Raw genomic sequence first — 132,963 nt, 5'->3', positions numbered from 1 at the left:
AGGGAAGGGGACGTAAGCATACAAACTCCACTCGATCGCTATTTGTCAGTTGGATAACACAAGTTTTGCATTAGAGTTTGGGAAGAGTTCCTGAAAGATTGTGAAGGGTGTCACGGTATTAACACGTGGCACAAAATCTGGAACTTCATACACCTCTGTAGGGTGTATAAACATGGTTGCTGAGAGAGTGCTTCCAATTCAAGTTTATGACACAATAGTCTTCAGCATATGAATGTCAAAGGAATAAAGATGTGGTTGCGAAAGTAGTTTTAGAAGGCCTGAAATCTGAAGATATGAGCCTTTGTGAGAGTTACGTTATGAGCAAGCAAAGACGAATTAGCTTCACAAAAGCTACTAGAAAATTGAAGAAAGTGCACTTGGAAATAGTCCATACAGACGTTTAGGGACCATCTCGAGTTTCATCACCTAATGGATCAAAGTTCTACACCACCTTTATCGATGATTTTAACAGGAAGGTATAGGTTTATTCCCTGAAACACGAGTCAAATGTGTTTGCCACCTTCACGAAGTGGAAAGCTGAAGTTGAAAATCAAACCGAATTGAAAATCAATTGTCGAATTAGCTTCACAAAGATCAATTGTCCATACTCGCACGAGTGTACTGTATTTAGAACAATAAATACGCATTCAATTAACCCATTTAGGATAATAGACTGATATGATAGGTCATACTCATAATTGTGTGTGTTTACCTATAACCCCAATAGTAGATCACTTACTGAATATTTTTTAAAATATTCAAGTCAAGTGCTACTTCTATTTCAAGTAAAGCAAGTCATCCATGTATGGCTGATGACGAAATTGCAATTGAGGACTATGACACATATATAGAGTAGTTGTACTTATTTATTTTCTTAGACTTTGGTTAGAATATAGTGTTTTTAATGTTAGTTTATGATTTGTTCCAAAGTTAAACGTCTATTTTCGCACAAAATGATTACGTTATGATGATGGTAGCAACTCAGGTAAGTAGAAATTTAGTGTCATTACAACCTCAATTGATACGGTCAATTAAAATGTTGATAGTCCTTCGAGTATAAAATTTTAGTCGATTGTCTCAAGAGACAAGAATTGTTGGATTATGTGGCCCCTATTCAAATTATTTGAATTGAAAAAATGGTCATAGTAAACTACTCTTTACCATTATTTAAGGTAAAAAGCTAGAGATATAAAAAAGCTAGAGATATATGTGATAGACAGTTATATATATTAGATGGTAATCTTTGGCCAAACTAGACATAGTAAACTGAAATATATATATATCCATCATTCAATGCTTTGAAAATGAATTTTCTCCAAATCTTTCTGTAGAGTATTTAAAGTCATCAAAACCTTTAGCCAATATTCATCTTTGCTTCAGTTATCAAAATCTTTAGCCAATATTCATTATCTTTGTTTCAGTTATCAAAATCTTTAGTCAATATTCATTTTTGCATTTTCTCTCTCTAGTTCTTTGTATTTATCTAAATGGAATGTGTGCATTGTTATGATCTATATACCTGATTTTGGCAGCCTTGCTATGTAATCTATATATCACATTTTGGCTGCCTAGACAAAAAAAAAAAAAAAAAAAAAACTTTCCTACTTTTTCAGGCCAGGTAAGAATACAAGTTTTAAAATGGTAATTTTTTCGATTAGGGTTGGGAGGCAGAAGTTCATTTGATTTAAGTTTTCCCTTCCAAATTCTAAACTTTGTCCTTTTATACTTTAAGTAGATTAAACATAAATACATACCTTCTCGAACGATTAAGTAGCTAGAATATGTCTGACCACTTCTAAAGATAGTATAGAAAAAGAAAATTCCTTCGAATCAATTAAAGGCATCATTATGGAGGCACTACAATATTTATCTACACGACAAAAGAAAAAAAAATATACCTCTATTTTAATAACATTATAAAAATACCTTCAAAAGTATGCTTAGAAGAAGCATTTATTCAACTTTTCTCTTCCCGAAAACTACTTCTACACCCAACCTTTCCTTTGAAAGTAGAATGCCTATGCCTATGTATATGTATATAAATATAGATATACATATATACTATTCCAAGCTCGCTCCAAGATCAAGTCCGACTAGTTCCCCAACACATGATGCCAGTATTATTTTTCCATATAGTAAAGAAAGAGAGAGGTCTACTAATGCAAAATTGAAGATAACATCCTTTGATATTACATATTTAAACCGTAGTCTATATAGTTTTGTAATACATTTTTTAATACTACACATCCGCTCCCTTCGATCAAGTTTCAATACGATTTTTTACGGCGGAAAATTGGCATTGGTCGAATGTTGAATCGGGTAGCGAAGGCCAGATAGGAACAGGCGAATAATACATAGATTTTGAACCAGATGGATGAAAAAAAGGTTAAGTATGTAGATAAGGAGGTTAGGACCATTAGAGTGGTGATGGAAACAAGACACTTCATGGTTGAGAGATCCCCTTCAGTTCCTTCATGGGGAAAATGACCTTGAGAATGAAATTTGTCGAGTAATTGGTCCTTATTGCTGAATGTGTCCATTAGCCAATTGGCAACTTCATTTTCTGTAGTTGGAATGTTGTCAAGAGGAATGCGTTGGATGTGTATATGAACTTCAGAAGGTTCTAAACCAAAGACATTGTCCAATAAAGAGGGGCACCGATGTTTGTAACCGATGGTCACATCATAAACTACATGACAAAAGATGAAACTCTTCAGATTCTATACTTGACAAGTGAGATGTGTCTTTTGTTTCCAATTTTTGAAACTATTGGTGCAATCCACGGACCATACCACCATATGAGTTCCTTTGGGGTATCTAAATTTTAGCTACCATGTTTAGTTCAACAACTTTGATGCTCTAAACTAGGGAAAGAGATGGAAGAAACATTTTAAGCAGCAAAAGACAGAGATGGAGAGTACCTGCATCTAGACATTTCCTCAAATCCTGTACGCACGTATGGAAGCCCTTTGTTTTGGGAAGCAACAGGTTTTTCAAGATGGGCAAACCATTTTCGGCTGCATACTTTTGACTTCGAATGCACTTCTGTTCACTACACAAAACAGAAAAGAGTAACGTGAAGCTTATTAGAGAGTTTCTATCAGAATAAACAAGAAAAGCAAGGCTTGAATGGTGGAGATTCTAAGCAGAAATACCATTACATAACGGCAATAGTAATATTTTTCCAAGCAAGGAAGAAAAATGGAACTGGGATGTGCAAGTAATTACGTGAAATCTGTGCCTTCAGGGAAAAGGGCAAGCCATAAGGGATCATGGTAATCCTTGAAAGTTGAAAGCATTTGGCGCATTGTTGATTCATCAACCTCCCATTTTCTTTCCACAGAGATGAACTCTAATATGTGAAATCCCCAGCCAAATACTGGTAGCTTCATCAAACTGCTCTTGAGTATATACTTTATGTACCCTAGTTGTCCTTTTCGTATTGCAAGATCCCACAGGTACATCCAATCAACTTCTGTTCTATGGTTTGCAATAATCAAGACACGCTCCCTTGCTGGGACCATTTCTCCAGAAAAAATAACTTTCGTTTTGTTAATTTTCTCAAACAGAAAAGGCCACACAGCTAACCAAGAACCAAAGAAGAAGGAAGTAGCTTTTCGACTATAATGTATGCTGAATACTCGAACAAAAATGGCACTGATAAAACCATAGAATACTAACATCATAAATGCTGTTAAAAGAAGCACCAGTAAGCACAACAGACCCCTGAACAGCCTAGCTGGGGTTAGGGTGCGATCCCTCATTTCAACATCCTTGACTTCCATACCCTCTTTGAATCATTCACAATATCCAGAACAAACGTATTCCCACTATCACCAGAGATTAGTGGGTCTCCTGATTAAGAAGGCAACATAGAGTGATTAGGACATGAAGGTATATCTCATTGACTCAATGAATAGTATGACCTGAACTTCTCACTTTTCAGCGAGGTAGTGCCCGTTGGAATACAGTTGTGGTTCTGAGAGTGATATGGTTCTAATACAGAATCATTTCGCTGTGGATAATTTCCTCTAAAATGCTCTGTATGAAACTAAACAATTAAATTAGAATGGAAAGTACATATAAAAGATTATACAAGATCAAGAACTGAAAATATACAAAACCTCACGAAAAGAAAGAATGGAGCAAGAAAGTAATAAATGCCGTATCAGTCCAGAGCTAATGCCTGGTGAAGCAGCATTAAGTGCCATTGTTGATTCCACCAACCTCAAAGGTAATTACTCCCTTTTCCTCATAATATTCATCTCAATTCACTTATTGTCAGAGACAAAAATCCTGCCATGGGAAGGAGGATAGAATCACACAGCATTTCTTGATTCACACGTAGTTATTTCTCCAGGTAAAATAATTTGGTTTTTAAGTTTCTTTACTCCTTTCGTCCTACATTACTCTACCGTCGTTCCTTGCAAACTTCAGAACTGAAGAAACTTACTATATACATAGTTACTAGTTAGTACAATGGGGTTCGATGTTCCAGAAAAGAAAGAAATCCATAACATTCCACATTTTCCCTCTATCTCATCACTTCTGGTACTTGTCTTCTTACATATTGTCTTAAATACGACCAACAATTGTTACAGTAAGAGAGAAAATAACACGATTTGAAGCAAAAACTCATCCATGTAGTGCTTACACTGTTATCGCAACATTCCTATGAGAAAAGACCAAAATCAATGGATGCAATAGAATAAAATAATAGGATTCGTATAAATTTGGTATAGACGAACAAATAAAGGCAAATGAACGACGAACGGCACAAGCAAATATCTTACTTGCTAATGCTCGCTAAGATAAGATCTTCATCTTTTGTTCCTTGATCGATCACAAGTCCACATCCAACAAAATAGGATCACACAGCTTAATGCGAATCCAGAAATCCAAATATAATCGAATCATACATTCACAACAAGATGTGCATGATCTCGAAAATCACAGAACAAAAGTTTAATACATTTACGATAAAATATCAAAGCCAATGGACATAAATCCGATTCGACAAAAGAAAAATTATTCCAAATCCTGTTTACTCGCACCAAAATCCGAGGAAAAAGTCGAGCGATCAAATCACCACGTGTCAGAATACACCACAACATTGAAAAAATCGGCAAGAAAAAAAAAAACAGTCGAACATTTATGCATGTTCTCGTAGGTTCAGCAAACTGAGAAATGAGACAAAGAGCACTAGATTTTCGCGGCAGTTTCTCAGGAACCAAATAGAAACTGTCGTAATGGGGGAAAAACAAAATGGCGATAAGTAAGTGGCTTACCTCAAATGCATTGACCGCCTCAGGATTTGACGATGAACTTCACAGCGAAGTGAAGAAATTTCTGGACTGATACAGTGTCACAGATTCTTTTCTTGGAGAGGTGATTTATAGGCGCTCCGGTACTCGCTGAATTTTCTGGAGCGTTGGTTGCGTGTCAGGTTGATTTTTTTAATTTACTGAAAAGGACAATCGAGAGTTTGAAACTACGATCTTGCCACCGCCCTCCTTCCGTCTTGCTTCGCTGTTGTCACGGGCAACAGCGTCTGCAGAAGAGAGAGAAGAGCGTCGGGGGTAACATTGAAATTTTGCTAATTTGAGATTTTTTTAGGAACAAAATATTATTTCATTCCCATTTTTTAATTTTATTTTAAAGTAAAATCTAATTAATTAAAATTATTTTAATAAATTAATTTGCTTATTAGGAAAACCAAGACACACATTTATTAACACCTAATTAATTTTATACTTCATTGTTGTACTTTTCTAATCACTTGTCTGTATTTTATTTATTTGTCCCCTTTTTATTTAAGACTATTTTTAATTATTTTTTTATTTTTTATTTATATCATCCATGTTATAAAATTCAAACTCTTTTGTGCTCGGGTCTCTTTACAAACTAAGGTAGGTGATGCTGACATCACCAATTCGATTTAACCAGACCTAGTATACTTGGTTGAATCAGATTGTTTACCTTTGGATAGTTTCGAGTCATTTAAGTTTTTTTTTTCTTTTTAATCTATTTTCGTTGATTCTCTTATTTATTTATTTATTTGATTTAGGATGTAATCGAGGTGTAACGTGAGAATTGAGCTTGTAGAAGGGAAAAAATCGAGGTCACAAACTTTTCAAATATGATATATGTGTGTGATTGCATTGCTAACCCTAACAATGGGGTGGCTCGAGTATTTTAAGGTAAAGCTCCCTGGCGCGGATGACACTGAAAGCTCCATGGAAGTCGGGATAGATCATGATAGGGCAGTAGATCCCATTGAATTTCATTAGTAGTTGATAGGTATTTTATTTCATTTTATTTAAGGTTAAAAAAACTAAATTATGTATGTTTTCTTATTTTGAATTGAATATGTAAATCCATCGCTTTATTTTAAGAGTATTTATTATAAGTTTTTCATGTATATGATTTAAAGCATGTATGTTGTGACGTCACTCATTAGGGTAAGAAAATTATGGGCAATACTTTTGCAGCATCAAAACATGAAAAAACGTTGTGTACTGTATCCAATGTTGATGGTAATGCATATCTACAAGCTACTGGGCCAACTCTTTTGAGAATCTCGAAATGTCCAATAAAACATGGACTAAGTTTTCCCCTTTTGTCGAATCGTAATATGCCACGAACAGATGCGATCGTAAAAAATACATGATCCCCACGATAATCTCCAGATATTTTCTTCTAATATCATCATACCTCTTTTGACGACTTTGAGCCATTAAGTTTCTCTTCCTAATTTTCTATATCGCCTCATTAGCTGTTAGCACCCATTCTCGACATAACTTTTGGTTGCCTACCTATTCCTAGTAAATCCATAAAGCCCTTGAGACTATCATCTCAATATAAATGGTCATCTCAACCACCTCTAAAAATCTGATATGCAAGTACGCAACATGTCTTCAATAATAATCTCTCAGTTTGCCCATGTGTTTGGGGGATGAAATGTTGTACTAAATTTTCGTTGTGTACCAAGTGTCTCCTGAAAGACTCTTCCAAAATGGAGAAGTAAATCGTGTGCGTTATCTCACACAACCGAAACTAGTACACCATGAAAGCGTATAATTTCTTTTAAATACAATTGCACCAATTTATCAACTGAATATGTTGACTTCCCCGATATAAAATGAGCTGTCTTAGTTAGTTTGTTCAAAACAACCCATATCACTGTAATTCCTGACTAGGTTTTAGGCAATCGTGTAATAAAATTCATGGTCACCTCTTCCCATTTCTACTAGGGCACATTCAAAGGTTCCTACCTAGGTGCCTTACCTTATTGACAAGTTAGATAGCGCTAGGTTATATAATAATAATAATAATAATAATAGTAAAATAAAAATAATAAAATAAAGAGAAAAAAAAATAACTGATCACCTCCTCCAATCTCTCCACCCTACCCTAAAATACCTCTCATCAATAATTCTGCAAATAAAACCGAAAAAGAAGAAAGAAAAGATTTTAAGGAAGAAAGTAGATAATGGAGAGATGGTTAGGCATATAATGGAAGAGAGATGTCATTTGAAAATGTTAGTAGTGAGATTTACTTTTCCTTCTTAGGATATTAATTTGTTGTCATTATTTAGATATCAAAAGAGTCAATTAAAATCTGTAAAAAAAGAGATGAATATTCTCAAAATAGATCAAATTGTTGGATGATGGAAGTCCCACATCGACTAATTTAGGGAATGATCATGGGTTTATAAGTGAGGAATACTAACTCCATTGGTGTGAGGCCTTTTGGGGAAACCCAAAGCAAAGCCGAACTAAAATATAACAGAGGAGAGAAGGAAAAAATGGAAAATAGGAGATTTTTACCCAATACAATTTAAAAACAATCAAATACAATTTAAAAACAATCAAAAGATGAAATTCGATTTTTATTAAACTGTCAGTGATGGTAAACTGAACTAAAATATAACAGAGGAGAGAAGGAAAAAATGGAAAATAGGAGTACTCTGGCTAAGGCCAACCAAGTATGTAGCTTTACTTTAGGATAGGCTAAAGATGGTTTGAATTATGATGATGTATGAATATGACGTTGTGTTGTGATGTATGTTAAATGTGTTATTTATGTTTCGATGCATGACGTACATGTTATATCTAATGCACTTAATGGCTTCTATGATGAGTATGATGTATGCATGATGATGTTTTCCATGTTGAACATGTCTGATGATGTTGTTTGCCATATTGCATCATGTCGTTAGATCAACATAGGACACAACCCTAAGAGTATGAAAATGATATTAATGTAAATATCCACGAGCACGTGTTACATAGTGTAACCAAGAGATGAGACTAGAGGGTTGTGTCAGAAGCGATGTATAATTGGACTTAAAGGGACCTCATGCATATTGTATGTTCATAAGCATAGGGCTACTTCCCCTAGAGATGATGAGTGCGGACGCGCACCGTATGATGAGCGCAAATGCACACAAATGAGGGTGTTCATGAGGCGCATGACACTATAGGGTTCCGCTGACCTCTGGACGTTGCTACAGATTAGCTTGACCAGAGGGTCCAGGGGTTGTGCGAGGCCCTAGGGATTCACACTCGCACGTGTGAGTCGTGTGTAGGGAAGTACTACACAACCAATTTGTCTGAGACTGGAGGCCACCTTAAGATGATTAGAGATAGGTCCCTAATTCATGATTGCATGTGTTTGCATTAGTATGACCCTATAGTGGGATCACTTACTGAGTATTGTCGTGTGAGATAGGTCCCTAATTCATGATTGCATGTGTTTGCATTAGTATGACCCTATAGTGGGATCACTTACTGAGTATTGTCGTGTGCTATATTATTTTTCAGGTAAAGGCAAGGTGCCCATGTACGGTTGACAGCGACATCGTGATCAAAGACTGTGGCGAGCGCATAGAATAATTGCATATTTAAAATTACTAGTCTTGGTTAGGATAGAGTGTTTGCATTTCATTTATTTAAATTATTTAATTTGTAATTGTTTTATCTTATTTTGAACTCCAACATGATGTTTGAAACATGTAAGTCCGACAGTGTTTTCTAATGTTTTAACGTATTCTAAAGTTTTAAAATTTTTTGCTAATAAAGATGAGCATTCTTAGAGTTATATTCTGCATTAGAGATGAGAATGAGACGTTAATGGCGACTCTTGATATGTGGAAATTTAGGGTCGTTACAGACACCTATTCAACGTCTTTCTTCATCTCAAGTCACCAAAAACATGTTTTCAAATCCTGATACATTTTTGTGGCACATATACTCACAGTGTATGATGACTCATGAGCTTTAGATAAAATCTTTCATTTAATCTCCACATCATTCGGTACACGTGTTCGATCCCGCCACTTTAAACTATCATCAACTGTTACAAAGAAATTCTTGGCTCGCTTAGCCTCCGATTGATTAATGGTTCTCACAAGGTAAGGATCTTTCTACTGACCCTGAATGATTTGTTAGTGCAACGTTGGGCGGATAGTCATAAGAGTTAACTAAGTCATCGCTTCTTTTACTAAAATAACTATCTGAACTCTTTCAAATTCCATTTGAATTTTAGTTTGTCTCTTAAGTAGTGCAGATGAGTGAGCTGTTTTATGATTCAAGGCATCGGCTACTACATTAGCTTTGTTGAGATGACGTAGAATTTCCATATCATAATCTTTCATCCATTCCAACTATCGACAGTATTTCGTATTTAACTTTCTTTGTGTGCATAGATATTTAAGGTTTTTATCATCTGTATGAACTTAGATCTTCTCACCATACAGATAATGCCTCCAAATTTTTAAAGCAAACACCACAGCAGCTAACTCCAGATCATGAATCGGGTAGTTGCGTTCATAATCTTTTAACTGTCGAGATGCATAAACAATAACTCTCCCATATGATCATATGCATATAGTTGTGCCTTTTAACTCTTTGGATGCAAAAAATCTAGTGTCCACATCAGATTGCTACCGCAATCCTCCGTGTCACTGCCGCGCTAATCAGCATCAGTTGTTTTGCCAATGATTGGGGCCTCGGATCCTCCGCCAGCAGATGTTATTCCTACATCGCCTGGGCCCCACCTAGATTCTCTGGGCTTTGATCTTGGGGACCAGTCTCCTGGCTTACTCGGAGTGTGCAACACCCGGTCGAGTCCTTGACCGCTGGTCGACCGACTGCTGTAGCACTGGCTACTCCCCTCACAACATCTGGTACGGCTGTCCCCTCAACTGTGGATTCTGTACCTACTGCTCATCCATATGGTAAGTACAAATGGAACAGTAACATATTCTGTGGTTCGGTCTTCTACCTCAGAACCTACTTCACATATTACTACTATGAAGGCTCCCCTCTATCGACAATGAATGATGAATTTCAGGCATTTCTAAAAAATAAGACATGACACTTATTTCCTATTCGTGCTGGTCTTAATGTTATTGATTGCAAATGAGTTTTCAAACTCAAGCAAAAGCCAGATGACTCTATTGATCGCTACAAAGCACGCCTGGTTGCTAAATGATTTAAACAGCAGTATGACGTTGATTATGATGATACCTTCAGTCCGGTTGTTAAGCCCACTACCATTCGACTCTTACTATCTCTTGCTGCTTCTCGTGGTTGGGCTATTCGACAGATTGATATTTAGAATATTTTTCTTCATGGCCTCCTTAATTAAGATGTTTATATGAAGCACCCCCTGGATTTGTGGATTCTCAACATCTTGGTTATCTCTACAAGCTGGATAAGTCGCTTTATGGTCTCAAACAAGCTTCGCGTGCGTGGTCTTCTCGCCTTAATTCCAAACTATTACAGCTAGATTTTACACCTTGAAAGATTGATGTCTCTCTTTTCATTTTTAACAAGGCGGGCATTCGGATGTAAACCCTCATCTATGCTGATGACATTATTATCATCAACTCATCTTCTATGGCTACTGCGAAACTTCTTACACAACTTCGGGATGATTTTGCCGTCAAGGATCTTGGCGCTTTAAGTTATTTTCTTGGGATTGAGGTCTATCATTCTTTGAATGGACTTGTTCTGACACAGCATAAATACATCCAAGATTTATTGTCCATAACCAATATGCTCATCTCCAAATGTGTGCCCATGCCTATGCTTCCTAGTGAGAAGTTATTGGATGGTGGTGAAAAGCTCCCGCCTAAGGATACTACTCGACATCGGAGTATCGTTGGTGCTCTCCAATATTTGTCTCTGACATGTTCTGATATCTCCTTCTTTGTCAATAGAGTGTGCCAGTTCATGTCCTCCTCGACTTCTGTACATTGGGTGGCGGTCAAACGGATTATCTGTTATCTACATGACACTATTGATATAGGCTTGTGTTTTACAAAGTCCAGCACTGATTTGCTTAGTGCCTTCTCGGATACTGTTTGGGTCGGGAATCCTGATGACCGTCGAAGCACTGAAGGCTATGTGATCTTCTTTGGTGACAATCTTATCTCTTGGAGTTCAATGAAATAATCAATAGTTTCTCGTTCTAGTATGGAAGCCGAATACTAGGCAGTTGCAAATGCCATTGCCGAATTAATCTGGATTCAAGTCCTCTTGCGTGAGCTCGAGATTTCGCAAGTGCAAGTGCCTAGCCTGTGGTGTGACAACATTGGTGCCACCTATTTGTCCACCAATCCAATCTTTCATTGACGGACGAATCATGTTGAGGTTGATTATCACTTCGTTCGTGAATGAGTATCGACTCGTCAGCTTGATGTGCGGCTCATCTTCCAAAGATCAGCTCGCCGATATCATGACAAAGTCACTGCCAACTCCTTTTAGCATTCAGCGCAATCTTAACTTAGTAGTACATCGTCCAGATTGAGGGGGTGTTAAACGTAGAAGGTTATATGTATACATAGTAGGAGAATTCTCTATTCTTGGAGTTGCGTCCTGACTTCGTGTGTAACGCCCCGTTAAGTTAATAATAATAATAATAATAATAAAATAAAAATAATAAAATAAGCAAGAAAAAAAGATTAACTGATCACCTCTCCTTTAATCTCTCCACCCTTCCCTAAAATGTCTCCTCATCCGTCATCAATAATTCTACAACCAAAAGAGAAAAGAAAGAAAAGATTTTCTGGGGAGAAGAAAGGCAGATTGATCTTATGAGAAAAAGGCAATTTTATGGGGAGAAGAAAGGCAGATAGATTTTCTGGGAGGAAAAAAGAAAGGAAGATAATGGAGAGATGGTTAGGCAGATCATTGGAGAGAGATGTCATCTGAAAAGGTTAGTAGTCAGATTTAACTTTTCCTTTATTCTTATATGGAAAGATATTAATATGTTGCAATTACTTAGATCTGAGTTAGAAACGATGATATCTTAACCTAAGAGTCAATTAAAATTTGGTAGGAGTAAAGAAATACAAAGAAAGAGGGAAAGATTGTGAAAACAGATCAAACAATCAGAAGAAGGAAAAAAAAAAGAAAAAAAAAAGATTTCCAAATAGAAGAAAAAAAAAGAAATATAGGGCGAGAAGAGAGAGAAAGATTGAGAAACAACCAAATCGATAGAAAATCTTAAATTAGACTGTTGAATAGAATACAATAGTTGTAAATAACACAGGAAAAGATTAATTAGACTGTTGAACAGAATTTAGATATGAGAATAGAATTAGAAAAGAATTAGACTGTTGAACAGAATTTAGATATGAGAATAGAATTAGAAAAGAATTAGTTGTAAATAACACAGGAAAAGATTAATTAGACTGTTGAACAGAATTTAGATATGAGAATAGAATTAGAAAAGAATTAGAATTAAAAGGAAAAAATGGGAGAGAGGTGTTGAAGCTAATAATAGAGTTTGAATGAGTTAATTAGAATTAAAAGGAAAAAATGGGAGAGAGGTGTTGAAGCTAATAATAGAGTTTGAATGAGTTACTGCGAAGAGAAGGAGGAGGTGAATTCAATTTCATCCACACAAATCTCAACGAACTCCGGGAATCCCCCTATAAGAGGACCTCCCTCCCCATGATTCAAATCACTCCTCCTCTCAATCTCACTTCAGTTTTCTTTTGTCACCAACAACTGGTATCAAAGCTATCTTGCAGCAGCAAAAATGGCAGCAGAAAAACAAGTTGAGAGCTACGTTCAGCCCGCCATCCCGAGGTTCGATGGTCACTATGATCATTGGGCGATGTTGATGGAAAATTTTCTCAGATCAAAGGAGTTCTTTGATATGGTGGAGACGGGTTATGAAGAGCCAAATGAAGGCGAGGTACTCTCAGCTAGTCAACAGCAACTGTTGGCAGCATCGAAGTTGAAGGATCTGAAGGTCAAGAACTATTTATTTCAGTCCATTGATAGGACTATCTTGGAAACAATGCTTCAGAAGAAGACATCCAAGGAAATTTGGGATTCTATGAGGAGGAAGTATCAAGGCTCAACGAGAGTAAAACGTGCTCAACTACAAGCCGTCAGAAGAGACTTTGAAATTCTCCAAATGCAAAAGGGAGAAACGGTGAATGATTATATTGGCAAGGTTATAAGTCTTGCAAGTAAAATGAGGATGCATGGTGGTTCAATCACAGAGGTCGCGGTCGTAGAAAAGATTTTGCGATCACTAACTCCAAAGTTCGATTACATTGTATGTTCTATCGAAGAAGCAAACAATGTCGAAGAGATGCAAATAGATGAACTCCAAAGCTCCCTGTTAGTACATGAGCAGAGGCTCAATCGTACAAGTGCAATAGAGGAGATGACAGCCTTAAAGATATCCACACCAAGTGAAACTTCAAGCTCTAGAGGTAGAGGGCAAAGAAGAGGCAGAGGTCGTGGGAGAGGCAGTCGAGAAAGAAGTGGAGATGTTGGCAGGTCAGCAGATCTAGTCAGAAACGATTATGACAACAAAGGCAAGAGACACTTCGACAAGTCTAAGGTGGAATGTTACAGATGTGGACGCCTTGGACATTACAAAAATGAATGCTATACCAAGCTCCAAAAGGAGAAGAGATCAATCCAATTTTGTGGAGAGAAGAGAAGAAGAAACATTATTAATGTCATTCCATGCTATGAAGGTTGCAGATCAAGGTGTATGGGTCGTAGACTCTGAATGCAGCAATCATATGACAGGTTGTAAGGAATTCTTCTCAACTTTAGATGAAAATTTTCATACTACGGTTTCTCTTGGCAACAATTCAACTCTCCAAGTGATGGGGAAAGAAACCGTAGATATCAAGACTAGAAATGGCTTTGTAGAGTCTATTTCTAATGTATTCTACATTCCTAATCTGAAGGCCAACTTACTTAGTATCGGTCAGTTACAAGAAAAGGGGTATGTGATCACATTCCAAAATGATGAATGTGAAATTTATGACTCCAAAAGAGGATCGATTGCTAAGATGAAGATGACCACCAACCGTCTATATCCGTTGACGTTAAATATCGTTACCAAAAGTTTGATGGTGAAGAAAGAAGATACCACATGGCTTTGGCATTTTAGGTATGGTCATCTACACTTCAAAGGATTAAAGACGTTGTCCTCAAAGAAGATGGTAACTGGGTTGCCAGATATTACTCCACCAACGGAAATTTGCGAGAGCTGTGTAGTAGCAAAACATGAAAGAAACTCTTTTTCATCCGGAAAATCAAGAAGAGCTCAAGCAATTTTGGAGTTGATTCATTCGGACATATGTGGTCCCATCTCTCCAGCATCAAATGGTAACAAGAAATATTTCATGACCCTCATCGATGATTTTAGTCGAAAAACATGGACTTATTTCTTGCACGCCAAATCAGAAGCCTTTGATTGCTTCAAAAAATTTTGTGCTACTATGAAGACGGAAACTGGAAGAAGAGTCAAGGCTTTAAGAACTGACAGAGGTGGAGAATTCTGCTCGAAAGAGTTTATTCAATTTTGTGAAGAGAAGGGCATACGGAGGCAGTTAACAACAGCATATACACTACAACAAAATGGTGTGACCGAAAGGAAAAACAGGACCATTCTTAACATGGTTCGAAGTTTACTAAATAAAGGAGAAGTCCCGAAGGAATTCTGGCCAGAAGCTGTCGTGTGGTCCGTTCACATTCTCAACCGGAGTCCTACCTTTTCTGTTAGAGATATGACTCCACAAGAAGCATGGAGCGGAAGAAAACCTGCAGTAGACCACTTTAGAATCTTTGGGTGCACAGCATATGCACACGTTCCTGATGAGAAAAGGAAGAAACTTGAAGACAAGAGTTTGAAATGTGTATTCCTTGGAGTAAGCGAGACCGCTAAGGCGTACAAGCTTTATGATCCTTTGACAAAGAAGGCGGTGGTAAGTCGTGATGTAGTCTTTGACGAAAAGAAGACTTGGACATGGGAAGAAAAGATCATTGTGAATCAGCAGATTCCTGTAGATCTTGAAGAAGAACAAACTGAAGCCCCTATTCAGCCTCACTATGAGCATGGAGAGAGCTCATCACAAGCTCAACAAGAAGAACCAGTAGAAGAAGATCATGATCATAATCAAAGACATCCAAGAACAAGAAAGAAACCAAACTGGATGATTGATTATGAGATGGACTATGAATCAAGTGATAGCGGTTATTTTGCATTCTTTATGGATAGTGATCCAATTGTCTATGAAGAAGCGGTAAAGGAGAAGAAATGGAAGGAAGCTATGGACAGTGAAATCAAATCCCTAGAGAAGAACAAGACTTGGGAGCTCACCGATCTTCCTAGAGGACAGAAACAATCGGAGTAAAATGGGTTTTCAAAACCAAGTTGAATGAAAATGGTGAGGTGGATAAGTACAAAGCGCGACTTGTTGCAAAAGGATACAAGCAAAAGTATGGAATTGATTATAAGGAGGTATTTGCACCAGTGGCACGTCAAGACACTATCAGGCTCATAATTTCTATTGCAGCACAGAAATCTTGGCCTATTTATCAACTTGATGTGAAATCGGCCTTCTTACATGGAGAGCTTCAAGAAGAGGTATATGTGGAGCAACCAGAAGGTTTTGTTCAAAAAGGCAAAGAGGAACAAGTACACAAGTTGAAGAAAGCTTTGTACGGTTTGAAGCAAGCTCCGAGGGCATGGTACAGTCGCATTGATTCTCATTTTGAAAAGATGGGATTCACTAAATGCCCGTATGAACATACGTTGTATGTGAAAACTGAAAAGGGAGGTAACATTATCATTATTTGCTTATACGTTGATGATTTAATATTTACTGGAAATAATGAAGAAATGTTTGAATTTTTTAAGAAGAGCATGATGAAGGAATTTGAAATGACAGATCTTGGCTTGATGAGATATTTTCTTGGAGTAGAAGTTACTCAAACTCCCGTAGGTAACTTTATCTGTCAGAAGAAGTATGCTCAAGAATTACTTGAAAGATTTAAATTGGATGAGTGCACATTTGGAACTCCATCAGAATTGGGTTTAAAGTTGCACAAGGATATTGACGGGCGAGAGGTTGATAATCTGTACTTCAAACAAATTGTGGGAAGTTTGATGTACCTAACTTCAACAAGACCAGACATCATGTATGCGGTTAGTATGATAAGTCGTTACATGGAGCATCCAACGGAAAAATATCTCAATGCAGCAAGAATGATACTTCGTTATGTGAGAGGAACCTTTGATTTGGGGGTATTCTACAAGAAAGGAGATGATCCGAAGATGGTTGGCTATACAGATAGCGACTATGCAGGTGATATAGACGATCGTAAAAGTACTTCAGGAAGTATTTTCATGATGAGTTCAGGAGCTATTTGCTGGTCTTCAAGGAAGCAACCTATTGTAACACTCTCAACTACAAAAGCAGAATTTGTGGCAGCAGCAGCATGCTCGTGCCAAGCAATTTGGTTAAGAAAAATGCTTGAAATTCTTAATCAGAAGCAACCAGGTACGACGGTTATATATTGTGATAATATGTCAACTATTAAGTTGTCCAAAAATCCTGTGTTCCATGGAAGGAGCAAGCACATCGATGTTCGATTTCATTTCTTGCGTGATTTGTGTAAAGAAGGCATTATTGAACTCAACTTTTGCCGAAGTGATGAACAAATCGCAGACCTATTCACAAAGCCCTTGAAACAACCATTGTTCGAGAAGCTTAGAAGAAAGATGGGGATGTGCAGAATCCAAGATGTATATCAAGATGACGAAGTGAAGTCCTAAACTGATTTCCGCAGAATTCAGTTTAAGGGAGGGTGTTGAAGCTAAAATAGAGTTTGAATGAGTTACTGCCGAAGAGAAGGAGGAGGTGAATTCAATTTCATCCACACAAATCTCAACCAACTCCGGGATTCCCCCTATAAAAGGACCTCCCTCCCATCATTCAAATCACTTCTCCTCTCAATCACACTTCAGTTTTCTCTTGTCACCAACAAGAGGAAGATTAGAAAAGAATTAGAATTAAAAGGAAAAAATGGGAGAGAGGAAGATTTTAAGAAAGAAAAGAAAATTAAATGGATCTAAAATGGCTCAGTTAATAGATTTGAACGAAGAAAAGAAAATTAGAATAGATTGAGAATGATTTTGTTAATTGCATATACATTTTTTAGGAAAGAAATGAAAATAAGATTAGATTGAAAATGGCCAGTACATAAGTCGAATTAACAAAAAAAAAAAAAAATGATGATTCATGATATTTTAGGAAAGAAAAAGAAAATCATAATGATATTTTTAGGAAAGAAAAGAAAATCATATTCCATAACAGAGGAGATGAACGGAGTGATGGAGGTAAGTGGAAAATATGAGAAAATTATTATAATTTGTACCCATTAAATATAATATTATTGGATTGAATGATCAAGTAACATGAAGTTTATTACCCAATACAATTTAGAAATAATGAAAACATGGAATTCGATTTTTTACTGAGGTCGTTTTAGAGCTGTATTTCACATTGTTAGTTGGATTATTAATTAAAATGTGAAATGCTAACGAAAGTTGACGAACGGTTCGATATGAAGCGAACTCTAGCAACCTTTGGAGCAGCTCTCGAGGAACGGGAGCTTACGTTAATTAAATTAGGGAATACTTCGGCTAAGGTCAACCAGGTAAGTGGCCTTACTATAGGATAGGCTAAAAATTGTATGAGTTACGATGATGTATGAACTATGTCGTACGATGCGGTATATGAGTTATGATGATGTATGATGTATGACTTTGATGATGTATGAGTTATGATGATGTGTGGGTTATGATACTTGATGATGTGCTCAGTATATATATATATTTTGTGAATGTCGTACTTGATATGTTTGATGAACTTTGTGGCAATATGATGAGTATGATGATTGCGTGACGTTTACCTTAATATGATGACGTTTTCCATATTGAGCATGCTATATGATGATGAGTGCCATATTGCATCATGTCGTTAGATCGACATAGGACACAACCCTAAGAGCGTGAAAACGATATTAATATAAATATCCACGAGTATGCGTTACCTAGAGTAACAAAGAGATGAGACTAGAGGGTTGTGTCAGAAAGACATTACGATGGATTTAGAGGGACCTCATGCATTTTGTATGTTCATAAGCATAGGCTACTTCTCCTAGAGATGATGAGTGCGGACGCGCACCTTATGATGAGCGCGAATGCGCACAGGTGCGAAAGCACACAAATGAGGGTGTTCATGAGGTGCATGACACTATGGGGTTCCGCTGACCTCCGGACGTCGCTACAGATTAGCTTGACCAGAGGGTCCAGGGGGTGTGCGAGCGCCCTGAGGATCCACACTCGCACGTGTGAGTCGTGTGTAGGGAAGTACTACACATCCAATTTGTCCGAGACTGGAGGCCACCCCTAAGATGATTAGAGATAGGTTCCTAAATCATGATTGCATGTGTTTGCATTTTCATGGCCCCTATAGTGGGGCCACTTACCGAGTATTCTTTGAAATACTCAGGCCGTGTGCCACATCATTTTTCAGGTAAAGGCAAGGCGCACTTGTACGGAGGACGGCGGCATCGCGAGCAGAGACTGTGGCACGTGCATAGGGTAGACTCATATTTAAATTTCTAGTCTTAAGTTAGAATAGGTTGTTTTGCATTTCATTGTTTTAAATTATTTTGTATTTGTTTTTGTTTCTCTAAATTTCAGTATTTCATATTTAAACACGTAAGACCATGGCCGTGTTTTCCAGAGAAGAAGTTGTTTTAAACGTTTTTTTTTTTTTTTTTGAAGTTTACGTTATCAATTATGTTCATGTAAGAGTTATATTTTCGCATTATAGATGAGCATGAGACGTTAGTAGCGACTCTGAGTATGTGGAAATTTAGGGTCGTTACATCCTGGTTTGTTGTTATGGATCAAGGCCCAGACCTGTAATCTTCATTGTACACATCTATATATGAAGCCTGTAAAAGTAACGAGTCAATAATTTTTTTTAATTATGATTGATTAGGACTTCCCCTTGTAATCCTATCCCATAATCCAAACCAGACCTAAAAAGTACTCTCTTTTAATCTCGACTATTTTTTCTTTCTTCTTCCTCATCTTTCTTACTTTCTTAATTGATTTTTTTTTTCACATTGATTAAAAATATTAAAACATAATTAGGGTTTAGAGTTTTTATCATCTTCTAGTCTATATTCTCCAACTCTCTTCAATCTCGTATTATCAGGTATTTTCTTATACGCCATATTTATTGTATTGTAAATGACTATAAATTTAGGGATCTTGTACATAAATCGTGTAACGACTCGAAATTTTCTACTTAATTTAAGGTCGCTACTGTATACGTACAATAAACATTGAATGCGTAAGACTTCATTTAAATTCCATAAAACATAACCTTTATCTTAAAACACAGTCATGGACTTACGTGTTTCGAAAACATCTTTAAAACGATACAACAAAAGACTAAATAAAATAAATAAGCGTTTAAGTTAAAAACATCATATTCTAGCCTAAGTCTAAGAAAATAAGTACCACTATCCTATGCATGTGCCATGGTCTCGAGTTGTGATGTCGTCGTCAGCCGTACTGAAATGGCTTGCCTTAACCTGAAAAATGTAGTAGCACATGGCTTGAGTATTTAAAGAAATACTCAATAAGTGACCCCACTATTGGGGTTAAATGCAAGAACATGCGAATGCAATGATGGGACCTATCCTTTCAGTCTATTTTCCTACGGTACTGTCCTAACGGGTAACTTGGACGTGTACCATATACTCTACACACAGCCCCATACATGCGAGTATGGGCTCACGAGTCAGTTCGCACACCGCTAGGGCACATTCCTTGTTGGGCGAGCACACTATGGGAGCTCCTTAGGCTGGACACCCGTTAGAACTAGTAACCGTCACAGCAGCGCTATGCAAAACATAACGATCGTTGTCCTGCAATTGGATGTATGCGTCCGTACCCTCGTGATGAAATAGGGGTATCCCCCCAAATGCATGAGCACACATAATGCATGAGGTCCCCAATACTTCTGTTTTTATCATTAATGAATATAACCCCGCTATCATCTTTCATGCTGAACATGTCATTTCTCATTTTTCAGTCTACGTATCATACATAATCCTAACGGGGTTACATTTCATTTCATTTATCGTGATATCATGTCATTCATAACATGCTGTATACATACATTTTAGAAACTATAACATAATGCTCCATGCTTTTAACATGTCATTTCATAACGTGCAATTCATACAACAATTACCTCAATGGTCACACAAAACAATCTAAATATAACACATCACATCACAATATATCGTATCATTGTTGGGTTTTATGTCCGAAAACTCATAGTTTGTAAACAAAAACATATTCTATTTTCAATAAAGTTATTATTGTTGTTTATTCAGTAAAGATTGTTATTGAATAAAGTGAAATTTACGATCATTAATCTGAATCCAATAAACTAAGAACACTCTGGCTATAGTATGATTACTTGAACTATATGTCGAGACATAAGAGTGGATCAAGTTCAAGTATATAGTCAAAATGATCTATAGTATAAGGATAAGGCTGAGTACCTTATTCTGGGGACACTATGGATGCGGCCCACTTTTGTATATGATATAAACAATGTGATCACTAAATTGTACATGTGGAGACATGTGAGTGGGGGCGTTCTTTTACTTTAATATTGCATAAGATCGGACCATGAAGAAAACCACTCTCACTTTATAATGTCGTTTACTGTTGAGACTGATTTTCTTTTCATTCGATAACCTAGGTAACTCGGTTTTAATCCTGAGCTAACCATGAACTCCTGTTTATTCGGAATTATCCTTAGATTTGCATGGGTGAGAGTGGCTCTAGTTCGTCGACTCAATAGGCCTCCCATTTCAGGGGTAAGACTGGGTGAATGGCTGGGGACGTGGGGTGCAAGATGGAATTCACTCCTACCCACTTTTAGGGATAGAAGAGAGGTAGTTCTCTTAAGCACTGACTCCAGGTCTTGAACAAGGGGCCCCACCCTCTCATTGGCCTGAGAGGGATTCGGTTTACTGGTTGGACCACAAACCAATTGTTCATTAGAGGATCAGTGAGACATAAGGAACAAGAAGTAACTTTAGGGGTAAAACGGTAAATTGACCCAGCTCTAGTTACGAACAACCTGTGAAGGATCGACTTACTAATCATGGTTATATCAAATGGACATAAATATATCTATAGTGAGGGGAGTGCAACTACTAGGCTATAGTGGAGTGTCCTAGTAGTTAACGAATGTTGGTTAACAAGGTTAATGAGTTTAGCCGGTTAATCTTGGATCGTTGGAGCCCATGATCTATAGGTCCATTAGGTCCCTCTGCTAGCTCATATCGGACTAAACCATAGAACAGTGTGACGAGTGAGTTCGAAGTGTTCGAATTCAAATTAGGGAATATGCGCTACATATATACGATATATTTAACCGCATTTTTGTTTAATTTAAGAATTAAACAAAAGGAGAAAATCTGAAATCAAATATGTGTCGTAATTGATTGGGATTGGCATTTGAATTAATATTAAATATTAATTAAATAGTTTAATTAATCATTTAATGTTACTTTAATTTGAAATTCATTATTCAAATTAATTGCTGAATTAAAATGAAGAAAGTCAAAATGTTGACTTCATCTCATGAAAAAAATCCATGTTAGTGGAATTTTGAGATGTCAAAATTTGGTTTAACCAAACTTGCATGTTTGCCGAATAAACCCCACAAGTTTGAGTGGAATTTTGAGTGTCAAAATTTGGTTAACTCAAACATGCATGCTTGCCACATAATCCCAAACATTTGAGTGGAATTTTAAGTGTCAAAATTTGGTGATCTCAAATTTACATGAACATGCAAACATGACTCTTTAAATAGAGTGATCATGGTACATGGAAGGTCTTCTTCTTCTTGGTGAAAAACCTTGAGAAAAACCTCTCACAAACACTCTCTTCATATATACAAAATCCCTCCCAAGTTTAGTCACTCACCGGATTCCACAATCCCGTTCTAAGGCCGGAGGATAGTGGAGAAGACACTAGTGGTGGTTCGAAACCGGTTCGTGAGGAAAAAGAAGTTTGAACTACAAAAGGTTAGTATTCAAACTCATTAAGTTTTAATACTTATGAACATGCTAGTTATTTACTATAATTGATGTTCTAAAAGTGCCTAAGATCCAAATTGCTTCCGCATGTGTTATATTAACACCATCAATCATAACATGTCATATCGTAAACACTTCGTGGTCATATCGTTCCCTAACTTATCATAGCCTTAACGTTCTTATACCTATCACAGTCATATCGTTACGTGAACGTACCTTAGTCATATCATCACAGGAACGTATCCTAACGCTATCGTTTTATTAATCTATCACAAACCTATCCCTTTCTACTCATACCCTAACCATATTCTTTCATTAATCTCCCCTATCCATAGCACTTTGGTATGTAACCTAACCTTAACGTTTCATAAACGTATCTTACTCTTATCGTTACATTTCGTTTTGTGCATCCTTCTCGTATCTTATCTCAAACATATCCTTAAACACATCATGCCATAATTATTATCATACAATTCACATATTATAACATAACATGAGCATACCGATTCACAGATAATTCACATATATCAGTATATATGACACGTGCAAAACCACAAGCACGTATCAGCATCAAATATAACCATGCCGATAGTAAGGCCACTTACCTAGTTAACTTAAGTCATTGTCACGAATATATCCTTAATTGAAGTTTGATTTCGTCCTTTGAAATCCAAGTCAACCTATGTGAGCCCATGACATCAGTTTCAAGTTTGAACCCTATGAAATTATTTCTCTAATTTACCTGGGTCCCTTGTTAAAAGTCTTGAAATGTTACATATCTATAATTATATTTTTATTAAAAATTTTATTTTTATTAAAAATTTTATTTTCATGGTTATTGTTATATAAAAAGAGTAGATAGAGTTATTTAAGTTATTCCGTGCTTTACTACTCTCTGTATTTACCTTTCTCTCTCTCTATTTAGTTTGTGGTTTTTAACCACTGAATCTTCTTTTCTTTTCTTCCGTATTTACTCGGTTGCTTTTTTCTCATGTATTCCAAATTTCTAGTGGATCCCTGTTTCCAAATCTTTCTATCTCAATGTTTCCTATTCACAAATTTTCTTGGCCATTCTATTTTTAATTTATTCATTTGGCTACTGATATAAATTTAACCTAATATTACTAATCTAACGTGATTGACTAGAATTAGTATAAATGATTGACATTTAGTTTCTAACTCAACTCAAAGCTAAACCATGGTAATAATTTAATGAAGATCTACCTATAATTAGATGTGATTCCTAAAAAGAAATAAGATAAAAGAATTGGCTGTGATTTCTAAAAAAGAAATAGGATAAAGGAAAATGAAGATTTAATATATACCTTATTGATCATATCTATCGTAAATCTTATCTGGGTAAAGACTATTCTCTTTTTCTTAAATCTGACAATTGTTATTTTTCTGTTTATTTTTTTGCTGCAGTAACGGTTAGTTTCTAGTTGAGGAGAGATAATTTAGGAAGGGATGAAAAGTAAGTGGAGAGGGGTGGGAAAATGTTAGTTTTTTTCTTTTATTTATTTATTTATTATTATTTAACTATTTTTTTTTATAATTTTTTTTATTTGTTTATTTATTTCATTATTTCATTATTTATTTATTTATTTATTTATTGGGCTATTACAAATCGTGACCCTTTTCATGAATCGAAAACAAGATTGGATGAAGTGGCATCAAGGAAGAATGACATTTGGAACTGAGTTAGTATTTCTTCTAGGAATTTTTGCCATAGTTGTGAGAACCATTACGAGCCCAAACTCACACGTAAGTTCAATGCTAAAAAATATTGTCCTATTTAGGCTTTCCATTCTCTCCAGAACCATAATGTAACAACCTAAATTCATGCAATAAAATATTATCCTCCTGCGAGAATCATAATGTAACCGCCCAAGAACCATAATGTAACAACTCTCAATAACCATAATGTAACAACCTAAATTCACCGCAATAAAATATTATCCTCTTGCGAGAATCATAATGTAACCGCCCAAGAACCATAATGTAACAACTCTCAAGAACCATAATGTAACAACCTAAATTCACCGCAATAAAATATTATCCTCTTGCGAGAATCATAATGTAACCGCCCAAACTCACCGCTAGTAGATATTGTCATATTTGGGCTTCCTCTCAAGGTTTTTAAAACGGGTCTATTAGAGAGAAGTTTTTTTGCCATAGTTGCGAGAACCATAATGTAACAACCCAAGCTGAGTGCTAGCAAATATTGTCGTCTTTGGGCTTTCCCATCAAGCTCACTGCTATCATCAGATATTGTCCTCCTTGGATTTTTCCTTTCGGGCTTCCCCTCAAAGTTTTTAAAACGCGTATGACATAGGGAGAGATTTTCACACGCTTATAAAGAATCTTTCGTGCCCCCTCTCCCACCGAGGTGAGATCTCACAATCCACCCCTTTCAAGGCCCAACGTCATGCTTCGTTCCCGTCTCCAACCGAAGTGGGATCTCATATATAATGAGAGCTGTATCCATATACTAATATCAAGATGTAGATCTAGATCGAGAGGTATCATTCTCTTTTACTGGAATCCATGATTTTTGGCCATATCGATATCGAGAGGAACTAAATCGATATTGAGACAACTAAAGTCGATATAATTGTAGATTTATTTTTAAAAAATGTGAATTCTTTTTTCTTGTAATTACATTGAGAGCCCATTTGTAGTCCACTATTTTCCCAAAGGGAAAAAGAGAAGAAAGAAAAAGAAAGAAAAAGAAAGAAAAGAAAGGAAAAAAGAACTCCGAGGGCGGGGCAACTCTATAAATTGGGGAAATGGGCTTTGTACAGGACTCATTCATACTTACTTCTCTACCAAGCCAATCCTCTGCTCCCTCCTCTCCGTCCGTTTCAGGCTGCTATGGAGACGAATTCCAATGATTACAAGTTACGGTGCGAGCTTACGGGCCACGAGGACGACGTAAGACCTCAATTTCTTTCTTCTTTCTGATTTCTTGATTGCTTTCTCATTACTTTGATTCCACATTCTTCCCCTTGCAATATCAACGTTGTTTTCGAATCCTGCGCTCGAGATTTGATCTTAATCTTACTGAACTTGATCATTAGGTTCGTGGAATTTGCGTCTGCGGAAATGTGGGGATTGCCACTTCGTCGAGGGACAGAACTGTGAGGTTTTGGAATTTGGATGGACGCAAGTACGAACAATCGAAAATCTTGCTGGGGCATACCAGTTTTGTGGGGCCTTTGGCTTGGATTTCGCCGGATGAGCAGTATCCGGAGGGGAGAATTGTGTCTGGTGGCATGGATACGTTCGTCATTGTTTGGGACTTGAGAACGGGTGAGAGGGTGCAGACGCTTAAGGGCCATCAGCAGCAAGTCACTGGCATCGCATTGGATAGTGGTGACATCGTGTCATCCTCTGTTGACTGGTAAGTTAGTTTCCTACCTGTGCCTTTTCCACTGGGTTTCGGAGTAGAATTTACCAGGTGTTGCAAAATGTATTCCAAGATTTGGTTGTTTTTTTTTTCTCTCTCTTAGTTTTGATGAAATCTATAGCAACATACTGAGTTTGAATGTTCAGGTTCTTGCATGGTAGGATGTTGTTTTCATACACCCCCTTTTCTTTAAAATGGAACGGGTTCTAATATGAGTTTTCTCTCAATTAGTTCGAAACTTTAAAGATTAGTGGTGTCATAATCTTAGACCGAGCATCAATGTGATTTTACTCTCAACAATGGCAAGCTGTAGTGTAGGATTACCCATGTTTTACCATCTCATGGCAACCTTTGCTTGGTTTGCCTCTACTCCATGCTAACTTGCTTGAACCGAAGATCTAGCCTGGCCTCATTTCTTGGCCAAGCATCTTGAATTTAGTGTGAGCTCATCGCTTTAATTTGCTTGAATGAGTTTCACAGTCACCTTGCTTCTTCATTAAACCAAGATGTATGACCTCTTCACTAGGAGAAGGCATGTGCTAATGCTTCTTGCTTTCTCATAATCCTACATAAGACGACTGCACTTAGCTCATGAAAAAGCCGTCTTTAAGCATTGTTACTTTCTTAGAGTCACTTTCCAAAAATTGGCCACTAGCGATTGCTTGATGATCTAGGGGTTCACTTCATCATCCATCCATTTAGTCTTGCTTCAGATACCGTTCTTGGGGCTATGCCTTATAATGAAACTTAATCGCCCTTTTGATTTTACTCTCAACATTGGCACGATCACCTATCATTGTTGGAACTCTATTCATTATTACTTTGGTTAGTCAATTTATCCACCCTAACCCACTGATAACATGCTTTAATTGTTCCAAAAGCAAGGTAAAATTGTTTGGTTTAACTTTTTTGGATCATAGGAAACAAAGATCCTGAAGAAGGTTTGTTTTTCTTTATTGGCTGCTTTGTGGAGGATAATTTCGTGGACTTTGCCCAAAGATTTTCCTCTATGGTAATAGGACCAAGTGTTGCATGGGTGAAAGGGCACCTCATAAGAATTTTATCATGTTTTATGGAAGTGTCACTTTCCTATGAACATTTGAGACTTGCCTTGAACGTTTGGTGTTCGGGCTCATTCTGGAGTATATTGGACATGATGAAGGCGATGCTCATTAGTTCTCCTTTTAGTAACAGTGGACAGATTCTTTGATAAGCTACTTTATTCACGTTTATTGGGAGTATTGGGCTATGGGAAAAATAGAAGAATTTTTAGGGATGCTGAGGGGTCTTGGAGGCTTTGAAGTGTGATTCACTTCAATGCCTCTCTTTGGCTGTTCCCTACAATGTTTATGTGTGTGCTTCTCTATATATAATTCCATCTATTTATTTTAATCTTAACTATTGCAACCTTGTCAGTTAGGGGATGTTTTATTGGATTGCAAGTCTTTCTTGTAGTTTGTTTGCTTTTGTTTGATTTGTTTTCATTTTTTCATTTTTTATGGATTTGTATATTCTTTCATCTTTCAAGGAATGAAAAAAGTTAATAACGATTGCAACTTTTATTTTTGTTTTGTGGGCTCTTGCTTTGGCCATTTATGTTTCTTGTAGGCCGTTTCTTTTGTGTTTTCATTCATCCTTAAATAAAGTTAGTTTTTATTATAGCAATTTCTGAGTATAAACCCTTTTGTAGTTATAGTACTACCATGCGTTGTAAGACTATTGTAACTTGGTTTGACTTTGAGTTGGTGCTTTATTTTATCAATGCATTTTCTGTTCCTTAAAAAAAAAAAGGCAACGTTCATGCATGGATAAGGTTCTAATTTTGATTAAGTTTTCACCAAAATTGAAGCTAATTTTCCGTTGGTGCACAAATCTTTTTGGTGTACTAGGTTTGCTGCCTAGTGTTTGTGACATTTTACTAACATTCTTGCTTTGAGCACTCACATTGCGTTGTTGTAATTATAATACAAAACGTGTGGTATTGGCTTCTTTACTCCAGTACTCTAAGGCGGTGGAGAAATGGCCAAGTGGTGGAGTTTTGGGGTGCTCATAATGCTGCAATTCAATCAGTTATAAAGCTTCCATCAGGCGAGCTGGTTACAGGTACCACTGCAAACATGCACTGGGGTTTGATTTGAGTTATAATTTGGATAAGCCTATCCCCCACTCTCCCTTTGTATATAATGGTTTCAAATTTTTGAGAGCTTTCACTGTGATTGAGTCTTGATCGAGCAACATTTATGTTATGTTTCAAACCGTATGATTTTGATGCAATCTACATATTGGAGGGCTTCGGAATCATTGGACTCCCATTTACTTTACGTATCATCATAGATATATATATACAAAATAAGTACGAGAAACACAATTTTGATGGCCTTTAATAAGAAAACATTAAACATCTTAGTCCCATCTAATTGGTTTGTGTTAGGTCATATAATTACAGGGATTTCCGAGAAGAATACAAAGCAAAAGCTTTGTCTTAGACATTTCGGATTTTGGTAGATGAGTGTTGAACTTTGGGGTTGGTGGAGAAATCTTTTTTGATTCTCTGTAAGGGGATATTGCAGTGGATGAAGGTTAGAAAAGAGTTTTTTTTTTTTCCCAAAAAGAGAGGAGAAGACTATCCATTTCCTCAACGATGTTCTTCATTGGTTCTGTTAGAGGCTCTTTTGAATCAAGGAGGGCTCTTTTGTCTGGTTACTTAGACTAGAAGTCTTGGGAGGTTATGGTATTAGTCCTTTGTTCTTTGCTTCTATCCTTAGGATAAATTCATTCGCATAATATAAGTTATTATACTTTGTTATTCTTATATATTTCCGTGTGCAATTTCAGAAGTATTCGACTTCATCTTAGACTCTGATTATATGATATTTGTATGTTCTTGTCTAGGTTCAAGTGATGCAACTTTGAAGCTTTGGAGAGGGAAATCATGTTTGAAGACATTTTCAGGACATACAGGTCTACTCCCTTTGTCCCTCCATCCCTCCATCCCCCTCGTGGGTTCATGTGTATGCATTTGATTTTTAAGTTGCAAGTGGTGGATTTTCTTATCTTATATTATTAGGGATTATGGCACCTTCACTTTTTTTTTTTTTTTTTTTTCATAATTGTGATGAATGACTTTGCCTCAGGCTTTTGGATTTGAAGGCTAGAGGTGTAATGCAGGAATGTTAAGGATTGCCCCGGGGTATTTAATCTGATGTTTTTTACTGGGTAGGAGAATTGTTTAAAACTATTATATATTTGTTTTTTAAACTTGAAATGTTTTTAGTTGACTACACATGTAACAGCCTAAGCCCACCATTAGCAGATATTGTTTTCTTTGGGCTTTCCCTTTCAGGCTTTCCTTCAAGGTTTTTAAAACGCGTATGCTAGGGAGAGGTTTTCACACCCTTATAAATTTTTTTTAGTTCTCTTCCCCAACCGTTGGGGGATCTCACAATCCACCTCCCTTCGAGGCCCAACGTCCTCGTTGGTACTCGTTCCCTTCTCCAATCAATGTGGGACCATCCACCCTCCTGCGGGGCCCAGCGTCCTTGTTGGCACACTGCCTAGTATCCACCCCCTTTGGGGCTCAACCTCCTCACTGGCACATCGCCCAGTGTCTGGCTCTGATACCATTTATAACAGCTCAAGCCCACCATTAACAGATATTGTTCTTTTTGGGCTTTCCCTTTCGGGCTTCCCCTCAAGGTTTTTAAAATGCGTCTGCTAGGGAGAGGTTTCCACATCCTTATAAAGAATGGTTCGTTCTCCTCCCCAACCGATGTGGGATCTCAGAACACACCACTCTTTCAGTTATATTAAATTGTGCTCATAATCATGCCATTCATCATCCACCTATATATGACAAACTCCTTCCTTTGAAGCAATGATTGCTAATTTATTATAGTCGGTCACTGCTTTTTTATTAGGACATGGAGCTCAATGCGAAAGATCAATTCTAGAAGTGACTGTTTCATATCTGGAGTTTTTTGCTAAGAAATCCTGTTGTCACAAGCTACGTTTCTTAAGTTCTATATAAAAGCATGATCTCTGAAGTCTTCAAAATTCTTTAGAGTTCTGAAGGATTGTTGAAAAAACTATCGAGTATATTTTGTTTTCTGCTTGACCCATGATATATTTGTATCAATGGATATGTTTTTACCGTTCTTGTTAATACCTTTGTTAGCAGGAAAACTCGATCTTACAAATAACATGTCCTGATGAATTTTATTTACATTCTATAGATACGGTCCGAAGTTTGTCAGTGATGTCTGATCTTGGAGTGCTCTCTGCATCTCATGATGGGTAAACTTTTACCTATTTATCAGTGTATATTATTATTCTTACTTTTTTTATTTATGCTTTAAAATGAATTTTGTTTTGGGCTATAATTTTCTTAGATGAAGAACTTGTTTGTCTTGTTAGTGGATTGAATAATTGAAAATCAATGGATCATTCTCAAATAAAAATACTTTGAAATGACACGGTTCCAAGATTAACTCTTCTTTCTCTTGTCAAAAGAGGTAGGATGAGAGATGAAATTGAATTTAGTATCTCTCGTTGCAATAGTTTTCTTCAAAATAAAGACAGTTTTTGAGTAGGGTTAAACATTTGAGTAGTACACTGTTGTAGCATAGCTGAAAGGTAGAGTGTTGGGATGCAAGTCATTATCATAAAGTCAGAGTACCAACATTTGATCTTTATCTATTTCACATGAGAGGAACATCTGGAGTATTTCTGGTACTAAGTGGGATAATGAAAATGATTGTTTTCCCCCCCTATTCTGACAGTTCCATTAGGTTATGGGCACTAAGTGGTCAAACATTGATGGAGATGGTTGGTCATACTTCCATTGTGTATTCAGTGGATTCACATGCTTCCGGACTTATTGTTAGCGGGAGTGAAGACTGTTCAGCAAAGATATGGAAAGGTTATTACTTCTATCTAGAAATTTGTGAGGGTTTGTTTGTTTTTGTTATTTATTTATTTATTTTATTATTATTAGTAGTATTTAAAATTTAAGAAACCGAGTTTAACTGAGAAAAGTGAAAAAGTATACTGGGGGATAAAGAAAAACAGCCCAATCAAAAGATCCTAGCAAGCTATGAAAAGGGACTCCAAAAGAATAGTCCAACATCCTTGGAAAATGGAGATATTGTCACAGCTTGTTCAGATGGATTGTTTGTGTTGGGGATAAAGAGTGTTCTTTTTATAAAAATTGCAGTTTGATATCACGAAGTTGGATTGCTTGTGTTGCAGATGGAATTTGTGTCCAGAGCATCGAGCATCCAGGTTGTGTTTGGGATGCCAAGTTTTTGGAAAATGGAGATATTGTCACAGCTTGTTCAGATGGAGTACTACGTGTGTGGACTGCAGATCAGGAAAGAATTGCAGAGCCCCAACAATTGGAGTCTTTTGCTTCCAGACTATCTCAATATAAGTTGAAGAGGTACCCTGAACTGCTGCCATCTCCCACCCATACACACACACACAAACGAAGAGGAAGTTCCAAAATTCTTTACTATTCACCATTTTTTGTGCCGTGTCATATTGACGTCTCATATTTGTATCTGTGCTTCTTAGCTTATGTGTACCTTTATTGTTATGCTGACTGTCAATCTTGGATTCTAAGTTTTCTCTTTAACTTGTGACAGTAAGAGGGTTGGAGGATTGAAACTGGAAGAATTACCAGGGATGGAGGCTTTGCAAATTCCAGGTCTGGTTGCAGTATTCTATTTCAATAAGAAACCAAAATGTTATCCACTTCTCTACCCTTTTTTCCCTTATTCTCTTGACCATAGCTGTCATTTTCTGCATGACTTGTTAGTTATCCACTTCTCTTGACCATAGCTGTCTGAAGTTCACAATATTTTGGCATCACAAGTAACATGTTTAAATATCACATTCTGATTATGAATTATACATTCTTTATGCTAAATAATTTTTTTGGTTTCATATAAAGTGTACAATAGGGTTATGAGTTATTTGAACAAGTTAGAAAATGTCGGTGGCTGTCTTCTTTCTAAACATTTTAATCTTCTTTTTGTTAATATTATAGTTAAAAATATAGAACTCAATGTTTTCCCCTCATCCCTAAACCCTAAACCCTACGAGGTTTTTGGTGTCCAGCAGTATTGGTAGAATTTCTAATATATTTGAATTTTCCTGGCATCAGGAACCAGCAATGGGCAGACAAAAGTTATCAGAGAGGGAGATAATGGTGTTGCTTATTCATGGAATTCAAAAGATTACAAATGGGATAAGGTAAATTTAGTTATCAATATGTCTCTACATTAGCAATGCACATTTGTTACTTTTTGTAATCTTATTATCCATATCTTCTCATGACTTCGGCAAATAATTTGATTTGTGGAGGAGATTCTTCTTCTTTTCTGTTAAGGAATATTTGGCTAGAGAGGAACAGAGAATTTTTAGCTCGTGCCAAGTTTAACACTTTTCTTTGAGCGTCTCTTTCCAAAGACTTCCGTAATTTATCCTTTTGGTCTCTCTCTCTCTTTTTTTTTTTTTTAAAAAAAAAAAAACTATGGAAGCCCTTTTCTGGATTTTTGTATTATTTTCGAATTTCAAAATGAAAGTTTGGTTCTTTATCTTTATCTTTTTCTTCTTCTTCTTCCTTTTTTTCTTTTTTTTCTTTTTTTCTTTCTTTCTTTCTTTTTTTTTTTTTTTTTTGTTTGACTTGTGCTCTTGTTGACATGATATTTCTTGAAACCTCATTTTGGTGACTGTCATATATCAATCCAATTTAGGGTTTAGGTGTTGAATCTTAACAGATCGAGGAAATTGGCATTTTGTAATTATTCATTTACTTTGAATATTACCTACCCTTTTAGCAGGTCTTGTACTTATTTTTCAGTAAGATTCAAGTCCTCTATTTGAAATTCATGAACTTGGGTTTTTCTGTCATCTGAATTATTTTACGAAAATTGGAGCATCCGTAATTTATATATGTATATTCCTTAATTTGTAGATTGGTGAAGTTGTTGATGGACCAGATGATAGCCGAGGGAAACCTGTTCTTGATGGAGCTGAGTATGATTTTGGTCAGCATTTTATTTATCCAGTGACATCAATTGTATTTGCTAAGAGTTCATCTTTTAACTACTTCATTTGATTTCTCTAATGACATCGGTGACATTTGCATATTTTATATGCATCTTTAACCACTTTTTCATTTTATTTCTCTAATATTACCTACCCTTTTAGCAGGTCTTGTACTTATTTTACATTTGCACATTTAATCACTGTTTCAATTTGTTGCTCAGTATTTGATGTAGACATCGGAGATGGGGAGCCTATTCGCAAATTGCCTTACAATTTATCAGGTGATTGTTTATTTTTTATTTATTTTTAGTGTTATTTTTTACTGCATTTTCTTTTTTTTTTCTTCACGTCCTTTACTGTCTTTTCCATTTATTTTGAAAGAACTGATTCAGCTGTCACGATATTTAATATGGTTCAAGTTGATGTCCAGTGAAGTGGAATTGGAAGGCTTTCAAAGTTCTTCAAGTATTTGGTTGGATGCTGATCCCACAAAATACACTTCTAGTAAATAGAAAAATCGTATTCTTTCAACGTTTATTAGCTTCTCTATCTCAGTTATCACAACCTTTAGTTGAAATCTAGTAACTTGACAAATTGAACACCGTTTCTCTCGCTGCGTGATTGAGAAACTGAAAGCCATTTGAGCGTTGTTAACAACTAAGTTGTTTTCACACACTGCTTAAAGTCCTAACCAATGTCTATGGTTATTGTTCGTATGTGTCATTTTGTTGTAGCTTCACTTGACTTTTCATTTAAAATTCTCTTGGACACTTTGTGATGACCTAAATTCCTATCCATAAAATTCTCTTCAACAATAAAACTTCAGAAAAGTCACAAGGATCTAGAACTGGGAGTGAATAGTTTCTCCTTTAGAGGCTCAAAGCTGTCATGTTAAGTCTCACCTCATTTGAATTTACTCTTTCTCGAGCATTCTGTTATTGGAGCATCAACGTTGAAATTTCAAATGAATTTTCTGCAAAATCCTACAGACCTGTAGAAACTCTGAATTTTTGCAATAGCAGTAGGGGCAGGCCACTCCTTGATGACTTTATTTCTACCATTTGTACTTGGATCTCACGGGACTCATCCACATGAAAATCTCAGTACTTCATAGTTACATTATAGTGAAGGGTATTTCTTAACAATAGAAAGCAAGAATGCCTGTTGTATTTGATGATTGGTACAGAACTAACCATGTAAACTTTCCAGATGATCCATATACTACTGCTGATAATTGGCTTCTCAAAGAGAATCTTCCTCTTGTCTATCGGCAACAAGTGGTTGATTTCATACTCCAAAATTCTGGAAAAACGAATTTTGTTGTTGATCCATCATTTCGTGATCCTTATACTGGCTGTGAGTAGTGTTCTGTGACAATACTGTGGAAAAATATTGGTTTTGTTAGTTTGAACAATTCTCCTGTTGGCATTTAAAACTGATTTCTCTCTCTTTTTTTTTTTTTTTCCCCTTTTTGGTATCAGCTAGTGCTTATGTGCCTGGTGGACCTTCAAATGTTTCAGGTATGCACTTTTTGTCTAATGCTAACTGCTACATGTTTTTTTGTACTTCTTGAGGGATGGTGTGAAAAATCAAAAATAAGTTTATATAAAAATCAGAATAGTTGTTTCTTAGTAATCTTTATGAATTCTGAGCCTCTAATATTTGAATATTCTATTTCTTTGGCAGCTGAATCACATAAACCTGTTTTCAAGCACATCCCTAAGGTATGCTATTATGCATTGGGGATAATTTATACACCACACCTAGGAATGTTCACTTGATTGAATGGCCTGCTCATCTCGCTTTGCCATTAGGGTTCATCAATTGTCTGCTTTTTAAGTTTGGATGCCCCGAAAATCTAGACTTAAGAAATTATACCTCATTTTGAGAATTGAAAAGCTGGAGATTACAAGAGCATGTGAAAGTTCTTAGAACTACACGCTAGTTGATGCTTTGGGAGTAACCTTCACCTATATCTCTTACCTTCACTTTTATCTGTCTGCCCTGTTAGCTGAGATTTCCCCTTTTGGTTTACTAACTCAAGTTAATCAATATTTATTCTCATTTTAGCTGGGAATTGGTCTGGTTATAAATTGCAACTTGATAGTTCATAATAGATCTATTAGATAGTGATTTAGCTTTATATTAATAACTTGTTTAATTCCGCATGTTAACTATATAATGTGTTGCTGGTTATATTATTATTGGTATCTTTTAAAGCAGTTTGGCCATTTTTTCTTGTGTCGCTTACTCATTTGTTTTGTTCTGTTAATTTTTTTCTTCTTTTCCTGCAAATCGTTGTTTTCCAGAAAGGAGCTCTTGTGTTTGATGTTGCTCAGTTTGACGGGATACTGAAAAAGATAGTTGAGTTCAACAATGGATTGCTTGCTGATTCGGTAGGTTCCTCTATCATATTACTTGCAACCAAACATGTTCTTTCTTTGGATGTCAACTTAATAGTTGTCGTACTTGCTTTATTGTACCCATTTTCGCTAATCATATCTTTTCCTTCCTTGAAGGATAAAAAGAATTATGCTTTGCCAGAGATTGAGGTTTCCAGACTTGGCGCTCTTGTCAAAATATTGAAGGATACATCACATTATCATTCTACCAAATTCACAGATGCTGATGTTGCATTGTTATTGAATTTGCTTAGATCGTGGCCTTGTGAATTATTGTTTCCAGGTAAATGTGATTTTTCTGACTTTTGTGCTCTTCTCTTCTTCTCTTTCATTCCTTTACTTAGTCCATGCGGCTAAATTGGTGATATTGGTATTTATCCCAAATCTTTCATATTTAAATGCTGGTTCTGCAGTTATTGACACGCTACGGATGACTGTTCTGCATCCTGATGGAGCAATAATGCTTTTGAAGCTTGTTGATTCTGATGGTAATTTTATTAAGATCTTGGCTGCTCTGGATTTTTTCTTTCTCTTGTCATAGCCCATACCAAGAATCAGATTCACTAATTGTTAAGATTGTTATGCATATTCTCTCTATCCTTGTCCAGCAACTTATTCATTAAAAAAAATGATGTATGATTCAGCAACTTATTCATTAAATTTTTTCTAGTGAAAACTAGAAAAACTGATCACCAAAATATGTGTGGTTGTGCTAGATTTTAGTTGGAGAAACTTTTGGGACGAATTATTAGATATTGAAAAATTATCGATAACTTCTACCACTTTTCTTCCAAATATGTGTTTTGTACGTTTGATATTCTTCCAAATGCCACTTTTCTTTTTCCTTTTTTATTGGTACTATAATTTTAGGATACTGTAAACAATTTTATTTGGTCAACTTCGAGAAACAAGTTTGATGGTATGAGCCAAACAAACCCTTTTTTATAGAAATGATAACAAAATTTCAAGTAAGATCCATGCGATTTTTTCATTGTAGTATTCCTTCTTAATGTTGATATTTGTGTTGAATTTTTGCCAGATATTCTTCTGGAACTGATTCAGAAAGTTACAACTCCACCAGCGATTGGTGCAAATCTTTTGACAAGCATACGGTTCATAGCCAATCTATTCAAGAATTCAGGTTATTATGACTGGTTGCAGAAACGTCGTAGTGAGGTTTGAATTCCAAACCAATTTTATTTTACCTGTTTGGAATACTTTTGTAGTTTCTATATATATATATATATATATATATATAAACAAAAGATCAAAGAACAATCTGTTTGTTTAGATTTGTTGATTACTTTACTGTGTGGTAGGTTCTGATTTTTCATCTTTTAATGTCGTTAAATAATAGTTTGTCCTGTGTCCATCTAAACTAATACATTTCATTGTTTGTCAACCTAACATCCGAGACTTGGAAGGAAATAATTTGTTGGTGAATAGATTTCGTGGCCTGTATATAAAATAAACACTAATACATTAAATGATTGTGAAAACCGGAAAAACCCAATATTTACCTTTGTGCTTATGCTATAGATTCGCTAAATGATTTTGCAGATTATTGATGCATACTCAAGTTGCTATTCAACTGCAAATAAGGCTGTACAACTGTCTTTTTCAACATTGATCCTGAAGTAAGTCTATAAACAATATATATATATATATATATCGGATTAAATGGAACGTGAATGATCATTACGTTTATGACTTATTGGGTGATCCACTTCCTGTTTATCATGGAGAATCCTCCTGTTTCCATTTCTAATTGAAAATAATCTACTTCGGTCCTTCAGTTCCAAATAATTACAAAATTACGAGAAGAAAAGGCATCTCTTATTGAAAAGAGATGAAAGCTAGGCCTTTTCATCTCTTTTAAGTATTGTTAAAAGAGATGAAAGCTAGGCCTTTTCATCTCTTTCAAAAACAATACAATATATATATATTTATATATTAAGTATTGTTTTTGAAATACCAAATGTGAAATATGTTTCATCTTCTTTTTCCATTTTTCTGATGAAAGCTAGGCCTTTTCATCTCCATCAGCCTGCCACTGTTGGATTTACTATATATTTTCCTCTGAAGTAATGCATAAGCTGACTGCTGACTATGAATGCTTCACTCTTTCTTTTTCTCTTGTGGACTTGTCAGTTATGCTGTGTTATTAATTGAGAAAAAGGATTTTGATGGTCAGTGTCAAGTTCTTTCAGCTGCAATTGAGGTACGTAAATCTGATTTGCTTCTGCTCTAGTTAAACTTCGGTGTCTGATCAGTGTAAAGTATGAACTTGTGTGAGCTTTTCTGATTACATGATACCATTCATTGATTTTGACAGATTGCAGAAGAGGAAAGTCTTGAAGCTGATTCAAAGTTCAGGGCCTTGGTTGCCATTGGATCTCTGGTATTTTCTTGCCTACTTTTCATTGTTACAATTTATTTTTACTGAAACCATCTCCAGTGATCACGACCATTTACTTATTTACTAATGCTCAAATTCAAAGTAATTTTCCTGTATTTTTCTGTAGATGATTGAAGGTGGTGATGATATGAAAAGAACTGCACTAGACTTGGATGTCAAGAGCATCGCCCGAAAAGCAAGTGCTTCTAAAGATGCCAAGATAGCTGAAGTTGGAGCAGATATTGAACTGTTGATAAAAGATAGATAGATAGATGACTTGGTACTCTTCTTCCTCAGTTTCGGCACAACTCGTCTCAGCAGATACCAACTCCGGAGCTGAACTACTCAACCGTTTGAACAATGAACTTGTTTCAGCTGTGGTTGGAGGAAGACTGATGGGAGGGAGTCCTTTGTCTTGTTGAGCCCCTCATTTTATACACCGGCAAATGCAGAGTTTCATAATGCATGTTTTCTTTGTATAAGTAAAGACAACATTAGCTTGTTGAACCCCCTGCCCTGTCAATACTAACTCTGTTTGAAGGAATTATGAGTTGAATATAAACCAACAAAACATTTACATATCATAAGTCTCAATTCATTTCCATTTGGTGTAAAATTTTTGGTCACTCCACAAGAGCATTCTGTGGAGTGGAATTCTAAGGTTCCTTTGTTTGAGATGCAAATGCCTTGGCGCTATTCGTCTCTCCAAACTGAATGCAAAGTACTGCGGGAACTCTTTCAGTTCCTCCACATCTCTCTCCATTTCATTCACCAAATACTCATACTTTGGCCTCAAATTCTCCTCTACACTGTACCCGAATAGCGCTGGCATTCTCCTGCATACCTTTGCTGCCTCCTCGTGCGAGAATCCCAACTCCTGCAAGAATCTGAATTTGCCTCTCAGCTTCTCCACCCGAGTATTCAACAGGTGCGATTTCAGATTGCTGGGCGTGTTCAGATTCTCGATCCCTATTTGCTTCAGGAATCTGAGCGTTGGCCGGAGACACAACTCGACGTCGGAGAAGAGAAGCTTAGGGCAGCGGAGGATCATGCCACGTGATTCTTGGATGGAAGCAGATAGATCGGCAGCCAAGAAGTCGAAGACAGGAGCAATGTCGGTGGGTTCAAAGTCGGGAGAGAAGAGTTGGGGGCAGAGGAAGGCGAGTGTGGGGAAGTCAGAGTCGGAGAAGCCCTTGGACTTGAGGAAATGGACGGTGGCGAGGATACTATGGACGGCATCGGGAGATCGGAGCTTTGTACTATGGGAATCGAGGAGGCGGAGGGATTTGAGGTAACGGAGGTTGTGGTAATGTGCAGTGCGGAAGTTGAGGAATGGAGGAGGAGGAGGAGGAGGAGGAGGTCTAGAGGTGGGAGTGTCGGAATGAGAGAGGGAAGAGATGGTGGTGAATGGGCGAGAGAGAGCTCCAACCGCCATGCCTATTGGCTGCTACCTTCTTTTTTTCAGCGCCAATGATTTTCTGATAAGGTTCACACAAAATCCCTTTTTAATAATCATTTTCCAATACATTTTTTTAACTGAAAAATTCAAAATTTAAGAATAAAAACAATTATTTTCTAAAATTAATTAATAATTAAGTTAACATTTTTTTAAACTAAAGTTAATTACATTATCTTTTCTACCAAATTGATTCAAAGTTTTTTTCCCCATTTTAGCCTATAAATTAGAATGGTATTAATTTATTTAAATTTCAATCCGAATTGGACTCATATATCGTCCTATTATCATATATATTTTAAGAATAAATATTTGCATATCTTAGGAACAAAGAAAAAATTAAATATTTTATGAATAAAGATTTAGATATTTTAGAAGTAAATTTGGTCTATACTATCTAGCTTCTACTATAAATACCCCTTCAATTTATGAAAATGCATTGTTTGGGTGATCCACCAACAAAGGGAAACCCCATAATCTCACTATTGTTTGGGTTACAAAATGCAATCACATGTAATCATAATTGGGACCTATCCTTTTATCATCCTTTTGGCCTTGATCTCACTTTCTAGTTCCGGCCGAATTGGATCTACAGTACTCCTCTACTCATGATCTGTGCACGTGTACATGGGCCTTACAACATAACATAAGCGTAGTACAACTAACAACATAACATAACAAGCGCCACAACATAACGTAACATAATACATATCAATCAGTCGCAGATCCTCATAAAATTCATCAAATCAAGCCAATAGTAAAGTCACTTACTTTATTGCTCTATACCGAAGTCGCTATACTTTCCTTAAAACTAGCTTGAATTTGTACTATGAAGTCCAATTTCACCTGAGGGGTTCCACAATAATAGCTTAGGACATATCAATCGACTCAATTTACCTAATGGTATCAATAGATCATTTAACTTAATTTAGAATATTTTAAATAATCCAAATAGAGGTCTCCAATAATTTTATAAGATATAGTTTAGATTTTTTAATAGTTCGAGTATATTATTAAAACTTTTCAAAATTTTAAATTTTTTTATAGATAAAATTATGATTCATCGACAGAGAGAGAGAATTAGGCATGTCTAACAAGTTTAAAATAAAAAACTATGGAGCAGAAAAAATATCTTGGCGAGGATAAAGCATGAGGTATGGTCGTTATTAACGCTCGGGGGGCAAGAAAGTGGAAACCCACTGCATAATTTCTGCAACAATGGAGGGATTGATCCTTCACAATCCAAACCCATATTTATCCAAAACCCCTTTTCTTCATTCTTCCTTCAGGCCTCAAATCACTCCAAATCTCTGCTGCAGAACCCTCTCTTTCAGCGTCACTTGTAAGGTGAAGGCATCGCAGGACAAGAAGCCCAAGACTGTCAGCAACAAGATTGTGCTCTCTGAAGCAGCGCCGCCGCTTGCGGAGGAGAGCGATGACAATAATGGAAACAACACTGAAGCCGAAGTCAAGCCTGGAAATGGGAGTGGTTTGTTGATGAAGCTTGTGAAGAGATTGCCGAAGAGGATTTTGGGGGCTTTGTCTAATTTGCCTTTGGCTATTGGAGAAATGTTCACCATCGCTGCTCTCATGGCTCTTGGTATGACCTATTTTTGTTGGCTATATCTCTCTGTATTCGGTTTACTATCTGGATTGAATAAACCGAAGATATAGAAAAAGAAAAAGTACAGTAATCTACTTCCTTCTAGTTTCAAATGATCTTATATTTGTTAGGAATCACGGACTCTCCACAATGGTATGATATTGTCCACTTTAGGTGGTTTGCTTTTGGTTTCCCCAAAATACCTTATACCAATGGAGATGTATTATTTACTTATAAACCCAGGATCATTCTCTAAATTAGCCAAGGTAGGACCCCTCCCAACAATCCTCTCCTCAAACAAAGTACACCATAGAGCCTCCCTTGAAGTCTATGTAGCCTTCGAACAACCTCCCCTTAATCGACGCTCGACTCCTTTCTTTGGAACCCTCAAACAAAGTACACCCTTTGTTCGACACATGAGTCACTTTTGACTACACCTTCAAGGCTAGCGATTTCTTTGTTCGACACTTGAGGATTCCATTAACATGGCTAAATGAAGGGCATGACTCTAATACCATGTTAGGAATCACGAGTCTACACAATGGTATGATATTGTCCACTTTGAGCATAAGCTCTCATGGCTTTGCTTTTGGTTTTTCCAAAAGGCCTCATACCAATGAAAATATGATAAATCCATGATCATTCCTTAAATTAGTGAACGTGGGATTTCCTCCCAACAATTCTCAATAATATCGATGAACTTGTTGCGTTTAGAAAGCCCTTGGCTGCAACAGCTGTTGGACATGTATAAATGATGGCTTATTACTGAAAAATCAATCTGAGTTCATCGTGTTTAGCATTCATTTGCAGGTACTTTCATTGATCAGGGAGAGGCCCCTGATTTTTATTTCCAGAAGTACCCTGAAGATAATCCTATGTGGGGATTCTTCACTTGGAGATGGATTCTCACACTTGGGTTTGATCATATGTACACATCTACCATTTTTCTAGCCATGTTATCTCTTCTTGGGCTCTCACTCATGGCATGCACTTACACAACTCAGATTCCTCTTGTTAAGGTTGCAAGAAGGTTACAACACTCTCCCTCTTTCTCTTTCTTGACAGACACATTCATCTTTCTACCTTTTTTGTTATGAACATTCAAATTTTGTATGCAGATGGAACTTTTTGCAGTCCGGTGATGCTATTAGGAAGCTGGAATGTTCTGAAATTTTACCCAGAGCATCAGTCCAAGATTTGGGGGTTGTTTTAATGGGAGCAGGATATGAGGTTGTAACTCAATGTGGATTCTTGCTTCTTATATGATTATACTATTTTATGTACAGTACATAGTACATAGAACATCTAATGTTCTAACGGCCCAGGTCCACTGCTAGTAGATATTGTTCTATTTGGGCTTTTCCTTTCAAGCTTCCCCTCAAGGTTTTTGAAACGTTTCTGCTAGGGAAAAGTTCCACACCCTTAGTGTTTCAATCTCCTCCCCAACTAATGTGGGATCTTACAATCCACCCCCTTCGAAGCCCCGCGTCCTCGCTGGCACTCGTTCCTTTCTCCAATCGATGTGGGACCCCCATCCAATCCACCCCCTTTGGGGCCCAACGTTTTTGCTAGCACATAGCCTCATGTCCACCCCTTCGGGGCTCAGCCTACCCGCTGGCACATCGCCCGGTGTCTGGCTTTGATACCATTTGTAATGGCTCGGTCCACCGCTAGCAAATATTGTCCTCTTTGGAGTTTCCCTTTCGGGCTTTCCCTCAAGGTTATTAAAACACGTCTGCTAGGCAAAGGTTTCCACCCTTATAAAAGGTCGTTCTCCTCCCCAATCGATGTGGGATATATTACATAACATGCATGTGCTTTTTTTTTTTTTACTTGAAATCATGGAAAGCAACTTAATCAGCATCAAACTCAGATCTTGGTCATGCTAATTTCAGTGTCTAAATTAAATCAGAAATAGATTATACCATACAAGCTAAATATGGTCTCTAGACACTACTTCTTATAGCAAGCTTCTTGTCTTCCTGTTGGTAGCTCCCCAAGTGTGTAAGCTGAAAGTGTAGTTCACTAAATGATATCAATCATCTATTCTGCAGGTATTTATTAAAGGACCAACTTTATATGCTTTCAAGGGATTGGCTGGACGATTTGCGCCTATTGGTGTACATTTGGCCATGCTTTTGATTATGGGTGGTGCAACTCTCAGTGCAGCTGGGAGCTTCAGAGGTTCTGTTACAGTTCCTCAGGGACTGAATTTTGTAGTTGGAGATGTTCTGAACCCGAGCGGGTTTCTGTCCAAGCCAACTGAAGCTTTCAATACTGAAGTTCATGTCAACAACTTCTACATGGATTACTATGACAGTGGAGAGGTATGTCTGAATGAAGAAACCAATAATAACTATAAAACCAGTGGTAGAGTTAATACTGTGTTAGGAATCACGACTCTCCACGATGGTATGATATTGTCCACTTTGAGCTTAAGCTCTTATGCTTTGCTTTGGGTTTCCCCAAAAGGCCTCGTACCGATGGAGATGTATTCCTTGCTTATAAAATCCATGATCATTCCCTAAATTAGTTGATGTAGGACTCCCTCCCAACAATCTTCAACATCGTGGTATAAACTAGCATGGGTTGGTCTTGTGATCAATAAGAATTAATGTAAGTAATAAAGGGTTAGCGGGAATGAGTTCAAGTTACGGGGTCCAGCTACTGTAGGATCAAATATTGTAGGGTCAAGTAGTTGTCCTATGAGAATAGTCGAGTTACGTGAAAATTTACCTAGACAACTGATTTTGCAGGTGAAACAGTTTCATAGTGATCTTTCTTTATTTGATCTTAATGGGAAAGAGGTGATGAGGAAGACAATCAGTGTAAATAATCCTTTACGGTATGGAGGTTTTACAATTTACCAAACTGATTGGGGATTTTCAGCTCTGCAAATACTCAAGAATGATGAAGGACCTTTTAACTTGGCTGTGGCACCTCTTAAGATCAATGGAGACAAGAAGCTTTATGGGACTTTCTTACCCGTTGGAGATGTCGATTCACCTGATGTGAAGGGAATGTATGTCATTTCTTTTTGTACGTTTATCGTTATCTGATGCTTCTGATTCGGGTATGTTTGGAAGTAATTTTGGAACGGTTTATACCACTTTTGTCAAGTTAAAAATCACTCCTAAACATGCATTTAGTCATATATAAGTCGCGTTTTAAAGTATAAAGTCAAACATTGAAATCATTTTGAATGATTAAATGCGTGTTTGGAGTAATTTTCAGCGTGGCAAAAATGATTTTAAACATTTTAAAATCTCTCCCAAACATGCCCTATATCTACCAAGGGAAAGACCAGTTATATTTACCAAGGGAAAGACCAGTTATATTGTGAGATTCCAAATCGGTTGGAGAAGGACATGAAGTATTCCTTATAAGGGTATGGAAACCTCCCCCTAAGAGATGCGTTTTAAAACTATGAGGGTGATGGTGATACATAACGGGCCAAAACAGACAATATCTACTAGCAATGGGGTTGAGCGGTTAAAAATGGTATTAGAACTAGACATCGAGCGGTGTGCCAGCGAGGACGTTGGGTCCCCAGGGGGGTGGATTATGAGATCCCACATCGGTTGGAGAGGAGAACGAAGCATTCCTTATAAGGGTGTGGAAACCTCTTCCTATTAGGTGCATTTTAAAACCATAAAGCTGACGGCGATACGTGATGGGCCAAAACGAAAAATATCTTCTAGCGGTGGGCTTGAGCGGTTATATATATATACATGTCAAATTGAGTATCCTTTATGCATTTGGAGGCCATGGGGTCGGCATCTTGGTTCATACTACATCTATATACTTAAGGATGTAGTTTTTTGTGGCTATCCTTGTTACTTGTGGATGGTATTCTCATATTTTATATTAATGATGTAATTTCAGATCAATGCTTGCTCGTGATCTGCAATCCATTGTCCTGTATGATCAGGAAGGGAAGTTTGTCGGGGTTCGACGTCCAAGCTCTAAGCTTCCAATCGATATCGACGGTATGAAAATTGAAATACTTGATGCAATTGGCAGCACTGGGCTGGAGTTGAAGGTAACGACTCGGAAACGTTCACTAGTTTTTAGCTGGTGTGTCAAAACTGGATTCTAAACTGTCATTGATATTTGCCTATTTATCTCCAGACTGACCCAGGAGTGCCTGTTGTTTATGCTGGATTTGGTGCTCTAATGCTCACAACATGTATCAGTTTTCTCTCTCATTCACAGGTAAATATGCTTTTCTTCAACCTATTATTAATGCTCAATGCTAGAAAAAGATAACATGGTGTACTTACCATTTCTTTGATTGAAAGATATGGGCCATACAAGACGGAACAGTGGTGATCGTCGGAGGAAAGACGAACCGTGCAAAGGTCGAATTTCCAGAGGAGATTGACAGTTTACTCGATCGTGTTCCAGAAATCATCGAACCATCTCACAATCAGTTCAATAACAATGATGCCTAGTTACTAAGACAAAAATGGAACAAGAGAGAAACACAGTGTCCAACTACAAAATTTTGGCCTGAGATCACAGTTGGCTGTCTTCTTTCTTACATATACATATAGAGGACGGTTTACCCAATTTATAATTCTTTCATCACCGCCATGTTCCAAGTCAAATAATTTTTGTATATAATGTAACATAGGTAGCCATGTACGCCATTTATTATAAGAAAATATCGCTAATTTGAGGGTGAATAATCGACTCGAAAGTCCAAACAATACAACTGCAGGTACGATTCAACGGTTTTCAAGGTCGACATACTTGATGTACTCATTACTATGTAATTCATTTCTGTGAGGACTAAGATCTTTACTGCACAACATTACTATTTTGATACAAGAGGGTATATGATTGATGAAGGGAAGGTATCACCTTTAGTTACACTTACGATCATGCAACTCTTGTCTCTAACAAGTCAATTTGAACTACTAACCTATAAATTTATGCAACCTGCAATGCTTCTTCACGCTTAATGTCGAAGACTTTGACAAGAGCATCTTCGACAGCCTAGTCGAACGCGTATGACATGTTATAGTTATAAATCTATTGCAGATCAAATATGTACCAGCAAGCATATAAGCCAAAGTGTATGGCTAACCTTATCGGGGGTCGAGGCACCGGATGTAACACCGATTGTGATAGGACCCTTGGGTAGCCAATTCTCCTTCTGAACTAACTCCCCAGGCTAACATGGATTCACAAGGATGAAAAATGATGAGTAATCAAGGAAAGAAAAGGTGGGCTTTACAATGTAATGCCAATTTGAAAAGTGAACCAAGAAACTAGAAGGGATTGGAGGTGAAATCTGTAGGGTAACTTACATTCAGTTTGTAACCATATTTTCTCATCACGAAATTGTTTTCTCGCTTCATAAGCAATCTGGACTGCTCGCTCAACTCCCCAACAAAATCCATATGCTTCCGCCAGTTTTACAGTAACATTTCCCCACCTATATTCAAATCCATTTTCTTTGAGAGTCTTTATGATATCACCTGAAATTCGAACAAACAGGCTTACGCACAAACTCTTTTAGAAAACATTAAGGTTTTTCTCTTCAATTTAGTTTTTAGCCTTGAGCGAAGTCAAATCGGAAGACTAAATTTCATAAGGAGCAGGTATTCTTCAGTTTTGCCACAAAATGGAGCATGCAAGAGAAAAACAAGGAATTCATAATCCTTTTCATAAATTCCATTAACGATTTAACAAAGTCAAGAAAATCGAGGCTCACTCGTATACTCGCGATTCATGAGCGCCAGAGTCTCGTCCTTGTAACCAAACCCTTTGCGATTATAATTCTCGCTCCTCGTCAAGTTCTTCCGGAACACCTTCGCGTCAAATTTGGAATCAGCAGCCACCGAAGAGGAAGAAGAAGAAGAATCGCCATCGCATCTCACGGACAGAGGCTTCCTGCACCGGACTGACCGAACTCCGGCGAAACTCTCCGGCAAGGCGGCATCAGTGCGCGTTGCAAGATGATAGAGTTGCAGAGAGAAAGCCATGTAAGAGAATCGTCTGAGAACTCGATTTCCAGTAACAAGCTCAGACAACGGCCACTTCTTCTTCGTCTTCCTGCTCCATTGATTTCAATGCAACCGTTTCCTCTCTCTGTCTTCTTCTCTCTTCCTCATTCTTCTTTTTTCTTTTTTCTTTTATTAATTAAATTAATAAACTAACGTTGGAAATAATTATTCTCAAATTCTTAAAATTTTTTATTTATATACTTTTAATAGTTTTAAAAATGTTTGAATTGTATAACAAATTATTTAAGTGAAAAGTTTCACTAAAATTAATTATCACTTTTTTTTTGTTTTTTTTTCTTTAGTTTAATTTCATAAATATATTAAATAACATTTAATTTAATTTTAATATTTATGATGTATGAGTTATGATACTTGATAATGTGCGTAGTATATATATATATTTCAATGAATGGTGTACTTGATATGCTTGATGCACTTTCTGACAATATGATGAGTATGATGATTGCGTGACGTTTACCTTAATATGATGATGTTTTCTATATTGAGCATGCTATATGATGATGAGTGTCATATTGCATCATGTCGTTAGATCAACATAAAACACAACTCTAAGAGCATGAAAATGATATTAATATAAATATCCACGAGTATGTACTACTTAGAGTAACAAAGAGATGAACTAGAGAGTTGTGTCAGAAGACATTATGATGGATTTAGAGGGACTTCATGCATATTGTATGTTCATAAGCATAGAACTACTTCTCTTAGAGATGATGAGTCCGGACGCGCACAGTATGATCTAGGGGGTGTGTAAGCGCCCTGGGGATTCACACTCGCACGTATGAGTCGTGTAGGGAAGTACTCATAAGAGCTATGTTATTTTCAACAAAATAATAATAATAATAATAATAAAAAGCATGAGTTCTTAAGGTTCCTCTATTCAAAACTCAAGTTGTTCTCCTCCTTCAATTATTTATTTTGACATATTTCGATCATAGGCAATTTCTAACCAGCCTTATGGTAGTAGGAATTGGAATTAGAATCGAAAGTTTGAGAAGAATGGACAATCACTCGTTGATTTGTTGGTGTTGCAGTCGAGAAGATTATGAAAAGATCTCCCTCTTATTCTTTGTAATGGAATTCACTTGCCTGAGAGTAGTGGGGTTCGAGCTTTTCTTCAGTTCGCTTAAAAGCCCGTCCCTATGAAATGTGCTCTCTTCCACAATAGGCGTTTTGGGAGGTGAGTAGGTTTAATGCCTCTTTGTACCATCGGTCACTAGACCTTTTTTGTAATTACCTAGCTATTTTTATTTGCATATTTTCATTCATCAATATCGTTTTTTTCTTTTTAATCGGTAATTAATAAAATAATTATTTTTCTTAAAGTAATATACGTAAACAGTAGTTGCCTGGCCTATTAGCTCAATTGGTTAGAGCGTCGTGCTAATAACGCGAAGGTCGCAGGTTTGAAACCTGCATGGGCCATTTTTTCTTCCCTCTTTTTCCTAGTTCTTACCGAAGAGAAATATTTTATAATATATGTTATATTATGTAAGATTCCATTGTCAAGTAAGCGCTCGTGGGTTTATTGCTTTTTTATTTCTTTTCTTTTCTTTTCTTTCGACTTTTTTCATATTCATATATAATCTTTATTTATAAAATTTATTTAATGTAAATGAGTTTCATGTCACTTTTAAATGATATTAACGTGTGACTAACAATTAATAAAAAATTATACATAGTATTATACATTTTTTGGTTTGTATTTGTGTAGTAATTGAATTTGAATTTGAATTTTGAAATAATTTTTAATTTTGGATTTAATGGATCACTAAAATTGAATTAGCCTGGAAACTCGAATCCCAACTAACGAAGAAGCACCCGCCACAGACTTGGTAGTTGCGTCGCCGCTCCTCACAGACTCTTTCCTTCATTTCATTGTCTTCCATTTTTTCGTACCCCTCAATCCCCCATTTATGTTTCTCAGACACCCTCTTGGAGGTTTCGGTTTGAGTCATGGAAGAACAAGGCACGGCTGTAATTTTAGCCAGAGCGACGGAGCTGAGGCTGAAGATCAGAGGCTCTGTTAACACCACCGCGACTTCGCCGGAAACTGACATTCGGGATGATCGGTTCGCTGTGGATGAAAATAATGGCGTCGGTTCTAGTGGGGAGGCGGAGGAAGAAGATGAGGAATCGGTGAGGCTTTTGAAAATCTGCGATGCGCTTGCGTCTCTCGAGAATCAGCTCTCTTCATTGCAGGTTTCATTTTACCTTTTCTTGTTTTGGGAATGAGGATTGAAGAATATGTTTCGATTTAGTCGGCTTTCTTTGGCATTTTTGTTTTAGGATGATGATATTGAAAATTTCTGTGCCGTGTTTGATTTATATATAGACTTGGTTGATTTGATTGTCTTGATCTTGCCCCTCTGTTCCTCCCCTACAATTGAGGGTATTTTCAAATAGTGAATAATTTAGAACACGCAGATTAGTCTAAGGGTCATTGGAGCATGTGAAGAAAAAGTACAAACAGTCACTTATTTGGAATATTAAAAATCTTACCGGTTTTTCAACTTGTTGTTGTTCCCAATGAGATGACTTTGTGTCATTCGGTGAGATCCCACGTTGGTTGGGGAGGAGAACACGGATACGTCCCATCGAGGACGCTGGGTCTATAGGGGGTGGATTGTGAGATCCTATTTCGGTTGGGGAGGAAAATAAAACATTCTTCATAAGGATATGGAAACCTCTTCCTAATGACTTATTTTAAGAACCGTGAGAGGGAGTTCGAAAGAGAAAACCCAAAGAGGACAATATCTGCTGGTGGTGGGCTTGGGCGATACAAGTTCCACATGTCTTGTTTCATCAAGTTCATATATGTAGTTATTTCCTTGTACATTTATGTTGGCTATTTAGAATCTTCTCTAAACGCTATAAATAGAGGTGTTCTCAACCCTTGTAAGCAATGATGCAACTATTCAAGCTTCAATTGAGCAAAGTTTCATATCTTCTCCATTGTAATATCTTGCCTACTTTCATTCAATGCCTCCCACAGGTGCATCGTTACGACTGTGGTACTCGAGTAAAAATATGAATCGGGAGCATGATTCTCCCTAAATTTGAATATCTTATTTCATTTATTTGCTACTACAAGTATCTGGCAGTTGTAGCTGGTGGTCTTAGTGTTTCAGGTTATGCAACTTATGGGGTTGCTAAAACCTTCAACTTCCCTCGTCGCTGGCATGTGTATTGATATTGCTCAGATCTCTGTCTTTCAATAAGTCAGTATAAGTTATTCACCAAACTGTTACTCGTTCTGATATGTCTATGCACTTCGCACGTGAGCCTGTTCTCGTTACGATTTACGACTGTGTGGATTTCTCCTAGGCACTGTTTCTTGTTGTGGCATGAACCATATAGCATTCTGGATTCCATCTTTTTACTCTGAGTTGTGTATATCTAGTTTATAAGTGTATCAAATACTCACAAACCTGGCTCTTAACTTTCAAATGATTCTAGTGTAAATGCTAAACATCTAGGTGAGATTGCCTATATCGTTTTATTATTCAATCCTATCCGATGCCTTGTGGTGTACCTGAATGACATACTAATTTGGAGGGCGTTAGTTTAGATAGCTTGTTTGGTTTATTGAGGCATATGTTGTATGTCCTACTCATATAGAATGGTCATTCTTGCCATATACGGAGAACAGACGAAGGAGAGCCACTTGAACTCCCTCTCCATCCCGGGCCTCACCTAAAATCTTCCGAAGTCAGCCTTAGCCATGGAATCCAAAAGCTAGAAGAGATCGATATTGACTCACTTATTTATCAAAATCTTCCGCCCCTAAAAAGATTCTGTATATTTATAATCCAATAAGTACAAGGAGAGTGAGGATAGGTTTCCCTCCACCAAAGCATCTATTAGGACCAACCAGCAAGCTCACCAATTGGTTTGCTATTCCTCTTGGCTTAACTCAAACACCTGCAACAGAAGTTAATTGATTTCTTAATTAACTAGTGTTCAGACACCTGTTATGATCATATCTAGTAATCAGGGTTTGCCTCGATTTGGTACCGCTCTCACGGCCCACACCGAAAGAGTGCTGTACTCCTGATGTCCAGTCAACTGTTGTGCCTTAATGCATTTCGGAGAGAACTAGCTAGCTCTAAGTTCGAGGGGCATTTCACCCCTAACCACAACTCATCCGTTGATTCTTCAACATCTATCGTTCGGACCTCCACTTAGTTTCACCCAAGCTTCATTTTCGTCATGGATAGATCACCTAGATTCGGGTCTAGAAGTTAATTGATTTCTTAATTTTGATCCTCGATGTTGTCTCTACCTTCAGCTTGTAGTTTTAGATGCCATTTTCAACATGAATATGAAATTGAACAACAATAATGTTTGTACGTCAAATATAATGGACCTAGAGAGTGCGACTCGTTTAGTGTTCTTACAACGTTTGTAGATAGCATCAGGGGAGTCATAGAACATTGTAATGTACTGGAAGCATGCATTTACACCTTCTAATACTTCTATCTTCTAATTTGCAGGATTTACAACAACGGCAAAGGTACGAGAAAGAAGTAGCCCTTTCCGAGATTGAGCATAGCCGCAAGATTGTACTGGATAAACTGAAGAAGTACGAAGGACAGGATTTGGAAGTGATACATGAGGCTTCAGCTTTTGTTAGGGAGACAGTGCAGCACAACAAGGATTTCACGCTCCCTCCATATCCAAGCCATCCTGATAAAAGCTACATACATCCCTTCCCTTCTGGACACGAGTCCGTGACTAATGGGCTAACGGACGCCACGACAAATATAGGTACAAAGGAACTCACTGAATCAGAAAGAAAACAATCAAAATCGGATTCCAGGAACTCGAGAAACGGATTGGGAACTTTCGCTAGTGTAGCTGCAAAATCAGTGGTTACCGTCGTTGCCATTGTATCCATACTGCACTTCACTGGTCTTACTCCGAAGCTCGCACGGAAAGTTTCTTCTTTGAAGGTTTTCAACATTTTTCGACCATCTGCAGTTGGAAACAATGGATCACACAATGTATCACACAATGTATGTCCTCCAGTTGAAGCTCATCAGTGCATTGTGAAAGAGAGAATTGAAGTTCCATTTTCTTCAGCTGTGGTTAAACCAGATGTAAACTATGGAAGGGGGTGACGACAATTCAATCCACAGGCTTCTGTGAGGTGTGTTTTCCAAAAGCTCTTTGATTATGCTAATTTTTCACTTTCTTCAATAAGTAGCTGCACTGCATGAATTTGTTTTTGATGGCCTTCTCATATGCGACATAGTAGTAGATGTTATTAGCTATATGCATTTATCCTCAGAACACACAAAACTTCACTCTATGTTCTCCAGAAAGATGTAAAGAGTGTGCTTGTTAACCTCTGGTTGGAACGAAAAGACGAGTAGGCGACATCTAAAATGAGTTGGGAAAGCAAGAACTCGTTTGCGTCATCGACTGAGTTGATTATGAATCAGACTACAACGAGTAGAACTTGTTAGGAATCATGACTCTTCACAGTAGTATGATATTGTCTACTTTAAGCATAAACTCTCATGGCTTTGCTTTGGGCTTTCCCAAAAGGCCTCGTACCAATGAAGATAGTATTCCTCACTTATAAATTCATAATCTTCCACTAAATTAACCAATGTGGGACTTACTCTTAATAATCCTCAACAGAACTAACATACATGGATTATAATTTTAATGTAAGAAAGTGTAGGTTTGTCCATTATCACCCGCAATGAGATTTTAAATGGGTACTTTTCACGCACAAGATTTGGCTGCTCATAGTTCATGTTTGACATTCACTGAATTCGACTAAAAAGGTAGAAGTTCAAATTCTCTCCTTCCATTGGTTGTTGAACTAATGAATATGTAAATATTATTATATTATAAAATCACATTCTTTTCTTCAATAATTAGGGATCACTTTCCGTGATCCGAACTTCCAATTTCTTTATCTATGGGCAAATATTTCTTTATTTGCGACCTTTCACGTTATTATCTATGGGCAAATATTTTTAATTTCTAAATTTTAAATGTTAAATATTGAATTATATTTAAAATAATAATAGAAACTTTAATAAATATACCCAATTTATTCTGTTAAATTAAAAATTACATAATATTATTATAAATGATATGATATTGTAAAACAATAAGTATACAAAAAAAGAAAAACATGTTGATAAATTGATTAGTAATGTTTTATATATAATGTAATATGTCAGTTTTGCAATTTCAAGTAATTTAATTGTTATAATATCCAAGTTAATAGGTCATTTATGTGTTAAACTATAATTTTATTTTATTAATTTCTGAGCTTTCAAAAAAAAATTCAAGAAAAAAGAAAATGGATTATCACCCACCAACACAGGTGCTAATAATGTTCTAACCAAACCTATTAATGAGAGTTTTCTTTACAAAAATTAAAAATAGCCTATGCAGGTTTCGAACCTGCGACCTTCGCGTTATTAGCACGACGCTCTAACCAACTGAGCTAATGGGCCAATTTATCAATTTTTAAAATATTTTTTAAAATTCCTTTAAACATTATGTGAATTTAAATAATATAATTTTGGCTTAAATTGTCATAAGAGCCATAGTTTACTATTCAATCGTTTGTAGGAAAAAAAAAAAAAAAAAAAAAAAGTTTTATTAATGTTCTTTATTTCATTTTGTTAAATCTTATTCTCTTGTAAATTTTAAACCGCTAGAAAATCAATCAAAATCCCTTCAAAATAATTGATATTTCTTGTTCGGTTGCAACATTTTATCAAACAATTGGCAAATAGAAATAACACAGAAATTGTTTCGAAGTAATATCGATTTTTAAAATACACAATATTAACACAAACCCAGATCGGTGCAACACAACCATATCCAAAAAGCAGATAAATTCAACGTAAATATCGAACACCATTCCTATTCGCTTACGGAAGAATCATTGGAGAAGGCTTTGATTGGAAGGGAAGTTTAGAAGAGAATAGAAGAAGTGGAAGAAACTAAAACGGAAGTTGAAGTTGAAGTTGTGAAGGTGTTTGCAACCCTTTTAGCATACCTATGGACTCGTACGAGAAAAATTCGAGCACTATCCGAGTAGTCGAACTAAACACAAGTATTGGTGTGCGTGTCCCGTATGTATACTACTTTCTCTTGATGACATGTACATTTGTACGATGGAATAAACGCCCATCTTAAGTTGTTCTCGATTATTGTTTTCAATTTGACCAAATAAAGACTGAGGTATTATACTTATTTCGAATGAGCTCGAATTGATCTAAAACATTTTCCTTGATGTCTCGAGAAGTTTCAAAATCCAAAAAGGAGAGTCGACTCCTACCCATGACGTCAATTATTATGGTGGTAGACATTTCAACCCAAATTTTGCTTGTTAGGTAAAATTCTATTGGAGCTAAAATTTTAATAAGGTAGTTGTAGTGATTATATTGATCGAACTAATATGTTCGTTTAAATGATTATGAATTGACATGTGTTTGTTAGGATGGTTGTGAATCTTTATGACTTGTTCGATATTTTAGTTATAGTACAAAACTTTTAAATAATTAAAAATAAATAAATAAACGTGACAATGCTTTGGGCTTCTCAAAAAGCCGCGTATCAATGGAGAGAATGTTTTTTTAATATAAACTTATGATCCTTCCCTAAATTAGTCGACGTGGGACTTTCATGATCCAACAATTAGAATCTTAAATTATTAATGAAACAACATAATTTTGGATGATTCACATCAGACATCATCAACAGAAAGGAAAAAAATACATTTATTTAATTATTATAGTTAAATCCTAAAAAAAGATTTATGTGAAGATAAAACCACGTGGAAAACGAAGAACTTACTCTTTTAATCCCCACCGTTGATCATGTGTTCTTCAATTATTCTGACAATCATCAATTAACCTTGTTAGTCCCTCAGTTTTACATTATTATTAATTTACCCCTTCTTAAATTAAATTTTGAAAAATTGGAAAAAAAAAAATTACCTTGGGGGGGGACCATTTCTGTCAGACCTTAACAGCGGCTTTCGTGACGGACGTGATCTTCACCGACGGACCCAACGGCAAATCGTTGACCTCGATGGAGAACGTGTCGTAACGAAGGAAGAATTCCACTACAATTACTCTGGCCATCAGCACCACCAGATTTTTCCCCGGACACATCTTGTCCTCCGGCGTCGGCTCCTCTGTCTCCCTCCCGTTCGACCAGTAAACATACTTCAGAAGCTTCGCCCCTTCTTCTCCGACGAACCGGTCGCCGATGAACTTCTCCGGATTCTCAAAAACCTTTCCATCTTTAGTTGCAAACGGCTGATACCCAAAAATGATCTCCCCTTTCTTTATCTTGAAAGCGGAATCGTGGCTCTGTACCACGATGTCCTCCTTCGCTTTCGCATATTGGAATGGCACCGGCGGCTCGATCCTCAGCGCTTCGTACACGACGGATTTCAATAGACTCATCTTCTCTATTGCACTAAATGTCAATCCCCCTTCTTCCTTCACGGCGGCTCTGATTTCGTCGGCGAGATTCCGATGAAGCTCCTCCCCAGCGGTGCCGACCCACTTCAGCAAAATCGGAAAAAGTACTTTCATTCCGCCGTACGCATTGAATCCGGCCAGAAACACTAAATTGTGACACGCTTTCTCTCTGTTTATCCCCTGTTTCTCCGCTTCGGCTAGAAACGAATCAGAGCAGGAGTAAAACGCATTGTAAAGCTTCATGTAACCACTTTTGACAAGAAAGAAAGGCAGTGGCATGGTGTGAATGACGAGATCTTCTAAAATTGAGAATATCTTCGGCAACCCAATGGAAGCCAGTGGCGCGAGCTGGAAAGCGAGCCATTTATCGAACATTCCAGGTCCATCGGCTGCCAGTTTAGAGTCAGGGGTCCCATCGGAGAGCAGCCGGAATATAAAGTCAAACGACATGGAATCACTAATCGGGTTGAAATCGACAACCTTATTCTTCTCAGCGATTTTATCTTCAAGTTTAATAAACATCTCCGACAAGGAGCTTCGGAACAGAGGGATAAACCTGTCGTGACGAGAAGCCAGAAAACAGAGGAAGAGCTTTTTCAAAACAGAGTGCTCTGTTTCCGACGGGTCCAAATAGGCGCAGGTACGAATATCGCCGGTGAAGGACAAGGAGGGCATGTAAGTTCCATCGAGAAGATTGCGTTTCTCGACCTTAGAAGTATCAAAAAGGATCTGAAAGGTGAGAGCGTCGAGAAGGACGACGACTCTGGAGTCGGAGGAGATGAAGGGGCCCGGCGGCATGTTGGCGCGGAAGACGGTGGAGCGGTATTTGGCGACTCGGGAGCGGAAGAATTCGTCTTTGCCTTGGAAGTAGAAGTAGTCGTATCGGTCTTTGATTGCTCCAAGGAAGGGGAAGCCATAGCCGCCGGGAATGGATTTCAGAGGGAGTTCAGAGGAAGAAGAAGGAGAAGCCATAGCCGCCGGTCTTTGATCGCTCCAAGGAAGGGGAAGCAATAACTTGGTTTTCTGTTCTATTGGAGATTGGAAATATTTATGATAAATTTAAAAACACGATTATTAAAATTTGTTTCGCAAAATAATAATAATAGCAATAATAACCCGACAAAAAAAAATGATAAATTAATAAATTCGTGGATCGCGTTTACATTTTTTTATTATTATTAAAAACATTATTTAAATGAAATTACTCGTAATCATACCCAAATATAATAATTATAGAAATATATTTAGAAAATGTTAAATTAATTATAGTTTCCATTTTTTTAAAAAAATTATATTAGATACAAAAATAAAAATATTAATTTAAATTGGTATCCCAATATCAATAAATTTTTTAACGTTTTCAAAAAATTTAGGAATTATCATCATCATTGTAATAAACAACACTTTTAATATATGGTTATCAGGGTGCTAAGATTGAATCATATTAAGAATGAGAAATAGAATTGGAATGGAAGGTGTGTGTTCTCATTATATTCATAATCTTTAAAGAGAACACTGGATCCCTATGCAGCCACATGGCTCTAGAACGCTCCTACTCAGCCGCCGTTACATCACAATCCATTTGAAAAAAAAAGAACAAATAATAAAAAGAATGATAAGGATGTTTGTGCGATTATTCAACCGTCTATTTTCAAGTTAAGTTGTCAGATTATTTATCTAAATCTTCCCATATCATCCCATCTCCATCTGTACGTACTAAGGTTCGAACCTAAACACAAAAGAGTTGTTCTAGCAACAAATTCATCCTTTTGGCATAATTGCTCTCGTGCATCAAGGTGTTTCTTGGCTTGTTAGTCCTCTCTTCCATGGCGTTGTAATACCTTATCTATTTGAAAAAAAAAAAAAAAAAAAGTGAGATTTTCCGACATTATTCTTTTTCTTAAACTCATCCTTGTTGGCGTTGTTATTACACATTCTGACACTATGTTAAACTCGTTGAGCTCGTCCTCATCTTTCCAGAACAATGGTCGTGTTAATCCTCTGCGTGTTTGCTCGTCTTTCGTTTGCTAGATTGAAAGTCTCTGTTTCGTCGTCGTTTATGTCTGACGAGACAAAATTGTCCGTCATCTATCCTTTTCTCTCGACATTCCGTGTTTCCTTTTCTTACCGTGAGATCTAAGGGTTTGCTAAAGTGTAGGATTTGAGGTATGATCATGAGTTCATTGGAGGCATGGATTCTCCAGCATTCACGCATTTTCTGGTGACCGCGCAAATTGTTATTTTATTTATTATTATTTTTTAATCCTTATATTTCTATTGCTATGTTACTTTAGTGAGTTACAGCGTATCATCATAAGGTAAATCATGTGTTTATTTACTATAGTGAGATAATCTCAACCAAATATTATACAAGAATAACTCTTATTCCTGTAACATTTAGTTATCATTAGTCTGGTTAAGAATATTAATAACAACCTTAATGTCTTGTTAAGAATATTAATAACAACCTTAATCAGTCAATTATAAGTGTAATTCATTGTTTTAGATTTTGTAGTTTTATCATAAGTCAAATATTGAAAATAAAATTACTATCTTCTCCGTTTTGATTATGTTCCCTCGAATTTTATTACAAAAAAAAAAAAAATCTTCAATTTTGTCGTAGTTTCTACCATTTATAAATCTTTCATCATGGTTCTGTCTTTTATCTTTAATTTGATCAAACAAGATGTTGATCGTGATTTATTATATGTTGTTTATCGTTGGTAACTGTTTTTTGTGTTGTTTATGGAGAATAGGTAGATGCAACTAAGAAGTACAAAAGTAGCACAGTCATCATTGTTGTTAGGTTATTTATAACTTAGTCTATATAGTAAATTGTCATAAATAGTAAAAAGTTATTTCTGATAAAGCTATAAATATTATATATACTAAATCGTTATATCTGATAATAAGTTAAACTATATATATCGCTCGTATTTTTCCCAGAGTTCTCCTTACATTTTCTCTGTACTGTCCTGTTGTTTGTGTTCATCTAAATCGAGTGTGAGTTGTTGAGCAATCTTAACAATTGTCGGTCGAGTAAGTACCAATTGGGAGCGGGTAATCAGATTTGAAGTATTCCTCACTTTGGGCAACCCTTTCAATAATGGGTATCCAAAATCACCAAGATTTTAATTATTTTTTTTTATATAATTTATTATTTTAAAGTTAATCTACTTTTTTCTAAAGAAAATTACTTAATAAAAAAAAATGATTATATTTTAAAAGAATATTTATTTGAAAAAATAATTAAAAAATACACAATTATTGTGCATGATGATATATATTTGAAGTTTTTGGAGAAAATGAAATAAATTGGATTAAATATTCCATGGATAAATTAAATTAATGAGGCATTGTCTGGTGTTGTTTGGGATGAGGAATTGAGACCGACACACCAAATATGGGACACCATGCTTCCAATAAAATACTTGCTTAAGTTTTTAATTGTAACCTTTCATGAATCTAGATGATTCACGGGTCGAGGTTAGCTGGCTACCGTCTAATAGTTTCTACATAGTAACTCGATAATACCAACTACATGAAGTATGTCGATCCTATCAATATGGACGGCCTTATATATAATGAGTATTAAATTACACATATTGATACATAACATACGGTAATGTTTCATTTTCATCAAACTTGGTGAAATAATAGCTTGTGTGTTATGTTGGAGCAATTCATAGTATTTATTAAGATATGATATTTGGAGATTATTTTAATAATTAGTTAGAGAATATATCTCATATATTTTGGGAGTTGTTAGTAGTATATTTTATTTAGATTTGATTAACCGTATATTTTATTTTTACAAGATTTAGTTAGTTATATATCTTTTCTGATTCTTAGGTATTAGTTGATAGTTTGTATCCTATTTAAACGTGCTAAACATGAATGAAGATCATACTTTCGATCGCAGTTCTATTTTTATTTCTCATTCTTAACTTGGTATCAGAGCACCGATCTTGGTATTCTTGAATATCAAATTTTCCTTTATGGCGGAATCAGCCAAATCCAGCTTCAAAATTTCAGATGTTGATTTAACACATCCCTATTATATTCATCACTCTGATCAGCCAGGATATTCACTTGTTCCAATCAAATTAAATGGAGAAAACTACCAATCCTAGAGTAAATCAATTATGCATGCTCTTATTGCCAAGAAGAAAATTGGCTTCATTGATGGCACAATTGAAGAACCGTCTCAAGATGCAAATTCAACCGAATTTGAACTCTGGAATCAGTGCAACAGTATGATAATATCTTGGTTAACTCATTCCGTTGAAGCAGATATCGCTAAAGGCATTATTCACGCCAAGACAGCTCATCAAGTGTGGGTTGATCTTCACGATCAATTCTCACAAAAGAATGCCCCAGCAATTTTTCAAATACAAAAGTCGATAGCAACGATGTCACAAGGAACCATGGCACTGTCAGCATATTTCACCAAGCTCAAAGCACTCTGGGATGAACTGGAAGCATACCGCACACCATTTACCTGTAATCAACGTCAAATACATGTTGATCAACGCGAAGAAGACAAGTTGATGCAATTGCTCATGGGGCTCAATGAGTCTTATAAAACGGTGAGATCTAACATATTGATGATGACTCCATTACCTAATGTGAGGCAAGCCTATTCATTACTTGTACAAGAAGAGATGCAGTGTCAGGTAACTTCTGAACCTACTGAGAATTTCTCGATTGCATTAGCTGTGCAGAAGAAAACAACATATTCAAAATTTACCGAGGACAAATCATGTGAACACTGCAATAAAAGTGGTCATACAATTAATGAGTGTCGAATCCTTAAGTTTCACTGTAAATTTTGTGATAGAAGGGGACATACAGAAGATCGGTGTCGACAGAAAAATAATTATAGAAGGGCAAGACAAGTCAATCAACGCAACAATCACAACAGATAGCACAAGCCTTATCTACAATCAATCATCACCCTTCTGGTAATTCTGACAATCACGTCAATGTTGCAGGTTTGTTTCCGGTATCTACATTATCTATTAACTCTGCGAGTTCTAATTCATGGATTCTCGATAGTGGAGCTACGGATCATATAGTATCAAAATCTTCTGTTATGACTGAACCGAAGGCTGCCATCATGTCTACAATAAATTTACCTAATGGAGGGACAGCACATTGTCGCATACTGGCAATATTTCCCTTAGCCCCAACCTTAAATTAAACAATGTTTTATGTGTGTCTTCATTCAATTTAAACCTAATGTCCATAAGCAAACTTACCAATGACTTGAAATGTTATGTCACCTTCTATCCTGATTCTTGTGTCATGCAGGACTTGGCTACGGGGAAGATGATTGGCTCGGGTAAACAATTTGGAGGTCTCTATCATATTTCTTCATCTACAATCAAATCTTCAGCTCATCAAATATCTCAGTCATCTGATTTGCGGCATTTACGCCTAGGTCATCCTTCTTTTTCTCGTTTTAAATTTCTAGCTGATCAATTGCATCTTAATAATGCTAGTTATTCTCATAACTGTAGTATCTGCCCGTTAGCAAAACAAACTAGGTTGTCTTTCCCAAGAATTCAATAACAACCCATTCTGCCTTTGATCTGATACATTGTGATGTTTGGGGACCACATAAAATTCCTACCCATTCTGGTTTGCATTTTTTCTCACTATTGTTGATGATTTTACTCGATGTACTTGGGTTTTTCTAATGCAACATAAGTCGGAAGTACATCATTTGTTAATGAGCTTTGTTAAATTCGTTCAAACTCAATTTCATACTACTATCAAAATAGTTCGATCAGATAATGGGACTGAGTTTCTATCTTTGCAACCATTTTTTACTTCTTGTGGCATTGAATTTCAGCGCACTTGTCTATACTCCACAACAAAATGGAATCGTAGAACGTAAGCATCGTCATATCCTAAATATAGCTAGGGCTCTTCTCTTTCAGTCACAGGTTCCACTTAATTTTTGGGGAGAGTGCATTTTAACTGCTGTTTATCTTATAAATAGGATGCCATCACCATTGTTATCTAACAAGACACCCTTTGAAGCACTCTACAAACGACCACCTACATTTCATCATCTTAAAGTTTTTGTTGTAAATGTTGCAACTATAGTACATCCTAAGCAAAATTTGAACCCCGGGCAATTCCTTGTGTTTTCGTAGGATATTCTTATGGTCATAAAGGTTACAAGTTGTATGACATGCAATCTCACAAATTCTTTATCAGCTGTGATGTTAAATTTTGTGAAGATGATTTTCCTTTTTCATCAGCTTCACTTCACAAACTTTGACATTAGCTCATTCGACTCCTATTGTACCACTTCATGATCCTATTCCTCCTTCACCTCCTATTCCTTCACCTACTACTTCGTCGTCTCCTCCACCTTCTGTTCCTTCTCCAGATTCACCCACTAATAATTCTATCCCATCTGATATATCAGCTCCACTCCGACGTTCTACTCGTACTAAACAACCTCCAGCTTGGCATAAGGATTATAAGATGTCTTCTGGAGCGAATCATTTAACCTCTAGCTCAAGTCCCAGCACTGACACCAGGTATCCACTTCATCATTACCTTTCATTCTCTCGTTTTTCTCCTACTCAACGTGCTTTTGTAGCTCTTATTACATCCCAGACAGAACCTAAAACCTATGACGAAGCAGTTGGTGACCCGTTATGGCAGCAGGCTATGAATGATGAAATTGCAGCTTTGGAACATAATCATACTTGGTCTCTCGTTCCTCTACCACCTGGTCATAAAGCTATTGGTTGTCGTTGGGTATACAAAATTAAATACAACTCTGATGGTTCTGTTGAACGTTATAAAGCTCGACTGGTAGCAAAGGGATACACTCAGGTTGAAAGTATTGATTACACAGAGACATTTTCTCCTACAGCGAAACTTACTACACTTCGTTGCTTACTCACTGTTGCTGCTGCTCGAAAATGGGTCACCCATTAGTTGGATGTTCAAAATGTCTTTCTCCATGGTAATCTAGACGAGGAAGTCTATATGTCTTTACCACCAGGTCTTCGCCGACAGGGGGAGAATACAGTATGTCGGCTCCATAAATCTCTTTATGGATTAAAACATGCTTCTCACAATTGGTTCTCCATATTTTCTATCACTATACAAAATGCAGGCTACACTCAATCGAAAGCAGATTACTCTTTATTACTAAGAGTAGAGGTACTTCTTTCACTGCAGTTCTAATCTATGTTGATGATATTCTGTTGACAGGCAATGATCTCAAAGAAATTCAATATCTCAAGACTAGTTTACTCAAGAAATTCCTTATCAAAGATTTAGGGAATTTGAAATATTTTCTAGGCATTGAATTTTCTCGGTCTAGAAAATGAATTTTTATGTCTCAAAGGAAGTATGCTCTAGATATCCTTCAAGACACAGATCTTACAGGAGCACGTCCAGAAAAATTTCCTATGGAGCAAAATCTGAAACTTTCTTTAATTGAAGGAGAGAAGTTGAATGATCCAATTAAATACAGACGGTTGATTGGCAGATTAATATATTTGACCGTTACTAGGCCTGACATAGTTTATTCAGTTCGTATGCTTAGTCAATTTATGCATGAACCAAGAAAATCACATTGGAGGCAGCTCTTCGAGTTCTGAGATACATCAAAGGTACTCTTGGTCAAGGACTTCTACTAGCATCGGAAAACAATTTAAGATTACAAGCATATTGCGATTCTGACTAGGGTGGTTGTCGAACTTCCAGACGATCTATTTCTGGGTTCTGCATTTTCCTCGGAAATTCAATTATTTCTTGGAAGTCTAAAAAGCAGACTAATGTGTCCAGATCATCAGCAGAAGCCGCGTATCGAGCTATGGAAAATACTTGTTTAGAGTTAACTTGGTTAAGATACATTCTTCAAGACTTGAATGTTCCACTATCCGAACCAGCATTATTATATTGTGATAATCAAGCAGCATTACATATAGCAGCCAATCCAGTTTTTCACGAATGTACAAAACACATTGAAATAGATTGTCATATAGTTCGAGAAAAGTTACAAGCTGGAATCATCAAACCGTGTTATGTCTCGACTAAAATGCAATTGACAGATGTTTTCACTAAAGCTTTGGGAAGACATCAGTTTGATTTTTTGAAGGACAAGTTAGATGTGATTGACATATACTTTCCAACTTGAGGGGAGTATTAAGATGTGATATTTGGAGATATATTTTAATAATTAGTCGGGGAGTATATCTGAGATATTTTGGGAGTTTGAGGGGGAGTATTAAAATATGATATTTGGAGATATATTTTAATAATTAGTTAGGGAATATATCTGGTATATTTTGGGAGTTGTTAGTATTATATTTTATCTTAGATTTGATTAACATTATATTTTATCTTATTTACAAGATTTAGTTAGTTATATATTTTTCCTAATTTTTAAGTATTAGTTGATAGTTTGAAACGTGCTAAACATTAATGAAGATCATACTTTCGATCCCAATTCTATTTCTATTTCTCATTCTTAACCGTATTTGACATTCAACTTTAAGTTGAACTTATCAAAAGTTGTCCAAATTGCTATTAACCTCACGAAAATTTTAGGATGTGAAAATATCGGGTTCATTTTGACTTTAGGTCAAGCTTTAAAATCCTACTAAAAATTATTATGATCTAAACAAGCTACGAAATCGAAGATAAATGAAACGATCTAGTTAAGTTGAATATGGTTGTTCCAACTTAACCGAACAAAATCAATAGTCACATTATACCAGAGTTTTCTTTATTTTCTTCTTGGGTGAGGTTATTCTTTCCTATAGCCAAAACGATCAATGGTTGAACAAGCCTAACGATGTGTAAGCTACAAGGTAATTCAAAGATGATGGAAGATTACTCGACGATGAAGAGAATATCAACCGGTCGAGAAATAAAGAAAGAAAGAAAAAGAAAAAAAGAGGTATGCAGCTATATGGAACACTTCCTTGCTTGAATAGAACCTATTAAAGAATGGTAGAAGAGAAATATGATTGAATATATGTTGAATTTTTTTATTTTGACTTATCGAGTTACGCAATTTACTATACTCTTATATAATCGTGATTAAGCTATTGTGTTTTGAGGCTGCTAGGAGGTCACCAACTAACCTCTAGCAGTGAACTTATCTAGATAAACGTAAGAGTTTATTAGAGTATCGTAGTAGCGGGTTGAGGCATGAAGTTGCTCCTCTTAGGATTATACAATGTGGGGGGTACTAGAGGGTCGTTAGTTGACCTTTAATAGTAGACTGTTTAGATTGTTAAGGTGCGCGTTTGTATGAGAGCAATTGGTAGATACAATGTTCCATTCTATAGGCACATGATATACGATGTTAGAGGATGTTAGAGGATCTCCAACTATCTTCTAGTAGTGAACTTGTCTAGGTAAAAGCAAGAGTCCATTTAGGTATCATAGTAGTTGGTATGCACGAAGAACACTCTCTCATGATTATGGTTATCGTACTATTTCGAGACTGCTTGAGAATTGCCCACTAATCTTTATTAGTGATGTAACGACCCTATTTTTCTATTATAATAAAGTCGCTACTAAATACATTAATTAATTAAGAAATGTATATTCATAACAAAATCATTTCAACAATTATAGCAGAAAAACAAATACCGTACCCCCCTCGACCTTCAACTAGCATACGCCTACATTGTACTGGAGGGAAGGGAGCGCACAGTATCATGGTGTACATAATATCATATCGTATCATTGTAGTGTACGCATCTGTATTGATCATAACGGAGAAGTATCTCAATGCACGTGAACATACAATATGCATAGAGTCTTCATCGTTTATGGCACGTGTCTATGATGTATTATGTATTTTCGTTCATACAAAACCTGCGCGGGCAAAGCCCAATAAATTTCAAACCTTCAATGACTAGATTAAAATGGTCTTAATGAAAAACAAGGTTTGATCATCACGTTACTATCTTAGTTTAGAAAAAGCTAAACTCTTTAAAAATTGAAGCAACTCCATCCACATACGTCCCTTACAGAGAACCTCTAAGACCATTTTAAGTGTCATCAATTTTATCCAACCATCCTATTATTATTTATGAGCTTTCAGTTAAAATTACAATTATAATAAGAAATGAGCTTAGAGAAGAAGCGGACAAGAAAATAGTATAAGCTTAGTAATGAACATTTAAACTGCAAGCTGCAGGAGTTTCCCGCACGGGGCAACCCTCCAAAAATAGGCGTATGCCGCTATATGCGGCGAGCACACGGTATTCTTTAGTAAAAGGCGAAAGAATAGTTCGCTCTGTGCTCACCGCACGGCTCCGTGTCTGGTACCAAGCTTGGATGCTCCTTTTATAGGCGTTCGTCATTTACGTAACATAGCGAATTTCCGATGTGGGAGTTCTCTAACCCGCAGCCCATTTAGAGTTATGGGCTTCCTTGGGCTAAAACATTGTGGCCCAATTTTTGTGATGTGGGCTTCATTGGGCTTAAACTTGTTTTTATTTATTTCTTTTGTAAATAGAATAATAAAATAACATTATTGATCTTTTAATGAGTATTGCAATTCAAATAAAGGATAGTATTGAGTATCAAAAATGGGTATCAAAGTGGTAGCAAAGAAGGTAAGCTATAGTTTCAAAATTGAAAGCAACAACACTTGTGTTACTTATGTATATATTTTTAGTTTTTTTTTTCTTCTAAATAGTAGCTTTGATTTTCTACGCATCACGGGATACCCAAAGAGAGATACAAGGATGAACCGATATCACATTCGAATGAGAGTGATCCTAAAGATATGAAACTATGGTTAAAAAATACGTGAATCTTGTTCCGTGGCTTTAATGAATAGAAACTCTAAAATTAAGCATGTTTGGTTAATTCAAAGAGATTTTTCTTAAGAAGTATGTGAATAAAGACAAAATATACTTAAACGACCTGTGTTGGTTTATGTAGATAGTCAACAATTTAAGACGAGTAAAGTGATTATGTTGCGAGTTGGAGGAGAATGTTGAGGTTATTAGGTATAATATTCAAACTTCAAAATGTTGGTCTGAATTGTAACACCCTTAATTTTCTTGCTTAAATTAGTAATGTCACCACGTGCATGCTTTAAATATATAGGCGGAAATTCATAATAAACACTTATTGACTTACACATTTAATTCAAGAACAAGAAATTTGAAATAACAGTCTTTTAACATAAAATATAAAGAAACGACCTATTCACTACTAAAGTAAAATAATGCATAGTATTACTCTATCTTGATTTTCCTGGTCATTCCAACCTTCACCATTATCCGTGCATATGAGCTTTACCTTTATCTGAAAAATATAATGGTAGCACGTGGTTTGAATATTTTAAAAAATAATCAGTAAGTCACCCCACTATTGAGGTTAGTAATGCAATCACACACATAACAAGTTTGGGACCTATCCTTTAGAATCGTAACATGACATTAGGCTCTTTTTAGTTCCGGGTATGGTTGGATGTGCAATACTTTCGCACATACGTCCTACGTACACGCACATGGACCCACCTGGCGGGCTCGTATACATACCCTCTAAGCTTGACTTGGTCGAGCACAACGCGTTAATGCATCACCGGACGCCACAAAAAAGGAAAGGCTCGCATGATTTCATGACGAACATAAATATTGAAGGTACATGTATGTAATAGCATAGTATAAAGGGGAAGTATCTCGATGCACATGACATACATACATGCATGAGGTCCCCATGATTTTTATTCATAGCGTAACATTAACATCATTCCCTTTTCCCTTCATCTATGACATTGTGCATATATGTATCATGTAGACATGGAAATCAATCAAATAATCCATCACATAACTTTACGTGACAATACATAACATGACGTATATAGTAATTCATTTCATTTACAACATGACGCAATGGATATCACAACATAACATAAACAATATTGTGCATGCATAGGCCATAAGACATACAACATTATACGTCATTCAACTACCTAACTCCAAGAGTAAGGTCACTCACATAATTAAGATTAGCTTAGGTGTCCCTAAAGTTCAATTTTGTCTTTTGAAATCCAAGTCAACTTGGGTGAGTCCACGACATCAATTTCAAATTCAAAGTTCTGCAGAACTATTTCTCTAAATATTACAATGGTTCATGTGTTAGACTTCACACAAACATAGAGACTTTGCACGAGTAGAGTATATATATATATATATATATTATTTTTATTGAAAATCTCAATTTTTATGGTTCAAGAAAAAAAAAGTATTTAACAAATACAATTTCACTTACGTCCTATTTATTAAATAATATGATTTCATAATATATTTAAAAATTACTTATACAAATGAAAATATACGTTCGTTATGATATTATTTGCATACAAATAATTCGAAACAGTTTAACAATATCCATATCTGCTCTTTTCTTTGTTTGTTTCCTTTGTTTTTTTTTTTTTTTTAATTAGTTTGGTTGCTACTTTTGACCAATTTTAATATATTCTTATTTTTGTAAAGAAGGATTAAAAAAATTTAAATAATTGCAACGAAATTATAATAAAAGAAAAGGAAAATTTAATACTTATTGGATAAACTCTTCAAGCTACATCAATATGCATAAAATCCATTTTCTCCTTTTGCTCGACATTTCTTCTCCGGGTTTATTTTTTATTTTTATTTTTTAAATTATAGGAATTACTCTACTGTTTGAGAAGAATTGGTCGAAGTATCTTAGGATTAATTCACTTATATACTTATTTTGGTTAATTTTTTTAACGGTTGCTTCATGAATCCTCGGGGAATTTTGGAACCCGAACTCGAACCCTTTGCTCCTTTTCCGACATGGTTAGATGGTCCTTCCAAGCTCTCTCATGCTTTTGGAAACAAAAACACTTCAATAATTTAGTCAAAAACATATCCACCAACATGCCCATACTCCACTAACAAGAATCCAACCCACATCACCTTTTTTCCAAAAAAGATTCAAAACCCTACAAACACCAAATCATGATGAACACAACCTTCATCCCTCTCTATTCATCTTTTCACATCCCTTCCTCCAAAATTAAAAAAAAAAAAAAAAAAAAAAAAACAAAGAGAGAAAAAGGTGTTCTTATCAAGTGTACTTGTTCTTTGAAAGATAAGAGACAAGTAATCAAATACTTAAGTGTTTCCCAATGGATGGGCCATTTTCATGGAAATTTCTAGACACTCCTGTTTTTCTCTAGAAAGTGAAGTATCAGATGCCTTCCACAAACAACGAAAGCAAGAGTTTGGAAAATTGTTTCATCTATGCCTAACTGGGTTACAAACTATGGATATTATTCTTATATTGTATGGTGTGACCGAAGATCAAATTCTAACTTTTTGGTCGATAACATAGGTTTTAACCCGTTGAAAATGTAGTTGTTGTTTATTTGGGTTGAAGATTGTCAAGATGAAAATGAAACACATTGTAAGGTTGTCATGATAACATAGGTTTTAACCCATTACGAATGGTACCATTGTGAGGTCCTACATCGATCGGAGAGAAGAACAGGTGCCAACAAGGACATATGGCCCTCGAGTCAATAGTGAGATCCCACATCGATTGGAGAGAGGAACAAGTGTCAACATCCTCGCTGGCCCCAAAAGGAGGTGGATTGTGAGATCTCACATCGGTTGGAGAGGAGAACCAAGCATTCTCTATATAAGGGTGTGGAAACCTCTCCCTAGTAGAAGCTTTTAAAAAATGTTGAGTGCAACTTATTGATAGTTTGAATTAGTCAAAATGTTTCTCATTAGTTAATATTTGATTAGTGGTATATTTTATTTTATTATGAAGATTTAGTTAGTTTATATTTTTTTTATTTGGAGGTATTAGTTGTAAATATCAATGCATTTCTCATTCTTAATTCTGTATGGTTTCTTGTATGGTTTCTTGAGTAATAATATTTTAAGATCTATCCACACTGTTGAGGAGTAGATATTGTGTCAGTTGGGCCATTACAAAGGTTACACACACGAGCTTATAAAAAAAAATTAAAAATTAGGGTTTTTGAATGATATGTGAGAAAGAAAAACATGTTGGTGTTATCATCATTTTCATCTTGGTTGTGATGTCTTGTATTTAAAAGAAATGTATAAAACTATATTATTCATTTTCCCCAACTTTTATTCTCTCCCTTTTTCTTATTTACAAAATATATTAATTATTAAAATTTAATATTTGGATTCAAATAGTGTAGGTTTTGTTTGGTTGTAGGAAACGTGTGTGCAAATTACCAAACCAGAGTGTTACCTAATATCATCTCACTTTTTTACTCTTTTAATTATTAATTATATGTTTATTTACAACAAAATTAAATATTAATTTTTTTCCACTTGTTCATCGGAAAAAATTAGTGTCTTAAAAAATATATATAATGATTTTTTTTTTTTTTTTTTTTTTTTTGGTTCTAGAATCTATTATTTTAAAACAATCATTATCTTTTTAGAATTTTGTTCATTACAGTATAGTTTAATAAAGGTTCTAAAATGTAACCCCCAAATAATAATAATATATTAAAAAAAAAAAGGCCAAAACAATTATGGCCCCATGATAAAAGTGGCTAATTTAGGAAATGATCATAAGTTTATAAACAAATAATACTCTCTCCATTGGGATGAGGCTTCTCGAGAAAGCCCAAAACAAAGCCATGAAAGCTTATACTCAAAATGGACAATATCATACCATTGTGGAGAGTCCGAGGAGGACAATATCTGCTAACGGTAGATATGGTGGGCTGTTACAAATGGTATTAGAGTCATACCCTATAAACTTAGTTGTGTCAATAGATTGGTAAATCTATCCTCAAATGTCGAACAAATAACTCCAAAAGAAAAAGGAGTTGAGCCTCGATTAAGGGGAGGAGGCGTAGGAGTCAGTTGTGTCAATAGATTGGTACAGATGTCGAACAAAGAACTCCAAAAGAAAAGGAGTTTGTCAATAGATTGGTACAGATGTCGAACAAAGAACTCCAAAAGAAAAGGAGTCGAGCCTCGATTAAGGGAGGAGGCGTACTTTGTTCAAATAGAGGTGTTGGATGATGAAAGTCTCACATCCCCTAATTTAGGGAATGATCATGAGTTTAGAAACATAAAAAAGGAGAGGGAGACATTATCAAAATAAATAAATAATTTATAAGAAGATTTCCTAATAAACATATATAATAAAAATAATAAAATACGTAAATCCAGATAAATAAATAATTAGAGGAATAAATGGTATTTTGTTGATTTATTCAAACCATTTTAGAAGGAAAAATTTCAAAGAATCTTAAATTGGGCATTGAAAACCTTTTTAGGTACACATTGAATTAAACACACTCTACAATTCTGCCACGTGTTCTTCGAGAAGGAATGGGTCTATAACCCATTCTCAACTGACACGTCAGCTACACTCTTTCCTTTTCCTTTTTCTTTTTTTTCTTTTTTTAATCATATTAATTACTTCCTTTTCCCAAAAATATTTAGACTAATCATGCAATACCTTTTATCCTAACTAAAATTCTAACCTAAACTTATACGACACTCTATCGAAAAAAATAAATCAAAAGTAGGAATCTTCCCGTTCAAGTCGATATTGTTCACCTCAACATCTTTACTAGCATATCGGGATGGTTTTGATACCATATATAATGGTCCAAGTTCATCGCTAGTAGATACGGTTGGATGATGAAAGTCACACATCGCTAGTAGATACTGTGTGAAACCTTTTGGGGAAGCCCAAAGTAAAGCCACAAGAGCTTATGCTCAAAGTGGACATTATCATACCATTGTGGAGAGTCGTGTTTATCTAACAAATACTATTAATTGTACTCGACAATTAAGTCCTTCCAAATAAATTTAAGTTTATCCAATAAATTGTAATTTAATTTTGATCAAAATAATAGACGTCGATTTTGTCACGTAACATGTCATCGTTGAACTTGTTGTAATTATAAACATATATTTAATATAAAATTTATGGAATTTCAACCTACGTTCTTTTTATATATATAAAAACTAAAATAAATAATGAAATTGAAATTAAACTAGGGTTAAATTTGATAGGCCTTATCAAGTTGAAGGGTAATTTTGATTTTATCTTCCAAAAACTTACTAGGTGGTAAAGGGTGAATAATTATAGTAACCACATTTTACAAACTATATGCATTAATATTAAATATACGAATTTAACACTTAATTTTCATACACCAGCTGTCCCCCACATTAATTATAATATATAGTCTTTATATTTAATGCATGTAACATAGGTGACAATTTGGGCATCTCTTGCTTATGTCACCTCATTTTGCTAGGGGCACTTAGCCGCCAATTAAAATTATCAGTATAAATTGTCAATTATTTCTCAATTTAATTACAATTTTCATAATAAATAATTTCCTATATATTTTATTTCAATTTATTTTTTCCAATTTTGGTCATCCTATCATAAAGTTAAAAAAAAAAAATAGAAAATTATGATTAATTATATTTCGCTTATTTCTAATTTTACAACACATTATTAATTAAGATGGATTATTTATTTAGTAATTAATTACGATCATAGTTTTCTCTATCCATCCATACATTAATAAAATATGAACGCTTTTATTATTTTTAATCAATATTTTATATTATTTTATTTAATAATTCATTCAAAAGAAAGAAAAAAAAAAGTGCTCAATAAATGTTTAATTATGTAAAATTATACATATTTCATTCAATAACTTATACTACAATTAATTAAATAGATTAAAAAATTTGAAATATTCCTAATTCATGGAATAAATTTAAAAAAAAAGAAAAAGAAAAAGAAAAAGGTAGACGCCAGGTGTCGGAGTGTAGTGACAAATATCCTCAATCATTGCAGAACAGAAATTGTGACTTTCCATTGAACCCTCACGAACATGTCCAGTCACGCTGACGCACAATGCCACGCGGAGGATACTCATTGAAAAGAGTGATTTAAATATGCTACGTGGCAGTCGAGAGGGGTGGGAGAGGCTGCGGCGGCGCGTGGGGTGGTGGCGCTAATATTAAGGAGGCGTTGTTGACATTTGAGATTAGGATTTTGTTGGAGGAAGTGAACCGGCGTTGGAGAAAAAGATAGAATGGTTTTGAGTGGTGAGGGATAAAAAGTGAAGGTTATGGGTCACCAAACCACACGACTTTTTAATCCCATTTATGGCTCAGTTTGACTTTTTCCGATAGTCTTCCAGTTAATTTAAAAATATCCCGTTATTATTTATTATATTAATAACTAAAATTTCATATAATTAAAATATTAAATACTTTAATTATAAATATTAAATATTTTTAATCATCATCGTAAGCTTAAAAATATGGTAGGATAAAGTTGGATTATAACCTTATTTTTTGAATAAATGGAGTTGAATTACCTAATTTTTTTTAAAACAATTCAACTTAATTCATATAGTAATAATAATAATAACAATCCAATCTCAATGTTTATAGTTTGAGTTGAGTAGTTTAAATTGATTGAACTTGAAAGAATCTGAAACTATAGCTTGAGCTATATGACAATGGTATCATTTAATGACCAAAATATATGTGTTTCTCTCTTAAAATAAAAAGTTTATTCCTAATAGTTAGAGAGAGAAAGAGGTATATATTTATAAATATTAGAAAATTCAAATTCTAAATTTTAAACTAAAATACACAATATTTAAAATGAACCTACTTTTCAATTTTAAGGTGGAAACCAAACAAAAATAAGTTAGTTATTATTGTCACAAAATATACTTAATTATTCAAAAAAAAAAAAGAAAAAAATATTTAAAAAATATTTATTTGTACAAAATGACAAACCTTTTTCATTTTATTTTTCCTTATTTGATCTTTTCTATTTTCATATATCAATCATTTTCATTATGTAGCCAAAATTATATATATATTAAGGGGGTGATTTTTTTAGCCAACAAACTTGACTTTTATACATGTGTAAAAGCTCGAATTTAATTTCTTCTATTTCCCTTTAATTTGACCTTTATTATTCTTTTCTTAATTTTTATATATAAAAAAGTATATATATGTAGAGGATGATTGGAGTCTCACGTAATTTAATTAAAGAAAAAATTATAAATATATAAATGAGTGACATTATTTTTATTTATTTGAACTTTTAAAGGACCAAAAATAAAATTATGAAAATTTATGCTTATAATAAATAAAATTAAACAGCATAATAACACATCCAAAATAAAATTAATATTCTTAATTCGTTGACTTGGTTTACCAATTCCAATATTTGACCATCCAAATTCCCCCGACCGGATGTCTGGTCCATAAACACACAATGAAACGACGCCGTTTCAGTGCCCCCGAATTAACGTGTGGAGTTTAAACGCCGCAAAAAAGAGAGAAAAAAAAGTAATAATTAAAAATGAAAATAAAATCGTGGGTCTTTTACCGGCTATCACCAAATTCATCTACCTTGTTACTGGCACCCCCGGTATCCCGGTTCCTTAAGATAGTTCTATCTCTCTCCACCACGTGGCAGCATCCTATTCCCTCTCAATGTATATATTCACCTTCCCCTCTCCATGCATTTGAGAAAATAATTCCAAAACTATTTTTCATTTATTTTCATTTACAATTCTAATATTTTTCAAACGATTTATTTTCTTGCGGTTTCGATTCTTGAATGAGAGGCGCACAAGGCGGAGGAGCTATGGTGATGGAGCGGCCCGGCAGATTAAATCGAAGGCGATTTGGAGCGTACTTGCAGTCCGATCCGGCGATTTTTTCCGGTAGCGATTACGAGTTCTCTTCACGGCATAGCAGTGCGGTGAGTCCGGTGTATAACTACCACAAATCGCCGGCGAGTAGTGACGCTTCGCCGTCCTTGATGTCGCCGTGGAATCAATCGGCTTCTCCGTATTCGAAATCGCCCTGGATTGTTACGTCGAGGATGAATTTGTACGATGATGAATTTTACGCTCGGAATGGATTGATTGGATCTCTGGTTAGAGAGGAAGGTCATGTGTATTCGTTGGCTGTGGCAGGGGATTTGTTGTACACTGGATCGGATAGCAAGAACATTCGCGTGTGGAAGAATTTGAAGGAGTATACAGGATTTAAATCGAGTAGTGGATTAGTGAAATCGATTATCTTCTGCGCAGACAGGATTTTCACCGGACATCAAGACGGAAAAATTCGAATCTGGAAAGTTTCGTCGAAGAATCCGAAATCTCATAGCCGAATTGGAAGCCTACCGACATTGAAGGAATTCGTGAAGAGCTCGATGAATCCGAGAAATTACGTGAAAGTTCGTCGCCATCACAACGTCCTTCGTATTAGGCATTTCGACGCCATTTCATCGATGAGCTTGAACGAAGAGTTAGGGCTTTTGTACTCTGGATCTTGGGACAAAACGATGAAGGTCTGGCGAATCTCGAATTCGAAATGTCTAGAATCAATTAGCGCTCACGATGACGCCGTGAACGCCGTCGCATCGGGATTAGAAAGCCTTGTTTTCACTGGATCTGCCGATGGAACAGTGAAGGTTTGGCGAAGGGAGATGCAGGGGAAAGGTACGAAGCATTTTCTGGTTCATGTGTTACTGAAACAGGAAAATGCGGTGACGGCCTTGGCGGTGAATCGGCATTCGGCGGTGTTGTACAGCGGTTCGTCGGATGGAGTGGTGAATTACTGGGAGAGCGAGAAGCAGTTGTCGCACGGCGGCATCCTCCGCGGCCATAAACTGGCGGTGCTCTGTTTAGCGACGGCCGGAAACATGATGTTCAGCGGATCCGCAGATAAAAACATTTGCGTTTGGCGGAGAGAAGAGAATAGCGGATCTCATACGTGCTTGTCGATTCTGACCGGCCACGCAGGTCCAGTCAAATGCTTAGCGGTTAAGGAAGATAAAGAAGAATCACCATCGCTGCCGGAGGAAACCGCAGCCAGGAAGCTCTATAACAGTAGCCGACGGTGGATTGTATACAGTGGAAGCCTGGATCGGTCGGTGAAGGTGTGGCGAGTGGCGGAGAACGCGCCAGAGCTGTTCAAGCTCCGGGAAGCGGAGCGGCCGTACAAGTAGAAAAGGCAAAACAGAAAAGAAAGTACTGGGCGTTCCGATTTGCATGGCGCTTGGGGTTGTTGAAGAAGGTCAGATATGGTGCAGAAGGGTGTACGGAAATGGAATGCAGTGCTCCAACGAAAACCCGCCACGTGGATTCTTTGAATCGATGAGCCGAATGCAGTTTTTTTTGTTTTTTTTTTTAAATAATTGATTTTTTGTGAATATGAAAATGAAAATTTAATGTTTGAAATTGGAAGGGTAAAGCCGACATATGGACATACATTATTTGTGTGTCGTGTCGGAAGAGTTGCGTATATACATATTTTTTTTCTTTTCTTGTGTACATAAATTTTACGCCACATAGGGACACAAATGTCTTATGGCTTATCCTTCAAGTTATTTAAAGCTGTAATATTCCTTTTACACTTTTTTATATTTTATATTTTATATTTTTTTTTATTTTTTTATTTTTTATAATTATACCCCATTTTCAACTTACCCGTATTTATTGAAAAACATTAACGATAATTTTATTTATTTCATAAAAATTTATTTATTGAAAAAACGAGATTATAAGACTTAAATCTTCATTGACTTTTTGAAAACTTTGTGTCATAAATGGAAACGCATTCCCCTCTTTCTCCCCTACATAATTATTATATATATATAAAAGAAAATTATATGACTTTTTTATCCTTAATCTAAAATTAATTAATCATGGACTTAGTTGACATAACCTTCCTAACAGATAAAAGGATCGAATTTACCTAAACCCACAAAAAGAGTTATATAGTGCCGAATTTACCCTTAAACCCACAAAAAGAGTTATATAGTGTTTATTTAAATTTTCAAGAGATACTTTGATAGACACTTTGAGAGTGGAGCATGTTGAGTTCTTATTCATCTCTCTAGAGTTGTCATACCGATGTCACGGTTGAAATCAAAGCCATATTACTTGCTTTAAGTCCATGTTCTACTTACATGCTTGCTTTAAGTCCATGTGCTACTTACATGGATGATACGTGTCTTTCTGAACTAGTTTTTTAATGAGTTAAGAGATTCAAAATTCGTATCTTTCTGAACTAGTTTTTCAATGAGTTAAGAGATTCAAAATTCGTGTCTTTCTGAACTAGTTTTTGAATGAGTTAAGAGATTCAAAATTCTTGAAATTTCTCTAATACGTCACAATTCAAGCCAAAATAGGGTTAGTATCGAAATTGAGACAAAAAAAAGTCAAACGGACGGAAAAATAGAGCTCACACTCTGCATTCAGTTGTAGCAACTGAGTATTTTCCCTCATTGAATTTTGAAGTTTAGGCATCCCCGAGAGAGAGATATTAAACCCAAAGGAACTTGGTTCAGATTGTCTTCCCAAATTGGTCGGCATACAATCAATCGGCCCCTATTACCTCAAATAGTTGGTAAGTTCTTGCTCTCTTTGGGTGTAGGATCTGTCGTTGCCATGGGTCACTAAAAGGGGATCACCACAACCAAGCAGTTTGGTTAAATCTTGCATGGATTGTTGTCCAAAAAGTGGGTCGGACAAAAATCTAAGAAGGGAAGGGGCGAGTTCCAGCGAACCGAGTAAAGAAGAACCTCTGAGTCGGTTTCGGTTTCTAAGAATAGATCAAGTACGCTAAGGCCTAAATATGCGACCTAGCCTAATGTCATGATTGTACTTTTTCAATTGTGCGGTGTCGTGATCTTGACATAGAAGTTTAGATCATCTATTGTATGTGAGACCAGATGGGCCTCCCATTTACTGAAATACAAGAATGAAGATTGCATTATGCGTGGCACAAGGTCTCACTTTCTTGCAAGAAGAGGGACCTTTTCAGGTGAGATAGCTCGTTGTTTAATATTTACTATAACGAACGGCCAACAACGTTTAGAAGTTTATTTACTTGATTTCCTCATTTGAATGAATACTACTTAACTTAGAATTGTGTTCTTATTAATTAATGTAGGTCCTTGGTAGGATAGCCCTAGCCCTAGCCCACAATGATTGAGTAGTTGTTGTTGTAGTGTGCAGTTTCGTATTCATTTTGGTAAGTCAACGAACAGCTAGTCCAACGTTCAAATTATCATCGGAATAATGTTGAGATTAATTGGGAGAGAGTGTCACAATCTACGATGCTATTGTATCCTTAAAAAATTTATTTAAGACGTCGACTAGTTCAATTGAGAGAGAGAGAGCCACTCTTACTATGAAAACAATAGGTTGCGCCTACACGGAGACGGATAAGGCGGCGACACAGGCACCCAACTGACCAAGTAAGAGTTGATACAAGGCAAGTGTCATTTAGTTGGTGAAAAAATTGGTCTAACATTAAAACAAAAATACATCAGAGGACAGTATCATTTTACTCGCAGGTCAGTGAAAGAAGATAATATGTACTTTGGAAAATGGGTTGATGTTGGAAAATTGAGGTTATGCAAAGCCTTGGTTGATCTTTTGTAGCTTCTACGTATGTTACGATGTGGTGAAGATATTGATGAAGAGGCAAATCCTTCGAGAATTAATTTTTGGATTGATTAGATCCTTATCTGAGTGGGAGAACGGTTAGCTTGTGGAGTCTGACATTTACTAATTAATAAAGTTTACTTAGTAGTTAAAGTAAGTTCTTCGTCAAATGTATGTTTTAATCAGAACAACAAAAAGAATTGAAAAACATATGTTTAGGGTTCTTCAAGTTGTTTTTTTCTAATTCAGTTATTTGTTTCGAAGTATTTCGATCGAGGGTTAAAATTAACATCTAGTATCAGAGCTATGATGTCGAAATAAATTCCATCACCACTAAGAGTTACCGAAGGAGATGTAACAATAATAAAAAGTGAAAATGAGAAGAGTAAAAACACTACAGTATTGTTACTCATGAAGAGTAACTACCCAACATAGTCGATGAAGATGTGTGTTAATTTATAGGCACAAGACATGCGAGACACTATTAAGTATGGTGACAACGTTTGAGGAGTGTAATGACAATATGACTCTTGCTGCCATTTACCAATTAAACTTGGAGGACATCATTCTTATGTTGGTAGAGAAGAACTCGGCAAAGGCAGCGTGAGAGAGGTTACAAACAATGCAAATAAGTGTGGACAAAGTCAAGGAAGCAAAGGTATAGACCTTGAAGAGTTAGTTCGAGCTATCTGCATGAAGGACAGTGAGTTGCTGGATGACTTTGCCATGACATTGACGACAATCATCGCTGGCATCTGCTCGTTAGACAACAAGGTGGAGGAGATCTCTATCGTCAAGAAGTTCCTTCAAGTCGTCCCCCAAGGTTCATGCAAATCATTACCTCCATCGAGCAATTTGGCGACCTTAAGAACATATCACATGAGGTCATTGGTTATCCTAAGGTCCATGAGAAGAGACTTCGTGCTTATAACGTAGAGAGGAAGAGAAACACCTCTTACTCACACACGATGAGTGGCTTGCATGAAAAGAAAAAAGAAAGAAAAATGTAGCTAATTCTTTCTTTTAAGGTACGAAGGGACGTGATAGCCACAATAAAGAAAACAAAGGTAGTAGGCGTTGGCACAAATGTGGTGGCAGAGGAGGCTGTGACAACCATTCACAAACCCTTAGAAAGAACAAGTACATGATCAAGTGTTATTCTTATGAAAAATACGGGCATTGTGCAGTAGAACTTTGCAACAAGAAAGCGATGAGGAGGCAAACCTCACATTCATGCATGAGCAAGGGCTCGCATTGATGTTGGACGAGAAGACGTCCAACCTGTTCGTGCTCTACTAAGAGATGGTTATGACGAACCTTCTCACAAATAGAGAAGATCAAGTGGAGATCAACACGTAGGACCTAAACAACGAGGTAAGCAACTTCATGATCAGAGATCGAGTAAAGCAAAGAGCATGATGAGAAGCTCATTGGGGATGTTAGTTTGGCGACGGATCAATATGTACCTATGCATAATTTCTGGGTATCACGAGCCTGAAAAATGTGACCTCATTCTAATTCCAACATTGACGAACTTAAGGGGCACATTGAAAGATGATCGTTATCAAATTTTTATCTACATAGAGTTAGGTGGCAAACTTAAGTAGGTCCACAATACTAAGGCTAAGTTATAGGGGACGGATCTTTTCACAACCCAACCCGAAACTTTTCACAACCCAACCCAACCCTCTATTTTCGGGTTGGGTTCGAGTTGGGTTACCAAATTTTTTTTTTTAAGTTTTATTTATCCACAATTTATAATTATTTGGTTATAATCTTAGATAAAATATATTAAAATTTCACGTACAAACACAAATAAATCTATAATTATTGACAAAAAAAAAAAAAAAAAAAAAACTAGCGAAAATGGTAATATATTAACATAGTTCAACATTATCCTAAAACTATAAATAACTATATATCGATATCTTTTGAAAATTATAATTATTCGGATACAATCTTAGATAAAATATATTAAAAATTCACATACAAACACAAATCAATCTATAATTATTGAAAAAAAAACAAACAAATTCAATAAAAAAAACGAGCGAATATTGTAACATATTAACATAGTTCAACATTATCATAAAACTATAAATAACTATATACCGATATTTCTTGAAATTTATAATTATTGGATATAAAATATATTAAAAATTTACATATAAACACGAATCAATCTATAATTATTGATAAAAAAAAAAAAAACAAATTCAGTACCACTCGGGCAAACCCATAAATACAAAAAAATTATTAATGTATTTTGTATATTTTTGTTTGGCTTGGGTCAACCCAAAAGTTTTGCTCATGAACCCGAAACCGAACCGATTCAGTTCGGGTTCAAAAAAATGGACACAACCCTACCCGAAATGCTAATCCAAACCAACCCAACCATTATAGTTCGGGTTGGGTTGGTCCGAGTTGTCGGGGTGTCGGGTTGAATGTACACCCCTATGATATAGCATAATATGCCACAAAGTCTACATTACAAATAATTCTAGCATGCTTAAACCCTAATAAAAGAAAGAATTTAATGTGAGTTACACTTTGGAACTAGTTTAATAAAAAAAAAAAAAGCCTAATTTGGAGGCGGTCTCCCGAAATTCAGAGTCCAAAGAACCCAAATCCCTATAGCCCTTACTCAATCTTCTTCGTCTACCTCCGAATTCGCGGTTGCAGACTCGCCATCGCCGCCAAATTCGCCGAATCCTCTGAACCAACGATGTCGTACGATGACGTGGAGATAGAAGACATGGAGTGGAACGAGGAGCTGCAGGCCTTCACGTACCCATGCCCCTGCGGCGACTTGTTCCAAATCACGAAGGAGGATCTTAAGCTCGGCGAAGAGATTGCTCGGTGTCCTAGCTGCTCTCTTTACATCACTGTCATCTACAACATGGAAGATTTTCTCGGAGACTCTGTTCAGAAGAATAACACCGGACTTCAGCCTTCTAAACAACGGCCTACCGTTGTCGCTTAAGAATTCAGGTTATTTACCGATCAACTTGTTTGTTGTCGCCGGAATATTCAGACGAAGTTATTCTCCCTTTTTCCTTTTCTTTTTAGATGCGTTTGGTGGTTCCTTTTAGGCTACCTTGTTCATACGTCCATATTTTGATATGCCTATTTTCTAATTCGATGTGTAAATGGGAGGATAGTTAACTCGAACCTGGAATTTCCTTACGTTTTAGAATTTAGGTGGTAAAATTTGTGAATGGAGGAGGCTTTCGTTTTGGGATTGGATATAGATAATGTTGCTTCGCCTCCACCTCTCAGGAGGATGATTTCACTTGGTTTGTTGTATAGCTTAGTTTTACATCGACACCAGTTTAGAACTCTGGGCAGGCCTAGCTTTAGCGTACTAAAATTTCCAATTGGTGTTTCCTTTTCTCTGTGGTAAATCGTTCATTGATAAGTTTCTCAGAATGAATACTTTTTTCTTGAAGCATTATGCTTTGTGTTTGTTTGTGTTCATCAAGTCTTTTGGATTTACCATGTGAGGAAATCTTTTTGGTCTTTGTTGATACACTATATCTAAAGCCTCGTGTTTCTTCTCTCAGTTAAATTCTCTATGGAAAAGGTAGCTCTGATTGACTCTAACCGCAATCAATAATATATCGAATTCTCGAACCTTAGGTGTTTAGTTTGTGATCAATTGTGAATGGAGCAGACTTTCATTTTGCGATTGAGAAAAGAGAATATGTTGCTTTACCACACCCCCTAGGAGGATAATTTCAATTGGTTATTTATTTGGCTTAGTGCAGTAGACATGGCCAGTTCATTACTCTGTATAGGCCATAGCTTTAGCATGTGACTCTTTATCATTACAGTTCCCAATTATTTAGAGAATGGTGATGATGAAGCGGACATCCTGCAACTATGTTCTTTGTTGTTTACCTCATATATGGAAAGGAAAGCCCTGTCAGTTTCTCCAATCTCTGGATTGTTTGGCTTAACCCTTCTTTTTACTTATCAAATGGTGCAATATAGAAAAAATTATTGTTGATTTCTTTTCTGTAATAAAATCAAATGTTCGGAGATGAATTTTTGAAAAAGCACATGTTTTTGAGAGTATTATGCAATTGTGTTGGTTTGTGTTCATTATAAAACTATGTTCTCTACGTTAGCTTTATATGGTTGCTCCTTTTTTCAGAGTGCTCGGTGATGAATCATGGTGTCACCACTGCAGCTGCACTTGTTGCAGATGAAATTTTGTCAGCAAAATTCTGAGGTCTTCGTTGCCATTAAAGTTTATTCCTTTTCTTTTATTTTTTTTTATCAGAATTATCCATAAAATAGAGGAAGGTAGAGTTGTATGCGGAAAAGTTCATCAAAGTACTATTTTTGTTCCTTATACATGGATCTTTGATCTTTTCACACGATAATTGTTTTGAGTTGAGATTTCCTTGGTCCATCGTCTGATAATGGATAACTCAGACATAAAATAGATTAAGTTCCCTAATTATGTATTTAAACTTTTGATTGAAAGGGTAATGACTTGTTACTTTTTCTGTTCTCATTTGTCTCTCTTAGCTCTTCTGGATTCTGTTCACATTTGTTTATTGCCCTGTTTCCATATTAGATTATATGATGGATTGATCGAAGTGTGTGAACTCATCAAAACAATCAACTTACTTAAGGGGACAGTGGCAGAGGCACTGAAAACCCCTTCTTATAAATGCAGATTAGCTTGGTTTCTTGGAAGTTCGGTTGAATTAGATGTTGAAAGCAATTCAAGGTGTGTTATTATCTTCCTATTTAGAATTGTTTATCTTCGGACTTTAGGGATGTGCTTCTTCTAACTACCATGGGTTGATCTAATGATCAATAAAAATCAGGTAAATAACAAAGCATTAAGAGATACAAGTCATGGTAGTCAATACTCATTAATTTTTGTTACTTCTTTAATCTTTCCGCTGATAAAAAGTATGATTTATTAGGGAGATTTTGCAAGAGAATCTTGATATTTAGATTGTGTAAATAGTGCTGACAGTTCTCTATGTAATAGGAGCTTTAATATTTTTGTTTACGTATAACCCAATGTTTAGGGGTTAAACCCAATGTTGTTACGTATAATATGATAGTACATGGATATTTTTTGAGGGAGAGTTGAAAGGGACAATGCTATTTTTAGAACCTTGAATAGAAACCCGTCAATGGTGCTCTCTGCTGTAACTCAAAGAAGAAACCATCTTGACATCCCACTTTAGTTGGGAGGAAAACGAAACATTCTTTACAAGGATGCGAAAATCTCTCTTTAGCAGACGCTTTTTTAAAACCTTGAGGGGAAACCTGGAAGGGAAAGCCCAAAGAGTACAATATCGGCTAGCGGTGAGCTTGGGCTGTTACACTATCAGTCTCTTTTTCCCTTTGTTTGCAAAGTTAGAGATCATGGACCTAAACAATTAAGCCAACATGTTATGAAGTTTACATTCCATCTTTATTCATGCCAATTGGAGCTTCTTTCCGTGCTCGTCTTTGCTCAAACGAGCAGGACTGTCTGCCAGATTCATCTTTTCCTTTATCATTGACACGATTACAATAGAGAAAGGAAGGGGCAAGAGATAAGATTATCAAAGCCTTTATGACAAATTCGAAATGGGTATTTAAAGGTAGAGGTCAAGAAAAGTTCAAAAGCTTTATTATTAGCGATTCCTTCACAGTTTTTTCAGTTAGTTTGAAACAAAAGTTTCCCCCACTTAGCATTTGCTTTTGATTTCTACTTTTTCTTTCAATGTGCAGTTATGGCCAATAACCATTCTCTGAAGGCAGCACTAAATCTTCACCTTTTACGACCATTAGCTTTCGGTAATGTCTAGAACCACACTACCTTGAATTGCTAGCTTTCACTATCCCTATTTTCATTGGCTTGGCTGCATTAAACTCTGCTGAATGAGTCTATTTATGTTTTCTTTTTAAATTTTTAGGACGTTTTAAATCTTTACCATCAAGATCACTCAATATTATCTTTATAGTTTTTCTCGCAGTTAGTGTGATCCATCTCAAGATATCCATATAATCATGTCTATACTTTAGAAAAGATTACAGAAACTTTGACACTCCGAATAATTTACTCATATTGGAATCATAACATAATTCGATTGCATCTCAACTTAGAATAGAGTGTTTGTGCTTCCTAGATCTTCACCTTATTATTACTTTTGTACATTCTACATTGGAAGCAGCAATGATTTTAGGATTAACAATTCCAAAATCTTGTATTGGTTCATGTTCTTCATTTTGCATCTAGTTTTTGAACTAACCCATCAGTCTCCCAATCAGAAAACCAATTTTTTAAAGCTCCTTTATCAACCAATTTTTTAAAGCTCCTTTATCAACTTTTGACAACAACTTTCATAGTGGCAACACATGCATTATGCACCAAATACTTGACTAGACAACCATCATGTATTTTTAGGTTGTTCTACAAGCCAAATGAGAGGATATAAAAAATTGCATTGGCTTATAGATCGATTTGATAAGCTAGAGTTTGAGAATATAGGCTTCAATGGGGCAATTTGTACCTCATGTGGCATCTGGTTTTGTATTCACTTTTCTTGGCCTTTGGCACACTGTGAATACAATCAAAACCCATAATCTCAAAGGCTCTTCAAGCTTCAAGGTAAGATTTTGGTACCCTCTTGATCGGCCGCTTTCCAAACTCAAGTATTTGGAGCTCGTTTTCGTGTTCTCTTTTTCAGTATTTGCAATTTTCAGACAATTTTGGGAGTACCCTTTTGTTCATTTGTCTTTCAAAGTCATCAACTTGGAGCATGCAACCATGTTCCTCCACCTTGCCATATTTTCGGGTTTCGCCCTCTACAGCGAGTTGAATAACTCATCAAACTTGTTGTCTGGGGTGGAGGGCATCTTTGCAGCCTGTGTCTTCAGTCAAGAACTGTTCTTGCTTCATTTCCACTCGGCTGACCACAATGGCATTGAAGGCCATTACCATTGGCTCTTGCAGCTCATAGTGTTTGCATCTCTCGTGTCGGTGCTCGTAGTTGCTTGTTGTCCTACTAACTTCCCTGCAGCTCTTGTTGTTTCATTGTTGGTTGTTCTGCAAGGGTGTTGGTTCATGAACATGGGGTTCATGCTATGGGTTCCAAGCCTGGTTCCTAAGGGCTGCAGCATGAGGATCATTGAAGACAAAATGCTGGGAGCAGTCATTTGTGCAACCAAGGAAGCTGATATGAGGGCTCGAGCACTTGCCAACCTGCAATTCAGTTGGATACTTGCAGGGATTCTTATATTTACTGGATTTATAAGCCTCAGATATACTAAATCTGAAAATTGCAGCTCGAAGATCCAGTTATCGGATTACGAGCAGCTTTGAGTGGCGCAAAAGATTTCAATATGCATTGACACAGCTACCAGCTGCTGGTGAATCAACCGGTCTAAAGATTGTGATTGTTCTGTTTGTTAAAACCATCAATCAGAATATATACATATAGAACTTATGTACATTTTGTAGACTGAAACTTGCTAGATTATGCAACTTTCTTGATGAACTTAGTTTCTTTTTAGTTTTGACTTTTTTTTTTTAATAAGTTTCTCGAGTTCTTGGGTATATTTTAGGAACTTTTCTATTCTACCACACCATGGAATTCCTTTCCTAAAAATCTGTAAAATCTGTAATGAGATCCAACTTGAAAATAAAAGGAAAAGTTAGGAAACTTCGTACCTATTTTATCCTAATGATAGCATTGTGGTTGGGCTCTAATTTACGGAAAGAGTATCAAAATTGTTTGAGAAGTGGAGTAAGTCGAGTTTGACAGAACCACCGTAAATGGAGTAACTCTTTCTTATTTATTTATTTTTTATATTAATGGTAGCTATTTAACCCAAAATTAGAAGAAAAAAAAAATTGTTCTACATCAATTATCTTGAGAAAATGAGGAGTAAGATTCCAATATAAAAGGGACGTCCCTTAGTTTCTTTCATTTCACTTGAACGGTTTGAGAGAATATACTTTTTGATGGCTCCCAGCTAGCATTTTGACTTAATCGAGTTGGATCTATTACGCTTGAATCCTTTCCTACTAGTTTCAACTATTTAGAAGCGGTTTAAAGTTAGTAGGACTACCTTTTAGCTAACTTTTAGCTCGTTTAAATTATTTGGAGTCTAAGTTGAATTATTTTATACAAAATTAGGTGGGATTCCTTTAGGTATAATTAAATTTCAGAGAGCAGCATTAAGCTAGTATAAAGGAGTCGTAGTAGCTTCGGCCTAGGGGTCCTGATGCACTATAATGGTATGAATGAAATGTTATGTTATGTTATGTCATGATAAGTTATGTAATATATGAGATGTCATGATGCACTATAATATATTATGTTAGACCATGATTTGCTATGACATGCTATGAAATGTTTTGAGATAAGGAAAAGTTACGAAGCACAACTCGTGTGCCATGATTTGAAAGTTATGTTTTGATTGAAATGATTTATGAATATTTATGTTGAGTGTGATATGTGGTGAAAGAATGGGAGTTGTCCTGCATGATTTATTACGCCATGATGAAAATATGGAGACCTCATGCATATTTGTATGTACACATGCATCGAGATACTTCCCCTTTATGATGAGTACAAATGCGTACACTGTGAGACAGGAATGACCATCATGCTTAGCATGGTGCAACGACCGTCGCTTTCCCTCCGGGTGTCTAGCTACAACCCAAAAGGAGCTATCTCGACGAGCAGACCGAGGGGGTGTGCGAGCTCGCTTGGTCAGCCTATGCTCGTATGTGTGGGTCATGTGTAGAGAAGCACTACACATCCAATTTGCCTGAGTTGGAAAGTCGCCTAAAAGAAGACGGTTTTAAATGATACGTCCCATCATGTTGCATGTGTTTGCATTTTTCGACCCCAATAATGGGATCACTTATTGACTATTTCTTAAAATACTCAAGCCGTAAAAGCAAAGCACCCCTGTACGATTGACAGCAGTATTACGTTGAAGACAATGGAACTTGGGTTAAGGTAGTTGCATTTTTATTTTATAAATCTTAGGTTAGACTAGGGCATCGTTTTAATCTTTTCATTAGATACTTTTCGTTGTTTTGTTTTAAGGTTCTAAGGCAAGGCACCCTCCATTCTTATTAATATGTTCATCAAAATTTAACTTGGAAGTCATATGTCACATATTTAAAAACATGAGGCACGTTTAGTTGGATCGAAATAAAGAATTGAAAAAGGAATCCATTTAGATTAAAGAACACTTTTCATCTTTAAACTTTCAATGATAAAAATCTATTTTCTGAACTATAGTTTACAACAATTTAATTTATATCCTATCAAATTTATAACGATTTAATTCATAAAGTTTGATACCAATAAACTTTAATAGGAGGAAAGATAAGTACAATGGCATTATTTTGGGAAGAGAGAGGATGGTAGAAAGAGGCAAAATGAATATTGTGAATTGTTTAAAGTGAGAGAAACAAATAACTTACAGATTGTGAGAAGTGAAGAACATCATCATCATCATCATCATCATAATCACTCAGACTCCTCCACGAAAGCCTCAACCCGGAGAAGAACAAACCCCACAGCCACTCCAACAAGAACAAGCCCATTGATGATGGCGGCAATCCTGAAAATCTCACCGGCGGCATTACAAGTGGAACCCAGAGCCCCACCGCCGCTTCTGCTCTTTCCCTTTCCCTTCAATGGGCGTTTCAGGGATCCCACAATGTTTGCAAATGACTGATCAGCACAAACGGGAACGCCCAACGAGAAGATGTTGTTGTGAGCTTTCAACCCACCAAAGGAGTTGAGACCAGAAATGTAATGGACAGTGGTGTTCCTCGGCCGCCTCGAGGGGGCGCCTAGCGGGGCGGCGGTGGACATGGTGGGGGAGAGGGTAGCGGATGCGGTGGCCATTGAAGCCTGAAAGAGAATCAAGAGGAGAGATTTGAGGGATGTGAAAATGGGGTGAGATTGAAGATGAAGATTGTTTGTATTTGTATGTATGGAGAAAGGGTGAATGGGGAAATGGATAAGGTGAAAGGAGTATGAGTGGTTCATAAACAGATCACAATTGTGCCAAAGATTTGTGGTATCTTTGAATGTTGGCCAAGGACAAATGTGATTCAAATATCTAAATTTATCTCAATATATATTATTGAGGTAACATAATTACAGTTAAAAAAAAAAAAAAAAAAAAAAAAAAAAAAAAAACACAATCAGTGCAACTCGTGTTTCATTGAACAAAAATTTCATCTAAAAATTGTGGAGTTCGAGTTAGTCTAGGAATGTTACAAACTTTAATGTTGGCTAATTGAGCAATAATGAATCAAGATCAATCATTAATATAAACAAGATCAAGATCTCCAAGACATTAATACAAACAAATGGAATAATGAATGAATAATTTTCAATATCAACCAAAGATTGTCCATCACCTGCTGTACCACTAACTCTATACAAACCCTAGAACTAAGATTATATACAGTTCAAGGAAACAAGGACGTGCAGAACCATTTTTATTCACAAAAGAATTTTCAGCAATCCACAAAACTCCTGCTCGTGTTCATCACTTAAATACTACTTACCAACATCAAAACTGAGGGAACCTGAATGCTACTTTAGGTAAAATCTTGCGATCCTGAGCTGGGGATTGGGGGAGGAATATGCAAGCACTACCTGGATTACAGGTTCCAGAGTACACTGCTCGCTCACTTAACTGCTTGTGAGACGTCCGACTTACCGTGAACCTCCAGAACTAAACTCTGCAGCTCGGGGAAAATCGATACGAGTAATAGTTCGAGTAGTCCATACCCAAGTTGCTTCACACAGATGGTAGACTGCAGATTTACAAAATTCTACTCAAGTTGTTCATTTGTACAGAGATCGAATATGACTAAAACATAAATTTAGAATAATGATAACCCACCTGAGTGAAGTAATAAATATCTTTTGCGCATCTTTTGTACTGCTTGTGCCCTATCAAGCTTACCAAGGGTGTTGGAGCCCCACCTAAAAAGAATGTAATGATAGTCTATTATAAATTGGTCTCCTTCATAGGGGAAATTAAAACATTACAAGATTGTAAACTCATAAATATGATATAATGACTTTCAGTGAAAAAAAGTACCAAAATGTTGCTGTCTTATTTATTTGTAAATCAAAGCAGGCTGACCAAGTAAAGTTAACTGGCCGATTTCACTAACAAAACCAGTGTTGAATCATACTCTCTTTTAACAACACAAAATATACGCAGTCACAATGTTAATTGGAGAGAGATCATAAACACATCAGATGCACACTTTTCACGTCACAGAAATAAAACATTACTGACCTAAAAGCATTTTCTTGACATCACTAGCTCTGCGAGCAGCCTCAAGCTGAAGCTCAAAAGATCCAGGCTTGGGGATCTTACTTCCATCAGTTCGGCTAGTAATAGATTCAGAATCATCTTCACTTTGAGCATTCCTTAATTGTATAAAGAATGTTCCATTGGGCCAGAGAACCTGAAGGAACCATGGTGGAATGAATTTTCATTCCTCATTAAATCATTGGTTTTTATACAACGTAGCATAAATTTTTCATTTCATTGATAAAATGAAAAATTAAAATGATTGTTGCAACAGCTATTTTTCCTCACAGAATCACTCTGATCAAGAGACGGAGATGCATGTCCAATCATTTCAAATTAACAACAATAAAAAGACGTATACTCAATTATAGGATTAGGAATTAGAAGAAAAAAATGAGATGTGACAAATTTTCTGTGTATGAAAATGATGACAATCAATCCAATGCAAAGTACTCCAATTTAATCATTCGGTGTAAGAACACTAATGAATTTTCGGAGTAAGAAAATGATGACAATATTTTCTTTTCATGGCCTCCTAAAAATGCGCCACCAAAAGTTCTACTGTTGGTAACTTAGCTTAGGTTTGTTTGCAATAGTAATTCTTTAGTGTAAAAAGTAAAAAATCCGTAGTATCAGTGGAAATAATGTGACCCATTTCTTGACAAATCTCTGGAAGAAGCTAAAGCAATTTTTTCACAGAATAGACATCAGGAGTCAGGACTCTTGTACTCCTCGTGCTAGGGGAGAGGGAATTCAACCTTTCACTGAATTTGAATACTACACAGTTTACTAAAATCCTTACTAGTTCTGATACTTACATCTTGGACCCATCGAATACCCTGAGCAATGATGTCCTCCCTCCGTAGCCAGTGTATTTGCCTGACAATCCAATCATCAATGGCATCTTCCATAATTAACTGTAATATTTGTTTTGATATCCAAAGGACCTGCCTCCTGCACAAAAATAAAATGAAATATCAATAGAACAATAAAAGTAGAAGCTGTCGGTTATGAAATCTAGGTTCTTGAGCCTCGCATGAAATTTCATACATGCAAAAAGCCATGTAGGTTGTAACAGCATAGAGTTTGAAAATAGAGAATAAAAATACAAACGCTAGATATACAATTTTTGTAGCGGATAAAAATGCTCAAATGGAGAGAGCGGATATAAATATAAAGCGGCCACCAAAAACTATGCAGAAAATATGGTGATGGGGATGGGGGAAGAAAGCAACGTAGGGACAGAAAAGGAGATATAAAAAAAAAACCTCAAACTGAGCAGAAAATATGGAACCTTATCAGCGACCATGGATAATTGAAGTAACATGCTCACGGAAACAACATATCGTAGCCATGGCATTGAAAAGATTCATAGAAGAAAAGGGAAAAGAATGGAACCTTAACCAGCCTCTCCTGTTAAGCTGAAATATCTTGTCAACCAGATTTAGAAGAGGTACGCTAACATTAGGTGGAGTCCACTGCAGAAATATAAATGTTGAACAACCAACAAGTTATAAATAATCAGAGCTATATGCTTGAAACATCAGTTGCATGTCAGAGTGATGAGGTAACTTCATGATTTTTTTTTTCCCAATCAGAACAATTTGTAGGTCATTTTTAAATTGTGCACTGGAGTTAATAAATTACAACAACAATACAGTTCCTTGAAAAGAATGTCTGAAGAAAGTTTTGCAGTCTACCAGATCCATCACAATGAGAAAATGTACTGGTATGTTGTTCAGTTCAGACCGTAACCGATGTGATTTCCAGTGAAAAAAACACGTGCAAAGAGGTGGACACTTAAGGATTCAAGTTTATTTTCAGTAAGTCTAATAGACATTGAAGGCAAGGTTCTCAAAAAATCAAGTTTGACGGCAAGGACATCAATCACATTTTTTTCTGCATCATTTGCGTAGAGAAGTTCAATTCATTTTCTGAGGGATTTCAGTTTTGCTTAATGCTTTCCTGCAGGTATTGCTGATATCCTCCATGAATGCTCTTGTGGTTGGAACGAATTCTCTCTTGAAATGCTCGCAAGCACTCTGCAGAGAAGCAGCTGCCATTTCTTGAGCAATGGCAAAGTATGTTAACAGATCAACACCCAACACCTTTCAGGAAATTCTTGACAATATAATTAAGTCCCCTATTTGGATTTTATGTTGGAATTAATCATCCCTAAGTGAACATTAGGGCTGTAAGAACATCTATCCAGTGTACAGCATCTGGACTCTAGTCCCCAGTCTACAAAAATTTCCTCCAACGCCACTGTTTTTCTTTATTGGTCTTATAGCCAACGAAAACAGTTCGCACGGGGTGTTTCTTTTCATTTTTTACAACTATCTTTTTCATATCCTAAAATCGATCTTAATAATCAAACAGTGAGTCTGGGTTAATAAATACCTCCATTTAAACTCATGTACAGTCTGGATTTGCAATATTCGAGACAGATCATTAAAATAATATTCACCAGGCTTACAACTTGCTGGTCGGTTTGATTGTAAATTGGGTAAGTGGCTGAACATCTACCTTGGTTTACCTCACATAAATCTTACCTCATCATCATTTCGGGATTCAATTATTGAGAAAGTGAAAAAGAGGCTAAAGACTCCCATCTTTTCGGTTCCATCATCTTTTCGGGTTCCACCAATTTATTGAAGGGCAGTAGGCAGACTCGCATCCAAGCTATTCTGGCTAATCTCCCTATTTATTATCCGTCACTTCTTTAAGGATCCCACAAATGCGACTACAAGCTTCGAAATTCTTTTCAGAAATTTCCTCTGGAAAGGCAGCAAGTAGAAAGGGCTCATCACCTTCTAAAATGGGATACTGTTAAGGGCTCTATGGAAGATGGGGGTCTAGGGATTTTGGGTAGAGAGCAGAGGAACGTTTCTCTTTTGGCAAAGTGGACTTGGTGGTTTCACCTTGAAAAGGAGGCTCTTTGGCATTGGGTTATTGAATCCAAGTATGGTTCAACCCATTTTGATTCAGGTCGGATACCCAAACCTTACACTCTTCCAGAGGTCCACTCTTTGAAAGAATGGTATATGCTCCAACGCCTTTCCCCACGGCTTGACGACCTATCCTTCAAAAAAGACACCTCTACACATTCTGAATCATGGATGATCCATCTGTGAAGAACCCTCATGGATGCAGAGATTGATGATTGGGCCCTTTTATCCACGTACTTACAGCCTTCAAGCACTGGCTAGAGCAGAATTGTGGTTATTGGTTTTAAGAAAAAGGCAGTAATTTTTCATCGAAGTTTATGCCAAAGGCTCTCTCCACCATTGAATCAAGCACAACCTCCGGCAATATATCAGCATATACGGTCTGGCTGTTTCCACAAAAAGGTGAAATTCTTCTTATGAAAACTGAGACACTCTTGCATTAAATTTAACGTCTTTGATAAACTACAAAGAAAATCTCCATGGTTATATTTTTTATCCCGTCCTATGTGCTACTGCAATTCAGAAACTCCTATTTGCCTTTTTGGTAGCTGCACCTTTGCTTCTAATTTCTGGGAGCTTTTGAAGGTGCCTTTGACAGGAATTTCTTAGATCGAATGATACTCTGTCTTATATGGGGCATCCTTTCAACAAGGATAAAAAGTTCCTTCAGAATTGTCATGTCCGTGCTTTTTTTTCCCTTCTTTTTTTGGAGTCTTTGGTTGGAACATATTCATAGATAAGACTCGTGATATCGGTTATTTCATTGATTCTACACTAGTCTTAGCTATTACTCAGAGCAAGCTGTCTCCCCCTTTTGTAACTATGGTTTATCTTCCCTCGCTAATTAATAGAGATGTTTTTTGTAAGAAAAAATCAACAGGACCTTCTTCTGTATCCCATTTCACATATCAATGACTTTCTTTATTTAAAAAAAAAAAACATATATATACACACATAGAAATCTTTTTTGTAATGATTTTCTTTTTTGAAACGTATGTTATATAAACTGTCTATTATGTTTAGTCCTCATACAACAAATGAATCATTGATACAACTACAAACATATAAATAACGACAATACGCTTCATGTGTCCTTTGCCTACCCCTATTGACTAACCAAGTAGATAAAATGCTAGATTAAACATGAGTGAAAAAAAAAATGGTATGCAAGATATCTGACAGTTAAATTGCATAAAGCAGGAAAAAGTACGATGTCGTGTAAAGTTGCATTACCTCTGGTGGCATTCCTTCTGGATCTTCAATATTATGTAAAGTTGGAGACAATCCTCCAAGGCTGGCTCCAGACCTCAATTCTAGATCATTTTTCTTGTCAACAACTTTATCCAACTCTCGACCACGTTTGATCACACGAGGGGGAAAGCTCTTGGAGTTTAATTCATTGTCTGAATGCCATCCACTTACATCATGATTTTGACTTCCAATTCTCTCACTTTCCTCGTCAGAAATGTTGTTAGCTACTTCTAAATTATATTGTGCAGAAACATGCTTCCGCAAGTCTGCTGAATTAAATGAGAACTTCCGTTCATAGTTTGATAAGGCACAAGTTTCATCAGAAGGTGACGTTGAACCAACAACCTTACGCATGAAACCATCTGAAACACCTTTAAACTGGCGTACAATGTCATCCACAGCATCATCCACATTGACTGTGATTAAATAGGGTTTAAAATCATCAATAGAAGCAAACAGCAAAGGAAGAGAAGATACATTACTGTTATGTCTTTTTTCCATTTAGAAACTCAAAAATGGAGCCAGGTACAAGATTATATTCCCGCCCCGTCCCACCCCACTTAATATAAATATATTTTCAATACATATTAAAAATAAATAATATATATATACACTTTTTTGGCTATACTAAAAAAATATATTAGTTAATTTTGAACTCTAGTTGTAATATTTAAACTAAAGACTATGTTGTAAATATTTTTTAATAGTCAAAAACTATGTTGTAATATTAAAATTTGAATTTTTAGAAATTATGTTGATAGAACATTATATATATGTTTGCTTATCAAATATATTGATTTATTATGATTTTTTTTACAAATTTTTAATAAAGATTATATTGAAATATGAAAAATTTAAAATAACAATTTTTTTTAAAAGAATAATAAATGGGGGGAAATGACTCGTGGGGAACCTGATCCTGCTCTGATCCCCGCAAAAATAAATGGGGAATTTTGCAGGGATGAAGAATGAAATAGGTGGCGGGGATGGGGACGGGAGGCTTCCCCGCCCCGTTTTCTAGGTATAAACCTAGGCATCTCAATCATACAATATGAACTTCTAGAAAGTTGTGAACTTCTCAATTCCCATTCCGCCCCGTTTTTTAGATATAAACCTAGGCATCTCAATCATACAATATGAACTTCTAGAAAGTTGTGAAGAATGTTGATCAAATTACCCAAAAATAAAGTCAAGTTATATGAAGTGAAGTCAAGTTGCAATTAAGCCACATTAAGAAGAATCAGGCTTCATTTATGCAACAAGGGCTTCAAAATACTTCAAGTACGGTTTCATTTATTCTTAAATGGTTACAAATTTTTTGTAGATGATTAAACTCTAGATTTATGGTGTTTCATTAATGTATTTTAAGTTTTATGATTTTTTATTTACTTTTAGATTCAATTACATAGTGGCTAATTATGGTCATAAAGTAGAAAGGTTATAACTCTTAAAATACCTCATGGAAGGTCAAGGGTTTCATTTTGAGGCTATATAAGGTCATGTATGTTGTCTTTGTAAGAGAAACTTGAAAAATGTAGTAAAAATGAGCACTTGTGCTTTGTTTTAGCTTAGAGCTAAGTTTCTTTGCAATTCTATGTAGTTTAGGTTGCATATTTATAATCATTCAAGCTTGACATGATCTATCTTGTTTATGAACCCTCTAGTGATCCACCTCTATTTGTACATGTTTCTACTCAACCATCTAATACTTAGGTTTATTCTTGATGGTCACCCCTTCATTTACAGGCCGTAAACTAAGGCTTCTTTGACATCAGATCAAGGAACAAATGACGATCTTCCTATAGCTCTTCATAAAGGTAAACGTCAATGCACTTATCATATTTCTTTTTTTGTTTCATATAACAATTTCTCATCTTCTACCTATATAAAGTCTGAATTTGTTCATAAGGTTGTTCATGAAGTTTTATCTCATACTAGTTGGCATGCTGCAATGGTAAAGGAGATGAGTGTCTTAGACGACAATTGTACTTGGGATTCAATTTTAGCCTATTGGCTGGTTGTAAATCAGTATTCAAGGTCAAAGTCAATCCAAATCAATCTGTACTCGGTAAAAAGCTCGCTTGTCGCTAAAGACGACACACAAACTTATGGAAGTACTATTCTTGTACTTTTTCTCTAGTTGTTAAATTGGCTTCTGCCAGGTCATTCATTTCGTTAGCATCTATTCATCACTTGCCCTTGAATCAGCTTGATATTTTTCTTTCTTCGTGGAAATCTTGAAGAAAAGATGTATATGGAACAACCATAAGGCTTTGTTGCTTGGGAGAAATAGAAAGGTATGTCACCTTCGTAAATCCTTATATGGATTTATATGGATTAAAGCAGAGTCCAAATGCATGGTTTGGAAAATTTAGTCAGGTGTTTGAAAACTTTGGAACGAGGATGAGCAAGTAAGATCATTGTCTTTTGCAAGTGATCTGAGAGCGGTGTCATCTTGTTGGTTGTGTATATTGATGATATTGTTATTATTGGCAACGACACATTAGACATTCAACCACTCAAGACCTTACTACATAGTCAAATTCATATAAAAGATTTGGGAATGTTGAATTACTTTCTTGGAATTGGGGTAATAAGAACCAAGAAGGGAATTTTGTTATCATAGAGAAAATATGTACTTAACTAGTTGACTGAAATAGAAAAGTCGGACTAAGCCATGTAGTGTGCCAATGATGGCCAATTTACAACTTACAAAAGAGAGAGAATTATTGAAAATTATTGAAAGATATAGATTGTTGGAATATGCGACCCTTGATTAAGCCAAAAAAAAAAAAAAAAAAAAAAAAACTTGCAGAGGAAGAGCAAAAGTACAAAGAAAATCAACATTGAATTTGTTGCAACAGAATATGCAAAGGTTTTCATACAAAGAATGAACAAGAATGACCACTCACCTGCTAGTGTTCTCATCACTGAGGAAGATTTTCCAAAAGAATAGTTCTGGGAAAAAAAATCATTAAATTCAATTAGGTTTCCAATATCATTTCCTTACGCAAATCCAATGATTTTAATAAAAAAAAATTTAGTATATCCCTGAAATCTTGACGTCTCTAAGATAACAAGTCCATAAAATTACAAGACACTTTTTAAAATATTTTAAATCATTAAAAATTGACACTAACCAAATTGATAAGATTTTGGTGTTAATGCCAATATAAATATTGAAATATGGAACTGAAATCATTGGATTGTCATCTCATCTGGGTTTTAAAATTAATAACACTCATGCTAGACCTTGTTAATCAAAGGAAGTCCAGGGACCATGAGAGGTTTGAAACAATATAACTATAGTAATGGGGCTGATTACCTTTGAGGAAACACTTAAAAAATCCCATACTTCATGCTGCTCGGCAAGATTTGCAATTGATAGTAGCTCCTGGGTAACAATAGTATAGAAAAGCAATCATGATACATAAATTATCAAAATTTACATTAATGAACAACAATAATTGCATCTACGGAAGTTGGAAAATCCAAGGATACCTGCAAATATTTGTCAAGTTGAATGCAACGCTGGTGAACAAAAGCATCTTCTGTGCTTGATGAAAATATTCGTTTGGGAGGCAGGTGCAGTGTATAGTTGGGTATATCTTTAAGATGCCGATGTAAACGCTCAAAATTTCGGTATCTGGAAAAAGAAAAAGTAAAAATAAGCAAAAGCATGAAGGTGACTATAGACTTATTACTTGATTAAAATGTTTGAGGAGCTCTCTCAAATCTTGAGGCACTAAAGATCATTCAATTTCAAATAGAAATGACCAAACACCAATTATGAAGCACTTGCATGCCAAGAAATCTACAAAAAACAGTAAAGGTTTTCGAGATCATTGAAGATTTCAGTTACTTTGTCTTTATTTATTGAGGAATATCAGGAAGAGACCTTCTCTTGACAAACCAAGTTCTTTTATTGGTATCTGTAACAGCTATTGAATACACAGCAAAAGATTTTGAACCAAGCTTCTCAAAGTATGCGCCCATTACCTGCAACGGGGAAAGAAGAACAAAATTGGCATGAAACTTCACTAACTAACTGATTACCCTCAAAACACAAAAGAATGAACTCTCACCCGACTCCTAAGTTTGGGAACAAGTAGTCCTTCTTTTTGAGTTACCATATCTGAGACACTCTTAGAAAGGTGCTCTTCACTATGCTTGCCAAAATTGGGACCAGAGAAATCTGATATAATAGATCTTCCACCTTCTACTGTAGAAGTCTTTTCTACACTGACTTCAGTTTCCAAAGCAGAAGTACTATTGGATCTCTTGAGCTGATTTTTGGTTGCACTAGCAGGAGTAAGATTATCAACACCCCTTAATTTCTTAGCAATAAACTTCCCATCAATAGACAAATCCTTCTGAAAATCCCGAGAAACCTGAAAGCCAATTTTGTTCTCATCACCTGGTTTGGAGGTCAAAATTAGATCAGAATGTCTTTCCAGTGTTTTCCTTACTATCGCCATTTCTTCTGGCCCAATAGAAGCATGATGCTTGTCATTCAACACTTCATCCCTCATTGTTGTTGCGAGCTGCATGCTACTTATTCCAGAATCCTTTTTTGTAACCATAGGGTCAAAATCTCCTACTTTAATGATCTTATTTTCCTTTGTCCTGTAGTTTCGTCCTTTAGTCCACATGTTTTCAAGATTTTCAGGCATAAGAACTTCAGTCCTCCTCTGGGTTGCTGCATTTAATGCACGGCCCCAATCACCATGTCTCAGTTGCAAAGGCTCCTCCTGGAACATGTAACCTGAGGATCTTTCTTGTTGATTGTCAATTTTAGCAAGCTCTGAGCCATTCCCTGGATTTAAAGATGAGTGTTTCAATTTATCCAAATCTTCGTCATGTACGAACCCAGCAGTAGAAGAATGGTCTTTGTCTTGATCTGAAGAATAAGTTGGTTGCTGACTGCCTATAACAGAGTCATTCTCAGCTTTAGTAGCAAGGACAATACATTCGATCACTTCATTTATGTGCCTGATGACAAGAAAAGAAGAAAAAGAGAGAATTAGGGTAAAAAACCACTTCTACAGTCCTTTCAACTACTAGATCATTTAAGACTAGACATATATGCCTAAGAGAATGAGCCCTCCCCAAATTTTTCACAAAGAAAGAACTGATGAGCTGTTTGAAAGATGCACTTTTAAGACTGCTTTCTGGTTCATAAAAATAATAAGCTTCTCACATAAAAAAGCACATTTGGCAAGACAAACCATTTCAAAATAATTTTTTTTAGAAAAAAAAAAAGGAAAAATGTCTCTAAACAACAGAAAACTTTTTTTTTTTCTTTTTCTACCGATTAAACTGAATTATACTTCTATGTTAACATATGGAAAACGTGAAGAAAACATGGAACTGAAAAATATTTTTTGCCTTCTTAATTAAAAATCATAAAATTATATGCATACAGCCTTAAAGAATTTGTATTAGAAAAAGACTATTTTCAAACGACCACCCAAAGACTCTAAATGTACAAGAGCATCTTAGTGCAAACCATTTTCTTATGATATTTTACCACTAGATATCGTTAAAAGAAAACATTATACGGGTCAAGAAGTATGCAAGGCCATATTTTGGTGAAACTTTTTTTTTTCTTCAAAATTTTAAGTGTTTTCAAAATTATGTGGAGGCAGCTGGACCTATACACAGTGTTTCAACAAGAGAGGTGGTTTTACAGCTATTCTTTATTACAACCACCCGATCACCAGATTATTAAGAAAAAGGAAAACATATACAAATCATATATATCATTAGAATGAGCCAAAGGTATACTTTTTTCACCTTATTTTTCATGCAAGAACAGGAAAGTAAATGGTCATATGGAAGAGTAGGTCATCCAAAAGCATACCCAGGACTTGCAAAGTTCATAAGAGGTTGCATCACCAAGCATGTTAAAAGTTCTCGAGCGATGGATCGGACAACAGGACATTGAGTTTCTCTTGGTCTCAGTACTGAAGTCAACACTCCACTCATGAGCCGTTGAAGGACCTGCAGTAGAATAGCAATTAGCAAGGTGCAAGACTCTACCCAAAGAACAATAGATATTTTCACAGAGCACTCCACTCACACCTTGTACTCACTCTCAGGAGACAGCAGTGCCGGATGAAGCTCCTTAGAAGCCATAAGATGGTGTTTCAATCTTTCATCTCTCTCCTTGGAAGATAGTGTTCCCATAACATCAATGCCAATGGCAGCTTGGTTTCTTCTAAAAAGGTCCAGGTGATCACCTACTAAATCAACAACATCCCTGCAACATTTTTATTTAAATACGGTCATAACTCCCCAAACTTCTTAAATACACAACAAAGCAACCTAATATAAATAAAGACTTCTAGAATGTTCCCACCATACAAAAAATAAGCTACCTGGTGAGCAAGTCAACAAGGTTTATCTTCTTCACCCTAACTGCTATCTCTCCAAGGGCATCCATGATTAGAGCGTGTATCTGCTCAGGAAACTCTTTGTCTGGGGTTATTTCTGAATACCATAAGTCCACCACAAAATCCTTCAGTATTTTATCAATGAAATCCTTCATTGCAGCCTCCACAATTGGAGAATCAAGTTTCCTTTTCCACCTTGGTGGCGGAATGGCCGAAGAAAGTCGCAAGTCATTTACAGATAACTGCTTCTTCTCCAGATGAGATAGGTACGTCTGTTGCTGAACAGGTCGCACCTTTCTACGGAACTCTACCTCATTGAACAAAATGCGTAATGCAGAAACTAATAGAATTGCTAGAGGTGCATTCAACCACATTGACTTACTAGTATCTGCATTGGCAAAAGAAAAGGCCCGTCAAAATATCATTACTCAATTTCACTTTATTCTCATTCTCAAATGTCAATACTCGCAACTTCCATAGAACTCGCCCAATAGAAGAAAAAGGGTAAAAGGGTTCTACATTTGAAGAACAGTCCTAGAGTTCAACCAAAGTAATCATCGCAAACGACAAAAGTACCGTAAATTAAAAAAGGTAAACGAATTAACGCACAACTGAAGCAATACAGAGCGATAGACAAAAAGAATTCTTACGCGTCAAAAAATACGAAATCGAGAAAATACACAGAGTCCACCAAACCGTTCGAAGTTTAAACTCCTCGATCAGATCCTGGACGGTCGCCATAGCCTTCATTGCTACTGAAACCCAAAATAAAACCTCTCTAAATCACCTGCAGGCAAAAGTTACCAAGTTCCACATAGAACAGAGTGGGATTAGGATTCAAAAGCAGTATCTCAAATTCAGGAGACGATCGACATCTGCCGTAACTGCCAGAAGAATCCTCCCCGCCGGCACATCGGCTGGAAGGAAAAATCTCAATTATCAAGAACAGGATTCCCAGTGAAAAGGAAGAAGAAGAACATGGAACCCGTTTTCCCGTCGGAATTTATTTACTTTTTGTTTTGTTTTCCTATTTCTTCAGATAAATAAAATAAAATAAAATAAAATAAAATGTGTTGCGTATATATATATTCATACAAACGAGAAATACAATATGCACGGAAATGCTGTGACATTCAGATTACCATAACCGACACGTGTCGGTTTTCCTTTCCCCAACGGACCTTCAACTATCCTTTTTTAAATATTGTTTAATTTGATTTCACAATATATTTTTCTCAACCTTCTCTTAAAAAATTCATTTCCATCTCTATCCTACATTTAATTAGTTGCCTTCTCAATTAAGAAAATCAAACTAAATCGTATTTATAATCTACTCGTAGTTTCATTTAAGATTGAAAAACTTATGTCTAACTTTTTCAAAAGAAGAGAAAGTTGACTCCCGATAGGAGGTCGACTTCAAGAGGACGAGTTCTTAACGTTGGATGATGAAGTTCCACATCGGCCAATTTAAAGAATGATCATGGGTTTATAAACAAATAATACTCTCTCTATTGGTATAATGCCTTTTGGGAAGCCCAAAGCAAAGCCATGAGAGCTTATGCTGAAAGTGGACAATATGAATCGTGTTCATCTAACATGATATCAGAGTCATGCCCTAAACTTAGTCATGTCAATTGATGGGTAAATCCTCAAATATGAATAATCATTTAGACCATGAAAGTCCCACCTCCCCTAATTTAGGGAATGATCATGGGTTTATAAAGCCCAAGAGAATCGTATGATTATAAGTTGTTAAATTAGTATAATATTCTAAAAAATTCTAATAGATTTAATTTTTTTTTAAATAAATTACAAAATATAATGTTTTTTTTTTTTAATTTCACTTATATTTTTATTCGTATTTTACTGGCTAAAAATATAAATGAAAATTTACCGACCCTTCTTCCAAAAATTTCACAATTTGGAAATTGTAATAATTTTAAAATTTTAAATTTTGTAAAAGATAAAGATTTGAATAATCCATAATATTTACACGCTGGATTTTGTGGACAAGAACATGGGTGACCTGGCCACGTCGCCCAACGGTTGGTCCAGCTTTATGATTCGGATCTAAAATGACACCGCTGTCCTTGATAACAATTTATTTTATTCGGTGTAGTGAGGGGTGTAAGTGGAAATAAACAAATCAAAGAAAATTTTGAACGTAATTTATTATTAAACCTAAAATAAAAATCACCATACCTAAAATAAAACATAATGATATATATATATATATACTTCACATGTTATCTCATTCTCATTGGTACGTAAGGCCGTTATCTCTCGACTAGAATTTGTACGAGTCTTTTCTTGTAACTCTGACTCTCGTCTTTTTGCATGCAAGTGCTCGTAGTCTATTACGTGGGTTTAATTAGTCTTGTACTTACAAACTATGGTTATATGAAACCTATTATGCATGATGGAAATGAATAGTAGTAGAGTTAATCGATATGCTATCATTCGATCCAGTTTAGAATTTTGAAGGGTTCGATGAGGTGCATGCTTAACTTGCCTTTACGCTTGAGTCTTGAAACACCCTTCATGGACACTATCTTTTAAGGTTATCTTATCATGTATGTCAAATTTCAGGTTTCTATGTCTTATATCAGCGCAACTTTTTTGTTTATTATGGACCGTACACAAGTCATCTTGATCTTTTGTTGACCTCATTTGTGGCTTGAACCAACTCCAATCTGTCACGATATGATTTTTGAGGTTTTCAACTGCTTTGATATCAATTTGTCACGACCCGATTTTTTAGGTTTCGAATCTCAAACAAGTATTTTTGGCTTAAGATATTTGATCAATAAAGTAATTTGAATCTTACTTAGTGATTTCTTATCATTAAGGCTAAGTGTTCTTACCATTCCTTTGCAATTCAATGTAGTTTAGATTGAATGTTTAAAATCATTCAAGTTACAAATGATCGATTTTGCTTATGAAGTTATTTGAATCTTAAATAAGTATTCTTACCTTAAGATGTTCGATCAACAAGATTGTAACAACCCTAAATTCCTACACACTCAGAGTCGCTACTAATGTCTCATGCTCATTTATAATGCAAAAATTTAACTCTTACATTAACATCATTTATAACGTAAACTTCGAAAAGCGCTTAAAACAACTTCTTCTCTGGAAAACACAACTATGATCTTACGTGTTTAAAAACGAAAATACTGAAATTTAGAGAAAATAAAAACAAACAAAATAATTTAAAACAATGAAATGCAAAACAACCTATTCTAACCTAGGACTAGGAATTTAAATATGAGTCTACCCTATGCACGTGCCACAGTCTCTGCTCGCGATGCCACCGTCATCCGTACAAGTGCGCTTTGCCTTTACTGAAAAAAATGATGTGGCACACGGCCTAAGTATTTCGAAGAATACTCAGTAAGTAGCCCCACTATACGGGGCCATGCAAATGCAAACACATGCAATCATGATTTAGGGACCTATCTCTAATCATCATAAGGGCGGCCTCTAGTCTCGGACAAATTGGATGTGTAGTACTTCCCTACACACGATTCACACATGTGAGTGTGAATCTCCAAGGCGCTCGCACACCCCCTGGATCCTCTGGTCAAGCTAATCTGTAGCGACGTCTGGAGGTCAGTGGAACCCCATAGTGTCATGCGCCTCATGAACACTCTCATTTGTGCGCATTCGCACTCATTATCATACTGTGCGCGTCCGCACTCATCATCTCTAGGGTAAGTAGCCCTATGCTTATGAACATACAATATGCATGAGGTCCCTCTAAATCCATCCTAATATCTCTTATGACACACCTCTCTAATCTCATCTCTTTGTTACTCTTAGGTAACACATACTTGTGGATATTTGTATTAATATCGTTTTCTTGCTCTTAGGGTTGTGTCCTATGTCGATCTAACAACATGATGCAATATGACACTCATCATCATATAACATGCTCAATATGGAAAACATCAACATATTAAGGTAAACGTCACACAATCATCATACTCATCGTATTGTCATAAAGTGCATCAAGCATATCAAGTACGTCATTCATCGAAATATAATATTACGCACATCAACAAGTATCATAACTGATACATCATCATATACTAGTATACGACATCGTACAACACCGTTCATACATAATCATAATTCATATAATTTTTAGTCTATCTTATAATAAGACCACTTATGTGATTAGTTTATACTGATGTCACCAATTTATCCTTAAATGAAAGTTCGATTTTGCCCTCTGTATCCAAATCAACTTATATGAATCTATGACATCAATTTCACGTTCAATTCTCTAACTATTACAATAGTTCATGTGCTAGATTTCATGCGAGCATTAAAGACTTTGCAGGGCTAAAGTCTTGGAACGTTATAATATACATCTAAATATTATACATATTATATATATATATATATATATATATATATTATTTATATTAAGATTTCATTTCTATTTTTTATTTGGAGTGATTACTTTCTTGTCTTCTCTCCATGCTTTGTCTCTTAATTTTTGTTGAGAGATATTCTTCTCCAATTTTTAATTGATTCTTACTCAATCATATTATTGGTCAATTCCAATCCATTCTTATTCCTCTTTTTTTTTTTCTCGGTATTTTTTTTCTTTTGATATTGTATTTTAGCCTTTCTCTGTATTTCCTATTTTCGCTCTTTTCTCTGCTCTCTATATTTATTTATTTTTTTCTTCCTCTCATTCCCTCTTTTCTTTCTTTTCTTTTTATTTTATTTTATTTTGTTAACAGCCCTTTGGCCTCTCTCTAGTCTTTTTTTCTATTTTTCTTCTAGGTTAGGTATTCTGATTAATTCTTCTTCCCAAATCTTTCATTTCTTTATTTTTTTTTTCTTCTTGCTAACATTTAAATTCACAAATATTACAGATGAATTCTTCCTTCCAAATCTTTTGAAAGAAGATCTAAGATATAATTGGTTGTGATTTCCTAAAAATGAAATTAGGATAAACGAAAATGAATGATTTAATATGTTCACCCATCTCTTTTGAATGCCATTTTTTGTTTTTTTTTTTTGTTTTTCTATTTTTTTTTTTTTGCTAAATTTGAATGCAATTTTTGTTGTTCTGTTTCTATTTTTTTCCATTTGAATATGTTTTCCAAATCTTCCTCTCTCTTTTATCTATATATATATTTTTTTTGATTTTGGTGAGAGTATTCTGGCCCATTTTAATGGTTTGTATGATAATTTCTATATAAATAACATGTTAATAACTGAGGAAGGAAAAATAAATCTGACTACTAACCTTTTTCAAATCACATCTCTCTTCATTATCCTAACCATCTCTCCATTATATGTCTTTCTTCTCCCAACAAATATTTTTTTTTTTGTTTCTGTTTTGTTTGCCGTATTGATACGAAATAAGAGAGATTATTGTCTAACTATCTCTCTATTATATGTCTTTCTTCTCCCAGAAAATATTTTCTTCCTATTTCTATTTTGTTGGCAGAATTATTGATAGAAAATGAGAGAGGTATTTTATGGGGGCGCTAAGTTTTTTTTTTCTTCTTCTTTATTTTATTATTTTTATTTTAATATATATATTAAATTTAACGTGTTACAAAGGTAATCTGAATTTTACTTCCCTTTGTAATGATTCCTCCTCTTGTATTGATTTCTTATCATTTGGTACTAGAGCTCTGTGCTTCCTTTGCATTTCTTTTGAATTTGTTTGTTCTTTTTTTTCAAATGGTTGAGTTTCATAGTCGGTTAGAGAGCTCTTAAAACTCATATTCTATTAAACTCGTATTCTATTAAGTTTTCTCATCTGGTTGTCTATCATGTCTAAGGTACTAACTTTGTTTTCATTGAGATTTCCTAATTCAACTTTTTTAAAGATAAAAAATACATTGGTTTTTTGAAAAAAAAAAAAAAAAAAAAATTACTATACCCAAAATATGTGTTTTTGTTTTGATAAGTTGTTTTTCCACCCAATGCATATTTCATCTTAAAATTGCTCATTTAATATGGTATTTGAGCATTAATTTAAAATTTTGACATTTAATCTTTGGATATTACACTTTAAAACTTACATTTTACGCATTGAATCTTGCAACTCTTATCTGTTCTTCCATTATTCTTTAACTTTTTAAGAGTTACATTCAACTTTGCTCCTTATTGGTATTTAATTTCCTTTGTTTTTTTTTTTTAATTATTTTTTTTTATTAATACTCTCGTGGAATGAGATGTTGCAAAAGGTCTCATTGCCATTCGAGTAGTGGTGGGATGTTGCACTCACAACCTTACACGAGTTACTTCAAATAAAGTTCCCTATGAATAATAGGCAGAACTATGTGATGTCAGTATTAGTAGTAGCAATGCCTCAATCATATAAACAATTGGAATTTCAAGTTAGATCTTAGGGTCGCTTACAACCACAAATATTAGACAACTATTGGTTTGATACTATTTGAAACAACGAAGGCCCTTGTGTGTTGGGAAAAGGTAGACAAATGTCAACTACTGGGATCAAAGTTAGTCTAAGTCACCAATGAGGTTCAAAGATCAAGGCAAGAATGTGCATGAGTCAGAGTAGACAGAAGAGTTACACTAACGTAAGGCGTAAAAACGGAGTTTGAGTTAGACAACAAGGTATTCTTGAAGGAGTCCTCAATGGAAGACGTCTTTAGGGTTGGACGAATGGGCAAGTTGAGCCCACACTTCATTGGACTCTTCGACATTCTAGATCAAATCAGATTGGGGATATTGATTAGTCCTACTACCATCCTCTTTGCGGCTTATATAGTATTCTACATTGTCTTATGTAAGTTACTAAACAAAGAGTCAGACCTAAGGGGTGTGTGAGCCAGTCTGGTAGGCCCATGCTTGTACACGTGGACCATGTATATAGAGGTACTACACATTCGACTTTGCTCAGACTGAAAATTTGCCCAAGGCCATGCTATGATGTTTTAAAAGGATAGGTCCTACCATGTTGCATGTGTTTACCTTTCGTAATCCCAATAATGGAGTTACTGACTAACTATTTCTTAAAATACACAAATCACGTGTTATTCTTACATTTCAGGTAAAGGTAAGGTACCCTTATACGAATGACGACGACATCGTAATGATTCTATATATATTTGAGAATACTTAGAGTTCGTCTTATTTACTTCGGGTTATGATATTTAAGCGGATATAAAAAAAAAACAAGAGAAATAAAGGAAATTTTAGAGATTAAAAAAAATGAAAGATAGAGATAAAGAAAGTAAGAAAGAAATAAGTTATTATTATTTTCAAATGTCTAATTTTAAAACGTAAGGGCATAAAAGACATTTCGCCTCTTCAGACAAAAGAGGGACCGACTTCCGGTGGGGCGGTGAAATGGGTTTTTAAAAGGTGAAAACGGCATCGTATAGACGCGTACGGAGGGAGAAGAAATTAACTGCCTTCACGTTTACGCCATAGTTCGATCATCGCGAGAAGGAACATAGTTTTTGAGATATTTACCCAAATTCCTGATCGATTCATTTAATTTTTCATAACAAATTCGGAAGAAACATAGTTCTTTCTTCCAGAGGACTGTGATTTTGGAGAATTCGAGTAATTTCGTTAGGTAGGTGCTACGATGGAGGAAGAGAAGCAGCCACTGAGTGCGGCGACGGAACCTCCTAAGAAGCAAGTTCAAGAGATTGAAGAAGAAAGCGGAGTAAAAGAAGCACCTCCAAAAAGCGGCGGCGGCGGCGGTGGCGGTGGCGGAGGAGGAGGAGGAGGAGGAGGAGGAGGCTGGGGAGGTTGGGGATTCTCTGCGTTTTCTGTTCTCTCAGATCTCCAGAAGGCCGCCGAAGAGATCTCACGAAATGTATGTGTATTGTATTCATTTTTGTTACGAGTTTCAACATTGTTGTTTCTGCGTGAATTAGGTTGTGGACGTTGCGTTGTCATGTGTTTCGCATTTTGGAATTTCTGGTGTTCTGTGATCGTGAGGCGGTTTCCTTTCTAATTGAGAGATTTAGGTACTCGATCTGATTATTAGTCTATTATGTGTTCCGTATTGGGGAAATGCTGTTCGTTTTCAGGCATTTTGGCACAGTAATCAGATTAGAAATATAGTCGTGTGAGTTTTGGTGTTCGTGCTTAAGGAGCTTCTGATAACTAGCTTGTTAAACGTTTTCATGTGATCCTATTTATTATTTATTTTTACTATTATGATGAGAAGAAATTTTCTGTGATAGAGTGCTGAGTTTTCGGCAATGTAAGTTCAGGAAACAATTATCTTTTAGTGACGTTATGGACTGAAGGAGCAAAAGATATTTGTCAGTTACCTTTTTTTTTTTGGTTGGTGTGGATGAACAATTGCAGGCTGCTGCGGTAGCTCAGACAGCAGCTAAAAGCATTGCAGACTTGGAAAATGAAGATGAGCATGTGGAGTCTTCCAAGGAGAAAGAAGTAGAAGATTCTGCAGCTGAGAGTGAGAGTGAAGATGAGAATGATAAGCTGCGAAAATCTGCCTTGGATAAATTAGAGAAGGCCAGCGAGGATTCAGTTTTTGGCCAGGCAAGTTTTGTAGAATAGGGTTACATTAACTTGTCTTTTGCTGGGTGTCGATCTTTTCGTTTACCATGACTGTAACAATTTCTGTATATGATTATTCTCTTGCATCCTCATCAATAAGAACTATATGGAATTTACTATTAGCAACCGTGAGAAAGTCCTCATAAACCTTTAGCACACAAACCAAAAGACCCTATACCAAATTGGAATCAGCTCAAGGAAAAGTGGGAGACTGATGTGCTTGATGTCTTGTTGATTAGAAGTTGCCATCATCAAAGGGTTCCATCATGATATCGCACATGCTCGATATCCATGTCACAAATGCTCAATACAGTTCCATTTTTTCTTGCTTTATATCATCTCCTAAGAATTTCGTTCTGTTTTGTTGTTTCTAATATTATGTCATGCTTTCTTTGACGTTCTGTTATCAATTAATTTCAATATACCTTTTCTATTTCTCAAACACGCATCTTTTTAGGCTTAGTGTAAATGCAGATGATTTAACTCAGTAATTAATAATTATACTAGTGATGATAGAAGAATGCATTGAAGATTGTGCATTGTCATTAAATGATTATGTGGCACTGATCCAAATGTGGATAGTTCTCGTTCTCAATTCTGGTTTTGAAATTAAGAATTTGGGTTCGCAACTCAGTAATCTTTGTTTCAATATATGCAGGGCTTAAAGGTTCTGGATACTTCTGTGGAGAATATAGCTTCGGGAGCATGGAAAGCTCTGGGAAGTGCATTGAGAGGGGGCAGTGATTTCGTTCACAAGTATGTCTATCGTGTTTACTGGTACTCTGAAGTTTAAAACCTATTGGACAACTTAGCTAATGCTTTTCTTGGATGACTATGTGCTGCAGTATACAATTTTCACTAGCCACGAATTGAGAAGGGCCTTAGCATATAATTTTGAAATTTTGCCTAAAGTTGTAATGGCTTAATTTCTTGGGTTTGGATTTGCTTTGATTTCAGATGATAAAAGTTCCTGTAGATAAAATCCGAATAATGAAACTTGAAACTAATAATGAATATGTCTCCTATTGCACTAATTCTCCATGTCGTTGCTTTGTATTTCTTTTCATTTTTAATTTTAATGCCCAAGGAAGTAATATTCTGTACTTCATCCCTAGGCTTGAGAATTCAGCTGCAAATATTGCAGAAACCATTCAACAGCAAAGCATACCAGTTGCAGCTGGTTCTGTTGCTCCATCATTGTTGGAGGTTTGTTTCCCGTATCATTTAGCTTATTTATTTTTTAATAGGAAACAATTTATAATTTCATTGATAGTAGGGTATTTAAAAAAAAAAAAGACTTAGTAGGCAGAGCAAAGGTGGTTCGGTTACAAGGTCATGTTAAGAACAAAAGTCTTAGGAGCTTAATCTAACTTCTTGAATGTCTCCCGTCTGCTCTTTTTTAATTTATCAATTGATGTGTTGATTGTTTATAAAAATAGTATCATGAGTTTAAAGTACGGTTCCTTGGCAAACTGAACTTATGCATCATGATTCATAGGTCGAGAGTGCTATTTATATTATTATTGAATAAATAATTTTCTCAAGATATTTCCCGTTGCTTGAATCATTATACTATAGAGGTCAACATCAACATAGTGTTTGGCCCCTAGTTACCATTCAGTATGAGATCAAGAGTAAAAAGGGTACTACAGCTACAACCAGTTAGTTAGACTGGTACGAGGGAACCATTGGGATTGTGTGTGATGTAGGGGAGTGTATAGGAAAGGAAGGAGCGTTTTATATGCTTTTTGTCTGTTAGAAAGTTGTCAAGGGAGAGGAGAGATTACAGCCCTCTGTAATCGGCAGTGAGATGTTTCTTCCTCTATATATTAATAAATTTTAAGTAGCTCAACTGGTTAAGATACTATACTCTCAATCTGAAGGTTAGAGGTTCAAGTCTCTACTCCCACATGACATTGAACAAAAAAATCATTAAACTAAAGAAGTAGGATAAGTGTTTGGAAACAAAAATTTGTTTCTCATCTTAAAAAAGAAAGAAACTAAATCTTTTGATTTTTTTTCCTTTTCCCCTGTAGGCCAAAGTAAAAAGTAATGTAAAAGTGAGCCTAGTGAAATAAGTGTGCATCATAAAATTACCGAAGAGAAGCTTAAAAAATTGTTATACTCCCTTTGCACTTACTATCATAACTTAGTTTTCAAAAACTTTTCTTTCTTCTCTGATTAAATATCCCGAGAAATAGCTAAAACTGAATTTTGTAAAATCTCGTGCTCTCTTTGATTTTTCATGTGCTATGTGATTTTATTTGTGTTACAGAGAGGAAAGGCTCTCACAACCAAGGGAATGGAAGTTCTTGAACTCGTTGGAAAGGAAACCATGGATTTATTGATTACAGAGACTGGCATTGAAGTTGAGAAAGGCTCTAATAAGAGTGAACCACATGCTGAGAAGGATCAATTAGAAGATGAAGAAGTGACATTTGATCGATGCTTTTATATATATGGAGGTCCAGAACAGTTAGAGGTCACTTTCTAATCTGGAAAGTTGTATAATATTAAGATGGTACTCTATTTAATGAGGCAGTTTCTTTTTTGCAGGAGTTGGAGGCCTTGTCCAACCACTATACTTTATTATATAACCGAAGGAAAGGAAAATTATCTCAAGACCAGAAATCTGTGTATGATGGAAAGCTTAAACAGGTCCAACAAATTTTCAGTTTGAGTAATGAAATGGAAGGAAGCAGTTTAAAATCAGACAAAGGTAAAAAGTTGGAAGTTGGAGAAGGAAATGATGAGATGAAGAGTTTATATGATTCTAGTGTCAGAAAGGCTGCTGAAATGGCTGCAGGGTAAAGCTTTCCTTGAAATGCTATGTTGAATTTTTATTTCAAATTTATTGTATTAAATGAAGTTCATGAGCACTCGTGCACTAAATGTAAGTGCCTACTTGCAGATTTGGAAGATCCGTATCCGAACTTGCTGTTCCTGAAATAATGCAAAGGACTGTTGACAGATTAGAATCACTTCACTCGGATGGAGTCCATGTGAGATATATACCTTTTCTTTTAATTATATGACATTGTTAATAAGACAATCCAGCTGACATTTAACATGGATATGGTGCAGTGATATTTGACAAAAGCGTATTATTTTTGCATTTGCAGAGACTTTCAGAAATGTGTTATTTTGCGGTGTCTCAATTTTTGATGCTTGGAAAATCCATTATAACACAAGCCAACAAAGTTGAGGGTGACAATGATGATGAAGATGAAGATGAAAATGCTGTAAAAATCCAATGGCCGGAAGATTCTGTTGAAAAAGCTGAAATCATTAGACTGAAGGCTCTATCCATGACAAGATATGTAGATGCACTATCCAATAGCTTCATCACAGGTTGGCCTTCTTTTTATCATCCGATTTAATTCTGATATTAATATCCTTCTATTTCGCTAATATGACGTCATCTTTCTCGACCATTTGTCATGTTGAGTGCACTTTCATATAATCATTATATTCTGTAATATAAGTTTTATGCTTCTTTACATGCTTTTTTTAAACTAAAAATTAAGGCTTACATCTCATACTACCTTGACACTAGGCCTAAAAAATGAAGTCTTGAGGCTGCCTTTCCTTTTATAGAATTGAAGATAAGAAAATGGAATGCATCTTTTATTCTGATCTATCCATTTTCATCCCTTCTATATAAACATTGAATTTGTTTAGGTATGATTTGTGCCCTCGTCTTTTAGTTTTGTTGTCTTTCAACTAGGCTCTCATACTAATTATGGTCTGCCTTGTTTAGTATATAAAATCTGAGATACCTCAATCTGAAAAGCTCAATGCTCTCTTCAGGCATTTCTGATGTTTCGAAAGCATACGACGCTGCCATGAGTGCAGTCCCAGCCAATTCTCACAAAGGTCATCTGCAAACGTCGATACAAGACAAGGCCAACGCCTTCTCCAAGCATCTTCGTGCTGATCAAACCACAGCTTTCTGCAAAATCCAGGACGGGCTTCAATACTTGTCTTATCTGGTTCTCTCAACCTCAATGCCATCTGCTTGAAGAAATCAGACCCAAAAACTCTTCCGTGAGCATTTCCTCCCCTAGTTACTGTAAATAGTTGCAAGCAATCCCAGATCCAGTACTATCCCTCCCTGCTTACATTAAACTTTGTGCAGCAGTATCGGCATCCAAACTCGTGAATTTGGAGCAAAGGTGTTTTTTTTTTTTTTCTGTTTGATCCAAGTTTCTGCTGATATGTTTAGCCTGCATCGAATTATTTTATGTTGAACATCTATCTCCTGCAAGACTTTTGAGGAAGATTGGCATGGAAAAACCAACAATTGCAGTCTGCCTTGTTTATGCTGTAGAAATGTGAAGATTGAAAGGAGAAATATATCTAAATGCAAAATAAGGTTTCTAACTTTAGGTATACTAAACGAATCATTATATTTGAAGGTTCCATAGGGTGTTTGACATGATTTTTGGTTCAATCCTCAGGTTTTTTTTTCTTTTTTTTTTTTGGATTTGGTCCATATATATATGTGTGTGTAATCAAACTCACAAACCCACTTTTGTTTCTAAAAACGAGTTTACAGACAAAAATCAGAATTTATATTTTGTCAATAGTATTAATTTTTACATTCTATTCAAAATTCACTAATTTTGAAAAAAAAAAAAAAAAAAAAAAAAAAAAGAAAAAGAAAAAGAAAAAGGGTACAAAGTTCTAATAAAACTCACTATTTTAATAAAAATTAAGTTTTAATGTACAAATGAGCTATTTAAAAAAATTTATTTTATTTTTATTGATTTCTCACACAAAAACGAGTTACAACATTTTAAAAATTTAGTAGGTTAATTATAACACAAAAACGAGTTACAACATTTTAAAAATTTAGTAGGTTAATAGGTTAATTATAACATTTTGGGGTGTACATACTTCGAGTTAGATTGAGTTTTGGGGATTTTTTTTTATCCAACCCAAAATTAGAGTTGGTTGGATTGGTAACTTTTTTTACCCAACCCAAAATTAGAGTTGGTTGGATTGGTAACTTTTTTTACCCAACCCAAAATTAGAAGAGTTGGTTGGATTGGTAACGAAACTTTTCGGGTTGGGTTTGGGTTGGGTTGTCATTTTTTTTAACCCAACCCTCTACTTTCGGGTTGGGTTTAGGTTGGGTTGTCATTTTTTTAGTTTTATTTATTCATAATTTATAATTTTTAGAATACAATCCAGGAAATAAAAATAAAAACAATAAAATAAATAATATAAACAAAACAAATAAAAAAAAATAAATAAAATAACAGAATAATATAAACAAACAAAGAAATTAAGAAAAAAAAAAAAAAAAACAAATAAACAAGAAAGAAATTAAAAAAAAAACAAAGAAATTAAAACAAAATTTTTTTTTTATATATTTTTATTTCGCTCGGGTTAACTCGAAGATTTTATAACCCGAAATCGAACCGTTCAGTTCAGGTTCAGAAAAATGAACCCAATCCTACCCAAAATACTAATCCAACCCAACCCAACCCTTATAATTCGGGTTGGGTTGGTTCAGGTTGTCGGGTCAAATGTACACCCTTATTAAAAAGTACAATTTCAAAATAGGTATGAACAAACATTAAAATTTAACTTAAAAACTGGTTAAGTATACGTTTACCATTTCTAATTAATTGTTATTATTAAACAAAAAAAAAAAAGTGAAATCTCCTTAAAATATTAGTTTCAATTATTTAGTTTTACGTTTACCATTTGTCACATGTTTTATTTTTTTTAATTATAATTGGTTGGGGATAGTTTTTAGATAACTTTTTTAATCAAAAACTTATGATGGGGTTGGTTAAAAGTGTTCAAATTTCAAAATAAAAAATAAAAAATTGATATTTAAAAAAAGTTTTGGATTAAAAAATGTTTTTTCCTAAATAAATATAATATCTATTTTCAATTAAAATAAATATAATATCCTGTTTTTGAATTTTATAACGTTTTTAAGGCATCCTGAGTTTCCCTTAAACCCTCACTTTTCCGTACAACAAGACAAATTTGATCAACGCCTAATATTCGTCTGCTCCATCAACAATGACCGGAGCTCTAAATCCGTCCAAATTCATTGCTCCTCACTGCTTATAACTCGGTGATAATGGCGATCTCTCCTTACAATTCCTTTCTCGAGTCTTCATTCAAGGCATCCATCGAATCGCAGCCATGGGAGAGGCCTTGGCCTTTGATGCTTCCTTTATCCAACCCATTCAGCACCGCCCGAAGCTCGAACCCGTCGACCCCATCGACGAAGTTCCCACTATTGATCTCTCCATCTCCGACTCTCGTAGCGTAGAACAACTTGTTTCTGACATAGCCTCTGCTTGCGAGAACTGGGGTTTCTTCCAGGTCATCAACCATGGAGTTCCCATGGAGTTGGTTGCGAGAATGGAGAAAGTAGCGAAGTTGTTTTTTGACCAGGGAGTAGAGGAGAAGAGGAAGGTGAAGAGAGATGCAGCCAACGCTATGGGGTACCATGATGGTGAGAATACGAAAAACGTTAGGGATTGGAAGGAGGTGTTTGATTTCTTGGTTAAGGATCGGACGTTGGTTCCGGCTTCGCACGAGCCAGATGACACGAATTTGAGGGTTTTGACTAATCAGTGGCCACAATATCCCCCTGAATTTAGGTACTTATCATTCTTTGTCTTGAATTAAATATATACCGAACAGATTCCAGTTCTTCGCCTGTTTTATTCTTTGTCTTGCATGTTTGGATTACTTTAGGGAATTGCTATTGAGTTTGGAGAACCGAACACCAACTGTTTGTATAAATTCCTATGAGCTTGCGTTTCGTGTTGTATTGTTGATGAACAGGGAAACATGTGAGGAGTATGCAAAGGAGTTGGAATTGTTAGCTTATAAGCTACTGGGGCTGATTTGTTTGAGTCTTGGATTGCCCATTGCGGATAGATTGAAGGGTTATTTCCAAGATGAGCAAATGAGCATGGTGAGATTGAATCGCTATCCTCCATGCTCATCTCCAGATCTTGTGCTTGGCGTTGGGCGTCACAAGGATGCTGGTGCCTTGACTATCCTTGCCCAAGATGGTGTTGGAGGGCTGCAAGTGAGGAGAAAATCAGATGGAGAATGGATTCCTGTCAAACCAATCTCAAATGCATATATTGTTAACATTGGTGACATTGTTCAAGTATGTTTCTACCTATTGACATAGATTTTGCCATTGCATATATAAACATATATGGAATTTCTTCGTCCATGGTTATCTGAAAATCATAAGATTTTAAGAAGTTGAAATGAGTTCTGGAACTTGGTTTTCTGAAGGAGGATTGATGGAGGTGTCAAGGGAGATTGCTTATCTAGTTCTTATTCTTAGGGGAATTTATTGTCTCCGAACCACGTAAATCTTTGTTTCTTTGTTTAATTTCTGTTCGTGGGTGTATGAGTATAATTGACTTACTTCCGCGTCCGCTACAACAATTTGTATGTAGTATTTTGGTTGTGGCGTTAGGGTACAACACCTCTTAGGTATAAAACTTCTCTGGTCTCTCCAAAAGCTAATGACAGAGAACAGTGATTGGATAACTAGAACTCTTAGGCATAGAACTTCATTTACATTGTTAATAGAATATGGAATATAGATATTTGCCACTGATGAATGTCGTATGAGTGTCGTACGATCGATCCGAGTTCATGTTGTGTGTGCTGTGCAGGTTTGGAGCAATGACAAATACGAAAGTGTGGAGCACAGGGTGGTGGTGAATACAGAGAAGGAAAGGTTTTCCATTCCATTCTTCTTCTTTCCAGCGCACCATACAATGGTGAAGCCATTGGAGGAGGTTGTGAATGAACAAAATCCCCCAAAATACAGAGAATACAACTTTGGGAAGTTCTTTGCGTCCAGAAACCGCAGTGATTTCCAGAAACAAAAAGTGGAAAACGTCCAAATTGACCATTTTAGGCTGCCTGTGTGAGTTCCTCAAGCTCTCTCTTGTCTTCCACTTCCTTGTGTGTTCAGTGTATCCTTTCCAATAAATCACTTCCTTGTGTGTTCAGTGTATCCTTTCCAATAAATTCAATAAATAAGAAGATATATGATAGTTATTTAGGGGGGCGTTCGGGACGTTCTGTAACTATTTAGGGGGGCGTTCGAGACGTCGAGTTGGGTTATGAGAGGGGTTAGTAAGTTGGTATTTGAGGTGGTGAGTTTTGAAGTCAGAATTTAGGAAGCTAGCCCGTTTGGATTGTTGAGTTGTATTGATAGTGAAATCTGAGTTTAATAAATTGGTGTTTTGGGTATGAAGTCATTTTCTAATTTATTTTTAGGCATTCAATTGCACATAAATTTAAATCAATAGCTTTACGTAATTCATTTAAAAGTACATTTAATAGCCATTATTTGACAATAAATTACATTCAATCGCATTGAATATATATATATATATACATAAAAGCTAACTATGAAATGGTGTCTGTCCTGCTATTGCACTTCACCATCCTTCACCCATGGGTGACTAACAGATAACCCATGCAAGGACACATAAGTGAATGTGTGTGTAGATCCTGAATCAAGTAAAGTTGTGAATTAAAGTTGTAAAGTTGTGAATTAAAGTTGTAAAGTTGTGAATTAAAGTTGTGAATTAAAGTTGTAAAGTTGTGAATTAAAGTTGTAAAGTTGTGAATTAAAGTTGTGAATGTGAATGTGAATGTGTAGATCCTGAATCAAGTAAAGTTGAAGTAAAGTTAGGACAAAGTTAGGGCAAGATGCCCCAAAACAGGTAAGATATCTTTCACGAAGTTCTTGTCGTCCTTGTTGGCATAGGCGTACTCTCCCTTCCTAGGAGTGGCAGTTCAAGCAAGGTGATCCTTTTGGCCGCACTTGAAGCATGCTTTAGTTCGTGCTATGAAGGGGGTAGGTTGTGAACCTCGCGATGAGTCAAGCAAAGTGGCGAACCTCAAGAGGCACCCATTCGGCAACGCGAGGGCCAATATAGAAGTATACCATAATGCGACCAAGAAGGACGGTGCATCATCCAACACACTATATAATGTGTGCATTGAAGAGGAAACAAGACATAAGCAAGATAGGGACAATGAGTAGACATAGATAGGCTTGTTGAAGGGTCGGGTAGGGCCCTGGGCCTTAACCTCGAAAGTCGAGATTTTGAAGGAAACTTGGGCATGAGGTTTTGGAGTCAAGTCCGTTCATATGAAATATGAAAGCTCGCCAAATTTGGTGTCAATTAGACATCGGACGGACGATCCATGACACCATATGTCCATTCACATAAATCATGTCTACACCACTAGTTTGGAAATGCTTCAAAATGTACTATAGAGGGAGCCATGTGTCAGCTGTCCACCACCCCTGGGCCCTATGGAATATGTGAGTGTCATAGTGAGGGCGAGCGTTTTGAGACGAGTGTCTCGGATGGCTTCCTTTGAAATGAGTATTTCTAGGACATTATTAGGCGTCACAGGTGTGTCGATATTGCGCCCCTGCCCGCATGTCGGAGGTTGAATTTTGCACCCACTATCGGGTACGGTATCTATAAATGATATGATATGGGCACGAGAGGGCCAATGCATCGATTGAGCCCAGATGGATGGATGTTCGGGATGTCCCCGATGAGATGAAAGACACGTGGGCCCATTCTCCATAGCATGACGGAGTGTTACGATGGCCGACAATACCTGTGACTTGGGATGACGTCAAGACATATGAACCATGTTGGTTGGGAACCAAGATGACAAGATGAAATCCGATATTGCTTTGAGCACTTGGCCTCGAGTAGAGGCAAGGTCGAGTCGAATGACTTGGCCTAGTGTAGAGGTAAGTCAGTTGTATCGCGAATTATTGAACATGCATGTGCAGGCAGCGTGTGTGACCGAACAAGCTTGGATTCCGCACGAGCGATGTTCGGTTAGCGAAGAAAAACCTCGCATAAGGTCCAACGAACCCACAAAGTCGGTCGAAAATGAATATGGGGCTTGAGTTCCCCTTAAGGTTGGTTATGAACGTGTCAAGATCACGATGCCGCACGATTGACAATTGACACCAGACACCATCCCCAATGTTTCCTACTGGACTCGCCGCACTAGGGTCTCTCGTCTCCTTAGACCCCATGTCGGTCTAACTGCTGACCATGCCCTCAGTCCCTATGGTAATTGTTGGCCTGTTGCAGTTGGTGCACTAATGGTTGACGATGCGGTTCCAGCTGGTCATACCGCCATTTCTGTCCTACTGTGATTATCGGTGCTGTCAGCCCTCAGTGTTCTTCGACCCTAACTCCTTCCATAGCCTTAGCTGCTCTCGAAGGCAACATAGGTGGTAGGGGCTATGGCCTTGATGGTACGATGGATCGTCTAGGCTTAGGACTAACTTCTAAGCCAACTTAAACTCTATGTCAACCAATTCAGGGGCAAACAACTTCAGTCTCACAAGCTCTCTCCTTATCTTTTTCCATGAGGGAAAACTCCCTCAACATTTCTCTCTGAATTGAAAGGTATCATATCGAAGTAATATCAGTCATCTATTTTAATTTCAGTGTAGGCAATAACAGAGCATCCATCCATTAGGCATCAGTTAAGTGAATTCTTGTTGTTTTCAGAGTTGGGTCGCCTCTGAGTATTATTCCTCCCAAAAGACCTCTTTGGATTGGGACCACGATACACACATTTTTCGGGCTAAGGATCTCTCGGGTAGACACCCACCATATTTTTGCATCCTTATACAACATAAATGACATGCATGACACTTATGGCCATCTAGACAGTTCATCAATTGGAAGATTGTCTCCAGCCATGACAACCATAGTTGTGTCACCGTCGGATCCTCCGAGGTTTTGGTAAAGATAGGAGGGTCATACCTCTTGAAGTCTTGCAGGTACCTAGCCTCTCTCGTTGATGTCGCATAATTGACCTGCTGATTGGCCACCATGGTACATCATGACTTGAAATGATTCCCACATCAGGGGTTGTCGTGGGGTCTAGTCCCGCCGCAGGTGCCACTGGGGGTGGTGCTGCTGCGTTTGTTCGGGTCACAGATCCCTCACAAATCAGACTTCTTCTACCCTTGCCTCGTCCCCCTATAGGGGGTCATCCTCCTTTTTAACCTTTTTCACGTCCTTTAGGTGGCATAATCTATAACATGCACATGATATACTAAGTCTACAACCCTTATCACATAAACACAATTAATCATCAATAATATTCAACATAACCATTTATAATCTTTCGTAGACATACATGACAATGACGAGCGACGGTGCATCAGTGGTGGGGCTAGAAAACATGCTGAGTCTACCTTGTAAGCTAGTCTACAAAACCTATAAGCTTAGAACTCTGACACCATTCATAACAAGTCATGCCCAGGATTCAGAATTCAGATTCGGAGCTTAATGACCCCAACATTCTCTTGCACCTTCTACAACATGGCCACGTTACCTAGTCCTCACTTCTTAAGAGTGAAAACTATCTCTATAGACCAACATGAGTTCTTCCAGCATGCTTTGTCCTCACTCACATGCATTCCAAGAAAATTCTTAGGAGGTAACTCAATATAGAATTGCTTCAAGTAAAACATGCTTAACCATGAAATTTATATGATTGAGCCGTTGAAAAAAGAAGATGCACTTTGTTGGTATAGGTGATGACTTTCAATTCTTTTAAGCATCTCTTAGTTATCCTATTATCACGATCCTTCTCATTTAGACGTGGTATCAGTTCATTCATGTACCTCTCATTTACTCGGGTGTCACATGCCAACTACCTTTTTCCTTGGTTCGTCCCTGAATCACATCTTACTGGGAGAGGTACCGCTTTGATATCAAATGTAACGACTCTATTTTCTAATTAATAATAAGTTCACCACTACATACATGACATGACTAATACGTGCGAAAAATATTCATTTAAAATATTTCATAAAAAGGTGTCATGGACTTATCATTCATAATACGTACTTTAAAACAACATTGTCATGAAATAAAGAGGCGAAATGTAAATGACATGAATTTAAATAAAATAAAACAAGTCCTGATCTAACATAAGGGTTACCAAACAGACATTAATGTACCTACCGTAACATAAACATTAATGAACCTAATGTAATGTTGGTTTCATGGTCTTCACAGTGACACCGTCATCCTACATGGGGTGCCTTACCTTCTTTTGAAAAATAAGAGTAGCACGTAGCTTGAGTATTTTAAGAAATACTAGTAAGTGATTTTACCATTGGGGTCGAGAAATGAAATCACATGCAATCTGGTGGGATCTATCTTTTAAAAAATTGTAGCATGATCTTGAGATGATTTCCACTCCAGACAGGATTGGATGTGTAATACTTCCCTACACACGATCCGCATAGCGCACATGGACCTATCAGGCGAGCTCGTATACGTACTCCGTAGGTTTGGCTTGTTAGGTTAGTGTGCACGGATGCTACCAGACACCATAGAGGGAAAGAGCTCACATAACATCATAGCGAACATAAATGTTGTAAGGTATACATCCGTACATAAATCTCATAAGGTACGCATCCCTACTAACCATAACGGGAAAATATCCCAATGCATATGTCACATAAAAAAGCATGAGATTCCCATAGCTTAAAATCATGACATAATTTTATGATGCAAGTCAAACCTTCATTCATTTATAACATAACGAGCATATGAATCATGCTTACATAATTTCGGTCGAATCTTTCTTACTTAGCATAGCATACATGGTGGGGGTGTATAGAGGTTTATGCATCATAGATTATCGATATCATAAACATGATTCTATAACATAGCTTAAAAAATAACATAGCATAACACAACATATCAATCATAATTATGACACATGTAGGGGCGATGAAGCACGTGTCATCATACATCATACAATTCGTCCAACCAAGTCGACAATAGAGCCACTTACCTAGTTGGCCTAAATCAAAGTCACTATGCTCTCTTTAGGCTAGGAGTTTTTTGAAATGTAATTATACCTTAGGAGTCCCACCGTCGTAACTTAGAATTATAGTATGAAAATTGACTCACATAATTTGCATAAAATGATCTAAACTTAACTCCAAATAATTTTAAATTAGTTAAACAATAGCCATACTAACCTTAAACACCTTCCAAGTATTGAGAACTGCCCCTGAAAAGTCAAAACATGTTAGAAAATGGTTCGACCATTTCAGACTCAAGTTGGATCAGCTGAGAAGCTGAGCTAAAGCCGTAAGAAAATGTATTCTCCGACTGGCTCTAAATCTGTCTCTCAATGTTCGATTCAACCTATGTGAACCCACGACATCAGATTATAATATATAAATGAGCTTAACTTGCCTAAACGTATCAAATGGTTCCAAGTTTAAACAGAGATTTGAATGGAGTGGTACATGACAGGAAAATGAACCTCCCTAATTGAGGTAAAACGATAAATTCAAATTATACCCAAGTGACCTTATAAAACCCAATTTGAAAATTATAGTCTGTCAACAAAGTTTTGACCCTAAGTTTTAAATTTCTTTCCAAATTTCTATGTCTACGAGTTCAATATCTTTCTGTTATATTATTAAGAATTGATGAAATATAACAAAAAATACGACTAATAGTAAGAAATTTAAGCTTATCTCTTTTCATATTTATATATTATTTTTTAGAAATATTCATAAACATCGACATTATATCTATTGACATGTTCGTAAAATTGGGACCTCGACATTTTCATCTAATATCGACATTTAAGACTTTCGTTAGAACTACATATATGATATCACCTCTATGTCATCACGCCTCTACCAAACCTCATTAATTAATCTATTTTATAAAAGTCGGGTTAATGATTTGCACTATCTCTCAAACTGAAAAAAATTAAACTCCATGCAACCAATTCATACATAATTTAGTTATGAGAAATTAATTACGATTCAAAGTCAATGATTCGATCTCCAACTCAATTCTTGAATTTAATAAAATTTAAAAAAAGAATAAAAAGACGGTTTCTAGTCTATCTGTTTCTCCAAAAATTGCAATAGAAAAGAAAAAGGGAGGTTTGTGATGATTTTAAAATCTTTTATACTAGGTAATCTAGTATCCTTGTGCATGAAGATAATCAATTCGGAGGTTGTGGTCGGACTCTATTATGGATTTCTGACCACATTCTTCATAGGGCCCTCTTATCTCTTCCTTCTCCAAGCTCGGGTTATGGAAGAAGGACCCAAGAAGAAAGTATCAGCAACAACGGGTTTTATTACGGGACAGCTCATGATGTTTCTATCGATCTATTATGCACCTCTGCATCGACCATTGAGTAGACCTCATACAATAATTGTCCTAGCTCTACCGTATCTTTTGTTTCATTTCTTCTCGAACAATCACAAATACTTTTTTGATTATGGACGAGTAATTAAAATAAGTTCCCATTATCTTACTCCAACATAATTCCCTTCTTGGATTAAGCAATGATTAAGGCTTAGTTGATGAGTTTTTAAGCTTCCTCCACCTCAAAATTCACCATTAATTTCCCCAAATACACTCTCCTAATATCATAAATCAAACATAAAATTATTATCATAATTATAATTGTTTTTAAGGTATAGTTTCCAATTATATATTTAATTTAAACATATTTACAAAAATTAAATAATAAAAAAAACCAAGAAAAACAAATATAAACTAACGGCTGTAGTTTTTTTTTTTTTTTTTTTTTTTTTTTTTTTTTTTTTTTTTTTTTTTTTTGTGTGTGGCTATAACTTCTATTAAGTATTGTCCCTTGAATTAAATATGGAGCGGATAACAAACATATGAACATGGCAGCTAGGAGCACAGAGAATAAAAAACATAGCTAAGAATGCACAAGCTTTTGCTACCGTTTTTGGTTCTCATTTTGGTTTCGTTCTCCTCTCCAACGCGGAGTTCTGATCAATCTGAATTGACCTATTCGCACTTTGTGCTCGTTCATGGCGCATGTCTCGGGGCTTGGTCATGGTATAAGGTCATTACCTTCTTGCAAACGGCTGGCCACAAAGTGACTGCACTTGACATGGCTGCTGCCGGGATCAACCAGACGCAGCCCGAGTCGTTGGCATCGCTTACTGAGTACTTCGAGCCATTGTTGAGCTTCATGGAAGTGTTGCCTTCAGATGAGAGGGTTGTTCTCGTCGGCCATAGCCTCGGCGGGCTCGGCATCTCCATGGCCATGGAGAGGTTCCCTGAGAAAGTGTCTGTTGCCATTTTTGTGACTGCAGCCATGCCTGGTCCCATCGTGGGGTCTTTTACCATTCAGCAACTGGTTTGAAATCTAACTCAATTTTATCCTAATTTTTGTTGGAGGATGAAATTCCTCGTTCGCTAATTTAGAGAATGTCAAAAAATACTCTCTCCATTGGTATGAGACTTTTTGGGGAAGCCGAGAGCAAAGCCATGAGAGTTTATGCTCAAAGTGGACAATATCATACCACTGTGGAGAGTAGAGAGTATATGTGATTCTATTTAAGTGATGAAGTTTGTTTTTTTGTTAGATGAAAATACTTGAAACGTTACGAGGCTTCTACTCCGAAGAGGATTCCAAAGCTTCTAATTCGAACCTATTCCTCTTCTCCCAAGAAGAGTTGGAAACCAAGCTTTTCCCTCTCTCGCCACCTGAGGTTTGTAGTTCTTTCTTTGACTTAATGCTTGAGTCGAGTGACGAAAGGAGGGTTTACAAGTAAGAAATACATGTCCATTATATGACGCGTTTGGGAAAACAAAAAAACAAACCCATGTGAGCTAATGCTCGAAGTGGACAATATCATATCATTGTAGAAGGTTGTGATTCTTAACATGGTATCAGAGCTATGTCCTTAACGTATCCATGTTAATAAAATCCTCAAATGTCGAACAAATAAGTTGTGAGTCTTGAAGGTGTAATCAAAAGAGATTCAAGTGTCGAACAAATAGTGTAGTTTGTTCGAGAGCTTTAAAAAAAGAGTCGAGCCTCGATTAAGGGGAGGCTATTCGAGGGCTCCACATGCCTCAAAGAAGGCTCTATGGTGTACTTTGTTCAAGGAGAAAATTGTTGAGACATGAGTCCCACGTCGGGTAATTAAGAGGTTGATCATGGGTTTATAAGTAAGGAATACATGTCTATTAGTACGAGGCATTTACGTGGGTACGTATGTTTGTATATATTATAGGATGTGGCATTGGCAACAACACTGGTGAGGCCCCAAGCGATGTTCGGCATCTTGGAGTCGATGAAGGAATTGAGGCTGACAAGAGAGAAATACGGGTCGGTGAAAAGGGCTTTCATCATATCAGAGAAGGACGAGATGACATCCAAGATCATGGTGTGGGCAATGCTCACATTCAACAAGCCCGATCGTGAGGCCGAGGTTAAAGGATCAGATCACATGGTCATGGCTTCCAAGCCCCTTCAACTTGCCCAACAACTCACCACCATCGCTCAAGACTTTGCTTCTTCTTCCAAATATGATATGTAATTATTAATAATGTGTTATGGACTCACTTTTCTTCCTCTCATCACATCCACAATAATAAAGTTTGCAATTATAACCCTAATGATATGAAATGGAAGAAATATTAGTAACTTTCCGACATAAAAGAAAGAAAGGTGGACTTCATCCATGAGAGCTTAGCTAGTAAACTCTCGTACGACCATATAGCCAACCTAACTTGGGAACTATTGGCTACATATTTGCTCTATTTCGAGAGGTCGATGGAGAAGGCTAATGTAGCTAATTCAAGTGAACCGACCCTCCAAAGGTCTAACTCGAGAGCTCGGTTATTCTGCTGTGCTTATTGACACTTCGTTAGGATAGAAAGCTTACTTAGGCTATGAATGTGTGAGCAATGACTATTCTCCAACTTTCTCTTGTTATGTTCCTAGAGTTAAAATTCCTCAATTTCAAGAACTATTTTGTAACACCCGGACGAAAAATTAAAAATCGGATTTTTTTCTTTTAAAGTTGAACTTCTGAAAATCATGTTTAATTTAATGTCTTCCTTTGTGGTATGATGGAGGAAGGGATATTCTGATCTATGCTCCGGTTGATTGTTTGATTGTGTGTATGATTTATACCTTATCATTTTCATGCATTAAGGAGTGATAAAAATATATTTTTAATAAACATTTGTGAAAGGGTAGACACATTTTACGTATTAAGACGATCGATAGATATATTTTCCTAGTAGAGCATGCATCAAGAATATAGTTAAGATTAGGGCACCATATCTAGTGTTGTTTACATGTAGAACTAGGTCGGTGCGTTCCAGTTGACCTCGCACCTCAGGATCGTGAGCGATTAAAGGTTAGACCTGTCTGCACCAGGGATTGGTTTAGCCGAGGGACTAACCTCGAACGTCCTGAAATTGAGAAATGGAGTCTAAATCGCCAAGATGCCTCTAAGAATCTGGTAGACCGCCACAATGTCTAAATATGATTTAAGTTGCTTACATTACCACGAAACTAGTTGAGTTACTATTAAGTGTAGAGTCGGGTCAGAATCGACACCATGATCCAGTTAAACCGATTCTTGAGAAGAACTAGGGACTACATGGGTAGTTAGCTCAAGATATAGACTCCTTTTTAGGTGTAGAAACAAGTGAACCTGTAAGCTAGTCTTGGTTGGACGATTAATGAGGAAGCAATTGGAACTTCAAGACCTATTATTAAGAGGATATTTTGCCGTGATAATTAGTTAGAATATATCTTAGATATTTAGGGAGTTGTTAGTATTGATTTGATTAACCGTATATTTTATTTATTTACCCGATTTAGTTAGATATATATTTTTTCTATTTTTAGGTATTAGTTGATAGTTTGTATCCTATTTAAACGTGGTAAACCTGAATGAAGATCATACTTTCGATCCCAATTCTATTTCTATTTCTCATTCTTAACATGGTATCAGAGCACCGATCTTGGTGTTCTTAAATATCAAAATTTTCTTTATGGCGGAATTAGCCAAATCCAGCTTCAAAATTTCGGATGTTGATTTAACACATCCGTACTATATTCATCACTCTGATCAGCCAGGATATTCACTTGTTCCAATCAAATTAAATGGAGCAAATTATCAATCCTAGAGTAAATCAGTTATGCATGCTCTTATTGCCAAGAAGAAAATTGGCTTCATTGATGGCACAATTGAGGAACCGTCCCAAGATGCAAATTCAACCGAATTCGAACTCTGGAATCAGTGCAACAGTATGATAATATCTTGGTTAACTCATTCCGTTGAAGCAGATATCGCTAAAGGCATTATTCACGCCAAGACAGCTCATCAAGTGTGGGTTGATCTTCACGATCAATTCTCACAAAAGAATGCTCCAGCAATTTTTCAAATACAAAACTCGATAGCAACGATGTCACAAGGAACCATGGCACTGTCAACATATTTCACCAAGCTCAAAGCACTCTGGGATGAACTGGAAGCGTACCGCACACCATTTACCTGTAATCAACGTCAAATACATATTGATCAACGCGAAGAAGACAAGTTGATGCAATTGCTCATGGGGCTCAATCAGTCTTATAAAACGGTGAGATCTAACATATTGATGATGTCTCCATTACCTAATGTGAGGCAAGCCTATTCATTACTTGTACAAGAAGAGATGCAGCGTCAGGTAACTTTCGAACCTACTGAGAAAATCTCGATTGCATTAGCAGTGCAAAAGAAAACAATATATTCAAAATTCGCCAAGGACAAATTGTGTGAACACTGCAATAAAAGTGGTCATACAATTAATGAGTGTCGAATTCTTAAGTTTCACTGTAAGTTTTGTGATAGAAGGGGCCATACAGAAGATCGGTGTGGACAGAAAAATAATTCTGGAAGGACAAGACAAGACAATCAACACAATAACCGTGGATATCGATCATCTGCAAATATGGCCGATGTTTCACAGTTGAATACAGAAGAACAGTCACCTAATTCCATTCCAAATTTTTCTTCTGAGCAATTACGACAGATAGCACAAGCCTTATCTGCAATCAATCATCACCCTTCTGGTAATTCTGACAATCACATCAATGTTGCAGGTTTGTTTCCCATATCTACATTATCTATTAACTCTGCGAGTTCTAATTCATGGATTCTCGATAGTGGAGCTACGGATCATATAGTATCAAAATCTTCTGTTATGACTGAACCAAAGGCTGCCATCATGTCTACAATAAATTTGCCTAATGGAGAGACATCACGTGTGTCACATACTGGCAATATTTTCCTTAGCCCTAACCTTCAATTAAACAACGTTTTATGTGTGTCTTCATTCAATTTAAACCTAATGTCGATCAGCAAACTTACCAATAACTTGAAATGTTATGTCACCTTCTATCCTGATTCTTGTGTTATGCAGGACTTGGCTACGGGGAAGATGATTGGCTCGGGTAAACAATTTGGAGGTCTCTATCATATTTCTCCATCTCCAATCAAATCTTCAGCTCATCAAGTATCTCAGTCATCTGATTTGTGGCATTTACGCCTAGGTCATCCTTCCTTTTCTCGTTTTAAATTTCTAGCTGATCAATTGCATCTTAATAATGCGAGTTATTCTCATAATTGTAGTATCTGCCCGTTAGCAAAACAAACTAGGTTGTCTTTCCCAAGAAGTTCAATAACAACCCATTCTGCTTTTGATCTGATACATTGTGATGTTTGGGGACCACATAAAATTCCTACCCATTCTGGTTTGCGTTTTTTTCTCACTATTGTTGATGATTTTACTCGATGTACTTGGGTTTTTTTAATGCAACATAAGTCAGAAGTACATCATTTGTTAATGAACTCTGTTAAATTCGTTCAAACTCAATTTCATACTACTATCAAGATAGTTCGATCAGACAATGGGACTGAGTTCCTATCTTTGCAACCATTCTTTACTTCTTGTGGTATTGAATTTCAGCGCACTTGTGTCTATACTCCACAACAAAATGGAGTCGTAGAACGCAAGCATCGCCATATCCTAAATGTAGCTAGGTCTCTTCTTTTTCAGTCACAGGTTCCACTTAATTTTTGGGGAGAGTGCATTTTAACGGCTGTTTATCTTATAAATAGAACGCCATCACCATTATTATCTAACAAGACACCCTTTGAAGCACTCTACAAACGACCACCTACATTTCATCATCTTAAAGTTTTTGGTTGTAAATGTTATGCAACTATAGTACATCCTAAGCAAAAATTTGAACCTAGGGCAACTCCTTGTGTTTTCGTAGGATATCCTTGTGGTCATAAAGGTTACAAGTTGTATGACATGCAATCTCACAAATTCTTTATCAGCCGTGATGTCAAATTTTGTGAAGATGATTTTCCTTTTTCATCAGCTTCACAAACTTCGACATTAGCTCCTTCGACTCCTGTTGTACCACTTCATGATCCATCCTACTCAAACATCCATCCTCCACCGTCTATTCCTTCACCTCCTACTCCTCCTTCACCTCCTATCCCTTCACCTACTACTCCGTCGTCTCCTCCACCTTCTCCAGATTCGCCCACTAATTCCAATCCTATCCCACCTGATACATCAGCTCCACTTCGACGTTCTACACGTACTAAACAGCCTCCAGCTTGGCATAAGGATTATGAGATGTCTTCTGGAGCCAATCATTTAACCTCTAGCTCAAGTCCCGGCACTGGCACCAGGTATCCCCTTCATCATTACCTTTCATTCTCTCGTTTTTCTCCTACTCAACGTGCTTTTCTAGCTCTTATTACATCCCAGACAGAACCTAAAACCTATGACGAGGCAGTTGGCGACCCGTTATGGCAGCAGGCTATGAATGATGAAATTGCAGCTTTGGAACGTAATCATACATGGTCTCTTGTTCCTCTACCACTTGGTCATAAAGCTATTGGTTGTCGTTGGGTGTACAAAATTAAATACAACTCTGATGGTTCTGTTGAACGTTATAAAGCTCGACTAGTAGCAAAGGGATACACTCAGGTTGAAGGTATTGATTACACAGAAACATTTTCCCCTACAGCGAAACTTACTACACTTCGTTGCTTACTCACTGTTGCTGTTGCTCGAAAATGGTTCACCCATCAGTTGGATGTTCAAAATGCCTTTCTCCATGGTAATCTAGACGAGGAAGTTTATATGTCTTTACCACCAGGTCTTCACCGACAGGGGGAGAATACAGTATGTCGGCTCCATAAATCTCTTTATGGATTAAAACAGGCTTCTCGCAATTGGTTCTCCATATTTTCTACAACTATACAAAATGCAGGCTACACTCAGTCCAAAGCAGATTACTCTTTGTTTACTAAGAGTAAAGGTACTTCTTTCACTGCAGTTCTAATCTATGTTGATGATATTCTGTTGACAGGCAATGATCTCGAAGAAATTCAATATCTCAAGACTAGTTTACTCCAGAAATTTCTTATCAAAGATTTAGGAAATTTGAAATATTTTCTAGGCATTGAATTTTCTCGATCTAGAAAAGGAATTTTTATGTCTCAAAGGAAGTATGCTCTAGACATCCTTCAAGACACAGGTCTTACAGGAGCACGTCCAGACAAATTTTCTATGGAGCAAAATCTGAAACTTTCTTTAACTGAAGGAGAGAAGTTGAATGATCCAAGTAAATACAGACGGTTGATTGGCAGATTAATATATTTGACCGTCACTAGGCCTGACATAGCTTATTCAGTTCGTATGCTTAGCCAATTTATGCATGAACCAAGAAAACCACATTGGGAGGCAGCTCTTCGAGTTCTGAGGTACATCACAGGCACTCCTGGTCAAGGACTTCTACTGCCATCTGAAAATAATTTAAGATTACAGGCATATTGCGATTCTGACTGGGGTGGTTGTCGAACTTCCAGACGATCTATTTCTGGGTTCTGCATTTTCCTCGGAAATTCAATTATTTCTTGGAAGTCTAAAAAGCAGACTAATGTGTCCAGATCATCAGCAGAAGCCGAGTATCGAGCTATGGCAAATACTTGTTTAGAGTTAACTTGGTTAAGATACATTCTTCAAGACTTGAATGTTCCACTGTCCGAACCAGCATTATTATATTGTGATAATCAAGCAGCATTACATATAGCAGCCAATCCAGTTTTTCATGAACGTACGAAACACATTGAAATAGATTGTCATATAGTTCGAGAAAAGTTACAAGCTGGAATCATCAAACCGTGTTATGTTTCGACCAAAATGCAATTGGCAGATGTTTTTACTAAAGCTTTGGGAAGACAGCAATTTGACTTTTTGAAGGACAAGTTGGGTGTGATCGACATACACTCTCCAACTTGAGGGAGAGTATTAAGAGGATATTTTGCGGTGATAATTAGTTAGAATATATCTCAGATATTTAGGGAGTTGTTAGTATAGATTTGATTAACCGTATATTTTATTTATTTACCAGATTTAGTTAGATATATATTTTTTCTATTTTTAGGTATTAGTTGATAGTTTGTATCCTATTTAGACGTGTAAACCTGAATGAAGATCATACTTTCGATCCCAATTCTATTTCTATTTCTCATTCTTAGCACCTATACAATAGTTTAGAGCGCAGTAAAGGTTAAGCCTGAATTTTAAAGACCAAAATATTTTCAAAATGTCATTGTCATTTTGACGGCTAAAAAGTATTTTCAAAGATGATCTTACCAAATAAAGCTTTTAAATTTCTTATTAAAAATTAGGTTAATGGTAGAAATCTATGATGCAGTAAAGAAAGTAAGAGTTGTGATTTTCCAGTAAGTTCGCAATAATTACATATTAAATGACATAACATTCCATGAAGCTTCACACATTGCTATAAAGTTGACCGCCGCCTTTTTGTTTGACAATTTCTTATTATCCAAAGTTGACCTTTTCAATAAATTTAAAACAGCTTTGCATGCTTAGGTATGGCGACTCATTCCTTTCTGTTCTCAAGTGTATAAATAACACCCTTCCCATCTTCATCTCTCAAAATCACCTTTCTTCCATCCTTTTCTTTTTAATATCTCAAAATCAAACTCTTTCTTCTCTCCCGATTACAAATGGCGTTGCCCCGAGTAGTTGCTTTCGTGTGGTTGCTGCTCTTGCTTTTGGGGATAGCTTGTGACGCCCAACTTTCCTCTACTTTCTACGATCAAACTTGTCCTACTGCCCTCACTACTATTAGAACGGTTATTAGGCAAGCAGTTTCTCAAGAGCGTCGAATGGCCGCCTCTCTCATTCGCCTCCATTTTCATGACTGCTTCGTTCAAGGTTGTGATGCATCCATATTGCTCGATGATACACCCTCTATGACAGGCGAACAAAACGCAGCGCCTAATAGAAACTCTGCAAGAGGATATGGAGTGATACACAAAGCTAAGACTGAAGTTGAGAAGTCATGTCCTGGTGTTGTATCTTGTGCAGATATTCTTGCTGTGGCCGCAAGAGATGCTTCTTTTTCGGTAAGTATTTTTTTTCTAATTACGCATCCAAGTTGATTCTAATTATATGGTGACATTTTTGTAATACTATTTATATCAAAATGCAGGTCGGTGGTCCATCTTGGACGGTAAAGCTCGGGAGAAGAGATTCTACTACTGCAAGCAAAACTCTAGCCGAAAGCGAGCTTCCACACTTTCAAGAAAGCCTCGATAGACTTATCTCAATTTTCTCAAACAAAGGACTTAGTGCAAGAGATATGGTAGCACTTTCAGGTAACTAAATCTCGTATATTTGTATTTGTAATTTTTTTTTTAGTAAATACTATATTTATTAAAAATATATATTCTAACTCTATCGCAGGTTCTCACACCATAGGACAAGCTCAATGCTTTCTTTTCCGCAACAGGATACATAACCAAACTAATATTGACACGGGATTTGCTAGCACTCGTCGTAGAACTTGCCCCACATCTGGAGGGGACGAAAAATTAGCACCACTTGATTTAGTCACACCAAATTCTTTTGACAATAACTACTTCAAGAATCTTATACAAAGGAAGGGACTGCTTGAAACAGATCAAGTACTCTTTAACGGAGGATCGACTGACAGTATTGTGACAGAGTACAGTAGGAATCCAACCGCATTCAAATCTGACTTTGCAACTGCAATGATTAAAATGGGAGACATTGAACCTCTCACTGGTTTGGAAGGGCAAATAAGAAATATTTGTGGTGCAGTCAACTAATTAATAACTTCTATCTCAAAAAAGAATTTATTCCTTTGTTATTCATTTGTTATGTAATTTCAATCTTCATTATAATTATTTCCCATTGTATTCTATTTCACATTTTATCTAGTCTCGTGTCATTCTTTCAAGTGTAATAACGTTCTTAATTATGATTTCAATCGTAAGAAACATATTCTTGTCTCTCGCAGTAAATTTTATAAGCATTGGTTGGTCGGTGTAGTTGTTAGGGCGGACGTTTTCGAAGTCGCCAGAGTTTGGGTTTCCCCCACTGGAAAACTTCGGTTTTCTCCCTCTCTCTCGATTTTTCTTTCCTTTCTGTCTTCGTTTTCTTCCTTGCAAGTTTCTCGGTCGTGTGGACCATGGCTGAAGGCTTGGCGACCCACAGAAGTCGTGATCGTGCGGAATCCAAAAATTCTGAGGGTTATCGAAATTTTCACGACTTTGTTGACAACCTCGATTTTTTTTCCAATCATTACAATAGTGCTGCAACTTCCGTGAAGAAATCATTTTGATTTAGATTACGTACGCAAAATACAAAAATTCAAAGAAAATAGGAAGAAATTATAAACTAATCAAGCTCTCGAATCAGATGTCGGCGGAGGAGACCGACGCTCGTTAGG

The 132,963-nt window shown here is 36.2% G+C and overlaps 17 protein-coding genes, 3 non-coding genes and 1 pseudogene across 34 annotated transcripts; 13 read left to right on the top strand and 8 right to left on the bottom strand.

Annotated features, from left to right (window-relative positions):
• Positions 1-2,167: 2,167 nt before the first annotated feature.
• On the bottom strand, positions 2,168-5,467 carry LPAT5 (lysophosphatidyl acyltransferase 5). Of its 13 annotated transcripts, none has more exons than XM_087123580.1 (6): positions 5,289-5,462; positions 4,794-4,833; positions 3,940-4,672; positions 3,229-3,855; positions 2,922-3,052; positions 2,168-2,689 (listed from the first exon to the last, which is right to left on the bottom strand). In XM_087123580.1, exons 4-6 carry the CDS (start codon positions 3,783-3,785, stop codon positions 2,268-2,270), a joined length of 1,110 nt encoding a protein of 369 aa, XP_086979706.1. In that variant the 5' UTR covers positions 3,786-3,855; positions 3,940-4,672; positions 4,794-4,833; positions 5,289-5,462; the 3' UTR covers positions 2,168-2,267. The 13 variants fall into 13 exon arrangements, with proteins under 13 accessions (XP_086979706.1, XP_086979707.1, XP_086979710.1 ...); XM_087123581.1 differs by having other exon boundaries at positions 3,940-4,296; XM_087123584.1 differs by having other exon boundaries at positions 3,940-4,051.
• A 7,587-nt stretch (positions 5,468-13,054) lies between these two features.
• LOC147792820 (uncharacterized) lies at positions 13,055-15,683 on the top strand. Its single transcript, XM_087123133.1, has 3 exons — positions 13,055-13,873; positions 14,013-14,910; positions 14,971-15,683. Exons 1-3 carry the CDS (start codon positions 13,055-13,057, stop codon positions 15,681-15,683), a joined length of 2,430 nt encoding a protein of 809 aa, XP_086979259.1.
• Positions 15,684-25,260: 9,577 nt separating this feature from the next.
• On the top strand, positions 25,261-38,340 carry LOC111792738 (transducin family protein / WD-40 repeat family protein). Its single transcript, XM_023674313.2, has 22 exons — positions 25,261-25,413; positions 25,560-25,882; positions 27,888-27,991; positions 28,781-28,849; positions 30,121-30,181; positions 30,667-30,806; positions 31,136-31,325; positions 31,531-31,592; positions 32,052-32,140; positions 32,865-32,937; positions 33,160-33,219; positions 34,148-34,294; positions 34,420-34,458; positions 34,625-34,662; positions 35,248-35,334; positions 35,458-35,623; positions 35,754-35,828; positions 36,380-36,516; positions 36,901-36,977; positions 37,492-37,561; positions 37,676-37,741; positions 37,866-38,340. The coding sequence occupies exons 1-22, from the start codon at positions 25,354-25,356 to the stop codon at positions 38,004-38,006; spliced, it is 2,274 nt and encodes a 757-aa protein (XP_023530081.1). The 5' UTR covers positions 25,261-25,353; the 3' UTR covers positions 38,007-38,340.
• LOC111792773 (Mitochondrial transcription termination factor family protein) lies at positions 38,273-39,229 on the bottom strand. Its single transcript, XM_023674356.2, has one exon. The coding sequence runs from the start codon at positions 39,171-39,173 to the stop codon at positions 38,334-38,336; it is 840 nt and encodes a 279-aa protein (XP_023530124.2). The 5' UTR covers positions 39,174-39,229; the 3' UTR covers positions 38,273-38,333.
• A 1,121-nt stretch (positions 39,230-40,350) lies between these two features.
• LOC111792744 (cytochrome c biogenesis protein family) lies at positions 40,351-45,388 on the top strand. The gene is given in 9 exon segments (XM_023674321.2): positions 40,351-40,371; positions 40,374-40,794; positions 41,608-41,827; positions 41,916-42,027; positions 42,852-43,124; positions 43,554-43,819; positions 44,683-44,839; positions 44,929-45,012; positions 45,099-45,388. Coding segments are annotated over 9 exon segments (1,707 nt in total). The 3' UTR covers positions 45,252-45,388.
• A 32-nt stretch (positions 45,389-45,420) lies between these two features.
• On the bottom strand, positions 45,421-46,922 carry LOC111792787 (4-hydroxy-3-methylbut-2-enyl diphosphate reductase, chloroplastic). The gene is made up of 4 exons (XM_023674373.2): positions 46,520-46,922; positions 46,113-46,283; positions 45,890-45,976; positions 45,421-45,798 (listed from the first exon to the last, which is right to left on the bottom strand). Exons 1-3 carry the CDS (start codon positions 46,788-46,790, stop codon positions 45,891-45,893), a joined length of 528 nt encoding a protein of 175 aa, XP_023530141.2. The 5' UTR covers positions 46,791-46,922; the 3' UTR covers positions 45,421-45,798; position 45,890.
• Positions 46,923-48,183: 1,261 nt separating this feature from the next.
• TRNAI-AAU (transfer RNA isoleucine (anticodon AAU)) lies at positions 48,184-48,257 on the top strand. Its single transcript has one exon. It is a non-coding gene; the product is annotated as a tRNA-Ile (tRNA).
• A 355-nt stretch (positions 48,258-48,612) lies between these two features.
• LOC111792772 (plastid division protein PDV2) lies at positions 48,613-52,415 on the top strand. Of its 2 annotated transcripts, XM_023674355.2 has the most exons (3): positions 48,613-49,034; positions 51,329-51,984; positions 52,157-52,415. In XM_023674355.2, exons 1-2 carry the CDS (start codon positions 48,789-48,791, stop codon positions 51,953-51,955), a joined length of 873 nt encoding a protein of 290 aa, XP_023530123.2. In that variant the 5' UTR covers positions 48,613-48,788; the 3' UTR covers positions 51,956-51,984; positions 52,157-52,415. The 2 variants fall into 2 exon arrangements, with proteins under 2 accessions (XP_023530123.2, XP_023530122.2); XM_023674354.2 differs by having other exon boundaries at positions 48,614-49,034; positions 51,329-52,415.
• An 825-nt stretch (positions 52,416-53,240) lies between these two features.
• Positions 53,241-53,314, bottom strand: TRNAI-AAU (transfer RNA isoleucine (anticodon AAU)). Its single transcript has one exon. It is a non-coding gene; the product is annotated as a tRNA-Ile (tRNA).
• A 1,249-nt stretch (positions 53,315-54,563) lies between these two features.
• Positions 54,564-56,345, bottom strand: LOC111792753 (allene oxide synthase 3-like). The gene is made up of 2 exons (XM_087123111.1): positions 54,809-56,345; positions 54,564-54,706 (listed from the first exon to the last, which is right to left on the bottom strand). Exon 1 carries the CDS (start codon positions 56,270-56,272, stop codon positions 54,830-54,832), a length of 1,443 nt encoding a protein of 480 aa, XP_086979237.1. The 5' UTR covers positions 56,273-56,345; the 3' UTR covers positions 54,564-54,706; positions 54,809-54,829.
• A 9,148-nt stretch (positions 56,346-65,493) lies between these two features.
• Positions 65,494-65,610, bottom strand: LOC111794153 (U5 spliceosomal RNA). Its single transcript, XR_002815044.2, has one exon. It is a non-coding gene; the product is annotated as a U5 spliceosomal RNA (small nuclear RNA).
• Positions 65,611-73,567: 7,957 nt separating this feature from the next.
• LOC111792755 (protein JINGUBANG pseudogene) lies at positions 73,568-75,671 on the top strand (annotated as a pseudogene).
• A 4,689-nt stretch (positions 75,672-80,360) lies between these two features.
• Positions 80,361-82,323, top strand: LOC111792791 (diphthamide biosynthesis protein 3-like). Its single transcript, XM_023674378.2, has 2 exons — positions 80,361-80,792; positions 81,958-82,323. The coding sequence occupies exon 1, from the start codon at positions 80,527-80,529 to the stop codon at positions 80,782-80,784; it is 258 nt and encodes an 85-aa protein (XP_023530146.2). The 5' UTR covers positions 80,361-80,526; the 3' UTR covers positions 80,785-80,792; positions 81,958-82,323.
• A 1,989-nt stretch (positions 82,324-84,312) lies between these two features.
• LOC111792774 (transmembrane epididymal protein (DUF716)) lies at positions 84,313-85,330 on the top strand. The gene has a single exon (XM_023674357.2). The coding sequence runs from the start codon at positions 84,313-84,315 to the stop codon at positions 85,138-85,140; it is 828 nt and encodes a 275-aa protein (XP_023530125.2). The 3' UTR covers positions 85,141-85,330.
• Positions 85,331-87,131: 1,801 nt separating this feature from the next.
• Positions 87,132-87,803, bottom strand: LOC111792789 (uncharacterized). The gene has a single exon (XM_023674375.2). It carries the CDS (start codon positions 87,689-87,691, stop codon positions 87,308-87,310), a length of 384 nt encoding a protein of 127 aa, XP_023530143.2. The 5' UTR covers positions 87,692-87,803; the 3' UTR covers positions 87,132-87,307.
• A 291-nt stretch (positions 87,804-88,094) lies between these two features.
• On the bottom strand, positions 88,095-100,764 carry LOC111792733 (uncharacterized). 2 transcript variants are annotated; one of them, XM_087123247.1, is made up of 15 exons: positions 100,371-100,764; positions 99,706-100,108; positions 99,410-99,587; positions 99,189-99,328; positions 97,411-98,317; positions 97,224-97,324; positions 96,827-96,971; positions 96,651-96,719; positions 96,238-96,283; positions 93,308-93,741; positions 90,525-90,604; positions 89,945-90,080; positions 89,109-89,280; positions 88,704-88,786; positions 88,095-88,614 (listed from the first exon to the last, which is right to left on the bottom strand). In XM_087123247.1, the coding sequence occupies exons 1-15, from the start codon at positions 100,468-100,470 to the stop codon at positions 88,486-88,488; spliced, it is 3,123 nt and encodes a 1,040-aa protein (XP_086979373.1). In that variant the 5' UTR covers positions 100,471-100,764; the 3' UTR covers positions 88,095-88,485. The 2 variants fall into 2 exon arrangements, with proteins under 2 accessions (XP_086979373.1, XP_086979374.1); XM_087123248.1 differs by lacking the exons at positions 88,095-88,614; positions 88,704-88,786; positions 89,109-89,280; positions 89,945-90,080; positions 90,525-90,604 and adding an exon at positions 90,625-91,168.
• Positions 100,765-107,096: 6,332 nt separating this feature from the next.
• LOC111792748 (uncharacterized) lies at positions 107,097-112,641 on the top strand. The gene is made up of 9 exons (XM_023674324.2): positions 107,097-107,545; positions 108,046-108,240; positions 108,917-109,014; positions 109,374-109,464; positions 110,534-110,740; positions 110,815-111,065; positions 111,170-111,260; positions 111,381-111,609; positions 112,069-112,641. Exons 1-9 carry the CDS (start codon positions 107,312-107,314, stop codon positions 112,278-112,280), a joined length of 1,608 nt encoding a protein of 535 aa, XP_023530092.2. The 5' UTR covers positions 107,097-107,311; the 3' UTR covers positions 112,281-112,641.
• Positions 112,642-114,254: 1,613 nt separating this feature from the next.
• Positions 114,255-116,524, top strand: LOC111792763 (protein LATERAL BRANCHING OXIDOREDUCTASE 1). The gene is made up of 3 exons (XM_023674342.2): positions 114,255-114,890; positions 115,078-115,411; positions 115,935-116,524. The coding sequence occupies exons 1-3, from the start codon at positions 114,427-114,429 to the stop codon at positions 116,193-116,195; spliced, it is 1,059 nt and encodes a 352-aa protein (XP_023530110.2). The 5' UTR covers positions 114,255-114,426; the 3' UTR covers positions 116,196-116,524.
• Positions 116,525-123,001: 6,477 nt separating this feature from the next.
• On the top strand, positions 123,002-124,769 carry LOC111792769 (methyl jasmonate esterase 1). The gene is made up of 3 exons (XM_023674351.2): positions 123,002-123,501; positions 123,731-123,856; positions 124,385-124,769. Exons 1-3 carry the CDS (start codon positions 123,061-123,063, stop codon positions 124,688-124,690), a joined length of 873 nt encoding a protein of 290 aa, XP_023530119.2. The 5' UTR covers positions 123,002-123,060; the 3' UTR covers positions 124,691-124,769.
• A 1,479-nt stretch (positions 124,770-126,248) lies between these two features.
• Positions 126,249-127,655, top strand: LOC147792818 (uncharacterized). Its single transcript, XM_087123390.1, has 2 exons — positions 126,249-127,254; positions 127,575-127,655. The coding sequence occupies exons 1-2, from the start codon at positions 126,309-126,311 to the stop codon at positions 127,607-127,609; spliced, it is 981 nt and encodes a 326-aa protein (XP_086979516.1). The 5' UTR covers positions 126,249-126,308; the 3' UTR covers positions 127,610-127,655.
• Positions 127,656-131,146: 3,491 nt separating this feature from the next.
• LOC111792767 (lignin-forming anionic peroxidase-like) lies at positions 131,147-132,382 on the top strand. Its single transcript, XM_023674349.2, has 3 exons — positions 131,147-131,614; positions 131,701-131,866; positions 131,955-132,382. The coding sequence occupies exons 1-3, from the start codon at positions 131,213-131,215 to the stop codon at positions 132,338-132,340; spliced, it is 954 nt and encodes a 317-aa protein (XP_023530117.2). The 5' UTR covers positions 131,147-131,212; the 3' UTR covers positions 132,341-132,382.
• Positions 132,383-132,963: the final 581 nt, after the last annotated feature.

The sequence above is a fragment of the Cucurbita pepo genome, chromosome 4 (genome assembly GCF_057944985.1).
Source record: "Cucurbita pepo subsp. pepo isolate OVF chromosome 4, ASM5794498v1, whole genome shotgun sequence".
NCBI classification, from domain to species: Eukaryota; Viridiplantae; Streptophyta; class Magnoliopsida; order Cucurbitales; family Cucurbitaceae; genus Cucurbita; species Cucurbita pepo.
Note: the sequence above shows the minus strand (reverse complement) of the source record. Positions and strands in the feature narration are given on the sequence as shown.

Coding starts and splice junctions, on each gene's coding strand:
- LOC111792789 (XM_023674375.2), bottom strand. CDS start 87,691: ATGGCCACCGCATCCGCTACCCTCTCCCCCACCATGTCCACCGCCGCC.
- LOC111792753 (XM_087123111.1), bottom strand. CDS start 56,272: ATGGCTTCTCCTTCTTCTTCCTCTGAACTCCCTCTGAAATCCATTCCC.
- LOC111792767 (XM_023674349.2), top strand. CDS start 131,213: ATGGCGTTGCCCCGAGTAGTTGCTTTCGTGTGGTTGCTGCTCTTGCTT. Junction 131,615..131,700: donor CAAGAGATGCTTCTTTTTCG/GTAAGTATTTTT, acceptor ATCAAAATGCAG/GTCGGTGGTCCATCTTGGAC. Junction 131,867..131,954: donor AGATATGGTAGCACTTTCAG/GTAACTAAATCT, acceptor ACTCTATCGCAG/GTTCTCACACCATAGGACAA.
- LOC111792787 (XM_023674373.2), bottom strand. CDS start 46,790: ATGGCTTTCTCTCTGCAACTCTATCATCTTGCAACGCGCACTGATGCC. Junction 46,284..46,519: donor CATGAATCGCGAGTATACGA/GTGAGCCTCGAT, acceptor TTCGAATTTCAG/GTGATATCATAAAGACTCTC. Junction 45,977..46,112: donor AATATGGTTACAAACTGAAT/GTAAGTTACCCT, acceptor AATCCATGTTAG/CCTGGGGAGTTAGTTCAGAA.
- LPAT5 (XM_087123590.1), bottom strand. CDS start 3,785: ATGGAAGTCAAGGATGTTGAAATGAGGGATCGCACCCTAACCCCAGCT. Junction 3,053..3,228: donor CCTGAAGGCACAGATTTCAC/GTAATTACTTGC, acceptor TGTTTTGTGTAG/TGAACAGAAGTGCATTCGAA. Junction 2,690..2,921: donor GAGGAAATGTCTAGATGCAG/GTACTCTCCATC, acceptor TTTGTCATGTAG/TTTATGATGTGACCATCGGT.
- LOC111792769 (XM_023674351.2), top strand. CDS start 123,061: ATGCACAAGCTTTTGCTACCGTTTTTGGTTCTCATTTTGGTTTCGTTC. Junction 123,502..123,730: donor CTTTTACCATTCAGCAACTG/GTTTGAAATCTA, acceptor TTTTTTTGTTAG/ATGAAAATACTTGAAACGTT. Junction 123,857..124,384: donor TCCCTCTCTCGCCACCTGAG/GTTTGTAGTTCT, acceptor TATATATTATAG/GATGTGGCATTGGCAACAAC.
- LOC111792748 (XM_023674324.2), top strand. CDS start 107,312: ATGGAGGAAGAGAAGCAGCCACTGAGTGCGGCGACGGAACCTCCTAAG. Junction 108,241..108,916: donor AGGATTCAGTTTTTGGCCAG/GCAAGTTTTGTA, acceptor CAATATATGCAG/GGCTTAAAGGTTCTGGATAC. Junction 110,741..110,814: donor GAGGTCCAGAACAGTTAGAG/GTCACTTTCTAA, acceptor TCTTTTTTGCAG/GAGTTGGAGGCCTTGTCCAA.
- LOC147792820 (XM_087123133.1), top strand. CDS start 13,055: ATGGCAGCAGAAAAACAAGTTGAGAGCTACGTTCAGCCCGCCATCCCG. Junction 13,874..14,012: donor GACACTTCGACAAGTCTAAG/GTGGAATGTTAC, acceptor CATGCTATGAAG/GTTGCAGATCAAGGTGTATG. Junction 14,911..14,970: donor ATATACACTACAACAAAATG/GTGTGACCGAAA, acceptor TACTAAATAAAG/GAGAAGTCCCGAAGGAATTC.
- LOC111792763 (XM_023674342.2), top strand. CDS start 114,427: ATGGGAGAGGCCTTGGCCTTTGATGCTTCCTTTATCCAACCCATTCAG. Junction 114,891..115,077: donor CAATATCCCCCTGAATTTAG/GTACTTATCATT, acceptor GTTGATGAACAG/GGAAACATGTGAGGAGTATG. Junction 115,412..115,934: donor ACATTGGTGACATTGTTCAA/GTATGTTTCTAC, acceptor TGTGCTGTGCAG/GTTTGGAGCAATGACAAATA.
- LOC111792733 (XM_087123247.1), bottom strand. CDS start 100,470: ATGAAGGCTATGGCGACCGTCCAGGATCTGATCGAGGAGTTTAAACTT. Junction 96,720..96,826: donor AACTTGACAAATATTTGCAG/GTATCCTTGGAT, acceptor ATTGTTACCCAG/GAGCTACTATCAATTGCAAA. Junction 88,787..89,108: donor TGTCAAGAAAATGCTTTTAG/GTCAGTAATGTT, acceptor CATTCTTTTTAG/GTGGGGCTCCAACACCCTTG.
- LOC111792738 (XM_023674313.2), top strand. CDS start 25,354: ATGGAGACGAATTCCAATGATTACAAGTTACGGTGCGAGCTTACGGGC. Junction 32,938..33,159: donor TGGAGCTGAGTATGATTTTG/GTCAGCATTTTA, acceptor TTTGTTGCTCAG/TATTTGATGTAGACATCGGA. Junction 34,295..34,419: donor TCGTGATCCTTATACTGGCT/GTGAGTAGTGTT, acceptor TTTTGGTATCAG/CTAGTGCTTATGTGCCTGGT.
- LOC147792818 (XM_087123390.1), top strand. CDS start 126,309: ATGCATGCTCTTATTGCCAAGAAGAAAATTGGCTTCATTGATGGCACA. Junction 127,255..127,574: donor CAATCACATCAATGTTGCAG/GTTTGTTTCCCA, acceptor TGTGTTATGCAG/GACTTGGCTACGGGGAAGAT.
- LOC111792791 (XM_023674378.2), top strand. CDS start 80,527: ATGTCGTACGATGACGTGGAGATAGAAGACATGGAGTGGAACGAGGAG.
- LOC111792772 (XM_023674355.2), top strand. CDS start 48,789: ATGGAAGAACAAGGCACGGCTGTAATTTTAGCCAGAGCGACGGAGCTG. Junction 49,035..51,328: donor ATCAGCTCTCTTCATTGCAG/GTTTCATTTTAC, acceptor TCTAATTTGCAG/GATTTACAACAACGGCAAAG.
- LOC111792774 (XM_023674357.2), top strand. CDS start 84,313: ATGGGGCAATTTGTACCTCATGTGGCATCTGGTTTTGTATTCACTTTT.
- LOC111792773 (XM_023674356.2), bottom strand. CDS start 39,173: ATGGCGGTTGGAGCTCTCTCTCGCCCATTCACCACCATCTCTTCCCTC.